Below are 144179 nucleotides of genomic sequence, written 5' to 3'. Positions count from 1 at the left end.
TTGATGCTGGGAGTTTTTTTAGTTGTGTAGGTGAAATTTTGAGATATTCCCTTCCATAGTTTGGAAAAAACCCTTGAAAAACACTTAGAAAAAAATTTTAAGTATGAAAAGTCATACTTTGACTTTTTGATTCTTGATCAATTTTCTTGATTTTCTTTGATAAAATGACTTCAATAATCATATGTTGATGATATTGATCCTCAAAAGTCATGGTTTGATCCAAAACCCTAAAAGTCAAAGGTGATCTTGTACAGTTGACTTTTTCCAGATGAAGTGAAATCTTGGACTTTTGTGATGAACCAAGTTCTCCTCCTCAAATGAATGATATGAATGGAACATATTGAGGTAATAGAAGTTCTTGAACCATGTTTTGAGTTGTGGGTCCATGTCCTGATTAAAAGTCAACTCTCTAGGTGAATTAGGTCAAAAACCCTAATTTGTAGGTCAGATGAAATTGATGACTGTGGATCTTGAATTGAAGTACAATTCCCATTTGATATTGTCATAAGGATCATTTGAAGATGATTAAACTTTTTGAGTGATCCCCTGGAGCTTTTTAGGGTTGCCCAGATGTGATCCCTAATTTCAGTTCTTGATGGGCTCCAAACCCTAGTTTGGTGACTTGAGCAAACTTGAGTCCTGATGACTGGTGTCTAATCAACATAGGTGGATAAATGAAACATTTGAATCCTATGATTGCATTAGAGGTCATTTATTGATTGATCCTTTGCCTGAGCTTCTTTGTTCTTGAACGCCCTCGATTGAGTACAAGATAAACAAAAGACTGCTCTGGGTAATTGCCTTGAGTTGATGAAGTGCCTGGAGGTGTGACATCTCAGGGGGGGTGTCAAAATTAGGGTATGACAGATGTGTCTTCTACGTCCATGTTCCAAATGTGAAAAGAGATAAATTGGAAACAAAGTCTGTGATCGGTATATTTTTGGGGTACAGTAGTAGCTCCAAAGCGTATTGAATTTATAATTTGGAGACCAATAAATTTCTGGTTAGCAGAGATGTAAAATTTGATGAGTTCTCTAAATGGAATTGGGAGAAAAGTCAAGCTGAAGGTTCAAGTAAGGTATTGTCTATGGAAGATAGTTTGGAGGATCAAAAGTCAGAAGATGAAGAAGAAAATTATGATATTGATGTAGATTTTCCAACTCGAGGTACTAGTACCTTGGATGATATTCATGCCAGGTGCAATATAGCTACATTAGAGCCTACCCGATTTTCTGAAGCTGCTAATATTGAGGGATGGAAGGCTGCCATGCAGGAGGAAATGAAGATGATAGAGAAAAGTAAAACATGGAAGCTTGTAGACAAACCAAAAAATCAAAAGATTATTGGTGTTAAGTGGGTTTATAGAACCAAACTCAATCCTGATGGTTCTATAAATAAGCTTAAGGCCAGATTGGTGGTAAAAGGTTATTCTCAATAACACGGTGTTGATTTTTCAAACACTTTTGCACCTATTGCAAGACATGATACAATTATGTTGTTAGTTGCCTTAGCAGCAAAATTGAGATGGAAAATTTATCATTTTGATGTTAAATCAACTTTTTTAAATGGAATGATTGATGTAGACATTTATGTCGACCAGCCTGAAGGTTTTATGGTTGCAGGAAGTGAAAATAAAGTTTACAAGCTTCACAAAGCCCTCTATGGCTTAAAACAAGCACCAAGATCATGGTATAGAAGAATTGATGGTTATCCTTTGCAAAAAGGTTTTAAAAGATGTGAAAATGAGGCTAATCTGTATGTGAAGAGGTCAAAGAATGAAGTGCAATTAATAGTGTTATTATATGTCGATGATCTGTAGGTTATAGGGAATAAATCCAATTCTCTAAGTCAATTCAAGCAAGATATGGAGAATGAATTTGAGATGACAGATTTGGGTGAAATGAAATATTTTCTTGGAATGGAGATCTTTCATTCAAGTGCTGGAATCTTTATTTCTCAAAAGAAATATGCTTTGGAGGTATTAAAGAATTTTAATATGGAAAAATGCAAGCCTGTTCCCACACCTCTGGTTGCGAATGAAAAATTATCAAAGGATGATGGTGATAATAGTGCAAATGCTTATATTTATAGAAGCGTAATTGGAAGTTTTTTGTATCTTTCAGCGACCAGACCTGATATAATGTGTGCTGCTAGCTTACTTTCCAGGTTCATGCATTCTCCAAGTCAAGTTCATCTTGGTGAAGCTAAGAGAGTTTTGAGGTACATAAAAGGTATAGTTGATTATGGTTTGTGTTTTTTGAAAAATGAGAGTGTAGACCTTCAAGGATATGCAGATAGTGACTGGGCTGGAAGTGTAGATGATGCAAAAAGTACCTCTGGTTATGTTTTCTCATTTGGTAGTGTTGTGTTCTCATGGAATTCAAAGAAACAAGAAGTTATCGCCCAATCGTCAGCAGAAGCGGAGTATATTTCTGCTGCTGCTGCAACAAATCAAACTATTTGGCTAAGGAAGATTTTAACAGATGTGGAAAAATTTCAAAACAAAGCTACTGTCATATGGGTGGATAACAAATCTGCTATAGCCATAGCTAAGAATCCAGTCCAACATGGAAGAACCAAACACATCAAAGTTAAATATCATGCTATTAGAGAAGCTAAAAAGTCAAAAGATATCAGTTTGGAGCATTGCAATTCAGAAAATCAGATTCCGGATATAATGACCAAAGCTCTTTCCAAGGGAAAGTTTGAAGAATTGAGATCAATGCTTGGAGTATTCAGGAAAAATATCAAGGAGGAGTGTTAGAAATTGATACTTTTCTAACATAATAATTACTTTACTTGTTGCTATCACTTTGCTTGTTGTTGCTACTTTGCTTTACTTGTTGTCCTTATTATAGTGATTAGACTCTTGCTTGTCAAGATAGTAAGAGTAGACCAAACCTAATGATGTATACTATTTAGAATAGTTGTATTGGATTTTATCTCCACTCCAAGAAGCAAGCTTATTGCTTGGCTCTATATATTTTGTAGTAGTTTTCAACTTTATGCAATTAAACACATAATTTTTTCCTCCCACAAAAACTTTATTATTTTGTCCTTTCTATTCTCTCTTCTACACCATTTTACCATAACATCTATTTTTCTTTTAAATATTCATCTTTTGTGACCAATTTAGCGACTAAATTTTAATATATTCTTCATCTTTTTTAAAAATTTAAACTCAAAAAATATATTTGAATTCTAGAATCTTAAAAATGCATTTGATTTATCAGATTAGAATAGAAATTAAAAGCGAACATATTTATTAATCAATGCATTTATAATCGATTCGTAGACTCATTCGCTAGCATTGAACCATATTCACCAAAACCCTTTCATAGATGTATATATGCTCAATCCACAAAAACACTTGAGGAAATATATATTAAAGACATGTTTGAATGAGTTTTACTTTTTAGTTTTAAAAATAATTTTGTAAATCAATTTTGAAAAAGAGTTATGAAGGAAAAAATAAAAGAAAATGTTCGATAATTTTATTTTTAAAAATTGTTTTAAAATTGCACAATATTACTAATTTACCATTAATGAAAAATGTACCACTTTTTCTTGTTTTAACTCTTTATAATTTCTAAAAATAAAAACTAAAAACCAAAACTTTTAAAATCTATTTTAGTTTTTCAAATTTAAAGGGCAAGTAGTTGTTGGACAGGGTTTTAATAGCAATCAAATTAATCGAAGAAGCAAAGAAAAAGAGGAAGCAAACAATGTTGTTCAAGGTCCATTTTGAAAAGACGTATGATTATGTAAATTGGAAGTATTTACAAGAAATGATGCAATGTATGAGTTTCTGCCAACAGTGGAGGAGATGGATCCAAGAATCCTTAGAGTCCACTTCGGTGTCTGTCCTTGTAAACAGAAGCACTGCAAGGGAATTCAGAATTGAGAGGGGCCTGAGGCAAGGCGGCCTCTTATCTCTGTTCTTATTCCTCATAATGGCTGATGGGTTGGGAATATTATTGACCGATGCCTCAAATAAGGTAGCTTTATTGGGTATGCATTTTGAAACTAACCCAATAGAGTAACTCATCTCCAATTCACATATGACACTCTAATAATGGGACCTAGCACTATGGAGAATGTATTCCCCATAAAAGAAACACTTAACATATACGAGTTGGTATCAAAAATGAAAGAAAAATTTTATAAAATTCGACTCATTGAAATCAAGGTATGAAATGAATGAGTGAATGAAACAGCAAGGGTGCTGGATTGTAAAATGGGCATTCTTATTTATGTACTTAGGTATATCGGTTGGTTCAAACCCGAGGCGAGCGAGCACATGGAATCAATCATTGATAAAGTGCAGCCGAGATTTTTCACATGGAGGTGTCGTAACCTATCTATGGGAGGTCGATTGGTGTTACTAGGCTCTGTTCTATCTATAATTCTAGTGTTCTATCTTTCGTTATTCAAAGCTCCAACTTGTATTGTCTCTAAATTTGAATCACTTTTTAAGTAGTTTCTCTAAGGAGGGAGTGAGGATTGCAAAAGAGTGAATTGGGTAAAATGGGACAGATTGTGTTTGGATAAAGAAAATGTTGGGTTAGGAATAAAAAATATTTATATCTTTAATGTGGCTCTTTTGGAAAAATGGGTGTGACAGATGATGGTAGAGAAGGAAAATATTTGGTGTAAAATTCTTAATTATAAACACCGAGGGGAGGAAGGGAAAATCAAGGTAGGAGGCAGTAGTACGTCATCTTGGCTCAAAGATATCAAGAAAGTAGAGTCATTGGGAGGGGGAAACAACTATCATTGGTTTGAAGGAAACATGGGTAAATATTGGGGGGAGGAGAGGAAACATTATTTTGGAGCGACATTGGATAGAAGGGTCACTGAAAAGGATATTCAAACGCCTATTCTCACTATCTTTAAATAAAGAATGTACTCTTGCACAATTAAGAAGAGGGGAATGGGATATCAAGGAATGACACTTTAGTAAGAGGTGAGATATCTTCGAATGGGAGGCTGAAATGTTAATGTATTTAATCAGAGAAATTGATACAATCTCTTTTCTGACAGGGAAAAGTAACAGAATTATATGGCTCGTAGATTCGTCGAATTACTACTCTATTAAATCGGCTTACTGAATTCTATCGGAAGTTAGCAACTCGGGGAGTTAATCGCTCCTTATTAAGGTGTGGAATAAGTTGGTTCTACTAAAAAGTGGCAGTATTTGTATGACAAACCATTCAAAACAAAATTCTGTCAAAAGAAAACTTATGTAGGATGGGTATTGTCATGCCCCAATTTTTGACCCGCATTTTTATGTGTCCATTTGCATTCTTATCTCAAAAAAATCAAAAATTTATAGTTATTTCTATTTGCGCATTTTGTTCATATTTTTCTATTAATGGTTTTATTACTAACTTCTTGATTTAAATTTTAATTTTTAATTCAATTTAAATTTTAGATTGAATTTCTTATTAAAATCAAAATCAAGATTTTCTATCATATTTTGGTATTTTGTTTTATTTCATCTTTCAGGTGCAATTAATAAAGAAGGAGGACAACTAAATTCAGTACTAGGCCCATTAACAAAGTCTTTGGTCCAAGTTAATTTTTCTGCAAGATATTTGTTGGCCCATTTGATTCAAGGCCCATGTGTGATCCAAAGTCCAAGTAGTGAGCCAAGTGAAACTTTTTGAGCCATTTCAAATCAAGCCAAAGAAGCCATTTTCAAGCCATTTAGGAGTCATATTTAATGAAGGCAAATTTGAGATAGGTCCACATGGAAAAATACGCACAAATATAACAAGTGGCTTTACAAACAACCCATCACAAATTTTTATTAATTAAAAAACAAAAATATTGTTTTTCTCTACTTAATCATAACCACCCCATGAATCTAATTAAAAAAGAAATTAAATTTTAAACAAATTTAAAATTTTCTCTTTTCTTATTAGTTGTTTCTAACACTAATGATTTATGTTCGTATCAGTTTTTCTCGTCCACATGTAAGGTCACGTTTCTTTTCAGCAAACGTCATACCAATTTTTCATCAAAATTTCACACAAGACAAAAATATCACAAATTTTTTCCAGCTCAATTTCTTATCACGATTTCCTCCACCCTTCCAAACAATCCCACAAAATCGGGACTCCTCCATTCTAACAAACTTTCTGATTCAAATTTTTACTAAAAATCTCTATCTTGCCCTCACTCTTAACTAGGGGTGGCAAAACGGGTCGGGGCCCGCCGGACCGCCCGCGCACCCGTCAAAAAATGGCGGGTTGGGTTGGGACTTTAGGCTCGCCGCTCGCCAAAGCCCGCCCCGCCAAAACCCGCCGCCCGCCATACCCGCCCCGCCAAAGCCCGCCGCTCGCCAAAACCCGCTCCTCCTCCAAAACTCACTCTTTTTTTAGTTAATTCTAGTAATTGCAATCCTTGATGGTTTATTTTATACATTTATTTATAAATATATGTAATATTTTTTAGAGTAAATTTGTTAAAAAAATTACTTTTATAAAAAATTGTTTTAAAAAATAAGTGAAAAGTTTAATTAAAAGGTAAAAAAAACATATTAATCTATTAAAAAATATAAATAAAAATAGGCGGGTAAGCCCGCCGCCCGCCAACCCGCCATCTTGGCGGGGCGGGCATGATTTTGATGCCCATTTTACTTGGCGGGCATGCCCGCCCCGCTCGTTTTTTGGCGGGCATAAGACGGGGCGGGCGGCGGGCGGGGCGGGCGGCCCGTTTTGCCACCCCTACTCTTAACAGTCTATAAATACAGTGTTCATTACACAGATTCAGGGAGGAAAAACTAGTAATGAAATGCTGCTGAAAAATTGTTAGAATTTTCCTCCAAGTTGCATCACTCAAACAACACAAAAACTTGACTCATATCATCTTCGTTCACCACCAATTTTGTTCATATCCATCAAACCTTCAATCCACCACCAATATTCACTCGTCAATAAACCTTCTTAAACAAACTCAGAATAATACTCAGAAAATTTTCAAATCCAAACTCTTCCTTCACCGTGTATAACAACCTTCATCGAACCTTCCTCAAAACAAAACACAGCCTGCATAAAACCAATCACCTTCAACCTATTGAAATCACCAAGGCAACACTCTTCAACAAATCACCATACCTTTAACCAACTCAAATCGATCTATACCCAACCAATCTCCAAATTTCCTTCATAATTCCTTCAACATCTTCAATTTTCTCCCTCAAATAAAACAATAAACAACATCACCGATTCATCTCGCAACAAGAAATTCATCACCCTCACGTAACAATTTCGCACGCGACCTCATCCTTCAGTAAACCGAAACTCGCGTTCAAAATCACCATCGCACAAATCCACCATCGTCTACATCAGCGATTCACTAACTCCAAATCGTTCCCAAATCGCAACAAATCATCACCGCTCAGCTTCAAATCAAACCGAAACGCACACATCACGATTCCTCACTGAGAGACTTGGTTGCTCGATAATTTTTTGTTATGATTCGATGAAGAAGGATAGCAAGGAGTGAAAATCTGTGAATGGAGAAAAGAAGGTTTGAAGCAGAGCAAGTTGAGTGGAAGAAAGTGTGGAAAGAGTATTGAAGGGAAAAGCGTTGACTGAAAGAGAGAGGCCGACCGATTGTTCCTCTTTTAGGTTTCTTTTTGTTTCTTCAATTTATGAATATGGGCCTGGAGCATTCAAAGCCCATCTGATTTCTCCTTGCATCCTATCTACAATCAGCACCTCCCTTGGCAATCTCAATGTGGTTTTGGGCCTGCAAGCAATTGGTAGCCCAGCACCTTTTTAATTGTTTTAAGCTCATTTTCTTTAAATGTTTTCCATTTGATTTTCTCTTTTTTTTTAGTTTTTTTCAAATATATTCAAAAATACAAAATATATATATATATATATATATATATATATATATATATATATATATATATATATATATATATATATATATATATATATATATATATATATATATATATATATATATATATATATATATATATATATATATATACTCAGAAAAAGGTGCTGGGCTAAAAATTAGTATTAGTTTTTTATTATATATCAAAATACTAAAAAATTGTTTTAAATTTCTTTTTTATTTAATACTTGATGATCCATTCGGTGAGAGTTTTGTGATGTTTTTTTTCAATATATCTCTCTTCTTCTACTCCCTTCTTTTGGATATTTTTTTTGAATCACAAGTTTAGAGGTCTAATTCCTCTTCAATGTCAATGGACTTAGGGCGTTGATAGGATGAAAATCCGAATCCGCAATATTAAGTGATTGAACTTGAAGATGGAAGGAACTTTTGAATGTGGTTCCATCTTTTATTTCTTCTTATTTTGGTCGATGAAAATCTTCAACATCATGAGAATTCTTTTGGATTCTAGATGAAGATGAGACCGCTACCTATTTTTTTTTCGTGCGGTATTGCTTTCGGAGAACGATCTATATATGGTTTTTCTCGCATGCATTAGCACATAAATTGTTGACCCGCCTCGTTGTAGGGTGACTTCTACATAAGTCACTTGGCGATCTGCTTAACATAGCACAACATTTCGTGTCCCGAATAAAAAGATCTAATATGAAAGAGAATTGTATGCGGTTGATTTAAGACTTATGGAAGTTTATCATGTAGTCGCTATAATTTTATCAAGCTTCTGATAAACTTCCATTGAATTTAAATCTGAGATCATCTTTCACTCACCATCGATCTTCATTACTAGCAATTTGATAATATACTTGACAAGTTTTAAGATGGTCATCTTTAACAATGAACAATTGACTTTAATTTCTGCACTTTATTATATTGTTCTTTATGTTTCTCGCTTTATGCTTTATTTTATCATTCATATTCTTTATGTTTCCGCTATTTTCTCTTTTTCCATTTGGACGTATGTTTATGTTTCTTCTATTTTTTCTTTGTCCATTTGGACGTTTTATTTTCTCCATTTTCCTTTTGTCCATTTGGACCATACTCTATTTTTGTGCTAAAACATTAATAAACAACTTAAAAGCGATAAAAAATAATTAAGGCTCTATGGACTATTGGTTACTATCCTGAGCATTTTGGAGACCTGGACTTTTGGACTTAGTACCTCTGGACCCTGTTTTGTTGTTGTTATTCTGTTTGTCTGGCATTGGATTGTTGTCTATTTGTGTGTGCAGGTATTTCCTCGAAAGCCCTTGATGGTTAATTCCAAGGTGTCGTGATAAGGATTTTACCCAAAAACAGCCATTACTCTGCCCGATTTTCGTCAGAATTTTAATGTGCTTAATGCAATGTGGTGCTAAAGATAATAAGTTCATTTGGATCCCCAAGTGGTAATGTGTTGGCTTAGTGTTGATAGTCCAAAGGATGGAAAATCTCCCTTGACTCTTAATGTCAAGTGTTGGCTTCTTTTTGGTTAGATCATTCTTTCCTTAGCTTTTATTTTATGCTCTAGGATAGCCTCTTCATCTCCTCCCATTCTTAGATTTTCAAAATCTTCTCCCTTTTTCAAAAATCTTCTTATATTTGCAATCTCTTTTAAACCCCACTATTTCGAGATTGATTGATATAATGGGATCTTTTCCACGTGAGAGAGCTAGCGGCATACTCTTTGATTTTTATCCGAGTTGCAGCCCTTCTTTCATTTGTGATACAAATAATCCATTTGTTCTCATGATCAAAATCAATGGCTGAGTATTCTCTCCGACGACGATAAAGTGTTTATTCTTTTTAAAAACCTTTACCCTTTTAAGTGGAACTACATTAGCTCTGACTTCTCCATTGCTCCGAGGAGGTGTGTAGGCACAAGACGTAATGTCTTGTCTAGCTTATTTTAAAATTCAAACAAACCTTTCTTTCGCACACACGACACAGATTTTCAAAAAGGTTCTTGTGGAGTACCACAGATATGAGGCATGCTTAAAAACTTCCCCTTGTATAATCAACACCCGTACCCAAGATCTCTTTTTGTTTTAAAAACAAACTTTGGGTTTTTTCGTTCTTTTCCCATTTCCTTTGGAAATAAGAAATATTGATTCGAGTCAATATAATGGTTTCGATCTCAGATTTTCCCCGCTACAGGTATATTAGGCATTGACAGCTCCTTCTACGAAGGAGTATGTGAATCAACAGAGTCCACAAATCACATCTTCTTAGAATGTCATATTTCTTCCAAAGTTTGGGCATATATTTTTAGTTGGCTTTGGGTGACCAACTGAAAGTGAACCCATCTCTTTCGAAATACCTATTTCGTAGTAACACTCGTTTAAGCACACCCAATGGCTTCACCAATTGAGGATGTCGTGGTGATGATGGAGAAACCAAAGATACTCAATTAGATGCACCTATCATCACTACTAGCATATGTATACTTCCATAATGCTTTCAAAAGGTTTGGATAGATGGGTCCACTAAACATGAATGTTGAGGAAAAAATAATTGTTTGTGCTCAAAAAATTATGACACTTTTTGGTAATGACTTCCAAGAGATCATCATCTCAATAGAAGGTTTTTGAAGACATGGTGAAAATAATTTTGTGGGAAGACTAGTATGTTTGACGCAATGAAGGATAAAGATAGACAATAGAAAAGAGACATATAGAGAGAGGAAGGAGACGTGACTGGAAAGAGAATTGATTTTGTTGCAAAACCAATCATACTTGAGACACTCAAAGTAGTTAATGAATAAGCTTGGAACTATGAAGAATAAATAATTCCCATCATTTTTAAGACAATTTTCAGGGAAGTAAACACAAGAAGAAAAAAGAAACAAGAATATAGAAGGGTCGTGCTTAAAAAAAATTAATTTTCAATTAAAGAAAGTTTCAACATTTCCTTAAATGATACTAATAGGAGTAAAGCGTGAAGATTTTATCTATTCTCAAAAATATTTCCCACTACTCGAAGTGTTGTTCAAATGATGAATTTATGATTTGAGTTGACAACAGTCAAAATAATAATCAACATTTGAAACGACATATATTAATGTTCTCGGAGTCAAGAATACCAGAAGGTCTCTGACGTGAGATATTTCTAACAGAGGCAACTTCTAACTTGTAGAAGTATCTTTGAAAGAACTATAATACATGCACCTAGTCAGAATCTAATTTTTCTCAGAAGTAGTTAAACACATATAAGAGATTCATTCGAGGCAGAGTTCCATTTTCAAGTGTTTTAGAATGAACATATATCTATCTTCAGCTAAGGGTTTTGTGAAATTATCAGCTCATTGATGGTCTGTATCTATAAATTTTAAAACAAGAGTCACTTTCTGCTCATAGTCTCTAATAAAATGATCTTTTATTTCTATGTGTTTAGCTCTTGAGTGTAAAATAGGATTCTTACTAAGGCAAATAACAATTGTATTATCACAAAAGATAGGAATGTTACTCTCGTATATCAAGAAATCTTCAAGTTGACTTTCCATCCAGAGCATATGAGTGCTGCAAAGTGATGTTGATATATATTCTACTTCAGCAGTTTCTAGTGCAATAGTTGATTGCCTTTTGGTTGACCAAGATATGAGAATGTCACCCAGAAACTGACAGTTTCTAGAAGTGCTTTTACGTTCTATTCTATCTCCAGCATAGTCTTCATCACATAAACATGTCAACTTGTATTCTGATGTTTTCTTATACATCAAGACAAGGTTACATGTTCCCTTCAGATACCTTAGGATTCCCTTAATAGCTGTTTGAAGGTTCTAGAAACACACGAAAGGGGGTTTGAACTGGGTTGCCCCAGATTTAATCTTTTTACAACTCAAAAGCACAAGGTTAACAAGTGAATAAAAGTAAATGACTCAGTTATTTTTATCCTGAATCACTGTTAACGAAGTTACTTCAGTCCACCCCCCAAGGTAATTTTTCCTTCTCAATAAGGACTTAATCCACTATAATTAAACTAATTACAGACTACCATAATGAGTGCATCCACTGTCTTCTTAAGACTCCTGACTAACCATAGTCTCTCAAGGAAACAACCACAATAAGCTTATGATTAGCCTTGCTGACAACCTCACCAAGTTGAGTTGATCCTTATCTTGAAACCATTATAACCTCAACCACAATCTTCTCGAGGCTTCTGACTAACACTTAGTCCCCCAATGAATCTAACCAACCAAGTTGATTACAAGTGTGAATTACAAAGATGCTTCTAATACATAGATTACATAATGTTTAAGTACATCAACACAAAAGTGTTGATAAGAAAGATACAAACAAAAGATCCTTGCTAAAAATACAAAACTATACAAAGAATTTATCTAACAACGTTTCTGTAGCGCTGAGGTGTAGTTTTGTAGTACTGATTTGTTGATTTCAAATTCTTCCCATTGCTTCCTTTATAGAGAAGGATGGTCCTGTTGGAGGGTAGAATAGGAAAGCAAAGTACAATTGTAAATTCCCCAACGACCATGGTGGGAATGGTAGATAACAAGTACAGGTTCGACTGTCCTTACGCCACCCTATAAGAGTAGAGGTCACAGTTTACGTTAGTACGTTTATGCTCACCATCACACGCAAGTCGTTCTTGATCCTCTAAGTATTCAGAGGCTTTTGATTATATGTTGATTGAAGCATGTTTTCTATGATCAGAACTTGAGTCTTCAAAACCTAATTCTTTGAGTCTTTATAACCTGTTCAGCAGAACCTTATCTTCAGAGTCTCCAGCACTTTAAAAGCGATATCTTCAGATCTTGTTTCGCGCAACCTCGTATTCAGCATCTTTAGAATATGGGACACAGAAGTAAGGCTTTAGAAGGCCTTCAAAGCTTCCTTTATAGATCACGATCAGAAGCTCTTGTACTAACGTTCCTCATAACCATTGCAGAAGTAGCGTTCCAGAATCTTAACTTCCATTGTAACATAACACTAGTATTCTTCCATATTGTTGAGTTCAAAACCTGATGATGTAACACGCCTTCTTACCAGATTCAAAACCTGCAAGGCAAAAGCCACACACTAAAAAGAAATCGTTAGTGTATACAATTGTTCCTTAAGATAACATGTAAAGTTATCCTCAAAACTTAAGGCCAGATGTAGAGCCAATCTTGTTCTTACAATCTCCTCCTTTTTGATGATGACAAAACCATGTATTTTGATAGAACAATTTATACTGGGTAATCTCCATAAAACTCAAATTAAGCAAATCTAACTAGCTCCCCCTAAATATGTTAATACTTTAAAATTCATTTAAGCTTGTTCAGAGTCTCCTGGTAAGCCCAAGACTCAAAAAATAAATTTCGAAGTACAAAATGAAATATAAAGGAATACTTCTCCATTAACGTCTCATCAGAGTCTGACTAGAGCTGCCTGGTATTCATCTTAGAACCTGGTGTACTATTAGAACACTATGAGTATCCATACCTTGTTTAGTTACTTACTTGATGCCAAGCATCAAACATCAGAAATATAACTTTAATTTTTCATAAGCTAGATCACACACTAGAAGGTGCCAAGCAACACATCATCAAAAGGTTTAGCACCTGAACCATTTTCTGATAGAACATGTCTTCTGACCATGTCTTGGACCATGTATTCTGACCATATCTTAGACCACGTCTCACAATAAGTCTTTTGACCATGTCTTAGAACACGTCTTCTGACCATGTAGTTTGACCATATCTTAGACCACGTCTTAGAATATGTCTTTTAACCATGTCTTTTAGATCATGACTTCTGACCATGTATTCAGAAGGTTTGCAACCTCAGAATTAATACCAGAAAGAGAGCAAACTTACTACACTTCCAGAAAGCTCTCAATTTCTGAAGTATCAGAGTTTGGTCCTTCAGAACCTTGGTAACAACAACTTTCAAATAGTCCACGACTTCTTAACAGCTTTGTAAAACAAATAAACATTGCAGGAGCAGACATTTTAACATTCTTTAAGATAGTTCACAACTTCTGAACAAAATTTTAGGTCATAGATTACCCTTGACTTTCTTCCAAAAAGTTCTCAACTTCTGAAGCATCAAAGTCAAAACACCATACTTTCAGAAAGTTCACAATTTTTGAATAATCAGTGTTGTCAACACTTGATCACCTTACTTTCAAATAGTCCATGACTTCTAAAGAGTGAAAGGTATTTCAGCTTGATTTAACTATATTTTCAAAAAGTTCACAACTTCTGAAGCATACGTTGTATCAGAGCACACATGTATTGAATGAGAATGAGGATGCGAAATATCAGAGCGTAGGTTCACAACCTCTTTTATTAGAAATGATTATAACTTTTGAGCATATCACAGTGTCAGAACATAAATAACATTCATAGAGAAATTAGAATATCAAAGTAAGATTCGTCTTAAACAATTCACAACTTCTAATGAACAAATGCTTTCCATACAGATGCTTAGCTCCTCAGAGCATCATCCATACATCTTGATCTTATCTTCTGACGCTAACTCTTAGGATCTTTTGATGCTAGATGGTCTTATACCAGATGATGATCTTCTGATAGCTAGCTAGATAACTTGTCTATGAAAATAAATGAACTTTTACAAAGTTCCTCAATCAAACATCAAACAATGGTTAATTGCAATAGACTTTTATATCATGTTTGGGATTTGAGCATGAGATTAGATATTATCAAAATCATTACTTTTTCTCCCCTTTGTCATTGTCAAAAATACTTTTAAAGACAAAGAAAATAAATGTTTGGAATAACTTCAGGAAAACAATCATAAGCAATGTAAGCAATACAACAAGAACAAAAACAAAGAAATATCAAAGACGGACAATTAGTTTTATTCACCCATTAATGACGATCATCATGTGACAAAGTGTGCTTGTTTACTTCTCTTGGACGAAGGTTAGTTAACAGCAGATTGAACCATATTTTAGGAATGGAGATATGATTTTCAGGGTTGGTAGGTTCATAACTGAACGAAGTGTCGTGGAGAGAAACTAGCTTCTCAACAAAGAAGTACTGAAGATGAAACTGTTCATAAGTGGTTCCTGTTTCAGCATAGCCGATAGCCTTAGCTATAGAAGAAGAAGTGATGAATAAAGGGACACCAAGGACATGAGATACAATGCAACTATCTTTATTCATCACAAAATCATATTTCCATAATTTTGTAATCAGATTAGTGTAAACAAGTCCATCCAGCATGATGAAATAGTTTGACCAATCCTGAACATGCATGGTGAAGGTTAGGATTGGAGTTGTCTCTCTTATTTGAAGGAGTTAGATTTTTTTTTCCAAATTGACTTCAAGAATATCTTCATTACCAGAAAAAAGTTTTTAGATACATGAAGGACTATTTGACACTTGGATACAATAGGTAAGCCATATGAAAAAGATATAAAAAGGGAGAAAGGAATCGTGACTGACAGGAGAAAATATTTTAGAGAAGGTCACATAACAGGATGAGATCAGGAAGTGTACCAACACAATTTATTTCCAGGAAAGTAGATAACCCAATATGTCAATCAATTGATATAACCTACTCAATTATTGACAAGATGCCAGATGGATGAGTAAATATATACATTTAATCAGGCAATAATTGATGAGATGGACAATATAGTTCCCAACGAACTTAAGTGTTCTAAAAAGAATATATAAAAAAATGAAATTCATTTTTACTTTCTAGACAGCTTACATTCTGAGAGAGAGCACATTTTATTCTTAACATATGACCATGTTTAGATTTTTTAGAATAAAAATAAGTCTATATTCACTAGGGATTTTGTAAAAATATTAGCCCATTGATGGTCTGTATTAATGAATTTTAAATAGAGAGTTCCCTTCTGGACATAGTCTCTAATAAAGTGGTGTTTGATCTCAATATGCTTAGCTTTAGAATGTAAAATAGGATTCTTAGATAAACAAATGGCAGAAGTATTGTCTCAAAAGATAGGAATATTGTCCTCACAAATTTGATAATCTTCTAACTAACTTTTCATCCAGAGGATTTGTGTACTGCATCCAGAAGAAAATATGTACTCAGTTTCAATTGTTGAGAGAGCTATTGTAGATTAACTTTTGCTGGACCATGAGATTAAGTTATCTCCTAGAAATTGACAATTTACGAAAGTGCTTTTTCTCTCTAGTTTATCACCAGCATAATCAGCGTCACAATAACTACTAATTTGTATTCACCTGTTTTTTAATAGCTCAAACCTAGATTAGTAGTACTTTTCATATATCTAAAAATCCTTTTGACTACAGTCAAGTGAGATTCTCTAGAATCTGATCGGAAGCAAGCACACAAACAAACACTAAACAAAATATCAGGTCTAGAAGTAGTTAAATATAATAGAGAACCTATCGTACCTCTGTACAGCTGTAGCAACCTGCCCTAAAAATTAGATTTAGAGTCGCCACCTATTCTACCAAGGCGAATAGGAAACCTACGCAGTTAAGAGATCAGGGTAAGATACTATATTCAGGTCGAGGGAAGGTGTTAGGCACCCTCAACCCTTTCCTAAAGGCTAACATCTCAAAGATAAAGGTTTATGGCAAGGCTTATAAAGAGAGGTGACAGAGAGTAATAAGAGTTAAAGGCTAATTATTTGAACACGATTAGAGTTTGGAAGAGGGGGACTCGCCTTGTTGCCAAGTGCCTACGTACCTTCTTATGGAGGATCAGAGTCAACGTAGTTCGGGGGACGGGTTGTACGCCCTTTGAGTTTGAAATTTGATTTGATATGATTTTGGAGGCCTTTGAGTAGCCTATCGTAGTTTTGAATGAGGATGAAAATCCGTAGTTTGATATTGGGGTTTTGAAAGGTTTGAAAAGTGTTTTGAGGTTTGGGCGTACAACCCTGATTTAATTTTGCGCTATTAACCGCAACGATCAATAGATTCGATCGCCATAGTTAACAGATTTGAAATTGTATCGTTACCAATTTTAATCAATTGATCTGATTATTACTAATAACGAATTAGGATATTTTTTATAATTTTTAATAATTAGTTTGTATCGTTACCCCTCGTAATCGATTGATTCGATTAAAAAGAATAAGGAATTAAAGTTAGAAAAAGAAAAGTTAATCATCACAACTAATAAAAATAGTTGCAACCATTTAACCGATTATGATTTAATTGCATTTTAATTAAATAGCATTTTAATTAAAATTATTGTTGACCATAGCGATTAATCGATTTAATCGGCACGAACAACAAATTAGAGTTTTTAATATAAATATCATATACTAATTTATTTTTAAAAAAACAATTATTAGTATATAAATAATATATTAAAAAGTATTTTAATTTAAACAAATAAATAATTAAAATTATTTAGTTTATTAGGGTTAGGATTTAGTGTGGTTAGTTTGAGGGTACATATTATAGGGATTCATTCTAAGGCCTTTGGATTTGGCTGAGTGATGGTTTAACGGTTGGATTTTTGAAGTATATGGTGGACTTATGTGGCAGGCGCAACATGGGATCAGGGAAAGAATTTCAGAAAAAATATATGTGGGAGCTGGGTGTTGAACCCACGCCCCCAGACTCAACCAACACCTCCACCAACTCAACTAAACCCAACACGCGTTATGGAAACGCTTTTGATTAACTAAATAAAAAAAACTCAACCCAATAACTTAAAACGCGCGCGCGAATTTGAACAACCCAGTGCCACAACGACACCTCATCATCGTCCCCAATCTTACCTGAGTTTCCTGCAAAAGTTTGCTACGATTTTGCTATGAAATCGTTCGTAGCAATTAAACCTGCAAAACAGCGATTAGCTCCTCCACACCCATAAATATTTCGCACCCCTCCAGACCCACTCGTATCAACCTTGCGAACACGCCTATGCCCTCAATTTGACCCAATTTTACTTCTAACGCAAAGCCCCTAATTAAAACCTAGAAAACTCACATCGGACATTAATGGCAAAACACAATTAAGGCACGCAAACTCCACAAAACAGTCCAGAAATGATCGGTGCATTGAACCAAACAAGAATGTGCAATTAGATTCTAATGTAGATGCTTGTATTGTCCAGATCGAGGAGATTTTTGAAGTGACTTACCTTGGCAAATATGAGGTAATTCTGGGGGTGTTGAAGCAGAGTAGAGATCCCAATAGCTTCAGAATCCCTTGATGAATCTTTTGCAATGCCTGAACCTTCTTGAAAGCCTCCAATTCCTTGAAATCGAATTTGAGTTCTTGGAGCCTTTTTTGTTCTTGCACTCTTGCCTCTGATCCGAATTTCCCAACCCCTAGTCTATTGCTCTGTGTTCTCTACTTATAGATGGACGAAATTAGGTTAAACACACAGCCCAAATGCTTCTTGAATCCAATCTTACCAAACTTGTGAAAATTGATTTTATTTTCAAATAGAAACTTTCTATTTTGGCCTTATTTTGTGTTGATCTTTTCTCCAATCAATGTGCACGAAAATTATATTGTATTTGTCATTAATATTGATTGGAATCAATCTATATGTACTTATTTAACAAAATATTTGATTTTCTACTTAATTAAATCATTAAAAATGAGATAAAAATTATATTAAATCAAATAATAAGTCAAATTTCGTGGCATATGATTTTGGGCATGCTAATGACTTGTGGACCAAGCTTGTATCATAATACCATAGGCCCATTTGCAAAATTTTCCAATTTGAACCTTCTTATTTCACATTTTGCCTCCAAAAATAACCCAACTTTAACCAAGCATATCTCACTCAATTTTTAAGCTATGAACGGGTTTTAAGACTTTTTGGAAACCTCAAGATGTCCTCTATAAGCCACTTTGGAACATATTTTTTATTTGGAGCTTTTATCTTGATCATATCTTCTTTGACAAAAACTGCTTTTGAAGGATGCCTGAAAATGACCTGTAATCTTTTGCACCACACCTCTCAAATGAAGCATTTCTGGTCTTGGCTTGTGAGAGACAAAGTTGTAGAGGATCCAATTTCCTTCAAAATGGGCTTTGAGTGGGGATTTTTGATGTTCCATGTGAAAGTTATGCCGAGTCAAAGTTGGGTTGACTTTCTCCTAAAGAAATCCTAATTTGAACCTTTTTGCACTTGTTCATTTCTGAGTTTCTATTAATGGAATCATGATCAATTTTTTATCAAATGATGGATATACTTTAATTCACTTGATGTTGACCCAAAATTGAGAGCTTTAGATTGTGCTTTGACTATGGTTGACTTTTAGGTCAAACCAGTTGACTGTGGATCATCTGGACCATTGAGTGAGCAAACTTTTGGAATTGAATCTTGAACTTTGAATCAGTGTGAATGGAATATGGAGGGCAAATTTTGGGGTATGACAACAGCTTCTAATAAACCTTACCACTTACTTCGTCTTTCTATAAAACGCAAGTAGGATGTTAGAACAAGATTTGTTCTGATAAATATTCTTAGTTTTGATGATAACAATGTATATGAATTTTGTATGAGATAATGTGGTACTCTAATACTATGCAATTTCCATTTCAGGAATTATATAAAGAGTATGCACAAAATCAGCGTAAGAAGCACTGACTCAGAAGGTTCAGCATGCAACATCAGAACATGGTCTGGCAAGACATCAGAAGATGGTCAAGCAGAATCAGAACATGGTCTATGGAAGCATCAGAAGGACTTGAAGTTCTCATGGTATCACGCTCAGAATCACTTCAAGGTCAGAAGACAAGAAGATGCTCTGCACCAAGCTGTTTGACTCTGATGATATTCAAACGTTGTTCACACAAATATCAGATCAGAAGCAAGTACTAGCTGGCAGGCTACGCTGACTGACAAAAGGAACGTTGAAAGCTATTAAAGGCAAAGTCAGTAGACACAGTGAAAGAAAGGCTCGAGGTAGTTGACAAAAGAGTGAAACATTAAATGCAATGTTGTACGGAATATGCAAAGCATTAAATGCTCCCAACGGTCATCTTCTCAAACGCATATAAATATGAAGTTCTGATGAGAAGCAATGTTACGAACTTTGAACACAACACTTGCGCAAATATACAGAAACGCTGTCAAAATCAAAAAGCTCTCAAACTTCATCTTCAACCTCACTACATTGCTGTTGTAATATTTTAGTGAGATTAAGCTTAAACTTAAGAGAAAATCACAGTTATGATAATAGCTTTATTAGAAGCATTGTAACTCTTAAAAGAATTTGTTTACATTAAGTTGTAAGAACTAGAGTGATCAGGTTGTTGATCAGTATACTCTAGAAAGTCTTAGAGGGTATCTAAGAAGATTGTTCCTAGAGTGATCAGGTTGTGATCAGTATACTCTAGAAGACTTAGAAGTTGTCTAAGTGGAAAACCATTGTAATCTCGTGTGATTAGTGGATTAAATCCTCAGGTGAGGTAAATCACTCCAAGGGGGTGGACTGGAGTAGTTTAGTTAACAACGAACCAGGATAAAAATCTTTGTGCAAATTGTTTTTATCTTACAAGTTTTAAAGCTACACTTATTCAACCCCCCCCCCCCCATTTCTAAGTGTTTTTCTATCCTTCAATTGGCATCAGAGTGTCGGTTCTAAGGTGCAAGCACTTAACCGTGTTTAGAAAAGATTCAGGAAGAGAAAAACGCTTAAGTCAAGATGTCTGGTGAAATTCCAACAAATACATCTACATCTGGCTCTGCTGAGCAATACAATGGAAATGGTAACAATGGTTATACTAGACCACCAGTATTTGATGGTGAAAACTTTGAATACTGGAAAAATAAACTTGAAAGTTACTTCCTTGGTCTAGATGGTGACTTATGGGATCTTCTGATGGATGGTTACAAACATCCAGTGAAAGCTACTGGCGTAAGGCTTACAAGACAAGAAATGAATGATGATCAAAAGAAGCTATTCAAAAATTATCATAAATGTATGACTGTTTTGCTGAATGCTATCTCTCATGCTGAGTATGAGAAGATATCTAACAGGGAAATTGCCTATGATATATATGAGTCATTGAAAATGACCCATGAAGGAAATGCTCAAGTCAAGGAGACCAAAGCTCTTGCTCTAATCTAGAAATATGAAGCCTTCAAGATGGAGGACGGTGAAAATATTCAGAAGATGTTTTCAAGATTTCAAATGCTAACTGCTGGATTAAGAGTTCTGGACAAAGGCTACACTAAGGCTGATCATGTAAAGAAGATCATCAGAAGCTTGCCCAGAAGATGGGGTCCAATGGTGACTGCATTCAAGATAGCAAAGAATCTGAATGAAGTCTCTTTGGAAGAGCTAATAAGTGCCTTGAGAAGCCATGAGATAGAGCTGGATGCAAATGAGCCTCAGAAGAAAGGTAAGTCTATTGCATTAAAATCCAATTATAAAAAATGCACTAACGCTTTTCAGGCTGAAGAAGTAGATTCTGAAGAATCAGAATCAGAAGAAGAAGATGAACTAACCATGATCTCCAGAAGGGTGAACCATCTCTGGAAGAGCAAACAAAGGAAGTTCAAGAGCTTCAGAAGTTCAAAGAAGCCTGAAAGAGGAGAATCTTCTGGAGGCAGAAGATCTGACAAGAAGAAGGTCATCTGCTATGAGTGCAATGAGCCTGGACACTTCAAGAATGAATGTCCAAAACTTCAGAAGGAGAATCCCAAGAAGAAGTTTCATAAGAAGAAAGGTCTTATGGCAACATGGGATGATTCTGAATCAGAATCAGAATCAGAATCTGAAGGAGAGCAAGCAAATCATGCACTAATGGCCACAGTGGATGATGGATCAGAATCTACATCAGAATCAGATTCTGAAGAGGTATTTTCTGAACTATCTAGAGAAGAGTTAGTTTCCAGTTTAACTGAACTTCTGGAACTCAAGGCTCATCTTAGTATCAAATACAAAAAGTTGAAAAAGCAATTTGAATTTGAAACTAAGAAGCTGGAAGTGGAAAATTCTGAACTGAAGAAAAAAGTCTTAAAATTATCCAAAGATATTGAATCTCCTTCTGAATCAGAAAAATCCATTCCTAGTCTCAATCATATTCTGAAAGAATATGACTCGAGCTTCAGAAAGTTCCTATCTAGAAGTATTGGCAGAAGTCATCTTGCTTCTATGATATATGGTGTGTCTAGAAACAAAAGGTTTGGTTTTGGCTATGAGGGTGATACCTCACACAAATTTGAACCTGTTGATGATTTGAAAATCACATACAAGCCATTGTATGATCAGTTCAAATATGGCCACGCACATGATATTAGGCTCACTTCACATGCCAAAAGCTTTAACACTACACACACCAAAAAGCAAGTGACACAACCTAAAAAATATCATGCTGCCAAGCTTAAAGAATATCATGTTGTTCCTCCTGTTACTTATAATGCTAAACCCAAGTTCAATAAGAACTTGAGGAAAACTAACAAGAAAGGACCCAAGAAATTGTGGGTACTGTTGCACCCCAAAATTTGCCCACATATTTATTCCTAACTGGTTTTTACTCATTTCATGTGCATCTTCTTTTAGGACATTAACATAACATCATGCATCATTAATCAATAACTTTGCATTGGATCAAGGATCTTGGAAGCTAGGGTTCTATATGGTCATTGTGGGCTTCTTTCTCCTAAAGCTACAAGGTTTTCCTCTATGAAGATTCGTCAGGGGCAAGAGGACTATGGTTTCTTTTACATGGTGTCTGAGTTTTTAATTCCACTGAGGTTCACTGAATTTCATGCTAAAGTGTTATCCAACACTTCAAGTTTTAGCTTCGTCCAAAAGACCCCTCACGACGTTCCTTTTGTGATAATTAAGTCAAGGGTTTATGGCTTGAATGGCTAAAAGTGTGAGCATGATTAGAAGTTTCCTTTTGTTCAAGGTATGGTCATTCCTTCAGTTTTCTTGTTGCTTGCAATACAAGTTAGAATGGGCTTGAGATGGAAGTTGAAAGAGAGGATCAATTTGAACTCAGTAATTGAAAGCATTCATTCAAGAGACTATCTAATGTTACGATCGGTGTTCAAATTAATCAAGGGAATAAAGATGTATGCGTATTAAGTTTGGAAAAGGATTCGTGTGGGTTTCTAGGAAAGGAATGCAAGTTATTTGGAATTTAAGGTATCCATCACCCATCATTATTCAAAGTTCATTCAAAGACCACCAAAATTCATCAACCATTTTCAACACATACATCATTCAACAAAACCAAAAAAAGTCAAGTGTCCCTTTTTTTTTACTGTCCATTTATTCCCATCCAAATGTCAGTACAAAGTTCGAATGTCCATACACTCATTCAATTCCATATCATTAAATTCAAAATGTCATCACATGTTTCAAGCCGTGTTTCAAGATCTCACATCCAAACCCATATTACATTGCCATCATAACAATTACATAAAAGAAAATACAAAAGAACAGTGAATATCTCCTAGACCCACATCCTTAAACCACGTTCTTTTTCTTCACCAAATGCCTCCATTCTTTTGCTTATTCTTTAAGACCTCATGCCTTCACCACATAGCAATCAACAATCCAAACAGCCCTGCATAGAACCCAAACAGAAGTCATATGGCAGTACACATCAAGTTTCAGCATAAACTAACCCAAAAATAAACCACAGGTTCCGATATTAAACAAAAAAAAAGGACAAGGCAACAAGTCCAAACCATTCAATCACCTCCAAGCTCACATACACATAAGGAAGTCAGGAAATACAAAAAGGATATTCACCAACAGTTACATAGGATTTCCAATAAGCCTTTATTCACATATCATTCACACTTAACCCACACTAGCATTTCTAACAATTCAGCCCTGCATACAGTCCCTAAACCAAACCACCATCCATTTTGGTCTTAACTAATTCTAACCAATTCCCTAAACCAGTTTCAGTTAACTTTAACTACCATCCAAACACACTTCCTATATAACCATACCTAGTAGTAACTTCTAACCATATTTCAACTAATTCCTATCATGTAACTAACTTTGCAAAAAACTATAACCAAAACTAAATATAACCAACTGTCAAAAAACGGAGTTAACTAACAGCTCATAATCAAACCCCTAACCCACTTCTAACTAACTTTAACCGTTTCAAAACCAACTGACATTTCAGTTAGTAATTTCTCACAGCTTGTAGCTCTTTCTCACTCTTTAACTAACTGTCAAACAGAAAATCTAACCTCTTTCCAACCTCTCTAACAATTTCCTAACCAAACTCATCAACTGTCCTAAACAGATTTCCTAACAACCTCTCTCTTTCCATAGCATTTTATGACAGAATTCTCTATCCACCTAACTAACAAAACAGAATTGCTAACTAACCTGCCAGCTCATCAAACAGAATCATAACTTTCCTAACTAATTTTCTAACCACCAAACAGAATCTCTTATTTCCTAACTGCCAGCTCACAATAACAGAATCATAACCTCTTCTAACTACCTTCTAACAGCTAACAGTTTTCAACCAATTGCTAACAGAAATAACTGAATCAAAACAGAAAAAAATGAGAGGGAGAATTCAACCTGGATGCTTCTATAAAATCAGGACCTCCACCTTCATTCAGATTCTTCACGCCATAATCACATACACACTCATATTCACACACCACAATCCTCCACAATTCCTCAACCTCTCTTCACTCTCTTAACAACCTTGATTCTTCACTCATCATCATCTTCTCCTCATCTTCTTCTCTTCTTCACCACACACTTCACTTCATCTTCATTTTCTCATCCACTTCACCATTCATCTTCAACCTCTCAACAGAAACTCTCCAATTCAATCACCAGAAAAGGAAAACCGGAAAAACTTCATTCTTTCTCCATGGAATTCATGATTCAATTCTCCTTCAGTTCAGTCCTCTTCCAATCCTGAACCGTCACCTCTTCATCTCCAATCAACCTTCAATAGCCCTCCATCGATTGTTCATCTCGAATCCTGCAAGAAATTCACAAACTCTGCATCATAAAGAACGAAATACAATAGCAAGAAAGAGCTGAAGGAAGAATCGTAACAAACCTGTAACAGGAATTTCGATCTCTTCACGTCACACTCTCTCGATCTTCGTACCGCAGAAAATTTCCAGAAGCTTCAACTTCGATCATCTCCATTCAACCACGCATCAACATCGTCGTTAACCTCACGAATCAACATTTCATTCATCTTCATCACCGCATCAGAAATTGCACAACAGAAATGAATTGAAGGTAGAAGAAGGTCGCAGAGGTGAAGCGTTGGTTTCGTCCTTGATTTCACGGCAACGTAGACCGAGTGTTCGTCGGAGGAGGTTGATTCCTCCGGCCGCCGTGGCAAGTGTTTGAGTCGAGGGAAGTATGAGAGACACCGGAGAAACGGAAAATGAAACAAGCGAAGAAGATAAGAGAGGACGATGTTCCGTTTTGGTTCACGGTGGCGCGAGGGAGAAAGCTCGTCGGAGAAGCAAAAGGGTTCGGCCGCCGCTCGCATTTCGTGAGGGAGGAAAGGAGATGAATTTCGTTCAGCTCAAAGGTCACATCCTAACCCTAATCCCCTTTCATAATCTTATTTTATTTTATTTTTTTGGAATTAATTGAGATTGGATTAATACATGAAACCATAGCTTAGTGGATTAAACGCAAGATTATATTAATGTGCATAGAATTAACATTTAGTGGATCTAATGTGAAGGACTAACGTTTAATCTGGTTTGATTTTGGATTTAATTGGTATTAATTGTGATTTAGGTTTGATTAGTGGATTATAAGTCTGAATTAGTTGAATGGATTAACACAAAATCTGAAAATAATCTGGATAGTTTGCATTAACAACCTTGGGCCACAAATTACTGCTAGTATACCCCCCATTGGAGGCCCACGCGCCTTAGTTTTTATTTGAAACTAGACTGAAACAAAAAATAGTCTCATGGGCCACTCAGCTTGGGCTTCAGCGCCAATTACTAGGGCTGCAACCAGATTTCAGTTTAACACCCCCTCTGACTCACACTTAATTGATAGTTTTTTTAGGTTTTTTTACTTGGTTTTTTGCTACTTCTTTTAGGTAATAAAATGACATAAAAACCTCATAAAAAAAATACTAGTTTAGGCTTAGTAGCATTTAGGTTTTTTAGACTTGAATTAGAATTCCCTTAACACTAATAAAAACTCATAAAAATAGTAGTATTTTTTAGGTTAACTTTGTACTAATGCTTGAATTGTTTTTGTATCATTTCCATGTCATTTATGTGTAATTGTTGTGTGATTTTGTTACTTGTTTTTGGCCATATTTTTGGCCTACTTTGTTAATATCATTTTAATGCTCCCTTTAGAATTAGAAGTAGGAATTAGAATAACTTAGATTAGAGAATAGGTTAGTTCCCCTTTGTTCATTCTTTTTCTTTTTTAACTTTAAAACATTAACAAATAAAGATACGAATCACATTAAGAAAGTGATAGAGAAATGAGTGGGATTCATTCCCTAATCTGTTTCTCAATCACTTAGTGGCATAGAAATGAGTGGGATTCATTCCCTAATCTGTTTCTCGGTCACTACTTAATGGGAGAGAAATGAGTGGGATTCATTCCCTAATCTGTTTCTCGAACATTAATTAATGGGATAGAAATGAGTGGGATTCATTCCCTAATCTGTTTCTTGAACATTATATAATGGGATAGAAGTGAGTGGGATTCATTCCCTAATCTGCTTCTCGATCATTATACATTTTTATGTGATTCTAATCGCAAAGTAAATTCCCTTAAAAAATACCCAACCAAAAATACTTAAAACACTTAATAAAGGCTCGAATTAAAACAAAGTAATGAAGTGGTGCGAAACCTTGTATTGGGTTTTGTTCATCATGTAGTTACATAAAAAACACAAACCCAAGTTCATTCTTTTGCCTTGTTAGGCACCTAAGAACAAGTTAAGTCCTTTCCAAAGTTAGGCGTATAAGTCTCCAAAGGTCGAGCATCGTGGATTGTGACCTTAACCTCTGTTCAACTAAAAAACACAAAACAAATGGAAACTATGGAGCCGAACTACGGTAGCTCTGATTCCTTGTAAGGGATACGTAGGCATTGGGTCGCGGGGCCTAAGCGAGCACACTTGTAAATAATTCCTTCTTTTCCCTGTATTTCTTTTGCATTCATTCGCATTTAGGTTTAGACATAGACACCCTTTAGATAGAAACAAACATAGGTGGATACCATCGAGTACGATGGGCGTGAGGGGTGCTAGCACCTTCCCCTTGCGTAACCGACTCCCGTACCTAGATTATCTGGTCGAAAGACCTTGTTCTTATTCCGAGTTAGGTTTTCTGATATTCCTTTCCCTCGATGGGATAAATATATTAGTGGCGACTCTGATTCCATTTTTCGCGGTAGCGACAGCTGGCGACTCTGCTGGGGACGTTGCTAGACCTGTGCTGGTCCGTTCTTAGCGAGTCGATCCTAGCCTTTGTTTGTTTGTTTTTTGGGTGTTTCTTTGTTTGTTTGCTTATATGTTTACATGTTGTATATATGCTTGCGCATCATGTTTATTTTCTGCTTGCATATCATGCATCTGGACTATATTATGGGTCCCCGTGGGGACCACATATTTTCTGCTTTGTTTTGCAGGTTGGGTGGGATGTTTTATGAGGTAAAAGGCCCAATACCCAGGCCAGAGTTGACACATAGGATACCTAGGATAGAGTGGATAGTCATGACGCCAACAGAATGTCAGGTTCTGTTGATTGCGATCATGAGACCCACGACCAGCCGAGACTCGAATGGGATACCGTTGTTGGCATGTATTTGCAACAATGATGGTGTTTCAGGAGAGTTGTTAACGCTGGAGACCTTTTGACCTACCTTGACCTAGATTCACCTGTGAGTGGGGTGGGATATACATGACAGGTACCGTTGGTGACTATTCTATTCTGTTGGTGACTATTGGTTCTCCTGGTATTCGAAAGGGCGTCGGACCTTTGATCTTGTGACATCGGACCTACATCAGTTATTCGGAGAACTGTATAGTGGTTACTCGGATTTTATGGACCTTGATCCCATTGCTTTTGCATTGCATAACATCATTACTTTATCCACTTCATTTGTGGGGGATTCTAAAGTCTATTTTCAAATAAAAAGAGAAAAAAAAATAGAAAAACAGAAAAGATGGAAAAGAAAAAAAGGAGAAAAGATATTATATGCAAAAAAAAAAAAGAATAAAAGAGAAACAAAAAGTGTGTGAAAGGACTTTAGGATCCCTTGTAAATGAAACATGCATTCATAAAATCATGCATTTCATGGTTCTATCAGAAGCCTATGAGGGCCCTTTCTATTCAGATTTTGATTTCAACGACAAATTGACTTCTCACCGCTACGTGCTCAAATTTTAATAATGGAACAATTCCGTGAGGTCTTGACTAAAATGAGGACAAAAATGGGGGTTGACCTGAATCAGTGTAGGGAGATTATTCAAGAGTTTTCTCTTAGACAAAGAAGAATTGAGACAAGTTCCTCAGAGGCCAAATGCAATGTTAATCTCACCTCAAGAGAAGGTCTTTTGAATCAGCATGTCTGAAGTAATGTTGAGATTCCTATTCCTTGGTAAGGAGAATTCACATCATTGAAGTCTTCAAGTTTCCGAGTACTGAAAATAACAAAAAGGTTTCACCTCTTGGAGGAAAGTTTGGAAGCCATAAAAAGTCGTGACTCCGCCGAGTTAGATATTGTTGGTTTGTGCCTAGCGCCTGGTGTCAAAAAAAAATGCAAGGGTGACTTACTCTCACTCCAAATGGTTTGGATATTGAAGCCAAAGTGGTAATCATCTCTTGTACATATGTGGAAGTTGCTTGGGGCTCCCGACCGAGGGATAAGCAAGACGTATTCTGGTCTTGAGCACTGCATCATTTGCATTGCTCGAATCCCTTAAAGCACTACAAATTCTTATGACTTCGTCAGAATATGTTGCCATGTGATAATCAAGAGTGTTTTGTAGAGGCATTTCTCATTCTCAAGCTTTTGCTTCATATCATGTGTCATCTCTTCCCGGAATTTTCTTCTCAGTGGCCTTTGGTCGTCAATAAAGAAAGAAAGAATATGAGAAATGAACCGATGCAATTTCAATGCCTTGTGCCCAATTACTTCCATGCTGGTTAGAATCTCAGTTGGTTAAGATTTGTGTTGTGGGTCTTCCTTACCACATATAGTTCTCCTGAGTTTGATGATCATACTAGCTTCCTTCAATTATGATGGTGGTTATCGTTCTAACATCTATGCTTGGGGCTCCCGACCGAGGGATAAGCAAGACATTGTCTATCTTGAGTATTGCATCATTTGCATTGCTCGAATCCCTAAAGTAAAATATAAATGCACCACTCTTGTACGCCTTTGTTGGAATATACTTCTGGGAAGTAATCTGAAGTGTGTGGAAGGAACATATGATAATGCTAAGTGGTTACCATGCTGGGGCACCTAACCATTTAACTGAAGGTGGTAGGACATTCAAAGGCAGAATTCAAGTCCTCGTTGATTTCAGAACAACCACATCCACTCCAAGAGGTTTTATGCACCAATTAAAGTCTCGATGGGATATCAAAACTGCAGAAAGAGTTCAAGAGCAATAAGTCCATACGGAGTCAGGTCTCCTCAACAATGGCATTCATTTAGTTCTCTATTGCATTCTCATTCCTAATATTTCATTGTTTGTTTAAGCATTGCTAGCATGTAAAAATTTGTTAATTTCTGAATGAAAATCATAATACATTGTTTATGTTTGTCTTGAAATAATCCATTCGTTTTCACTCAAAAAAATGTTTTGGCATTACGATACCAACTTTACTAATTACTTGCTTAGGCAAAGAGCGGAGGGAGAATGATGATAATTAAAAGAATGCAAAATCCCTAATTGTGTGTTTTTGAATAAAACCCTGCTGAGGATGTACAGGCATTGTTTCAAATCCCCAAACACCGGAGGTATAAGGGAGATAGACCCTCGTTAACCCCTTTGAGACTTGAAGGAGGAGTTTCTTGTTTTATCAAAAAAAAAACCCTTGTTTTTAATCCTGGGCAGGGTAGTGTTCATTTAACTTGATCAAGTGTTCAAAACTCACAAATGGTATGCATCTAAGGATACAACAATGGTTATCCTTCAAAAGGTTGAGGAAATTTAAAACCGTGATGGTTATCCTTCACCTACCAAGAGGACAAAAGATGATGATGCCACAATGGTAATTCTTCATTAATCATGGAATGAGGCAGTCGCAATCACTTCCAACGAATCAAAAACAATGCGAGGTCACACGACTTGTTCAAGAAAGAAAAAGAAAAAATATTGCAAAAAAAAAAAAAGAAAATAAAAGGATAAAGAAAAGAATATGGCAATAGAAAAAAAAAGGGATGGAAAAAATAAAGCAAGAACAAAGTCGTGTGATAATGAATCAAAAGAATAAAAGGTGAGCGACTGCCATGTCCAAAAAACCTCATTGATTCCTCAACCATCTCAAAATTCCTTGTGAGGGATGAGCACTCATGTTGAGTTAACTGAACTTAGGAGTGGAGAACATCACGAAGGGGGTGGGCACCAAATAATTTTGAGCCTAAAAATCCTTTTTTTCTAAAAACCCTGAACCTGGCCAAGTTACAACCCTCAAAAGCCCTAATTGAAGTAGGGTTTATTTCGAAAATGCATCCCATGAGATAGCGTTTAGCTGACTCCCAATGACGCGTCACATATCTATGTTGGTATTGTATGCCCGCTTTACATTTCATTCACAAGAGGTGGCCACCTCATTGCATAAAAAGTTTTTAAGCTTCAAGACTAGCATAGGCTTTGAATTAGGATTGACATTATCATAATTAACATTCTTTTGCATAAAAAACATTTGCTTAAACATCAAGGAAGTTTCCATGATGAGAATCCATGAAGAGCTTGATCATGTTAAAGTAAAAGAGACTTGAGAACTCCGTAGAGAAAAAAAGAAGTCATTTCAGAAATTGATATCAAGGGGCATGTTGTCTGAAGACTCCAGTGAGCATAGTGAGTTTATGCCTTCTTTGATTGGTTACCCTGGGGGGAGAAGTCTGAATACTCTATTGAGCATGAGCAGTGGATACTCTCTTTGATTGATTACCCTGAAGGTTTTGAAAACTCTATTGAGTGTGGTAAAGTTACTTCCACGATTTGTGGGATCTTAAGGGAAGTAAAACTCAAGGATTCCGATAAGATGTGCATAATCAGAAGTAGTCACGACGAGGAATCTCTCTCGTGAGTTCAGCCCATCTGGGGCAAGCAAATCAAGGTTTGACATCTCAAATTCGACCAATCAGGGTTAATCAAGTCGAGGAATCTCTCTCTTGATTTCAATCAATCTGAGGTAGTGACGTCGAGGAATCTCTCAAGCTCACTCAATCTGGGACAGTTACGTCGAGATTCAAAAAATCTCTTCGAGGATCCGTGGATCATGGGAAAGAATATCTCAAATAATTGAATATGCTGGGGCAGAATTACCTCAAGTAAGCATGGTGTAAGGATCCTTTCGAGGCAAATATCTTCGTAGGTCAGGAAGCCTGGGGCATAATCTTTCAGTTTGTATTGAAGAACTGTCATTCACGTGTAAAGTGCAGTTGACCATCACATAATGGAGTGGTATCATAATGCTCTTCCCCAGCAAGTTACTTTCTCCCCGAGCATAGGAGTTTGTTTCTCCCTGAAAATTTCCCCCCGAGTATAGGAGTTTATTTCTCCTGAGAATTCATTCTCTCCCCAAGTATAGGAGTTTATTTCTCCTCGGAGTTGTTCCACTTATCCTAACAAGGGTTCCTTATCCGAATTTCTAATCCCCACCGTGGTGAATTGAGGGAATCTCCTCAAGCTAAAAAATCTCCAAGCAATGGCACATGGTGAGAAGTCAGAAGTCATTCTTCAAGTCAACGAAGAAGTATATCTCGCAAGTTAAAGTCTAATGTCTATTGGCACCCCCACAGAGTTCTTAACATTAAGGGGATTCTCCCTGATGTTTACCTCTCCCGAGGTCAGAGACGAAGTGCAATCGACAAGTCAGCGATATATTCTCTAAAGGGCCCTCGTTATCTCTGCATATAGTAATCATTTCATTCACATTGCATCTACAAAAGTGCGTAGCATTTCCATGAATATGGAGCATTACGCCATGGAAAAATCAAACATGCATCAATGCATAAGCCAAGTTTGTATGTGCTCCAAAAGCACAAGGTAATATATTCCCAGAAGAAGTCTCACATTCTCTCTCTAGAGTGGATTGGATACGATGTCTTTTTCCGTCAAGATCATTATCTGTGGTTATTTCCCGTTTGTCAAGTTCAATCGTTTGGATGATCCATACTTGGTGTGTGGCGATTCGAATGTCACTCTTGTAGAATTACACCCCGCCTTTCGGCCTGTGGGATCCATGTAGTTCTTATGCTTCGCGAGCATCAATGTTTCCTTGCAAACCGAGTGTTTAATAACATCCCCAATAGAGTCTAGCCACTGCTGGTCTTCTCTGGTCAAGTCCAATGATTATTGGCATCCCTTTCAAGTCCCGTGGTTATGGGCATCCTTCGGTCAGGTCTAATTTTGATTAGTCCTGCCCATTCAAGTCCGGTGGTTATCGGCATACCCCTTCAGATCCAGTTGAGTTTTCCAACCCTCGTGTTGCGAATCCTTTGTTGTCCTACCTTCGAGTCATCAGTTTTCCAACCCTCGTGTTGTGAATCCTTTGCTTTCCGACCCTCGAGTCGTCAGCTTTTCAACCCTCGAGTTGAGAATCCTTTGCTTTCCGACCCTCGAGTCGTCGGCTTTTCAACCCTCGAGTTGAGAATCCTTTGCTTTCCGACCCTCGAGTCGTCAGCTTTTCAACCCTCGAGTTGAGAATCCTTTGCTTTCCGACCCTCGAGTCGTCATCTTTTCAACCCTCGAGTTGAGAATCCTTTGCTTTCCGACCCTCGAGTCGTCAGCTTTTCAACCCTCGAGTTGTGAATCCTTTGCTTTCCGACCCTCGAGTCGTCAGCTTTCCAACCCTCGTGTTGTGAATCCTTTGCTTTCCGGCCTTCGAGTCGTCAGTTTTCCAACCCTCGTGTTGTGAATTATGAGTTTCTGACTTTTAGTCTTGAGTTTTCCAACCATCGAGTTGTCAGTTCTGAGTTCCCGACTTACGAGTCATAAGTGTCCAAACCCTCGAGTTGTGGACGTTTGTCATATACTCCCCAAAAAGTGTCATGGCAAACCAAACTCTTGCACTTGCCTGTTGCAAATAGGCATCACAAATTCTTCCTTCTTTTAAGAAAATCCAATGGGAATATCATATTGTTACTTGCCGAAGCTTGTTAAGTGGAGGCAGCCAAAAAAAAAATGGTATCCATCCGTTACTCAGAGTGCAAATTTTATGGTACTTTAGTATTTAATCTTCTTCTACCTCGAATGTTCGAAAGGCTAGCGCCAATCTCACCTTCAGGTTTAAGACGATTAAATAGGGGCAGCTGTTGCACCCCAAAATTTGCCCACATATTTATTCCTAACTGGTTTTTACTCATTTCATGTGCATCTTCTTTTAGGACATTAACATAACATCATGCATCATTAATCAATAACTTTGCATTGGATCAAGGATCTTGGAAGCTAGGGTTCTATATGGTCATTGTGGGCTTCTTTCTCCTAAAGCTACAAGGTTTTCCTCTATGAAGATTCGTCAGGGGCAAGAGGACTATGGTTTCTTTTACATGGTGTCTGAGTTTTTAATTCCACTGAGGTTCACTGAATTTCATGCTAAAGTGTTATCCAACACTTCAAGTTTTAGCTTCGTCCAAAAGACCCCTCACGACGTTCCTTTTGTGATAATTAAGTCAAGGGTTTATGGCTTGAATGGCTAAAAGTGTGAGCATGATTAGAAGTTTCCTTTTGTTCAAGGTATGGTCATTCCTTCAGTTTTCTTGTTGCTTGCAATACAAGTTAGAATGGGCTTGAGATGGAAGTTGAAAGAGAGGATCAATTTGAACTCAGTAATTGAAAGCATTCATTCAAGAGACTATCTAATGTTACGATCGGTGTTCAAATTAATCAAGGGAATAAAGATGTATGCGTATTAAGTTTGGAAAAGGATTCGTGTGGGTTTCTAGGAAAGGAATGCAAGTTATTTGGAATTTAAGGTATCCATCACCCATCATTATTCAAAGTTCATTCAAAGACCACCAAAATTCATCAACCATTTTCAACACATACATCATTCAACAAAACCAAAAAAAGTCAAGTGTCCCTTTTTTTTTACTGTCCATTTATTCCCATCCAAATGTCAGTACAAAGTTCGAATGTCCATACACTCATTCAATTCCATATCATTAAATTCAAAATGTCATCACATGTTTCAAGCCGTGTTTCAAGATCTCACATCCAAACCCATATTACATTGCCATCATAACAATTACATAAAAGAAAATACAAAAGAACAGTGAATATCTCCTAGACCCACATCCTTAAACCACGTTCTTTTTCTTCACCAAATGCCTCCATTCTTTTGCTTATTCTTTAAGACCTCATGCCTTCACCACATAGCAATCAACAATCCAAACAGCCCTGCATAGAACCCAAACAGAAGTCATATGGCAGTACACATCAAGTTTCAGCATAAACTAACCCAAAAATAAACCACAGGTTCCGATATTAAACAAAAAAAAAGGACAAGGCAACAAGTCCAAACCATTCAATCACCTCCAAGCTCACATACACATAAGGAAGTCAGGAAATACAAAAAGGATATTCACCAACAGTTACATAGGATTTCCAATAAGCCTTTATTCACATATCATTCACACTTAACCCACACTAGCATTTCTAACAATTCAGCCCTGCATACAGTCCCTAAACCAAACCACCATCCATTTTGGTCTTAACTAATTCTAACCAATTCCCTAAACCAGTTTCAGTTAACTTTAACTACCATCCAAACACACTTCCTATATAACCATACCTAGTAGTAACTTCTAACCATATTTCAACTAATTCCTATCATGTAACTAACTTTGCAAAAAACTATAACCAAAACTGAATATAACCAACTGTCAAAAAACGGAGTTAACTAACAGCTCATAATCAAACCCCTAACCCACTTCTAACTAACTTTAACCGTTTCAAAACCAACTGACATTTCAGTTAGTAATTTCTCACAGCTTGTAGCTCTTTCTCACTCTTTAACTAACTGTCAAACAGAAAATCTAACCTCTTTCCAACCTCTCTAACAATTTCCTAACCAAACTCATCAACTGTCCTAAACAGATTTCCTAACAACCTCTCTCTTTCCATAGCATTTTATGACAGAATTCTCTATCCACCTAACTAACAAAACAGAATTGCTAACTAACCTGCCAGCTCATCAAACAGAATCATAACTTTCCTAACTAATTTTCTAACCACCAAACAGAATCTCTTATTTCCTAACTGCCAGCTCACAATAACAGAATCATAACCTCTTCTAACTACCTTCTAACAGCTAACAGTTTTCAACCAATTGCTAACAGAAATAACTGAATCAAAACAGAAAAAAATGAGAGGGAGAATTCAACCTGGATGCTTCTATAAAATCAGGACCTCCACCTTCATTCAGATTCTTCACGCCATAATCACATACACACTCATATTCACACACCACAATCCTCCACAATTCCTCAACCTCTCTTCACTCTCTTAACAACCTTGATTCTTCACTCATCATCATCTTCTCCTCATCTTCTTCTCTTCTTCACCACACACTTCACTTCATCTTCATTTTCTCATCCACTTCACCATTCATCTTCAACCTCTCAACAGAAACTCTCCAATTCAATCACCAGAAAAGGAAAACCGGAAAAACTTCATTCTTTCTCCATGGAATTCATGATTCAATTCTCCTTCAGTTCAGTCCTCTTCCAATCCTGAACCGTCACCTCTTCATCTCCAATCAACCTTCAATAGCCCTCCATCGATTGTTCATCTCGAATCCTGCAAGAAATTCACAAACTCTGCATCATAAAGAACGAAATACAATAGCAAGAAAGAGCTGAAGGAAGAATCGTAACAAACCTGTAACAGGAATTTCGATCTCTTCACGTCACACTCTCTCGATCTTCGTACCGCAGAAAATTGCCAGAAGCTTCAACTTCGATCATCTCCATTCAACCACGCATCAACATCGTCGTTAACCCCACGAATCAACATTTCATTCATCTTCATCACCGCATCAGAAATTGCACAACAGAAATGAATTGAAGGTAGAAGAAGGTCGCAGAGGTGAAGCGTTGGTTTCGTCCTTGATTTCACGGCAACGTAGACCGAGTGTTCGTCGGAGGAGGTTGATTCCTCCGGCCGCCGTGGCAAGTGTTTGAGTCGAGGGAAGTATGAGAGACACCGGAGAAACGGAAAATGAAACAAGCGAAGAAGATAAGAGAGGACGATGTTCCGTTTTGGTTCACGGTGGCGCGAGGGAGAAAGCTCGTCGGAGAAGCAAAAGGGTTCGGCCGCCGCTCGCATTTCGTGAGGGAGGAAAGGAGATGAATTTCGTTCAGCTCAAAGGTCACATCCTAACCCTAATCCCCTTTCATAATCTTATTTTATTTTATTTTTTTGGAATTAATTGAGATTGGATTAATACATGAAACCTTAGCTTAGTGGATTAAACGCAAGATTATATTAATGTGCATAGAATTAACATTTAGTGGATCTAATGTGAAGGACTAACGTTTAATCTGGTTTGATTTTGGATTTAATTGGTATTAATTGTGATTTAGGTTTGATTAGTGGATTATAAGTCTGAATTAGTTGAATGGATTAACACAAAATCTGAAAATAATCTGGATAGTTTGCATTAACAACCTTGGGCCACAAATTACTGCTAGTATACCCCCCATTGGAGGCCCACGCGCCTTAGTTTTTATTTGAAACTAGACTGAAACAAAAAATAGTCTCATGGGCCACTCAGCTTGGGCTTCAGCGCCAATTACTAGGGCTGCAACCAGATTTCAGTTTAACACCCCCTCTGACTCACACTTAATTGATAGTTTTTTTAGGTTTTTTTACTTGGTTTTTTGCTACTTCTTTTAGGTAATAAAATGACATAAAAACCTCATAAAAAAAATACTAGTTTAGGCTTAGTAGCATTTAGGTTTTTTAGACTTGAATTAGAATTCCCTTAACACTAATAAAAACTCATAAAAATAGTAGTATTTTTTAGGTTAACTTTGTACTAATGCTTGAATTGTTTTTGTATCATTTCCATGTCATTTATGTGTAATTGTTGTGTGATTTTGTTACTTGTTTTTGGCCATATTTTTGGCCTACTTTGTTAATATCATTTTAATGCTCCCTTTAGAATTAGAAGTAGGAATTAGAATAACTTAGATTAGAGAATAGGTTAGTTCCCCTTTGTTCATTCTTTTTCTTTTTTAACTTTAAAACATTAACAAATAAAGATACGAATCACATTAAGAAAGTGATAGAGAAATGAGTGGGATTCATTCCCTAATCTGTTTCTCAATCACTTAGTGGCATAGAAATGAGTGGGATTCATTCCCTAATCTGTTTCTCGGTCACTACTTAATGGGAGAGAAATGAGTGGGATTCATTCCCTAATCTGTTTCTCGAACATTAATTAATGGGATAGAAATGAGTGGGATTCATTCCCTAATCTGTTTCTTGAACATTATATAATGGGATAGAAGTGAGTGGGATTCATTCCCTAATCTGCTTCTCGATCATTATACATTTTTATGTGATTCTAATCGCAAAGTAAATTCCCTTAAAAAATACCCAACCAAAAATACTTAAAACACTTAATAAAGGCTCGAATTAAAACAAAGTAATGAAGTGGTGCGAAACCTTGTATTGGGTTTTGTTCATCATGTAGTTACATAAAAAACACAAACCCAAGTTCATTCTTTTGCCTTGTTAGGCACCTAAGAACAAGTTAAGTCCTTTCCAAAGTTAGGCGTATAAGTCTCCAAAGGTCGAGCATCGTGGATTGTGACCTTAACCTCTGTTCAACTAAAAAACACAAAACAAATGGAAACTATGGAGCCGAACTACGGTAGCTCTGATTCCTTGTAAGGGATACGTAGGCATTGGGTCGCGGGGCCTAAGCGAGCACACTTGTAAATAATTCCTTCTTTTCCCTGTATTTCTTTTGCATTCATTCGCATTTAGGTTTAGACATAGACACCCTTTAGATAGAAACAAACATAGGTGGATACCATCGAGTACGATGGGCGTGAGGGGTGCTAGCACCTTCCCCTTGCGTAACCGACTCCCGTACCTAGATTCTCTGGTCGAAAGACCTTGTTCTTATTCCGAGTTAGGTTTTCTGATATTCCTTTCCCTCGATGGGATAAATATATTAGTGGCGACTCTGATTCCATTTTTCGCGGTAGCGACAGGTACCTAAGGAGAAGATAATTTCTGTTGCAGATATCCTTAGCAGCAAAGAAGACAAAGCACAAAATGTCATGGTACCTGGACTCTGGGTGCTCGTGACACATGACGGGAAGAAGGTCTATGTTCCAAGACCTGGTGCTTAAATCTGGTGGAGAAGTCAAGTTTGGAGGAGATCAGAAGGGCAAGATTATTGGCTCTGGAACCATAAGTATTGGTAACTCTCCTTCCATAACTAATGTACTTCTTGTAGAAGGATTAGCGCATAACTTATTGTCCATAAGTCAATTAAGTGACAATGGTTATGACATAATCTTCAATCAAAAGTCTTGCAAGGCTGTAAGTCAGAAGGATGGCTCAATCCTATTTACAGGAAAGAGAAAGAACAACATTTATAAGATTGATCTTTCAGATCTTGAGAAGTAGAAGGTGACTTGCCTTATGTCTGTTTCTGAAGAGCAATGGGTCTGGCACAGAAGATTAGGACATGCTAGTTTAAGAAAGATTTCTCAGATTAACAAACTAAATCTGGTCAGAGGACTCCCAAATCTGAAATACAAATCAGATGCTCTTTGTGAAGCATGTCAGAAGGGCAAGTTCTCCAGACCTACATTCAAATCTAAGAATGTTGTCTCTTCCTCAAGGCCGTTAGAACTTCTGCACATTGAACTGTTTGGACCAGTCAAAACAGCATCTGTCAGAGGGAAGAAATATGGATTAGTCATCGTAGATGATTATAGCCGCTGGACGTGGGTAAAGTTCTTAAAACACAAGGATGAGTCTCATTCAGTGTTCTTTGAATTCTGCACTCAGATTCAATCTGAGAAGGAGTGCAAAATCATAAAGGTTAGAAGTGATCATGGTGGTGAATTTGAGAACAGATTCTTTGAGGAGTTCTTCAAAGAAAATGGTATTGCCCATGATTTCTCTTGCCCTTGAACTCCACAGCAAAATGGAGTTGTAGATCGAAAGAATAGGACTCTACAAGAAATGGCCAAAACCATGATCAATGAAACCAATATGGCTAAGCACTTCTGGGCAGAAGCAATAAACACTGCATGTTATATTCAAAATAGAATCTCTATAAGACCTATTCTAAATAAGACTCCTTATGAATTGTGGAAGAACAGAAAGCCCAACATTTCACATTTTCATCCTTTTGGATGTGTTTGTTTCATTCTGAATACTAAAGATCATCTTGGTAAGTTTGATTCTAAGGCACAAAAATGTTTCCTTCTTGGATATTCTGAACGCTCTAAAGGCTACAGAGTATACAATACTGAAACATTGGTTGTAGAAGAATCAATCAATATCAGATTTAATGATAAGCTTGGTCTTGAAAAGCCAAAGCAGTTTGAGAATTTTGCAGATATAGATATTGATATATCAGAAGCTGTAGAACCAAGAAGCAAAGTTTCAGAAGCTGAAAATATCAGAAGCAAAGAATCAGAAGATCAAGTTGTTGCATCTTTAGAGAACCTCAGAATTTCTGAAGAGCCAACGGTCAGAAGATCTTTTAGACTCACCTCAGCTCACTCAGAAGATGTGATTCTTGGAAAGAAAGATGATCCTATCAGAACTAGATCATTTCTAAAGAATGGTAGTCAGAATCAGTGACCAGAATCAGAAGATAAAAAGTTTTATTCATCATCAGAAGCAAATGCAATACAACACAGCTGTCATCAAGTGGTTCTGATTGTGAACACGTGTTTGCACGAATGGTAAAAGCGTGAGTGAATCTGATGGGACGCCGCCCTAGGTAACTGTGTAAATCATTTCAATTACCACGTTCTCTCACCTAACGTCACTCATCATTTAATGCAGTTGATTTCATTTGATTCTGTAACTGTTCATTCTCATAATTTCATTGCATTCTTTTTCAAATCTGTCTCTATAAATACATTTCAAATCATAACGTTTATCTTTTTCGCTCCCATTCTCTCTCTCCTTGTGCATGCACTTTTGTAACCTCTTTGCCCTTTTCTCTAACCCTAAGCGCAAACCCAGAAATATTTCCTGCAATCTTAGTACTGTTTCAATGGCTACCTCATCTTCTCTTAACGCTGGTTCATCTGCTCCTCTCCATCTTCAAGAAGAAGATCAGGAAATTGTTCCAGTTATCGCCTGCTCTATTTCCAAAAAGGAGTTGGAGGTCATCTGTGAACTTATGGTAGACTTTGATAGTCTTGAAGAACATGAGTTTCGTCTTAAAGAAGATATCATCTTTCAGGGATGGACCTCATTATTTGCTGAGTTCTGTGGACCGGTTTACCCAGATCTTGTAAAAGAATTTTGGGTACACGCTGTTGTTGCTCCTAAATCCATTCTATCCTTTGTTCATGGGAAGTTTGTGGTCGTTACTGAAAACATCCTAAGAATGATGTTTGATCTAAGAAACCCTGAGGGTGCTCATGAAATTGATCTAAGAGCTGATTGGGATAAAGTATTGGCTACTCTTTATAAAGATGTGAAGAAAACTGATCGTGTCAAGGGCATGAAGGATCTCTACAAAATCTGGACCAAGATTCTTCTGGGGTGTTTCTATCACAGGAAAGCAACCCATTCTGCAGATTTTGTCAACAATGAGCAGAAATACATTCTGTATTGCATTGCCACTCAGAAGAAGGTTGATGTTATCTACATAATCTTTAACCACATGTGGAATGCTGTGAGGGATTCCAGAAACGCTTTCAGAAAGAAGAAGTGTACTATTATTCCTTTTGGAAGAATTATTACAAATCTTCTGGTTCATTCAAAGATTGTTGAAGACCTGGAAGCTCAAGGGACCATCAAAGATCTTGTTGTTGATACTGGAAGTTGCTTGAATGCTCTCACTTTGAGAAAGATGAGTATTATTGATGTTGTCGTTCAAATCCCTCAACCTCTTCCTGGGGCAAGAAGCAGAAGAGATCCTGTTCTTGCTGACTTTGAGTCCTTCTTCAGAAGTGAGATCCCAGAAGTCAGAACTATATATCTGAACTCACTCAAGGAAGAAGAAGGCAAAGTTGCTCCTGCTAAAGGTGGTCGCAAGAAAGTTTCCACTTCCAGGCCTGCTGCTTCAGAAGATGTTTCAGAAGCTGCACCTGATGCTGTTGTCAAGAAGGAAAGAAGGACAAAGAGAAAATTTGATCATCCTTCTGTTAACCAGGAAAAGGTAGTCCAAAGTGTAGCTGCTGCTACTGAAGTTGTTGAGAAAGCTGCTCAAGAAGAAGTTGTTGCTGAAGAAGTTCAGAAAGGTGTAGTTGAAAAAGAGACTGCTGAGAAGAAGAAGAAGAAGAAGAGAAATATGAAAAATAAGAATGTGGAAAGTAAAAAGGCTGTTGAAAAGAAGGAGACAAGAAAAAGAAGATTAATCTTAAATGATTCGGATGTAGAAGAAGAAGATCAAGAAGGTGTGAATCAGCCATAAGGAACTATTCAAGGACTAACAACTCAAGTAGTTGAAGGTCAGAAGGCTGCTGAAAATGAGAAGGAGAGACTGGAATCTGCCAGAAGAAGAGAAATTTCTCTTGGAAAGGCTAAGATTGTGGAAGAGCAGAAGAGTAAGAAGCAGAGGAAACTGGAGGCTGTAGTTGAGGCTATTCAGAAGGTGTCCAAAGGTATACATCTCTCTGAACCTGATTCTGTTCCTGCTTTACATTCAGAAGTTGCACCAATAGCTGTTGCTCAAACCTCTGAACCAGTAAATCAACAAGAAAAAGCCCCATCAGAATCACCCATAAACATCCATGTTCTCACACCTCCTTCTTCTCCTGTAACCAAAACTCTTACTCCTCGTCATTCACCCATCACAAATGTTCCCATTCCTTCATCTCCACCCACAACCAACCTTGCTTCTGACCAGACCATCGAAAATCCTATCCTTGATATACCACCCCTTCAAACTCTCTTTCCACCTCACACAGATATATCCATTTCTCAACCCCCACCTCATGCAAACTATGAACGCATTCCTTCCACCTCTCAAAATAATTCTGCTGTATCAGATATTCCAGATTCTGCATCACATGAGCAATTGCTCCATGACTGCAATTACACACCCAAGCCTCGTCCTGAAGCTGAGATGGTAGTGTTAGATTCTGAGAATGAAGCAGAATCATCTTTTCGTTTGGATAGAGAGCCTCAACCCTATTCTGTCCCAAACCCAGATTCCCCCATAACCAAAATAAACTCCCGCCGAGCATACCCTATTGGTGTAATATATGAAATGGTAAAGAGGAATATCAGAAGAATCTTTGATACTCTTAGAATAGTTGAAGATGCTGGATTAAACGATGTTGCTATGCGAAAGTTCTGGAGAATCTTCCGAAGAAAAGCAGATGCTTATTTTGAAGAACTTCATGAAATTTGTGTAGAACTCGCTCCATGACCTTGTGGAATTTTGATACCCTGTGAAGACTTCTGGTTCAGTCGTCTTGGAGGGAGATATATCTTTGAAGAGAAAGAATTCACTGATGAACTTGTAGAAGCACGAATTGCTGCGGAAATGGAAGCTAATCCTTGTAGGGAGATTGTGGTATGGAGACCTAAGTATCCAGTTCTGACTGGAGACTTCAAGTCCTTGTTCGACTTTTTGAGGGAAAATCCTTCTGAGAAAGACCCCAACTTGGTCATTCCATAAGTTGTTGACCCACCAGAAGTTGAAGGTCCTTCTGTCCCAAGGAATCTTGCTGCCATTCTTCAAGCTCTTGAGAATGGAGATTCTGATCTTACTGCTGCAGAATATGAAGGAGATGCTTCTATGGAAGAAGCTGATGCTGAAGATCATCCTGCTGGGACTATTCCTGTTGAGGAAAATCAAGGTGATGATCTGACTATGGAAGCTGCGATTCAGAATGCTGTCCCTCTGAACAGAAGTTGTGAAGCTTCTTCTGGTGAACCCTCTCTTCTGGTGAAGACTCTAGAGGTTATTCAGAAGAACCAAGCTGACCTAGCTTCTCGCATGGACGCACAAGATACTACCAATGCTGAGTTCCGCACTTTCATGGAGAGGCAGACTGAGAGCAATGCTGGGATTCATGACATGCTGGCCAAGATTATGTCTAAGCTAGGGTCGTCTTAGTCTTTGTGTATTAGTAGTTTCTCTTTGTTTCTTGCATCTGTCTTCTATGCATCCTCCTTGTACTTCTAACAATTCTCCTTCTGCTAATCAATGAAATTTTCTATCATATTGTTTGTCTTTCATCTGAATCTTTTATGTTTTTTGATGTTATGACAAAAAGGGGGAGAAAATGTGATAAATGATCTGATTTATATTATCAGTTGCTGGGAGAAAGTCTCCACATTTCTAACAATAATTTGCAAGTTCTGTGTCTTTGAGTGTTTTGTAGGAAGTGAAGATCTTCTTAAAAGCTCAACATGAGAAGCAAAGACATGAGGAAAAGCAATTATGTATGGAATCAAGCTCATGGAAATTGAAGCAAGCTGAGTGCTATAAAGCTTCAAGATTAGAAGCAAGAAGGAAGAATGTTTTGATATTCTGATGATAGAATATGCTCTAATACATTCTTATTCCTTATATGTTCTTATGCATGTTTTAGTTCTAAATATGCTCTGAAACATTATTGTTTTTGCTCTGATACATATTATATGTTCTGATACATATTTTATGTTCTGATTCATTCATGCTCTGACTGTTGACGTTTAGCTTGTTCTGTAACATTTCAGGATGTAGAGATGCTCTGGTACATTCAACAATGTTCTGATACAATCTAGCATGCAATGATTCAAGAAGAAATTCAAGCTCTGAAGCTGTCCTATGCAAGCAAGAATCAGAAGCTATGAATGTTCTGAAGATCTAAGCATATGTGATCGTCTCAACTGAAATGGAAAATACTCAGGGAAGTCCTTTATGTATAAATTTCTTCTAGTATTTATTTCAGGGGGAGATTATTTATCTCAGGGGGAGATTGTTAATCTCAGGGGGAGACATATTCACACACTATGTTTATATGCTTATGCTATAGCTGTGTAATTGTCTTTAGCCGTCTGATATTCTGATCGCAAATTCATATCATTTATGTATGTTTTTGTCATCATCAAAAAGGGGGAGATTGTTAGAACAAGATTTGTTCTGATCAATATTCTTAGTTTTGATGATAACAATGTATATGAATTTTGTATGAGATAATGTGGTACTCTAATACTATGCAATTTCCATTTCAGGAATTATATAAAGAGTATGCACAAAACAGCGCAAGAAGCACTGACTCAGAAGGTTCAGCATGCAACATCAGAACATGGTCTGGCAAGACATCAGAAGATGGTCAAGCAGAATCAGAACATGGTCTATGGAAGCATCAGAAGGACTTGAGATCAGCAGCAGAAGCACTGAAGTTCTCATGGTATCACACTCAGAATCACTTCAAGGTCAGAAGACAAGAAGATGCTCTGCACCAAGCTGTTTGACTCTGATGATATTCAAACGTTGTTCACACAAACATCAAATCAGAAGCAAGTACTAGCTGGCAGGCTACGCTGACTGACAAAAGGAACGTTGAAAGCTATTAAAGGCAAAGTCAGTAGACACGGTGAAAGAAAGGCTCGAGGTAGTTGACAAAAGAGTGAAACATTAAATGCAATGCTATACGGAATATGCAAAGCATTAAATGCTCCCAACGGTCATCTTCTCAAACGCCTATAAATATGAAGTTCTGATGAGAAGCAATGTTACGAACTTTGAACACAACACTTGCGCAAATATACAGAAACGCTGTCAAAATCAAAAAGCTCTCAAACTTCATCTTCAACCTCACTACATTGCTGTTGTAATATTTTAGTGAGATTAAGCTTAAACTTAAGAGAAAATCACAGTTGTGATAATAGCTTATATTAGAAGCATTGTAACTCTTAAAAGAATTTGTTTATATTAAGTTGTAAGAACTAGAGTGACCAGGTTGTTGATCAGTATACTCTAGAAAGTCTTAGAGGGTATCTAAGCAGATTGTTCCTAGAGTGATCAGGTTGTGATCAGTATACTCTAGAAGACTTAGAAGTTGTCTAAGTGGAAAACCATTGTAATCTCGTGTGATTAGTGGATTAAATCCTCAGGTGAGGTAAATCACTCCAAGGGGGTGGATTGGAGTAGTTTAGTTAACAACGAACCAGGATAAAAATCTTTGTGCAAATTGTTTTTATCTTACAAGTTTTAAAGCTACACTTATTCAAACCCACCCTTTCTATGTGTTTTTCTATCCTTCATAGGATACATAGGAGTTTTGGCTATTTTGCAGTCAGACAGGTTGAAATTCTTCAGAAGTTCTTTGGTGTATTTTCTTTGATGAATGAGAGTTTCTTCTGACCCCTGATTTATCTGGATACCTAGAAAGAACTTGAGTTCTCCCATTAAGCTTATCTTGAATTTAGCCTTCATAGACTTAGCAAACTCCTCGTACAAGGTGGCATTAGCAGAACCAAAAATAATATCATCAACATATATTTGAACCACTAGAATATCATTTTTGAAGGACTTACACAATAAGGGAGTATCAACCTTTCCTCTAGTGAAGTCATTTTCTAAAAGAAAATTGCTTAGTCTTTCATACCAAGCTTTTGGGGCTTGTTTCAGACCATACAGTGATTTCTTAAGTTTAAAGATAGAATCTGGATTTTTAAGATCTTCAAAACTAGGAGGTTGGTATACATATACTTCCTCAGTCATATAACACACGAATGGGAGGTTGGTGTAACATCCCGAAAATTCTTATTTAATTAATTTAATCAAGTTTTAAATTAATTATGGGAAATTAACATTTTGTTGAATTATGTGGAAAAATAATAAAATGTTAAGTTATTGGACCATGCGGTGGAATTAGTAAAGAGGGGGTGTAATGGTATAAGAGCCCACTTCTAATTTTATGTTTTCATAAAATAAAGGAAAACAAGAGGAGAAAGAGTTAGAACGTGAAAAACAAGAAGTTGTGAGAAGAGGAGCTGAAGAACGTAAAGGGAGAACCAAAGAGGAAGAGGAACCAATTCAAGAATTTGGCTAAGGTAAGGGGGGACTCATCTGATTATCATCTATTATCGGGTTAGGGGTTGATAATACTGAATAGATGTGGAATTCGGTTCGATTGAGTCATATGATAGGTTTAGGGATTGAGTCAATTGTATGATGTTTTGATCTCTATGTTTGAATCTATGATGTCTGTGTTGTTATGGTCTCAATTGATGTGTAATTGGTGTATTATGAGATGTATTTTGTGTTGTTTGTGCATTCTATTTCCCTAGGTTCGTACTGGTATGAATTGGGTGTGTTTGGAATGTGTAGAATGCTGTTTTCTGCAGGTTGGGGTTTCAGAAATCGCCGGTTCGCGCCGCGTGCAAAGGGTTTGCGCCGCGAACAGGTGGGCAGAGTGCCAGGAAGTTGTGATATGCTCAGGTCGCGCCGCGTACCTGTGTTCGCGGCGCGAAGGCGTAACTTTTTCTCGTTTTGCGCCGCGTGTGGATGTTTGCGCCGCGAACAGCTTGGCAGAGAGCCAAGGAATTCTTGGAACGCCCAGTTCGCGCCGCGAACTGATGATGGCGCCGCGTGCTGTTGGTTTTGAGATATTTTTGAAAAGTTCAAAGATGCATAACTTTTTAACTGTTGGTCCGTTTAATGCGCCGTTTCGAGCTAAACGAATCTTATAGGATAACCTATATGATGATGATTGAATGGTTTTAAAATGATGAAAATACATGTATGCTATTCTTATTGAATATGATGATTGGTGCAAATATGTGTATGTTTTGTATATGATGATGATGGAATTGTGATTGAATGATGTTAATATATATGAACATACTTGAATGATGATGATGATGTTGATGATTGATGATGATGATGATGGTATAAGTATGTTATATATGTTGCATTCATTCATGTTCATTGATGATACTGTATCCATAAGGGTGTGTTGGATTAGTGAAGGGCATGATTCCCATTGTGTGGAATCTGTGCTGGCAGGGCCGTATCTTGGACGATGTTGGATCGGTCATGGGTTATTCCCATTTGATGATGTTGGTACCACATGCATAGTGTCAGTTCATACATATGCATAATTTATAACATGATTGGATGTATTCCAGTGTTGTAAATGTTGATGATGTGTTGATTGTGGTTTGACTTGTTGTGAATATTTGTTTATGAAACAATTGGGTGAATGATGCAACTGTGATGTGTTATTGCTTTATAACCTTATTACATTTGTTAATTATGATGAGACTCACCCTTACATGTTGTCATTTTCAGATTGAGGATAGCGGCTGTTCGACTCGGTGAGGACTAGCTCATGAGTCAGTGTCTTAGTTAGCGTCAGGTGTCATGCTCTGATAGTTGTAACACTGGGGACGCGATTGTTTAGAGTTTATGATTATGACTCTAGTTATGTTTTGATGTTTTGAAGGATAAGTTTTAAAGATGTTGAACTTAGTCCGTTTTTGATAAATTTCCGCTGTGTGAACATGAAACGTTTTGAATTTATGTTGATTACCTCAGTGAATGCATGACATGACTGAATGATGTTTATTTATTATGAATTGTGGCACCCTTATTTCATGTACTCTGAATAATTGTTTTAAATTGCCGCGGGGTTATGAAGGGGTGTTACAATAGTGGTATCAGAGCATAGTCGGTCGTTATGACCAGAGTCTTAGTGTCAGTTTTGTTTCCTGTGTATGCGACTAGTAAGAGTTAACTGTCGATACTTCTGTTCTGATTAAATTGGTTGTGATTTAAGCAGAACAATAGCTGGAAGAGGAGGAAGAAATGACGATGCTATCGTTGAGGCTCTGGGCATGATTGCTGGTGTGCTGGGAGGAAATGCCAATGGAGCTGCGATTGGTGCTGACAGGCAGCTGAACAGTTTTCAGAGGAACAATCCTCCATTGTTCGAGGGCACGCATGATCCTGAAGGTGCTCAGAAGTGGCTTAAGGAGATCGAGAGAATCTTCAGAGTCATCGATTGTGCTGAGGATCTGAAGGTGAGGTATGGTACTCACATGTTGTCTGAAGAAGCTGACGACTGGTGGATAACTACCAAGACTGAACTGGAAGCTGATGGTGTGGCTATTTCTTGGACCGTGTTCAAGAGAGAATTTTTGAGAAGGTACTTTCCTGAAGACGTAAGAGGTCGGAAGGAAATTGAATTTCTGGAACTAGTTCAAGGTAGCATGACAGTACCAGAGTATGCTTCGAAGTTCGTTGAGTTGGCGAAGTACTACGTTCACTACAACAACGATGAAGCTAGTGAATTCTCGAAGTGCGTCAAGTTCGAGAACGGTCTCCGTGATGAGATTAAGCAGGGTATCAGATATCAGAGAATTCTGAGATTTGTAGACTTGGTGGACTGTAGTAGGATCTTCGAGGAAGATAATCTCAAGCTGAAGTCATCTCACTCTCGCGAGTTAGTTGACAGGAAAGGGAAGAAGCCTATGGATAAGGGTAAGCCATATGGTAGAGGTAATCCAAAGACTGGTGGTTGGAAGAAGCCTAGTGGGGGACACTCCAGTGCTTTTGTCAGGTGTTATAACTGTGGTGAGGTCGGGCACCGTAGGAACGAGTGCAAGCTGAATCAGAAGAAGTGCTTCAAGTGTGAAGAAGTGGGTCATGTTGCCGCTGATTGTAAGAAGAAGATTGTGACTTGTTACAATTGTGGTGAAGAGGGTCACATTAGCCCACAGTGTCCTAAACCGAAGAAGAACCAAGCTGGAGGGAAGGTCTTTGCTTTGTCTGGATCAGAAATCACTCCGGAGGATAGATTAATTAAAGGTACGTGTTTTATTCATGGCACACCTTTAGTTGCGATTATTGATACTGGAGCAACTCATTCTTTTATTTCTTTGGATTGTGCTAAGAAGTTGAATTTGGAAATATCTGAAATAAATGGAAGTATGGTTATTGATACTCCAGCGTCGGGGTCAGTAACTACTTCGTCTGCATGCTTGAATTTTCCGGTTGATATTTTTGGTAGGGAATTCGGAATGGACTTAGTGTGCCTTCCGTTGAAACAACCCGATGTGATCCTGGGGATGAACTGGTTAGAATTTAACCGTGTTCACATCAACTGTTTTTCGAAGACAGTGATCTTTCCTGAAGAAGTTCATTCTGATGATCTGGAGATGACGGCTAGACAAGTGGATGAAGCTATCAAGGATGGTGCAACAGTGTTTATGTTATTTGCATTGACAAATTCGAAGGAAAGAGTAGTAAGTAGCGAACTACCAGTGGTGTGTGAATTCCCAGAAGTTTTTCCAGAAGATGTGAATGAATTACCACCGGAAAGAGAAGTGGAGTTTTCTATTGATTTAATTCCGGGAACTAGCCCAGTGTCGATGGCACCGTATCGTATGTCGCCGTCTGAGTTGGCCGAACTGAAGAAGCAGTTAGAAGAATTGCTGGAGAAGAAATTCATTCGTCCTAGCGTTTCTCCGTGGGGTGCACCTGTGTTGCTAGTGAAGAAGAAGGAGGGTTCAATGAGGTTGTGTGTGGATTACAGACAACTGAACAAGGTTACTATCAAGAATCGGTATCCCTTGCCGAGGATTGATGATTTGATGGATCCACTAGTTGGAGCATGTGTGTTTAGCAAAATTGATCTGAGGTCTGTGTAACGCCCCAGACTGCTTTCAGGATGATCGACTGACCCCACAAACCAACACGAGTCTTTTCAGCATGCTTTGACCTCACTCGCACGCTTTCCAGGAAACTTCCCAGAAGGTCACCCATCCCAATACTACTCCAAGTCAAGCACGCTTAACTGTGAAGTTCTTATTGAACGGGCTCCCGAAAAGAAGATGCATCTTGTTGGTATAGGTAGTACCTATCAATCCTTATAAGCTTTCCTTCAACCATGCAGTCCCATACCTGCACAGCATCAGGATCCCTCTCATTCCGATGTGGCGACCACCCTAGCCATCTCAGGCCTCAGGTGTTACATGCGGTGCAACCACCCCCTTGCCTTATTCGGCCTCGGGTGTTACATGCCCACCAGCTTCCGCATGGTTCGTCCTCGAACCACATCGTACTGGGAGAGGTCTGGCTCTGATACCATTTGTAACGCCCCAGACTGCTTTCAGGATGATCGACTGACCCCACAAACCAACACGAGTCTTTTCAGCATGCTTTGACCTCACTCGCACGCTTTCCAGGAAACTTCCCAGAAGGTCACCCATCCCAATACTACTCCAAGTCAAGCACGCTTAACTGTGAAGTTCTTATTGAACGGGCTCCCGAAAAGAAGATGCATCTTGTTGGTATAGGTAGTACCTATCAATCCTTATAAGCTTTCCTTCAACCATGCAGTCCCATACCTGCACAGCATCAGGATCCCTCTCATTCCGATGTGGCGACCACCCTAGCCATCTCAGGCCTCAGGTGTTACATGCGGTGCAACCACCCCCTTGCCTTATTCGGCCTCGGGTGTTACAGTCTGGGTATCACCAGATTCGTGTGAAAGACGATGATATTCAGAAGACCGCTTTCAGAACAAGGTATGGACATTATGAGTATTCGGTAATGCCGTTTGGAGTTACTAACGCACCTGGTGTATTTATGGAGTATATGAATAGGATATTTCATCCTTATCTCGATAAGTTCGTAGTGGTGTTTATAGATGATATCCTAATATATTCTAAGAGTGAGGAAGAACATGCAGGACATCTCAGAATTGTGTTGGAGTTGTTAAAAGAGAAGCAACTTTTTGCCAAACTGTCGAAGTGTGAGTTTTGGTTAAAAGAGGTCAGTTTTCTTGGACATGTAATTTCTAAGAATGGTATTGCTGTCGATCCTACTAAGGTAGAGGCTGTATCTCAGTGGGAAGCGCCGAAGTCAGTGTCAGAGATTCGTAGTTTTCTTGGTCTTGCAGGTTATTACAGGAAGTTCATTGAAGGTTTTCCAAGTTAGCATTGCCATTAACTAAATTAACCAAGAAGGGTCAGGCTTTTATTTGGGATGTAAAATGCGAGGAAGGATTCCAAGAGCTGAAGAAGAGGTTGACTAGTGCTCCTATTTTGATTTTGCCGAATCCGACAGAATCATTTGTGGTTTATTGTGATGCTTCGTTGATGGGTTTAGGTGGTGTACTGATGCAGAACCAACAAGTGGTCGCGTACGCGTCGAGACAACTCAAAGTGCATGAAAGGAATTATCCGACTCATGATTTGGAGTTGGCAGCGGTGGTTTTTGTCCTGAAGTTGTGGTGACATTATTTGTATGGGTCGAGATTTGAAGTGTTCAGTGATCATAAGAGTCTGAAATATCTCTTTGACCAGAAAGAACTGAATATGAGGCAGAGAAGGTGGTTGGAATTCCTTAAAGACTATGATTTTAGTTTGAATTACCATCCGGGTAAGGCAAACGTAGTTGCTGATGCTTTAAGTAGGAAGACTTTGCATATGTCTAAGTTAATGGTGAAGGAATTGGATTTGATTGAACAATTCAGAGACTTGAGTTTGGTATGTGAAGGTACTCCTACTAGTGTTAAGTTGGGAATGCTGAAGCTGACCAGTGGTATTCTTGAAGAGATCAGAGAGGGCCAGAAGGCTGATGTCGAATTAGTCGACAAGTTGACTTTGATCAACCAAGGCAAGAGTGGTGAATTCAGGGTTGACGAGAATGGTATACTGAGGTTTGGAGACAGAGTTTGTGTTCCTGATGTTGCTGAACTCCGAAGAAATATTTTAGAAGAAGGACACCGTAGTGGATTAAGTATTCATCCTGGTGCTACCAAGATGTATCATGATTTGAGAAAGCTATTTTGGTGGCCTGGAATGAAGAAAGAAATTGCTGAGTTTGTGTATTCGTGTTTGACTTGTGAGAAGTCAAAGGTTGAACATCAGAAGCCATCTGGATTTATGCAACCGATGTTTATTCCTGAGTGGAAATGGGATAGCATATCAATGGATTTTGTTTCGGGTTTGCCGAGAACTGTTAAGAATTGTGAAGCTATCTGGGTCGTGGTGGACACATTGACGAAGTCTGCACATTTCATACCGGTAAGAATGGATTATCCGATGGAAAAGCTGGCTCAATTGTATATTGAGAAGATAGTTAGTCTACATGGTATTCCTTCGAGTATCGTGTCAGACAGAGATCCGAGATTTACGTCTAAGTTCTGGGAAGGTTTGCAGAAGGCTTTAGGTACTAAGCTGAGACTGAGTTCATCTTATCATCCGCAGACGGATGGACAGACTGAGAGGACAATTCAGTCGTTAGAAGATTTGTTACGTGCTTGTGTGTTAGAAAAAGGAGGTGCTTGGGATAGTTATCTGCCTTTGATTAAATTTACCTACAACAACAGTTTTCATTCGAGTATAGGTATGGCTCCGTTTGAGGCATTGTATGGTAGGAGATGTAGAACTCCATTGTGTTGGTACGAAGCTGGTGAGAGTGCTGTGATTGGACCAGAAATTGTACAACAGACTACGGAGAAGATTAAGATGATTCAAGAGAAGATGAAAGCTTCTCAGAGTCGTCAAAAGAGTTATTATGATAAAAGGAGGAAGACACTTGAGTTTCAAGAGGGAGATCATGTGTTTATGAAGGTTACTCCTATGAAGGGTATTGGTCGAGCTTTGAAGTCAAAGAAGTTGACTCCGCGTTTTATTGGACCATTCCAAATTTCAGAAAGAGTGGGAGAAGTGGCATATCGTATTGCGTTACCGCCAATGCTTGCCAACTTGCATGATGTATTTCATGTGTCTCAATTGAGGAAATACATTTCGGATCCGTCCCACGTGATTCAAGTGGATGATGTGCAGGTTAAAGACAACTTAACGGTTGAAACGTTACCTGTGAGGATTGAAGATAGAAGACTGAAGCAATTGCGGGGCAAGGAAATAGCTTTAGTCAGAGTAGCTTGGGGAGGACCAGCTGATGGAAACGTCACCTGGGAGTTAGAAAGCCAGATGAAAGATTCCTATTCGGAACTATTTGCTTGAGGTATGTTTTCGAGGACGAAAACTATTTTGTGGGGGAGAGTTGTAACATCCCGAAAATTCTTATTTAATTAATTTAATCAAGTTTTAAATTAATTATGGGAAATTAACATTTTGTTGAATTATGTGGAAAAATAATAAAATGTTAAGTTATTGGGCCATGCGGTGGAATTAGTAAAGAGGGGTGTAATGGTATAAGAGCCCACTTCTAATTTTATGTTTTCATAAAATAAAGGAAAATAAGAGGAGAAAGAGTTAGAACGTGAAAAACAAGAAGTTGTGAGAAGAGGAGTTGAAGAACGTAAAGGGAGAACCAAAAAGGAAGAGGAACCAATTCAAGAATTTGGCTAAGGTAAGGGGGGACTCATTTGATTATCATCTATTATCGGGTTAGGGGTTGATAACACTGAATAAATGTGGAATTCGGTTCGATTGAGTCATATGATAGGTTTAGGGATTGAGTCAATTGTATGATGTTTTGATCTCTATGTTTGAATCTATGATGTTTGTGTTGTTATGGTCTCAATTGATGTGTAATTGGTGTATTATGAGATGTATTTTGTGTTGTTTGTGCATTCTATTTCCCTAGGTTCATACTGGTATGAATTGGGTGTGTTTGGAATGTGTAGAATGCTGTTTTCTGCAGGTTGGGATTTCTGAAATCGCTGGTTCGCGCCGCGTGCAAAGGGTTTGCGCCGCGAACAGGTGGGCAGAGTGCCAGGAAGTTGTGATATGCTCAGGTCGCGCCGCGTACCTGTGTTCGCGCCGCGAAGGCGTAACTTTTTCTCGTTTCGTGCCGCGTGTGGATGTTTGCGCCGCGAACAGCTTGGCAGAGAGCCAAGGAATTCTTGGAACGCTCAGTTCGCGCCGCGAACTGATGATGGCGCCGCGTGCTGTTGGTTTTGAGATATTTTTGAAAAGTTCAAAGATGCATAACTTTTTAACTGTTGGTCCGTTTAATGCGCCGTTTCGAGCTAAACGAACCTTATAGGATAACCTATATGATGATGATTGAATGGTTTTAAAATGATGAAAATACATGTATGCTATTCTTATTGAATATGATGATTGGTGCAAATATGTGTATGTTTTGTATATGATGATGATGGAATTGTGATTGAATGATGTTAATATATATGAACATACTTGAATGATGATGATGATGATGATGTTGATGATTGATGATGATGATGATGGTATAAGTATGTTATATATGTTGCATTCATTCATGTTCATTGATGATACTGTATCCATAAGGGTGTGTTGGATCAGTGAAGGGCATGATTCCCATTGTGTGGAATCTGTGCTGGCAGGGCCGTATCTTGGACGATGTTGGATCGGTCATGAGTTATTCCCATTTGATGATGTTGGTACCACATGCATAGTGTCAGTTCATACATATGCATAATTTATAACATGATTGGATGTATTCCAGTGTTGTAAATGTTGATGATGTGTTGATTGTGGTTTGACTTGTTGTGAATATCTGTTTATGAAACAATTGGGTGAATGATGCAACTGTGATGTGTTATTGCTTTATAACCTTATAACATTTGTTAATTATGATGAGACTCACCCTTACATGTTGTCATTTTCAGATTGAGGATAGCGGCTGTTCGACTCGGTGAGGACTAGCTTATGAGTCAGTGTCTTAGTTAGCGTCAGGTGTCATGCTCTGATAGTTGTAACACTGGGGACGCGATTGTTTAGAGTTTATGATTATGACTCTAGTTATGTTTTGATGTTTTGAAGGATAAGTTTTAAAGATGTTGAACTTAGTCCGTTTTTGATAAATTTCCGCTGTGTGAACATGAAACGTTTTGAATTTATGTTGATTACCTCAGTGAATGCATGACATGACTGAATGATGTTTATTTATTATGAATTGTGGCACCCTTATTTCATGTACTCTGAATAATTGTTTTAAATTGCCGCGGGGTTAGTAAGGGGTGTTACAGTTGGTGCAAAGGTTTCGGTATAATTAATCCATCTTGCTGACTATATCCTTGTGCAACCAGTCAAGCCTTGTTCCTTACCTTGTCATCCTTCTCATTGAGTTTTTTATGAAGAACCATTTGGTTCCAATTAAGTGAGCTTATTTGGGTCAAGATACTAGATCCCAAACGTCATTTACAGAGAACTGATTTAGTTCTTCCTGCATAGCTAGAATCCAATCTTTGTCTAGCAGCGCTTCATCAATAAATATGGGCTTTATTAAGGACAATAAGCCTAGAAGCACTTCTTTTGAAGGCTTGAAGGACGATCTAGTTCTAACATGTTCAGCCTTGTCTCCCAAAATTAATTCTTCATAGTTAGATAATCTTTGTCTATGCTTCCTCAGAGGTGTATGTGTTTCAGTAGCTACTGGTTGAGCATCTTTTGAATCTTTGATTTCATGTCCTTCAATAGCAGCTTCATTACCTTCAGTGCCATAATGGGTAATTTCTATATCTACAACCTTTTCATCTAGCTTTGACTTTTCAGGGTCAAGTTTATCGTCAAATCTAACATAGATTGATTCTTCAACTATAAGTGTCTTATTGTTGTATACTCTATAACCTTTTGAGCATTCAGAATATCCCTACATGATACAATTTTGACCTTTAGAATCAAACTTGTTGAGATTCTCTTTAGTATTTAGGATGAAAGAAGGGCATCCAAAAGGAAGAAAGTAAGAAATATTGAGCTTCTTGTTTTTCCATATCTCATAGGGTGTCTTACCCATAATGGGTCTTATAGATACCTTGTTTTGAATGTAATACGCCATGTTTACAGCCTCTGCCCAGAAGTGTTTTACAATGTTGGTTTCATTGATTATGGTCCCGACCATTTCTTGTAGAGTTCTGTTTTTCCTTTCCACAACTCCATTTTGCTATGGAGTTCTATAACAAGAGAAATCATGGGAAATGCCGTTCTCCTCAAACAACTTCTTAAACTGATTGTTCTCGAATTCTCCACCATGGTCACTTCTAACCTTGACAATTTTGAGACTCATCTCATTTTGTACTTGGTTATAGAATGTGGTAAATGCTGAATATGACTCATCCTTATGTCAAAGAAACTTCACCAAAGTCCATCTACTATTGTCATCAACAATAACTAATCAATACTTCTTTCCATTGATTGACGCAATTTTCACTGGTTCAAAGAGATCAATGCGCATAAGCTCCAATGGTCTGGAAGAAGAAACAACATTTTTTTCTTTAAAAGAAGATTTTGAGAACTTGCCCTTATGACATGCTTCGCAAAGAGCTTCTGAAGAGAAGTTCATATTAGGAAGGCCTTTGACTATACCAAGCTTGTTCAGCTGAGATTTTCTTCTCATACTAACTTGGCCAAATGTCTGTGCCAGGTCCATTGCTCTTCATTGACAGACATAAGACATTTTACGTTTTGTTTCTTAAGCTCAGAAAGTCTAATCTTATAAATGTTGTTTTTCCTTTTTCCATTGAATATGATAAAGCCATCCTTTGACTAACAACTTTACAAGATTCTTGATTGAAGATGATATCATAACCACTGTCACTCGGTTGACTTATAAATAGAAGATTATGCATTAGACCATCAACAAGTAAAACATTAGCTATAGAGGGAAGAGAGTCATTACCTATAGTTCAAGAGTTTATAATTTTTCCTGTTTGTTCACCTCCGAAGCCAACGACGCCTCCAGGCTTAAGTTTTATACTTTGGAACATATATCTTCTTCCTGTTATGTGTCGAGAACATCCATAATCAAAGTACCATGACTGGTGCTTTAGTTAAATAGATACGGAGGTTTCTTTTGATTCTGACTTAGAATTGTCTTCATCTTCTGAATGGATATTTATATCAGAGGATCCAACATGAGCCATCAGAGTAATGTTAGCAAGTTCCTCTTCCGATTCCTCTTCTGAAGAATCATAAGAATCTCTAATTGCCTTTAGACCTTTGTTCTTTATTTTGACAATTTTCTTCTTAGGATTCTCCTTCTGAAGCTTTGGGCACTCATTCTTGAAGTGACCTTGCTCATTACACTTGTAGCAGAAAATATCTCTGCTACCAGACTTGTTTAGCCCAGATGAAGAATTGAAGCGACCACCTGTCCTTTCATTTTCTCCAAACTTACTGCCTTGCCTATTCTTCCAGAGTTGATTAACTCTTCTGGAGAGGGGTGACAACTCTTCTGGAGAGGAGTGACAACTCATCTTCTCCATCAAAATCTTCTAGTGATTCTTCTTCCTCTTCAGCTTGAAGAGCTTTAGTCTTTCTAGACTTTTTGACGCGCTTTAGAGAAATAGATTCTCCTCCTTTCTGAGGTTCATCTTGTTCCAACTCTATCTCGTGACTTCTTAAAGAGCTTATAAGTTCTTCAAGGGAGGTGTTGTTCATATCCTTGGCAAGTTTGAGAGAACTTACCATTGGCCTCCATTTGGTTAGCAAGCTTCTGATAATCTTCTTTACATGATCTAAAGTAGAATACCCTTTGTTTAGGACTCTAAGTCCTGCAAGAAGCGTTTGGAATCTTGAAAACATATTTTCAATTATTTCAGCTTCTTCCATCTTGAAAGCTTTATATTTTTTATTAATGAAAGAGCCCTGGTCTCTTTTACTTGAATGTTGCTCTCATGAGTCATTATCAGAGAATCAAATATAGACTTAGTAGAGTCTCTATTTGTTATCTTTTCATGTTCTTTATAAGAAATCTCATTAAGAATAACGGTTCTAGCTTTGTGATGATTCTTATATTCTTTCTTTTGTTGGTCGCTCACACTTCTTCTTTCTACCTTGTTTCTTTTATCATCAACAAGATGTTCGTAACCATCGGCTACCATATCCCATAGATCATTATCATAACTGAGAAAGAAACTTTCTATTCTATCTTTCCAGTAATCAAATATTTCTCCATCAAAGGTTGGAGTTTTATCATTATAGTGTTCTCTTTCATTGATAATTGGTGCAGGTGGTGGATTAACTATAGTGTTTCTAAAAAAATATCTGGATCTTTATCTAACACGATTAAGTGTATTAAACCAGAACCAGAGCTCTGATACCAATAGAAGGTTAGAGAAACACAAGAAAGGAGGGTTTAATTGGGTTGCACCAAATTTAATGATTTTGCAACTCAAAAGCACAAGGTTAACAAGTGAATAAAAGTAAATGACTCAGCTATTTTTATCCAGGTTCACTATTAACGAAGTTACTCCCGTCTACCCACCAAGGTGATCTCATCTTCTCAATAAGGACTTAATCCACTATAACCAAACTAATTACACACAACCACAATGACCACAGCCACTATCTTTTTGAGACTTTTGACTAACCCTAGTCTCTCAAGGAAACAACCACAATATGCTTTTGATCAACCTAGATGACAACACGAATAAGTTCAAATGATCTTTAGGGTGATTATAAGTGTGTACTACAAATATGCTTCTAATAAGTAGATTACACGATGTTTAATACAGCAGCATAAAAGTGTTGCTAAGTAAGATACGAACAAAAGCTCCTTGCTAAAAATACAAAACTATACAAAGAATATCTCGAACAGAGTTTATGCAGCAGTTTGGTGTAGTTTTGTAGAACTAATTCATTGATTTCAAATTCTTCCATTGGCTTCCTTTATAGAGAAGGATAAATCAATTGGAGGGTAGAATAGGAAAGCAAAGTACAGTTGTAAAGTCCCCAACAGTCATGAGTGGAATTGTATATAACAATTATAGGTTGGACTGTCCTTACACCACCCTATAAGAGTAGAGGTCACATTTTACGTTAGTACTTTTATATTCACCATCACACGCAAGCCGTTCTTGATCTTCTAAGTCTTTAGAGGCTTCTAATTGAATGTTAATTGAAGCATGTTGTAGATGATCAGAACTTGAGTCTTCAAAACCTAAGTCTTTGAGTCTTTTGAACCTATTCAGCAGAACCTTGTCTTTAGAGTCTTCAGCACTTGGTCTTTAGAAGCGGTGTCTTTAGATCTTTAGAACTTGTTCAGCAGAACCTCGTCTTCAGCATTTTCAAAACATGGGACACAAAAGCAAAGCTTTAGAAGGCCTCCAAAGCATCCTTTGTATGTCACAATAAAAAGCTCTTGTACTAACGTTCCTCATAACCGTTGTAGAAGTAGCATTTCATAATCTTGACTTCCATTGTAACACAACACTAGTATTCTTCAAGAGTGTTGAATTTAAAACTTGATGACATCACACGCCTTCTTACTAGAGTCAGGACCTGCAGGACAAAAGCCACACACTAGAAATAAACTTTTATTGTATTCAATTGTTCCTTAAGATAAAATGTAAAGCTATCATCAAAACTCAAGGCCAGATGCAGAACCAATCTTGTTCTTACACTATTAAGTGAGTTTCCCTTGGATCTGATTGAAAGTGAGCGCATAAACATACACTAAATATAATATATGGACGAGAATCAATCATATGTAGAAGAGAGACAATCATATCACTATAGAGCTTTTGACAAACCTTTGTGCTTACCTCATCTTTCTCCAGAATACATGTAGGATGCATAGGAGTATTTGCTGGTTTGCTACTGACATATCAAATTTCTTAAGAAGTTCTTTTGTATATTTGCTTTGATGAATATATGTAACTTCTAAAGTTTGATTTATTTGAATTCCAGAAAGTATTTTAATTCTTGCATTAAGCTCATTTCAAACTCAGTCGGCATTAGCTTAAAAAATTATTGGCACACTGAAGAATTAGTAGAGCAAAAAATAATGTCATATATGTAAGTTTGGCATATCATTAGATTGTTTTTGAAATTTTTACAGAAGAGTGTAATGTCCACCTTGCCTCTAGAGAAATCATTTTCTATGAGAAAAACACTTAGTCTATCATACCAAGCTCTATGAGCTTGCTTCAGACCATACAGTGATTTCTTGATTTTAAAAACATGTTGTGGAAACTTGGTACATTCAAAACCTGGAGGTTGGTGTACAAACACTTCTTCAGAAATGTATCCATTCAGAAACACACTTTTGACATCCATTTGATAGAAGATTATATCATTATTGACATCAAATGAGATTAGAAGGTGAATAGATTCTAACCTGGCAATGGAGAAAAGGTTTCATTGTAGTCAATACCTTCTTGTTGACTATAACCTTTTGCAACTAATCGTGCTTTGTTTCTGATGACTTCACCTTTCTCATTTAGTTTGTTTCTGAAGACCCACTTTGTTCTAATAATATGAGTTCCTTTAGGCTTAGGTACTAGATCCCAAACATCATTTCTGGAGAACTGATTTATCTCTTCTTACATTTCCAGAATCCATTCATTTCTTCAACTGGTTTAAAGAAATATCATGTTCTGACAGGTTTAGCTTTATCTCACAAAATCAAATCTTCAGAAATATTTTGTCTTTGCCTTTTCTGGACTGATGGACATTTAGATGCTTCTGATGTATAATTCTTTCTATTGGAATATTTGTCTCGAAATCGTTAGCCTTTTCTCCAGAACCTACAAATGTTATTTCTAGATCTGCAAAGTTTTCAAACAGCTTTGAATTTTCTAAGTCAAACTTATCATCAAATATAACATGAATTGATTCTTCCACAATACGTGTTTCTGTCTTATATACTCTATAGCCTTTAGAGTGTTCTGAGTATCCCAACATAATACACTTTTATCCTTTAGAATCAAACTTATTCAGATAATATTTAGTGTTCAAAATAAAATAATTACATCCAAAAGGATGGATATAAGAAATATTGAATTTTCTTCCCTTACGAAATTCATAAGGAGTCTTCTCCACAATAAGTCTAATAGTGACTCTGTTCTAAATATAACATGCTTTATTCACAACTTCTGCCCATAAGTGCTTAGCCACATTAGTTTCGTTGATCATGGTTCTGGCCATTTCTTGTAGTGTCTCATTCTTCCTTTCTACAACTCCATTTTATTTTGGAGTTTTAGGACAGGAGAAATCATGGGATATGCCATTAGAATCAAATAACTCCTCAAACTGTTTATTTTCAAACTCGCCACCATGATCCCTTCTGACTCTTCACTTTAGAATAAAAATTAGTAAATGCAGAATGTGACTCATCCTCGTGCCTTAGAAATAATACCCATGTCCAACCACTATAGCCATCTACTATGAAAAGTCCAAACTTCTTACCATTAACTGATGTAGTTTTAACTGGTCCGAACAAGTCAATGTGTAGAAGCTCCAAAGGCCTGGAGGTAGAAACAACATTTTTAGATTTGAAAGAAGTTTTAGAAAACTTGCCTTTTTGACATGCTTTAAAAAGAGCATCTGAAGTAAACTTCAGCTTAGGTAGGCCTCTGACTAACTCAAGTTTATTCAGCTGAGATACCTTTCTCATGCTAATATGACCCAAGCGTCTATGTCACACCCACTACTCTTCATTAACATACATTAAGCATTTTACATTTTGATTTTTGAGCTCAGAAAGATTAATTTTATAAATGTTATTTCTCTTCTTTCCAGTGAAGAGAATTGTGTCATCTTTCTGACTAACAGCCTTACACATTTTTTATTAAAAATAATGTCATAACCATTATCACTTAATTGTATTATAGATAACAAATTATGTATTAATACTTCAAAATAAAGTACATTAGATATAGAAGGAAGAGATCCAATACCAACTGTTCCAAATCCTTTGATTCTTCCTTTCTGGTTTCCTCCGAAACCTACATATCCAGTGTCTCTAAGTTCCAAGTTTTGGAACATAAGCTTTCTTCAGATCATGTGACACGAGCATCCAGAGTCCATGTACCATGACTGGTGTTTTGACTCTACTACATAAGATATCTGTAATATACACTTTTTGTTCCAGTCTTATACACTTTTTGTTCAGAAAAGAGTTTCTACAGAAGATGGAGGAGCTTTAGAAAGAGTTTCTTCCAGTCTTATACACTTTTTGTTCAGAAAATCATTTTTTTTCTAAAATAAAATTGTTTCTTTTTTGTTCAGAAACCTCTTTCTCTAGCTTACCATACTCTTCAATTTCATATTCATGAACCTTCTGAAGCTTCTTGAATTTTTGTTGAAGCCTCTAATACCTATTTAGAGAAATAGAAATATATAATTCTAATCCAGGACGAGAAAGTTCAGAATATACCTGTTATGAGTCAGACTTAGTTTCTGCAGTGTTTCCTTCTGACGTGGTACCTATGAATGCTATGTTGGCATGCTCCTCATTTGAATCGGATTCTAATACCTCAGAGTCAGAGTTATCCCATGTTGCCACGAGACCCATCTTCTTGTCATTGAAACTTCCTTTTCTAAAGCTTTATTTTCTAGTGCTTTCTTTCTTAAGCTTTGGACATTCATTTCTGTAGTGTATAGGCTCCTTGCGCTCGTAGCACATAACTTCCTTACTCTCTCTTCCTTTAACAGATGTTTCTGGACAATCTCCTATGTTTATGGATCCTCGGAAGTTGTTTTATGTTTTCTTTCAGAGTTGCTTGAATCTTCTGGACAGAAGTGATAATTCATCTTCATTATCAGAAACTTCATTGTTAGAATTCTCCACTTCTTCAGCTTGGAAGGCTTTGTTATTTTCTGAATTGGTTCTTTCTGATCTGGATTTTAGAGCAACAAATTCTCCTCTTTTCTAAGGCTCATCTTCTTCTAGCTCTATTTCATGACTTCTGAGAGAGCTACCTAACTCCTCAAGAGTTATGTTATTCATATCCTTAGATAGCTTTAACGCAGTAACCATTGGTCTCCATTTCTTGGGAAGGATTCTAATGATCTTTTTGACATGATCAGCTATAGTGTAACCTTTGTCCAAAACTTTAAGTCATGCTACTAAGGTTTAAAACCTTGAGAACATAGTCTCAACTGTTTCTTCTTCTTTCATCTTGAAAACCTTGTATTTTTGGATTAAGGAAAGAGCCTTAGTTTCCTTGACTTGAGAATCACCTTCATGCATCATTCTTAACGAATCAAGAATATCCTTTGATGTATCTTATTTGTAATTTTTTTATATTCATTGTACGAGACAACGTTGGGAATAATGGTTCTGGATTTGTGGTGATTCTTGAACTCATGCTTCTGTTCATCATTCATTGTGTTTTTGGGAATGGGAATACCAATAGCAGATATAAGTACCTCATAAAAATTTGTGACAATATCCCAAAGATCTATGTCATATACTAGAAAGAAGCTTTCTATTTTATCTTTCCAGTACTCAAATTTTTCTCCATCAAAGACATGAGGTTTAGCATTGTAACTATTTGTTTTGTTTGTGTTCGCAGCAGCCACAGAAGTTTTTCTCACACCGGACCTCTCTACATAGTTGAGTGTTTGATTAGAAAATCAATAACAGAGCCGAAGCTCTCATACCAATTGAAGGTTGCGAAAAACACAAGAAAGGGGGTTTAAATTGGGTTTTCAAAACTTTTTCTTTTAGAAGTCCTATTCACTCAAACAATCAAGATAGACAAGATAAGAAAGGAGGAAGAAATACACTTTTGGTTTATACAAGTTCACCTTAAACAAGGCTAATCTTGTCCACCCGTCAAGGTGATTTTGCCTTCAAAAAGAACTTAATCCACTAATCTTGAAATATTACACACAAACTCTAAAAGTCTATAAAGACACCTTAGCCCTCTCAAATATACAGACTAACAACCTAGTCACTTGAGGAAAACAAATCTCAAAAGATTTACAAAAAGAAAGTGTTTACCAATAGTGCTTCTAAATAAGCCAATGAAACAATGTTTAGGAACAAATGTTTACACACAAATAATGAGCAACAACTCTTTGTGTTCTTGAGATTCTCTTGAAGTAAATATCTCTCTTTGGAGTGTTTTGAATAGTATCTCTCAAGTTTCTTTCTCTTTCACGTTGATGTATATGTTCCGTAATTCAACAAATTAGAAAATTCTTCAAAGGAGTAGTGCTTTTATATATAGCCCTAAAAAGTAGACTGTTGAGAAGGACAAAATTTCACTTTCAATACATATGCCATAACGGCTTCTATGAGATCCTGGGAGACAAATAGCACACAATTCATACAAATGTTGCACCATAGTGGAATTAGTATTGTATTGTTGTAGCATTGATATTCTTGTGCAAGTTTCTGATCATTCCTTCTAAAAGATATACTTCTGATCTGAAGTAGTGAGAGTGTAGAATAGATCATGTTACGTGAATCGTTCAAGAGTATCAGATTCTTCCGAGTCAAAATCTTGTCTTAAAAGTTGAATGCAAAAGCTTATTTGAATAACAAATCTGGATTTCCGAGCTGGAAGCAAAAGCTTATCTGAGTTGGAAATATTTATTTCTGATATGGAAAAGTAACTTATCTTAGAAACACATGGAGATCCTTTCTAGAGAAGATTCAACATCCTTCAGAACTGCTGATGTTTCTTTAGAAATGGATGAATAGTTCTTCTAAGGTGTGCTAGCGCTGATTCTGATGATCTTTCCAGATAACTATCCAGAATCAAATAAAATATTATATTTGCACACTTGAGAAACTATTAGAGTACACAAATTGTTATATATAAAATATACGTATTGTTATCATCAAAACTTAGAGATTAAATGTAGAATCAAATCTTGTTCTAACAACACGCTCATTAGGAAATGGATATTTAGATGGTATGTGGACAAGAATGCCATAAATAGATTTAGGGTGAGTCTCCTCGGGATGATGGTGTAGGAGGACATGGCGTATAATATGAGATACTTTACTTTTATGGCCCAAAAGCTCGCCCCTGAGCCAAGTGTAGTTCTAAGGGAGATGTAGCCTTTGACCTGTACTTGATCGCGTGACACACCGATCAGGGATCCTTATAACGATCCAATATTTTGGGGATCTACCTGGAGCCCCTGCAAGGTACTCTATAGTAGAATGTTTATGGATCTTCAAGAGTTGAATAATACTCGTTTCACATCCTAGTCTGCGTGTTGAATCGTGATGACCATGTGATTATTGTTATAGGGGAGTAAGCCTACAAAGTTTTCTCTCGAAAATGTGATTATCGGATCTCATTTTGTACCAAAGATGCTGAAGAGTTTTAAGGGTGTGATGTTAACTTCTAACACGTGACGAACATATCTTCTCCATGAGGAACTAGATTATCTCCCTCTAGCGAAATCTCCAACGATGGTATTAGTGTTCTCCTTGGAACATTGGTCAGACTTCCTCGAGGGAAGATGGTGATAGAAACTTGTGATATGATGATATATGTGTGGCCCAGGTCAATTTTACTGCGGCCCCACAGTGGGTGTCAGTTGCACTAGATAAAAGTACAATATATAGAACAATCCCTAGTGGATAAGGGTTGTTAGAGGTTTTAAGGTTGTTAGGATATTGAGAGCTAGCTCACGTGAGGTGAGAAGCTGTTGTATAGGTATATTTCATTTTGTTATTGGTTATCCCTTTCAATATCACGGTACTGATATATTTATAGCTCCCCAAGGGTTTTGAATCAAGTGAGTCAAGTTTCCCTAGAATGTAACAACCTTTGGGAATTAAAGAGCGGTTTATACCACTACAAGCGGGATTTTCCTAGAAGGGAGTCTATCTTGCATAAGTTGATAAGAAAAACCCACCACCTTTGAAGAGCCCATTTAATCTAGATTAAGGAGAGTGTCGAATTCTTAACCAGCTCAGAAAACAAATAAGGATTAAGAATATCCAATTGAATGTAAGCATGAGCAGCTGAGAAAACACCATCTCCTATATGATTCCACATCCACTTGGATCCTAAACAAGATTCCCATTTGTCATCAGGCCAATATCTCCTACTGAGCTTATTCTTAAAAGAGGAGGTTTCTACCCAAAGATCCTTTCAAAAAGATGTTTGGAGGCCGATCCCACATTCCTATAAAAAAACCATCAACAAATCAATCAGATGGGACATTCTTAAAGCAGAAGACTACTAAACTGTTTAACTAATACAAAGAGATATATTGAAATATGCACTATAGAAATTGTGTTTTAATTATTTATATATAAAATTAAATCATGTTTTATTTTGTAACAATGGAACATCATTGCACGGCATCTCTAAGTTTTCAATCCCTCTCTCAACTTTCTCTTCTGAAGCTTTCCCCCATTGCACGGCATAAAATCCTACCACTATTATAATCGCACCAATCAAACTGCAAAGAGACATTTACAAAATATATTCAAAATGTAAAGTGAAAAAATTACATTTAATTGAATAGTTAATAGTTATGAATATTCACCTTCCAAGATAAAAGTCATCTCCAAGAAAAATAAAACCCAAGAAAACAGTGAATATGATTCCTATTGGTTTGAACATTGCACAAAATAGAGGACCAGCTCTTTGTACGCACCATGTTTGTAAGCAATATCGAACTCCTATTGCACCTATTGCCTGTTTAATTAATCTTAATTAATAATATACTAATTCCTATGGTCTTTTTTATAAGAAAAAATTTGCTTTTTAGATAAATTGAGTAACTAATGCATCTAAATAATATACATATCAGATACATTGTTTTTTAGATGTATCTAAAAAGTAAAATTTTTACTATAAATAAGACCAAAGAGAATATTAATCTTTTGTTTAAAGACGATAATCAATAATTACCTGGTAAAAAATGACAACCAGCCCCATATCAAGCTTAAGTTCCCATGCACTTGGATCTCTAACCACAATTAAAGCATATACTCCGGATTGAATTGTTGTGAAAAGTACTTGAAAGAAGACTATGACTATTACAGCAGGGTATTTCTTTGTTAATGAAACCTAAAATAAACAAGAAGAAAATGAAGAGTCAATTAACATTAAAAAAAAAACACATTACTCAAAAAATAGATGTAAAATGGTACATAATTATCACAACCTGATATATGTACCACATGGATGAAACTAATGAATCCCCAGCATTTAACAAACCTCCCAAAATCCAGTTGAAGTTTGGTGAAAATTGAAGTGAGTTGTAAGAACTTGATGAATGTATGTTAAAGAGTGGTGGACCTTTGTACAATATGACAACAAATGCTCCACCCATTGATGCTATAGTTCCTATCACTTTAGCTTGGCTGCTATAATGTCTCCAATTTATTTTTTCAATCCTAAACCATTAATTTGAGAATATATTATTATTTGAGCCACTGGAATTAAAAGATATTAGATAAAATATCATATAGGGGCTTTATGTGGTATTTCTTTAACTATGATTGGAGTTATATTGGTCCACATAATCAACTATATTTCATTATTACGTTCCTTAATTATATTTTTAAAAATAAATTACATGACAACTTAAAATCTACAAGACAAATGATTAATAGACAAACAAACTCTCTTTAATTGGTAGTAAATTAAACTCGTATAAACCTAGTTGAGTATGAGTCCGGTTATTCTTTTTAAATCTAATAGATTTATTATGGTAAAAAAGACTTTAGACCAACTCCCAAATTGCAATAGAAGAATATGATTGTGCATTAAAGATCAATTATGTTGATAGCCCCACTAAATAAAGAAAGGAAAAATTGCAAAAGAAAGTTACTCAAGTACATATAGGACTAATGAAACATATTTTGAAATAGAGAATGAAACATATTTTGAAATAGAGAACACTAAGTTGTACGTAAAGCGTCATCACCACCCAAAAAAGAGATTACACATTATCTTGGATGAAACATATTTTGAAATAGAAAACACTAAGGCGGATGTAAAACGTCACGACCACTCAAAAAAGGAGATTACACAATATTCATTTCAGTAGTGTGATAAGACTAAATTCTGCAAACCATCATGATTTGATCAATAATACTACTTTTGACTTATCAATACTAAAATTTGTTATTTTACTTATTAAAAACGTACCATAAAAGTATACATGTCTTTAAGGGTGTGTTTGTTATAGGAGAACATGTGAAGAGAGAGATGTCTAAGAGAGAAGTACAAGAGAAAGGCTTTATTTCTCTTGTTTGGAATGCGCAGAAGTTGAGAAGAGAGATATAATATTGATGGGGCCCACACCATTTTTCACTCTTTGCTAAACAGCGAAGAAAGGAACACTGATAACTCATATTTTATCCAATTACATTATTGCCCTTGTCTATAATGCTGTACATTAGTCATATACCTTTTAGAATGACTCTTAATTTTTTAGACAAAACTAATAGATTTATTAATTTAAATCCCTTAAAATAAATTCATATAACTAATTAAATAAATAAACATATTAATAATAAAAAACATTTTGATTATAATTATAATATAATATATTAATTGAAATTAAATAAAAATTAAATAAATATTTATATAATACATTTTTTATTTAGGGGCATATTTGTACTTTCATAAATGGCTAGCACTTCTTTCTTCTCTATTTCTCTTCTTTCTATCCTATACCAAACAATATACAAAATCTACTCTATTTCTCATCTCTTTCTCTCTTTTCACACTCTTTCTTATCTTATTCTCTCTTCTCATACTCTCTCCACAACCAAACACACCCTAAGGGAGGCTCAGGCTAGGGTGAGAGACATGTTTAGGTCTCTTACCGTGAGAGACTTCATTTTTTATTTTTTTTGTTTTAAATGCTTTTCAGCCATTGGATTAAATTAGGGTACCATTAGATTAAATTGGGGTTGCTGATGGTATGGTGTACCCAAAACACACAATAAAACTCTTTAATGCTGGTTCATGTGTTTTGCTGTTCCCAATGTCTGAATGGTACAGTAAAAGTTAAAAAATTTGCAGCCAATAATTATAGCATTAATTGAATGCTGAAGAAATTGAAAAAAAAATGAAAAATGGGCGTGTAGCAAATTCAGATAGTAGTAATGTAGTATCATCTTTGCAAAATGCACCCCTCATTTACATATTAACATTACTAGTAAAATTAAAATTAATAATAAAAAAACTGCATAATTAAAATTTACATTAAAATTATAAAAAATATTGTTTTTTATTTAAAAATTTGATGTTTATTTGAATAAAATAAATAAATAAAGTTTAACTTAATAAATCTGATGCTAAATTTATTTTGTAAAATTTGATTTTTTTTAATTTAAAAAATAAATTATGTTTACCATAAAAAATTTCACGTTAATTTTAATTTTTTTTTAACTTTAAAAACTATTGTTTTTTATTTAAAAAATTGATGTTTATTTAAATTAAAAAAAATAAATAAAGTTTAACTTAATAAATCTGACCGCTAAATTTATTTTGTAAAATATAATTTTTTTTAATTTAAAAAATAAATTATGTTTATCTTATAAAATCTCATGTTAAATTTTTTTTAAAATTTAAAAAATATTGTTTTTTATTTAAAAACTTGATGTTTATTTAAATTTAAAAAATAAATAAAGTTTAACTTAATAAATCTGAGCTAAATTTATTTTGTAGAATAAAAAATCTCACGTTAATTTTAATTTTTTTAAATTTAAAAAATAAATTATGTATAAATTTAGAAATCTCACGTTCATTTAAATTATTAGTTATTTTATTCAAAAACAATTATTTTAATGTTTAAATAAATTATTTTGACCTATAATAATAATAGTAATAATAATAATAATTATAAAATTATAATAATATTAGTAATAATAATATTAATTATAATAATAATAATAATAATAATAATAATAATAATAACACATAGTTATAGTAACCATAATTATAATAAAAATAATAGTAATTACCAAAATAATTATAATAATAGTAATAATAATAACAACACATAGATATAATAACCGTAATAATGTGTGAACCATGTCAGGGATTCAACTGATGATGTCAACTATGTGCGAAATATGTCAGGAATTCAACTGACGATGGTAAACTATGTGTGGAACATGTCAGGGATTCAACTGATGATGTCGAACTATCTGTGGAACATGTCAGGGATTCAACTGATGATGTCAAACAATGTGTCTACCATGTCAGGGATTCAACTGACGATGGTAAACTATGTGTGGAACATGTTAGGGATTCAACTGATGATGGTAAACTATGTGTGGAACATGTCAGGGATTCAACTGATGATGTCGAACTATGTGTGATCCATGTCAGGGATTCAACTGACGATGGTAAACTATGTGTGGAACACGTCAGGGATTCAACTGATGATGTCGAACTATGTGTGATCCATGTCAGGGATTCAACTGATGATGTCGAACTATGTGTGATCCATGTCAGGGATTCAACTGAAGATGTCGAACTATGTGTCTACCATGTCAGGGATTCAACTGACGATGGTAAACTATGTGTGGAACATGTCAGAGATTCAACTGATGATGTCGAACTATGTGTGATCCATGTCAGGGATTCAACTGATGATGTCGAACTATGTGTGGAACATGTCAGGGATTCAAATGATGATGGTAAACTATGTGTGAACCATGTCAGGGATTCAACTGATGATGTCGAACTATGAGTGATCCATGTCAGGGATTTAACTGATGATGTCGAACTATGTGTGATCCATGTCAGGGATTCAACTGATGATGTCGAACTATGTGTCTACCATGTCAGGGATTCAACTGACGATGGTAAACTATGTGTGGAACATGTCAGGGATTCAACTGATTATATCAAACTATGTGTGATCCATGTCAGGGATTCAACTGATGATGTCGAACTATGTGTGGAACATGTCAAGGATTCAACTGATGATGGTAAACTATGTGTGAACCATGTTAGGGATTCAACTGATGATGTCGAATATGTGTGATCCATGTCAGGGATTCAACTGATGATGTCGAACTATGAGTGATCCATATCAGGGATTTAACTGATGATGTCGAACTATGTGTGATCCATGTCAGGGATTCAACTGATGATGTCGAACAATGTGTCTACCATGTCAGGGATTCAACTGACGATGGTAAACTATGTGTGGAACATGTCAGGGATTCAACTGATTATATCGATCTATGTGTGATCCATGTCAAGGATTCAACTAATGATGTCGAACTATGTGTGGAACATGCCAGGGATTCAACTGATGATGGTAAACTATGTGTGAACCATGTCAGGGATTCAACAGATGATGTCGAATAATTGTGATCCATGTCAGGGATTCAACTGATGATGTCGAACTATGTGTCTACCATGTCAGGGATTCAACTGACGATGGTAAACTATGTGTGGAACATGTTAGGGATTCAACTGATGATGTCGAACTATGTGTGGTCCATGTCAGGGATTCAACTGATGATATCGCACTATGTGTGGAACATGTCAGGGATTCAACTGATGATGGTAAACTATGTGTGATCCATGTCAGGGATTCAACTGATGATGTCGAACTATGTGTGGAACATGTCAGGGATTCAACTGATGATGGTAAACTATGTGAGAACCATGTCAGGGAATCAAATGATGATGTCGAACCATGTGTGATCCATGTCAGGGATTCAACTGATGATGTCGAACTATGTGTCTACCATGTCAGGGATTCAACTGACGATGGTAAACTATGTGTGGAACATGTCAGGGATTCAACTGATTATATCGATCTATGTGTGATCCATGTCAAGGATTCAACTGATGATGTCGAACTATGTGTGGAACATGCCAGGGATTCAACTGATGATGGTAAACTATGTGTGAACCATGTCAGGGATTCAACAGATGATGTCGAATAATTGTGATCTATGTCAGGGATTCAACTGATGATGTCGAACTATGTGTCTACCATGTCAGGGATTCAACTGACGATGGTAAACTATGTGTGGAACATGTTAGGGATTCAACTGATGATGTCGAACTATGTGTGGTCCATGTCAGGGATTCAACTGATGATATCGCACTATGTGTGGAACATGTCAGGGATTCAACTGATGATGGTAAACTATGTGTGGAACATGTCAGAGATTCAACTGATGATGTCGAACTATGTGTGATCCATGTCAGGGATTCAACTGATGATGTCGAACTATGTGTGGAACATGTCAGGGATTCAACTGACGATGGTAAACTATGTGTGGAACATGTCAGAGATTCAACTGATGATGTCGAACTATGTGTGATCCATGTCAGGGATTCAACTGATGATGTCGAACTATGTGTGGAACATGTCAGGGATTCAACAGATGATGGTAAACTATGTGTGAACCATGTCAGGGATTCAACTGATGATGTCGAACTATGAGTGATCCATGTCAGGGATTTAACTGATGATGTTGAACTATGTGTGATCCATGTCAGGGATTCAACTGATGATGTCGAACTATGTGTCTACCATGTCAGGGATTCAACTGACGATGGTAAACTATGTGTGGAACATGTCAGGGATTCAACTGATTATATCGATCTATGTGTGATCCATGTCAAGGATTCAACTGATGATGTCGAACTATGTGTGGAACATGCCAGGGATTCAACTGATGATGGTAAACTATGTGTGAACCATGTCAGGGATTCAACAGATGATGTCGAATAATTGTGATCCATGTCAGGGATTCAACTGATGATGTCGAACTATGTGTCTACCATGTCAGGGATTCAACTGACGATGGTAAACTATGTGTGGAACATGTTAGGGATTCAACTGATGATGTCGAACTATGTGTGGTCCATGTCAGGGATTCAACTGATGATATCGCACTATGTGTGGAACATGTCAGGGATTCAACTGATGATGGTAAACTATGTGTGATCCATGTCAGGGATTCAACTGATGATGTCGAACTATGTGTGGAACATGTCAGGGATTCAACTGATGATGGTAAACTATGTGAGAACCATGTCAGGGAATCAAATGATGATGTCGAACCATGTGTGATCCATGTCAGGGATTCAACTGATGATGTCGAACTATGTGTCTACCATGTCAGGGATTCAACTGACGATGGTAAACTATGTGTGGAACATGTCAGGGATTAAACTGATGATGTCGAACTAAGTGTGATCCATGTCAGGGATTCAACTGATGATGTCGAACTATGTGTGGAACATGTCAGGGATTCAACTGATGATGGTAAACTATGTGTGAACCATGTCAGGGATTCAACTGATGATGTCGAACTATGTGTGATCCATGTCAGGGATTCAACTTATGATGTCGAACTATGTGTGATCCATGTCAGGGATTAAATTGATGATGTCGAAATATGTGTGGAACATGTCAGGGATTCAACTGATGATGTCGAACTATGTGTCTACCATGTCAGGGATTCAACTGAAGATGGTAAACTATGTGTGGAACATGTCAGGGATTCAACTGATGATGTCGAACTATGTGTGATCCATGTCAGGGATTCAACTGATGATGTCAACTATGTGCGAAACATGTCAGGAATTCAACTGACGATGGTAAACTATGTGTGGAACATGTCAGGGATTCAACTGATGATGGTAAACTATGTGTGAACCATGTCAGAGATTAAACTGACAATGGTAAACTATGTGTGGAACATGTCAGGGATTCAACTGAGGATGTCGAACTATGTGTGGAACATGTCAGGGATTCAACTGACGATGTCGAACTATGTGTGGAACATGTCAGGGATTCAACTGACGATGGTAAACTATGTGTGGAACATGTCAGGGATTCAACTGACGATGTCGAACTATGTGTGGAACATGTCAGGGATTCAACTGATGATGTCGAACTATGTGTGGAACATGTCAGGGATTCAACTGACGATGGTAAACTATGTGTGGAACATGTCAGGGATTCAACTGATGATGGTAAACTATGTGTGGAACATGTCAGGGATTCAACTGATGATGTCGAACTATGTGTGATCCATGTCAGGGATTCAACTGACGATGGTAAACTATGTGTGGAACACGTCAGGGATTCAACTGATGATGTCGAACTATGTGTGATCCATGTCAGGGATTCAACTGATGATGTCGAACTATGTGTGGAACATGTCAGGGATTCAACTGATGATGGTAAACTATGTGTGAACCATGTCAGGGATTCAACTGATTATGTCGAACTATGTGTGATCCATGTGAGAGATTCAATTGATGATGTCGAACTATGTGTGATCCATGTCAGGGATTCAACTGATGATGTCGAACTACATGTGGAACATGTCAGTGATTCAACTAATGATGTCGAACTATGTGTCTACCATGTCAGGGATTCAACTGACGATGGTAAACTATGTGTGGAACATGTCAGGGATTCAACCGATGATGTTGAACTATGTGTGATCCTTGTCAGGGATTCAACTGATGATGTCGAACTATGTGTGATCCATGTCTGGGATTCAACTGATGATGTCGAACTATGTGGGGAACATGTCAGGGTTTCAACTGATGAATTCGAACTATGTGTCTACCATGTCAGGGATTCAACTGACGATGGTAAACCATGTATGGAACATGTCACGGATTCATCTGATGATGTCGAACTATGTGTGATCCATGTCATGGATTCAACTGATGATGTCGAACTATGTGTGATCCATGTCAGGGATTCAACTGATGATGGTAAACTATGTGTGATCCATGTCAGGGATTCAACTGATGATGGTAAACTTTGTGTGATCCATGTCAGGGATTCAACTGATGATGGTAAACTATAGATGAACCATGTCATGGATTCAACTGATGATGATATACTATGCGTTAACCATGTTAGGGATTCAAGTGATGATGGTAAACAATGTGTGAACCATGTAAGAGATTCAACTGATGATAGTAAACTATACGTGTACCATGTCATGGATTCAACTGATGATTGTAAACTATGTGTGAACCATGTCAGAGATTCAACTGATGATGGTCAACTATGTGTGAGCCATGTCAGGGATTCAACTGGTGATGGTAAGTCATGTGTTAACCATGTCAGGGATTCAACTTATGATGGTAAACTATGTGTGAACTATGTCAAGGATTCAACTTATGATGGTCAACTATGTGTGAACCATGTCACGAATTCAACAGATGATGGTAAACTATGTGTGAACCATGTCAGAGATTCAAGTGATGATGATAAACTATGTGTGAACCATGTAAGTGATTCAACTGATGATGGTAAACTATGTGTGAACCATGTCATGGATTCAACTGATGATGGTCAATTATGTGCGAAGCATGTTACAGATGACTTGATGATGTCCGACTATGTGTTAACCATGTCAGGAAGTCAAGTGATGACTGTCAACTATGTGCGAAGCGTGTTACAAAGGAACTGATGATGTCCGACTATGTATAAATATATCCCTCCTCGTATATATATATATATATATATATATATATATATATATATATATAAATATATATATATATATATATATATATATATATATATATATATATATATATATATATATATATATATATATATATATATCAATTACTAACTTTACTGATTGATTTTGAACACATATTTATTCTAACCATTTAATTTTTTATTATCATTTATCTTAATTAAAAACCAATATCATTATCATTTATCATTATTCTAACCATTTTGTATAAATTTATTAATTAATTTAGAAAAAATTAAAATTTTAGAAATTATTTTCCTTTCCCTCTTATTATATGCTGAAGGTTTCCCACATTTATTTTCCATTCCCTCTCATTTTCTGAAACTTTCCCTCTCATTTTCAGAATATTATGTACCACTAACATTCACTTTCTCTCTAATTTGATTTCTTCACATTCTCTCTCTTCTCTATGATAATAAAATATTATTATACAATTTATTTGATGTCATAGATATTTGTTGTTATCTTTTATTTATATTTACTTTTATATATTTCTTTTATATATTTATTCTGTTGTCATTATTATTATTATTTTTATTATTATTATTATTATTATTATTATTATTATTATTATTATTAGTATTATTATTATATTACTATTATTTCATATATCACTTAAACTGATTCCACTACTAAATAGAAAGTTTCTTTATTTCTCTCTCTACAACAACGCTTAAATTCATCTTCCCCAAACACTAACCCTAGCCGCCCCTTCCATTTGTTTGGCCATGATTCAGATTTTTATGGCCACACCATCACCACTAATCTCTTCCTCTCAACATACATAGTTTTTCTACGGATTGAATTTGTGCCAGACATCCATCGGTGAAAGCTCCACTTTGAATTTGTGATCTTAATGATTGAAGTTTCATCTGGATCTTCACAATTTCAATATTGTTACTGGCGCCGGAAATAAACTTCTGTTGATCTTCTTCTTCTCTTCACAGAAGAGTAGTTAATTCTTTTTTTCTTTTGTTCAGTTCATAATTCCATTTGAAAAAATACCCTTTTTTACCCTAATTTCTTTTAGATCTGAAGTTTGCTAATATTTTTTATGACTATTGATGTTTAGATCTTGTAAAATTTTCTTACTTTCTCAACGTGGTTAAGGTTTTGTTGTAAATTTTTAATATTTTAATTCTATTAATTTGTATTAACATTTATCTGTATTGTAGAGAAATTTCTTTTTAAAGTGTTAGCTATGTGTTTGTCTGTTACATTAAGAATGTTGAGAATTATATCAAGATCAACTGGAGGAGTGCATCTTTTTGATGGAATTGAAGAATAGAAGAATTAGTATCAACACATTTTTGTTTAGATGGTCATTATAATATGCAACTCATTGAAATTAATTTCATTTTTTTATGACAAGTTTGTAATTTGTAAGAATCATCCTTCATTCTTGGATGTGAATTTATATTTTAACAAATGTACAAGTTCTTTGATATGGAATATTAATATGAACAAAACCTTTATATATTTTATTGTGTTCTATTATCTTTTAATTATTATAAAATATTGAATATGTAGTATTTATTAAAAAATATTTATTATATTTAAAATATTTTGATTGACTAGTAATGAATATTTATTGAGATGATATAAAGATTCAATAATATAAAAAATATATAAATAAAGTTTTTGTAAGACAATTTTAAATTGAATTATTGAAAATTCATTGCTTTTAGACTATTTCAAATGACATAATTAAAGCAATTAAGTAAATAAATATTATACTTATTATTTATAAATTAGTTCATAGTTATCACATAATTATTTTAAAATATATTATAAATAAAAATTAATATTAAAAATAGTTATACTTATTTTGATTAAGTAACAATTTAAAATTTTAATATTCTAAAAAACCTTGTATTAAAAACTATCTTAATTAATTTTTATTTAATTTTTTCTTTTAATTTTTTTAGTAATGTTTAAAATTCAATTAAATAAAAGCTGTTCTTTTAATTTACTGTTACAATTAGTAAGTACTTGCAGCATGGAAATTTTCAATGTGACCATTAATATATAATATTGGGTGTATTTTAGTGTGTGATTGATATCTATGATAATAATTATACACTTGATATCCAATGGCTATTCAATGGCTGAGATTGATTTGAAACCCAAAAAAAAAAGAAAAAAAAGTCTCTCATGTGAGAGACCTATGCATATAGCCCACCTTAGACGGCGCCTTAAAGGGACGTCTCTAATATTAAGGGTTGTTGATTATGGTTAAAGTTAACTAACGGAGATCGATGAAAACGTACAATAAGAGTATTTCTTCATAAATTTTAAAGGTGAGATATTTATAGAGATTACTTGTGTCAGGACCATTCTCTCACTCCCTTTAGGAGCGTAGGAGGTGGAAGTTGTTATTCCCCTATTATATTGGAAAATGTGGTATCCTTTTTTGACTGATCTTTAAATACAGTTAGTCCGTAAGAACACATCAGTTTCTGTGTTTTATAACTGGGTAAGAGATAATTTAACCCAAGGCCAATAGAGGCGAGTGTTATGATCAATGGGTAACTAGAAACGAAACACTTGGCGGCATGAGGTGCTAATTAACTTTGTGCTCGTCTGTCACTCCTTCGAGCAACTCGTGATGGGTGTTAGAACAAGAATTATTCTGATCAATATTCTTAGTTTTGATGATAACATTATATATGACTTTTGTATAAGACAATGTGATACTCTAATCCTATGCATTTTCCATTTCAGAAAATATATAAAGAGTATGCACAATTCAGCGCAAGAAGCACTGACTTAGAAGGTTCAAGATTGCAACATCAGAACATGCTCTCGCAAGACACCAGAAGATGGTCAAGCAAAATCAGAACATGGTCTATGAAGCATCAGAAGAACTTGAGTTTAGAAGTAGAAGCACTAAAGTTCTTATGGTATCACGCTAGAAGCACTTCAAAGTCAGAAGACAAGAAGATGCTCTGCACCAAGCTGTTTGACTCTGATTATTCAAACGTTGTATCTACAAAGATCAGATCAGAAGCAAGTACAAGATGACAGGCTACGCTGACTGACAAAAGGAAAGTTAGAAGCTATTAAAGGCAAAGTCAGTTAAAGCAAGAAAAGCAAGGCTCGAGGTAGTTGACAAAAGAGTGAAACATTAAATGCAAAGCTGTACGGATCACGCCACACATTAAATGCTCCCAACGGTCATCTTCTTATAACGCCTATAAATAGAAGTTCTGATGAGAAGCTGAATACACAACTCTTACGCAAAAATACATAAACGCTGTCAAATTCAAAAGCTCTCAAACTTCATCTTCAACCTCACTTCATTTGTAATATTATCTTAGTGAGATTTAAACTTAGAACTTAAGCGAAATATCACAATTGTGATTATAGCTTATTAAGAAACATTTCAATACTCTTGTAAGAATTTGTTTTACATTAATTTGTAAAAGGTTCCTAGAGTGATCAAGTTGTGATCAGTATACTCTAGAAGACTTAGAAGGTTAAAGTAGTGAATTCCTAGAGTGATCAAGTTGTGATCAGTATACTCTAGAAGACTTAGAAGGTATCTAAGTGGAAAACCATTGTAATCAAGATTGATTAGTGGATTAAATCCTCAGTTGAGGTAAATCACTCTAAGGGGGTGGACTGGAGTAGTTTCGTTAACAACGAACCAGGATAAAAATCTTTGTGCAATTGTTTTTATCTTAAGAGTTTTTAAAGTCACACTTATGCAAACCCCCCTGTCTAAGTGTTTTTCTATCCTTCAATTGGCATCAGAGCGCCGGTTCTAAGGCGCAAGCACTTAACCATGTTAGAAAAGATTCAGGAAGAGAAAAACACATAGCTTAAATGGCTGGTGAAAAAGATACATCTACATCTGGCCCTGCTGAGCAATATAATGGAAATGGAAACAATGGCTACACTAGACCACCAGTATTCGATGGTGAAAACTTTGAATATTGGAAAGATAAACTCGAAAGTTACTTTCTTGGTTTAGATGGTGACTTATGGGATCTTCTGTTGGATGGTTACAAACATCCTGTGAAAGCTAGTGGAGTAAAGCTGACAAGACAAGAAATGAGTGATGATCAAAAGAAGCAATTCGAAAATCATCACAAGTCAAGGACTATTTTGCTGAATGCTATCTCTCACGCTGAATATGAGAAGATATCTAACAAAGAAACTGCCTATGACATATATGAATCATTGAAAATGACTCATGAAGGAAATGTCCAGGTCAAGGAGACCAAAGCTCTTGCTTTAATCCAGAAATATGAAGCCTTCAAGATGGAGGATGATGAAAACATTGAAACAATGTTCTCAAGATTTCAAACTCTAACTGCTGGATTAAGAGTTCTTGACAAGGGATACACAAAGGCTGATCACGTCAAGAAGATCATCAGAAGCTTGCCAAGAAGATGGGGTCCGATGGTGACTGCATTCAAAATTGCCAAGAATCTGAATGAAGTCTCTCTTGAAGAGTTGATCAGTGCTCTGAGGAGTCATGAAATTGAGCTAGATGCTAATGAACCTCAGAAGAAAGGTAAGTCTATTGCATTAAAATATATAAATAAAAAATGCACTAACGCTTTTCAGGCTGAAGAAGAAGATGAACTATCCATGATCTCCAGAAGGGTAAGCCAACTCTGGAAAAGCAAGCATAGGAAGTTCAAGAACTTCAAAAGTTTTAAAAGGCTTGAAAAAAGAGAATCTTCTGGAAGCAGAAGATATGACAAGAAGAAGGTCACGTGCTTTGAATGCAATGAGCCAGGACAATACAAGTTTGAGTGTCCAAAGCTTTAGAATGAGAAGTCCAAGAAGAAGTTTCATAAGAAGAAAGGTCTTATGGCCACAGTTGATGATGGATCAGAATCTACATCAGACTCAGATTCTGAAGAGGTATTTTCTGAACTATCTAGAGAAGAGTTAGTTTCCAGTTTAACAGAACTTCTGGAACTCAACGCTCAACTTAGTATCAAATACAAAAAGCTGAAAAAGCTATTTGAATCTGGAACTAAGAAGCTGGAAGTAGAAAATTCTGAATCGAAGGAAAAAGTTTTAAAATTATCCAAAGATGTTGGATCTTCTTCTGACTCAGAAAAGTCTACTCCTAGTCTGAACAATATTCTTAAAGAATATGACTTGAGCTTTAGAAAGTTCTTATCTAGAGGTATTGGAAGAAGTCAACTTGCCTCTATGATATATGCTGTTAGTGGAAACAAGAGAGTTGGCATAGGCTATGAGGGTGAAACCCCATACAAACTTGAACCTGTAGATGATATGAAAATCACATACAAGCCCTTGTATGATTAGTTCAAGTTTGGCCACTCCCATGATATTAGGCTCACATCACATGCTAAAAGCTTTCACATTACACACACTAAGAAGCATGTGACACAACCTAGGAAATATCATGTAACTCAGAATAAGAATTATCATAATGTTCCTCTTGTTAATTATCATGCTAAACCCAAGTTCAATCAGAACTTGAGGAGAAATAACAAGAAAGGACCCAAGAAAATGTGGGTACCTAAGGAAAAGATTATTCCCGTTGCAGATATCCTTGGATGCAAAGAAGCAAAAGGAAAACATGTCATGGTACCTGGACTCTGGGTGCTCACGGCACATGACGGGAAGAAGGTCTATGTTCCAAGACCTGGTACTTAAATCTGCTGGAGAAGTTATGTTTGGAGGGAATCAGAAGGGCAAGATAATTGGCTCAGGAACCATAAGTATTGGTAACTCTCCTTCCATAACTAATGTTCTTCTAGTAGATGGATTAGCTCATAACTTATTGTCCATAAGTCAATTAAGTGACAATGGTTATGACATTATCTTTGATCAAAGTCTTGTAAGGCTGTAAGTCAGAAGGATGGCTCAATCCTATTTACAGGCAAGAGAAAGAACAACATTTACAAGATTGATCTTCAGGATCTTAAGAATCAGAAGGTAACTTGTCTTATGTCTATTAGCGAAGAGCAATGGGTCTGGCACAGAAGATTAGGCCATGCTAGTTTGAGAAAGATTTCTCAGATTAACAAACTAAATCTGGTCAGAGGACTCCCTAATCTGAAATACAAATCAGATGCTCTTTGCGAAGCATGTCAGAAAGGGAAGTTTTCCAAACCTGCATTCAAATCTAAGAATGTTGTTTCTTCCTCTAGGCCGCTAGAACTCCTGCACATTGATCTGTTTGGCCCAGTCAAAACAACATCTGTCAGAGGGAAGAAATATGGATTAGTCATCGTAGATGATTATAGTCGATGGACATGGGTAAATTTCTTGAAACACAAGGATGAGTCTCATTCAGTGTTCTTTGAATTCTGCACTCAAATCCAATCTGAGAAAGAGTGTAAATTCATAAAGGTCAGAAGTGATCATGGTGGCGAATTTGAGACCAGATTCTTTGAGGTTTACTTCAAAGAAAATGGTATTGCCCATGATTTCTCTTGCCCTAGAACTCCACAGCAAAATGGAGTTGTAGAGCGAAAGAATAGGACTCTACAAGAAATAGCCAGAACCATGATCAATGAAACCAATATGGCTAAGCATTTCTGAGCAGAAGCAATAAACACTGCATGCTATATTCAGAATAGAATCTCTATCAGACCTATTCTTAATAAGACTCCTTATGAATTGTGGAAGAACAGAAATCCCAACATTTCATATTTTCATCCTTTTGGATGTGTTTGTTTTATTCTGAATACTAAAGATCATCTGAGTAAGTTTGATTCTAAGGCACAGAAGTGTTTCCTTCTTGGATATTCTGAACGCTCTAAAGGCTACAGAGTATACAATACTGAAACATTGATTGTTGAAGAATCAATCGATATCAGATTTGATGATAAGCTTGGTCTTGAAAAGCCAAAGTAGTTTGAGAATTTTGCAGATATAGATATCTCAATTTCAGAAGCTGAAGAACCCAGAAGCAAAGTATCAGAAGATCAAGTTGCTGCTTCTTTAGAGAATCTCAGAATTTCTAAAGAGCCAACTGTTAGAAGATCTTCTAGACTCAACTCTGCTCACTCAAAAGATGTTATTCTTGGAAAGAAAGAAGATCCTATCAGAACAAGAGCATTCCTTAAGAACAATGCAAAATGTCAATTAGGTCTTGTTTCTCTGATCGAGCCAAATTCTGTTGATCAAGCTCTAGAGGATGCTGACTGGATAATTGCCATACAAGAAGAACTCAATCAGTTTACAAGGAATGATGTTTGGGATCTGGTTCCTAGACCAAAAGGATTTAACATCATTGGTACGAAGTAGGTCTTCAGAAACAAGCTAAGCGAAAAAGGAGAAGTTGTAAGAAACAAAGCCAGACTGGTTGCTCAGGGATATAGTCAGCAAGAAGGTATAGACTATACAGAAACCTTTGCACCAGTGGCCAGGTTATAATCTATTCGCTTATTGATTTCTTTTGCCACTCAACATAACATCACTCTATATCAGATGGATGTTAAGAGTGCCTTCTTAAATGGTTATATAGATGAGGAAGTCTATGTCCACCAACCTCCTGGTTTTGAAGACTCTAAGTCTCCAGAACATGTTTTTAAACTAAAGAAGTTATTATACGGATTGAAGCAAGCTCCTAAAGCTTGGTATGAAAGATTAAGTTCTTTCCTTCTGGTGAATGGTTTCACTAGAGGAAAAGTAGATACTACTCTCTTTTGTAAAACCTTTAAAAAGGATATTTTAATTTGCCAAATTTATGTTGATGATATTATCTTTGGAACATCTAATGCTACACTTGGAAAGGAGTTTGCTAAGTCTATGCAGGCTGAGTTTGAAATGAGCATGATGGGAGAACTCAAGTATTTCCTTGGGATCCAGATCAATCAAACATTAGAAGGAACTTTTGTTCATCAGACCAAGTACGTGAAAGAACTTCTGAAGAAGTTTAATCTTTCAGAAAGTAAAGAAGCAAAGACTCCTATGCATCCAACGTGTATCTTAGGTAAGGATGAGGTAAGTAAGAAGGTAGATCAGAATTTGTACAGAGGTATGGTTGGATCTCTTTTATATCTTACTGCTTCTAAACCTGATATTTTATTCAGTGTTTGTCTGTGTGCAAGATTCCAATCAGATCCTAGAGAATCTCACTTAACAACTGTTAAGAGAATTCTGAGGTATCTGAAAGGTACTACTAATGTTGGTTTAGTCTACAGAAGATCTGAAAAATACAACTTAGTAGGATATTGTGATGCTGATTACGCTGGAGATAGAGTTGAAAGGAAAAGTACTTCTGGAAGTTGTCAATTTCTTGGAAGTCACCTGATCTCCTGGTACAGCAAGAAGCAAGCTACAATTGCCCTTTCTACAACAGAAGCAGAATATGTTGCTGCTGCTGGGTGTAGTACACAGATGCTCTGGATGAAGAGTCAGCTAGAAGATTATCAGATATATGAGAGTAACATTCCTATCTTCTATGATAATACTTCTTCTATTTGTTTGTCTAAGAATCCAATCTTACATTCCAAAGCTAAACATATTGAGATCAAACATCATTTCATTATGGACTATGTTCAGAAGGGTGTTCTATCTTTAAACTTTGTGGATACAGACCATCAATGGGCTGATATCTTTACAAAACCCCTTGCTGAAGATAGGTTTAAGTTCATTCTGAAGAATATCAGTATGCATTTATGCCCAGAATGAGAAGATGAGAAGTTCTGACGTATGGATTAGTTCTGAAATGATTTTGTTTTATCTTCTTATAAGAAGTTCTGATGTTGATCAATTAGAAGTTCTGATTCTGTTACTACTAACATTTCATTATCTAAGTTGATTTAGAATATCTTTTAAAGCAAAACAGCTGTCACAGCTTTTCCAGATGTTGAACACGTGTTCACTCTATTTGGACAAGCACTCGTGCAGTTGAGGAGACTCCGCCCTAGGTAACTGTGCAAATCATTTCAAATATTACGTTATCTCTCCTAACGTCATTCCTCATTAAATGCATTTGATTCTATGTTTTTCTGTAATCCTGTTCATTCAAAAACATATTGCATTTCATTTCAAATCCGTGCCTATATAATCTCTTTTGCATAACATTTCATCTCTTTACATCCTCTCTCTTCATTCATTGTCTCTTTCGTTCATCTCTCTCTCTCTCTCTCTCTCTCTCTCTCTCTCGTTTTTGCATAAACCCTAGTTTCTAAACCGAATCTCAGAGTGCATTCTTGATTTCATCCTCAAGTATTCAATACAAAATGTCTTCGGCACATCTTGTTCAACAAAAATATGCATATCTTCCCTTGAAGACTTGTTCTATCCCTTATGATGAACTGGAAGTTCTCTGCAAAACAATGGTGGATCTTGAAAATCTTTTGGAACATGATCTCAAAACCAAGGTTGCAATGCTGGTACAAGGTTGGTCAAACTACTTTGAAAGATTGGTTGGACTAGTTTATCCTCTCTTGGTTAAGGATTTCTGGACTCATGCAACAGTTACTCCAACTGCTATCATCTCCTTCGTATTAGGGCATGAAGTTGTTGTGACTGAGAAGATGATAAGGAAGCTGTATGGTCTTGATGACACAGATGGAATCACAGGTGCTCTTCCTGGAAGAGTTGATTAGGAGAAAGTTATTAGAGAATTTTTTTCCTCTGGAGTTGCATCTCATCTCACTACTGCTTTGAAGCTTTCCTATAGAGTTTGGGCTGAGATTATTCTGGGATCTCTCTATCATAGAAAGCTATCTCTTGCTGCTACGTATGTCAATCAGGATCAGAAGTATGTACTTTTCTGCATTGGAAAAGGTATGAAAGTTAATCTCTCACACATTCTCTTTCAACATTTGAAGACTAATATTGAAGAATCAAGAGATGAAGAACGTAAGAAGAATCCAAATTTCAAGAAGAATACTATCCCTCTTGCCAGAATGATTTCAGATATTCTGATGGAAAGTGACTTGATGGATGTTCTGAGAGCTATTGGCAAACCCAAGTTCTTAACTGTCATACAAGGACGTATTCTGAATGCTCTTGATTTACAAAGGATGCAACTGATTGAAAAGGTAACTTCTATTCCAAGAATATTTCCCGATATTCTGACTAGAAGAACTTCTGTTGTGAGTTTCTCTCACATGTTCAAAGAAGAGCTAGACAAGTATGTTAAGCGCTATTTGAAGTCATGTGTTAAAGCTCAAACCTCTGTTGATCCTGCGTGGATTCGAGGAAGAACTCTTCCATCTCTGGATGAGTTGAGAAAGAAAGAAAAGAAGAAGAAAGAAAAGAGATTGAAGAGAAAGGCCTCAGAAGCAGGACCTAATGCTAAGCCAGCAGAGAAGCAGAAGCAACCCTTCGATCCTCTCAAGGTACAATCTGATGATTATCTTGCTGAGCGTATTCATAAAGCTTTTATTGCAGATTCTTCTGTCCTTCCCCCTCAGAAACAGCCTCCTCCTTCTGTAACCCCATCCTCTTCTTCAACCATAAACAGTAACCAACCTTTTCCTTCTATACCTTTTCTGAACCCTCAACCACTAAATACTATCCCTCAAACACCTTCTGAAAATTCATCTTCATCCACCTTCACCATAGATTCTCCACCTTCTTTAAACCCTGCTTTGTTCTCAAGAAAATCCAAACCCTATTGTCTTCTGTACCCTGATTATCGTTTCACCTTTAATCCTCCGGAACCCTCTCTTGATATCTGTTTTGACTTGTTTATGCTTAAGTTCAAAACAAGGATGGAAACGTTGAGAGCTACTCATGACTCCAAGTTGGATCATGTTGTGTTAGGGACCAAATAGTACTAATTTTCATATATTGTTTTTGGTCCCTTAAACCACTTTTTACTCAATAATCACACTTTTATTCATACAATTTAATAATTTTGCAATTTTGTTCATTTTAGTTCATTTGAATTGTTATTTCACATGTTTGTTAGTTTTGTAGCGTTTTTAAAAGGTTTGAAGATCATGGAAGCGAAGAGGAATTACTTGAAGACTTGGAATAGCAAAAGAAGTGTTGATGAGGCCAGTTTGCCGCGCAAATATCCTTTGTGCCGCCAACTGATAGATGATGAACAAGTCCAGTTTTGAATTTCACTGTTTGCCCCGCAAACACTGCGCTGCAGAATTTTATCTTTTACTTTGTTGCCACTTGTCATGAGAAATGGGCTTATCTTTTGAATAGGAAAAGTTAGTACGAATTAGGGGTTATTTAGGGAGATAAAAAAGGGGAATTATTATATTCTATTCTATTGTAAACCACACATTGAGACTAGGTTTTGAGGGAGAAAAAGAACAACTTTGTGAGAAATTGATGTTCTTAGCTTCTTCTTCATTCTTCTTGCTGTCAACTATGGTGATGAGTAGCTAAATCCCACTTTGACAAGATTGGAGGTAGTAGCTATCCTTGTTAACTATGTATTTCCTCTAACACTTTTGTATGAACTTCATTAGTATTGAAATGGATGAATGTTGTTGTTCTATATTTCATATTTAGATTTGATTTATGATTGAGAAATATATTTCAAGTCTTGTTCTACAACATTTTATCAAGTAGTGGATAAATGCTAGAGATAGATTTATTTGCCACTTTTCTAATTGTATCAATCAATCAAGCTTAATGTATTGATAGTTAGAGTGAGAGATCATCTAAAGATTAATATATTAACTTTCACAACCTTGTTTAGACATAAACATTGTTGAGAGGATACTAGAACATTGCATTGCTATTGAAGTATACTTTAGTTGTTAAAGTTACATAGGAGATAGGGATAGTGAAACCAAAACCAATATTGCCAATCTTTTATCTTTGAACAAATCTTATTTTATTACTTGTTTTACCTTTTGAATAGAAAAATAGAAACTCAACTCAAACCAACTTTGTTACAACTTAAACTTAAAGCGATAGTAACTATAGAACGGCGGTAATATCACCCAATCTCTGTGGATACGATTTAAAAATATTTGCCTTGAATATACTATTAAACATGTTGCTATTCGAAACTTGTGGCTAGATGATGGTAAGTACTATCATCCCATCAAAAATTGGAGATCTCTTGAAGAGAAGGTATTTTCTGATGAGCTTGAAGAAGTACACTCTCTTGCTTTGGTTGTGTGGAAGCCACATTTCTCTGTTCTGACTGGAGATTTTCAGTCGTTGTTCAACTGGCTAAGGGAGAATCCCTCAGAGAAAGCACCAGATATGGTATATCCAACTGTTGAATATCCATCAGAACTTGCTGCTCCTACACCTCAAAGGAATCTGGCTGAGATCCTTCAGGCTCTTGCAAATTCTGATTTTGATATCCCTACTCCGGATTATGTTGAAGATGTTAGAACAAGATTTGTTCTGATCAATTATCTTAGTTTTGATGATAACAATAATATGAATTTTGCTTAAGATAATATGGTACTCTAATCCAATGCAATTTCCCTTTCAGGAAATATATAAAGAGTACGCATAATTCAGCGCTCAGAAGCTTTGTCTCAAAGGGTTCAGCATGCAACATCAGAACATGGTCTGGCAAGACATCAGAAGATGGTCGAAGCAGAATCAGAACATGGGTCTATGGAAGCATCAGAAGAACAAGAGAACAGAAGCACTGAAGTTCTGATGGTATCACGCTCAGAAGCACTTCAAGGTCAGAAGATCAGAAGATGCTATGCACCAAGCTGTTTGACTCTGATGATATTCAAACGTTGTATTCACAAACATCAGATCAGAAGAAAGTACAAGTGGCAAGCTACGCTGACTGACAAAAGGAACGTTAAAAGCTACTAAAGGCTACGTCAGTAGACACAGCGTGAACAAGGCTCGAGGTAGTTGACAAAAGCGTATAACATTAAATGCGATGCTGCACGGAACATGCAAAGCATTAAATGCACTCAACGGTCATCTTCTCCAACGCCTATAAATATGAAGTTCTGATGAGAAGCAAGGTTAACGATTCTGCACCAAAACAACTCATATCAAACTTGCTGAAACGCTGTTCAAATCTAAACTCAGAATCTTCATCTTCATCAAAGCTCACTACATTGCTGTTGTAATATATTAGTGAGATTAAGCTTAAACGTTAAGTGAAATATCACAGTTTGTGATTAATGCTTTTAAGAAGCAATTGTAATACTCTTAGAATTGATTACATTAAGTTGTAAGGAACTAGAGTGATCGTGTGGATCAGAATACTCTAGGAAGTCTTAGAAGTGATCTAAGCAGGTTGTAACTAGAGTGATCGTGTGGATCAGTATACTCTAGAAAAGTCTTAGAGGGTATCTAAGCAGTTGTTCCTGGAGTGATCAGTGTGTGATCAGTAGACTCTGGAAGACTTAGTTGCTGACTAAGTGGAGAACCATTGTAATCCGTGCGATTAGTGGATTAAATCCTCAGTTGAGGTAAATCATCTCTGCGGGGGTGGACTGGAGTAGTTTAGTTAACAACGAACCAGGATAAAAATAACTGTGCAATTTATTTTTATCTGTCAAGTTTTTAAAGCTACACTTATTCAAACCCCCCCTTTCTAAGTGTTTTTCTATCCTTCAATTGGCATCAGAGCGCCGGTTCTAAGGTGCAAGCACTTAACCGTGTTTAGAAAAGATTCAGGAAGAGAAAAACGCTTCAGTAAAAGATGGTTGATGAAAGTGAAAAGTCTACACCTGCATCTACATCTGGCTCTGCTGAGCAATACAACGGTAACAATGGTTATACTAGACCGCCGGTATTTGATGGTGAAAACTTTGAATACTGGAAAGATAAACTGGAAAGTTACTTTCTTGGTCTAGATGGTGATCTATGGGATCTTCTGATGGATGGTTACAAACATCCAGTAAATGCCAGAGGCGTAAAGCTGACAAGGCAAGAAATGAATGATGATCAGAAAAAGCTTTTCAGGAATCATCATAAATGCAGAACTGTTTTGCTGAATGCTATCTCTCATGCTGAGTATGAGAAGATATCTAACAGGGAAACGGCCTATGACATATATGAGTCCTTGAAAATGACTCATGAAGGAAATGCTCAAGTCAAGGAGACTAAAGCTCTAGCTTTAATCCAGAAGTATGAAGCCTTCAAGATGGAGGATGATGAAGACATTGAAAAAATGTTTTCAAGATTTCAAACTCTTACTGCTGGATTGAGAGTTCTTGACAAGGGATACACCAAGGCTGATCACGTAAAGAAGATCATCAGAAGCTTACCCAGAAGATGGGGTCCTATGGTGACTGCATTCAAGATTGCAAAGAATCTGAATGAAGTTTCTCTGGAAGAGCTTATCAGTGCCTTGAGAAGTCATGAAATAGAGCTGGACGCAAATGAGCCTCAAAAGAAAGGTAAGTCTATTGCATTAAAATCCAATATCAAGAAATGCACTAACGCTTTTCAGGCTAGAGAAGAAGATCCTGAAGAATCAGAATCTGAAGAAGAAGATGAACTGTCTTTGATCTCCAGAAGGCTAAATCAACTCTGGAAGACCAAGCAAAGGAAGTTCAGAGGCTTCAGAAGTTCAAAGAGATTTGAACGTGGAGAATCTTCTGATGACAGAAGATTTGACAAGAAGAAGGTCATGTGCTATGAATGCAATGAGCCTGGACACTTCAAGAATGAATGTCCAAATCTTCAGAAGGAAAATCCCAAGAAGAAGTTTCATAAGAAGAAAAGTCTTATGGCAACCTGGGATGAGTCAGAAGATGATTCAGACTCTGAAGATGAGCAGGCTAACTGTGCGCTGATGGCGACAGAAGATGACGGATCAGAATCTACATCAGAATCAGATTCTGAAGAGGTATTTTCTGAACTTACTAGAGATGAGTTAGTTTCCGGTCTAACTGAACTACTGGAACTCAAGTCTCAGATTAGTCTCAAATACAAAAAGCTGAAAAAGCTATTTGAATTTGAAACAAAGAAGCTTGAGTTGGAGAATTCTGAATTAAAAGAAAAACTTTTAAAATTATCCAATAATGTTGGATCTCCTTCTGATTTAGAAAAATCCATTCCCAGTCTAAACCATATTCTGAAAGAATATGATTTAAGTTTCAGGAAGTTCTTATCTAGAAGTATTGGCAGAAGTCAGCTAGCTTCTATGATATATGCTGTGTCTGGAAACAAAAGAGTTGGCATTGGTTTTGAGGTTGAAACCCCATACAAACTTGAACCTGTTGATGAAATGAAACTCACATACAAGCCATTGTATGATCAGTTCAAGTATGGCCACTCCCATGATATTAGGCACACTTCACATGCTCAAAGTTTTCACTTAACACACACCAAAAAGCATGTGACACAACCTAGGAAATATCATGAAACTCACATTAAGAATTATCATGATGTTCCTCCTATTGCTTACAATGTTAAACCCAAGTTCAATCAGAACTTGAGAAAATCTAACAAGAAAGGACCCAAGAAAATGTGGGTACCTAAGGATAAGATTATTCCTATTGCAGATATCCTTGACTGCAAAAAGGACAAAGCACAACATGTCATGGTACCTGGACTCTGGATGCTCACGACACATGACAGGAAGAAGGTCTATGTTCCACGACCTGGTGCTTAAGTCTGGAGGAGAAGTCAAGTTTGGAGGAGATCAGAAGGGCAAGATAATTGGCTCTGGAACTATAAAGTCTGGTAACTCTCCTTCCATTTCTAATGTACTTCTTGTAGAAGGATTAACACATAACCTCTTATCTATCAGTCAATTGAGTGACAATGGTTATGATATAATCTTTAATCAAGAGTCTTGCAAGGCTGTAAATCAGAAGGATGGCTCAATCCTATTTACAGGCAAGAGGAAGAACAACATTTATAAGACAGATTTGCAAGATCTTATGAGTCAGAAGGTGACTTGTCTTATGTCTGTTTCTGTAGAGCAGTGGGTCTGGCACAGAAGATTAGGTCATGCTAGTTTGAGAAAGATTTCTCAGATTAACAAACTGAATCTGGTCAGAGGACTCCCTAATCTGAAATTCAAATCAGATGCTCTTTGTGAAGCATGTCAGAAGGGAAAGTTCTCCAAACCTGCATTTAAGTCCAAGAATGTTGTTTCTACCTAAAGGCCATTAGAACTCTTGCACATTGATCTGTTTGGCCCAGTCAAAACAACATCTGTCAGAGGGAAGAAATATGGATAAGTCATCGTAGATGATTATAGCCGCTGGACATGGGTAAAATTCTTGAAACACAAGGATGAGACTCATTCAGTGTTCTTTGATTTCTGCATTCAGATTCAATCTGAAAAAGAGTGTAAAATCATAAAGGTCAGAAGTGATCATGGTGGTGAATTTGAGAACAGATCCTTTGAAGAATTCTTCAAAGAAAATGGTATTGCCCATGATTTCTCTTGTCCTAGAACTCCACAGCAAAATGGAGTTGTAGAACGAAAGAATAGGACTCTGCAAGAAATGGCCAGAACCATGATCAATGAAACCAATATGGCTAAGCATTTCTGGGCAGAAGCAATAAACACTGCATGCTATATTCAGAATAGAATCTCTATCAGACCTATTCTAAATAAGACTCCTTATGAATTGTGGAAGAATAGAAAGCCCAACATTTCATATTTCCATCCTTTTGGATGTGTATGCTTTATTCTGAACACTAAAGATCATCTTGGTAAGTTTGATTCCAAAGCACAAAAATGTTTCCTTCTTGGATATTCTGAACGCTCAAAAGGCTACAGAGTATACAATACTGAAACATTGATTGTAGAAGAATCAATCAATATCAGGTTTGATGATAAGCTTGGTTCTGAAAAACCAAAGCAGTTTGATAATTTTGCAGATTGTGATATTGATATATCAGAAGTTGTTGAGCCAAGAAGCAACGCATCAGAAGCAGAGCTTCTCAGAAGCAAAGAATCTGAAGATCAAGTATCAGCTTCTCTGGAGGATCTAAGCATTTCTGAAGAACCATCTGTCAGAAGATCATCCAGACTCATCTCTGGTCATTCAGAAGATGTCATTCTTGGAAAGAAGGATGATCCAATCAGAACAAGAGCATTCCTTAAGAACAATGCAGACTGTCAATTAGGTCTTGTATCTTTGATCGAGCCAACTTCTGTTGATCATGCTCTAGAAGATCCAGACTGGATAATTGCTATGCAAGAAGAACTGAATCAGTTTACAAGGAATGATGTTTGGGATCTTGTTCCTAGACCAAATGGATTCAATATAATCGGTACAAAATGGGTCTTCAGAAACAAGCTCAGAATGAGAAGATGAGAAGTTCTTATGTATGAGTATCTTTTGAAATGAAATTTTTTTTAAGAAGTTCTGATAGAAATCAATTAGAAATTGTGATTCAGTTATTACTAACGTTTCAGTGTCTAAGTTGATTCAGAATCTCTATAAAAGCAAAACAGCTGTAACTGGCTATCCAGATGGTAAACACGTGTTCACTATTCCTGGACAAGCGTGCGTGCAGTTGAGGGGACGTCTACTTAGGTAACTGTGCAAATCACGTCTTTTGTCATTATTATCTCTCCTCATGTCACGTAACATTAAATGCTTTTCATCATTTACTCTCTTTCAGTTTTCTTTTTATACTCTTCAAACGTTTCTTTTCCCTCTCATATTTCTCTCTCTGCATTCGGTTTCTTTTTCGTCTCTCTTTCTTTTCATATCATAAACCCTAGCAGTTTCCAATATCTGCAAATTCATCATGAATCCATCGTCAAGCTCTGGGAATCAAGACAATGATAGGAAACAAAAGAGAAAGGCAACTGCTGAACCAGAAACCAAACCAAAAAGAGTAAGGATCTCCTATGACCCTCTCAAAGTGTATCAACCCCTTGACGGTTCCCCTCAATCACCTCCCTCTTCAAAGACCTCCACCACCTCTTCCTCCTCATTCATCCTCTCGGAACCACCTTCTTCACCATCTGATATCTCCTCTCCTTCAACCCTTCCATCAGATATTTCTTCATCTCTCTCACACCCTTTTCCCACCAGAACACCTAATCCCTATAGCGTTGTTCTTCCCGACTCCAGGTTCACTGTCAACCCTCCAACCCCTACCACTCAATCATATCTGGAGCTTTTACATGCTGATGTAAATGGCTGGCTGGAGATTCTGGGTGCTGCTCACCTTAATCATCTGGATGAGTATGCTACAAACAACCTTTGGAATACCTTTCGTCAGGATTTTCTGGCTAAGGCTACAGACACTCAGAGAAGGATTATGTCTGAAGCTCCTGGTGTTCGTGGTCTTCGGTTGGAAGTTGGTGAAAGCAGCCATCACCATCTCATCAGGAACAGAAGTGTTCTTGAAGGGAAGATACCAGCAGATGAGTTGGAAGAAGAAAATCTCTGCAGAGACATCGTGGTGTGGAGACCATGGTTTCCTGTGCTGACTGGAGATTTTCAGTGGCTGTTCAACTGGTTCAGAATGAACCCTTCTGAAAAAGCACCTCACATGGTCTTTCCAGTAGTGGTTTATCGTGCTGAAGTTGCTGGTCCTACTCCTCCAACAAACCTTGCAGCTATTCTTCAAGCATTGGAAGATGGAACTTCTGAGCTGCCTGAACTAGAATATGCTAAGGCTACTTCTGAGTCAGACTCAGATGAGGAAATGAAAGATGCACAAACTGAAGATCTCCCAGTAGATCACCCTGCTGAGATTGCTGTCCCTCTTGGCAGAAATACTGGTGCTTCTTCTTCTGGTGAAACCTCAGCTCTGATGGAGACCTTGGAAACTCTTCATCAGAATCAAGCTATGCTGGCTTCTCGTTTGGACGCGCAAGAAGCAGCCAATGCTGAGTTTCGCTCCTTCATGACAAGGCAAGCTACAAGCACCGACGGGATTCATGATGTTCTGGCGCGGATTTTGCGTAGGCTAGGATCTTAGTCTTTTGGTCTTTGTAGTTTCCTCTCCTTGTTGCATCTGTTTTCCTGCATCCCTTTCTTGTAATCTTTTTTTGATTATCAATGAAAAACCTTCTTTGCTTTTACATTCTAGTGATTCTATTTGTCGTTTTATGCATCTGAATCTTTTGAAATATTGCTTTTTGATGTTATGACAAAAAGGGGGAGAAGATAAATGATAAATGATTTGATTAATCTATCAGTTGCTGGGTAAAGCTCCCACACATTTACTAACAAGAACTGCAAGTTCTATATGGTTTAAGTGTTTTGCAGGTATAAAGAAGTGAAGAGAATTTTCAAAGCAAACACAAGAAGCAAAACCATGGAAACTGAAGCAAGCCGAGTGCTGTCAAGCTTCAGAGATCAGAAGCAAGAAAGAAAAATGAATCAGAAGCACTGATAATAGAATTTGATCCATATTTGTCTATTTGTTTTGACAAAATTCTATTTGCTCTGATACATTATTTTAGCCTATATGGCTCTGATACATATAATGTGTTCAAACATATATTCTATGTTCTAACTCGTTCATGCTGACTTTTGTCGTTTAGTTTTTGTTCTGTAACATTTCAGGATGTAGAGATGCTCTGATGATGCTCTGGTACATTCAACAATGTTCTGATACAAATCTAGCATGAAGTGATGTTGGTAGAAATTCAAGCTCTGAAGCTATCCGAGGGAAGCAGAAATTCAAAGCTGTGAATGTTCTAAAGATCCAGAAAACTCAAGTTCTGAAGCTGTCCTAAATGGAAGCAGAAATCAGAAGCTGTGAATGTTCAGAAGATCAAAGAAATTCAAGTTCTGAAGCTGTCCTGAATGGAAGCAGAAATCAGAAGCTGTGAATGTTCAGAAGATCAAAGAAATTCAAGTTCTGAAGCTGTCCTAGATGGAAGCAGGAATCAGAAGATGTGAGTGTTCTAGGGATCTAAGGAAATTCTAGTTCTGAAGCTGTCCTATGGAAGCAGAAGTCAGAAGCTATGAATTCTCTAAAAGACAGAAGCTTATATGATCGTCTCTACCGAAATAATCAGGGAAGTCTTTTATTAAAGTTCTTCGAGTATTTATTTCAGGGGGAGATTATTTATCTCAGGGGGAGATTGTTAATCTCAGGGGGAGACATATTCATATGCTTATGTTATAGCTGTGTAATTTGTCTTTTGCCGTCTGTTCTTTCTGATTGCAAATTCATATCATTTATATATGTTTTTGTCATCATCAAAAAGGGGGAGATTGTTAGAACAAGATTTGTTCTGATCAATTATCTTAGTTTTGATGATAACAATAATATGAATTTTGCTTAAGATAATATGGTACTCTAATCCAATGCAATTTCCCTTTCAGGAAATATATAAAGAGTACGCATAATTCAGCGCTCAGAAGCTTTGTCTCAAAGGGTTCAGCATGCAACATCAGAACATGGTCTGGCAAGACATCAGAAGATGGTCGAAGCAGAATCAGAACATGGGTCTATGGAAGCATCAGAAGAACAAGAGAACAGAAGCACTGAAGTTCTGATGGTATCACGCTCAGAAGCACTTCAAGGTCAGAAGATCAGAAGATGCTATGCACCAAGCTGTTTGACTCTGATGATATTCAAACGTTGTATTCACAAACATCAGATCAGAAGAAAGTACAAGTGGCAAGCTACGCTGACTGACAAAAGGAACGTTAAAAGCTACTAAAGGCTACGTCAGTAGACACAGCGTGAACAAGGCTCGAGGTAGTTGACAAAAGCGTATAACATTAAATGCAATGCTGTACGGAACACGCAAAGCATTAAATGCACTCAACGGTCATCTTCTCCAACGCCTATAAATATGAAGTTCTGATGAGAAGCAAGGTTAACGATTCTGCACCAAAACAACTCATATCAAACTTGCTGAAACGCTGTTCAAATCTAAACTCAGAATCTTCATCTTCATCAAAGCTCACTACATTGCTGTTGTAATATATTAGTGAGATTAAGCTTAAATGTTAAGAGAAATATCACAGTTTGTGATTAACGCTTTTAAGAAGCAATTGTAATACTCTTAGAATTGATTACATTAAGTTGTAAGGAACTAGAGTGATCGTGTGGATCAGAATACTCTAGGAAGTCTTAGAAGTGATCTAAGCAGGTTGTAACTAGAGTGATCGTGTGGATCAGTATACTCTAGAAAAGTCTTAGAGGGTATCTAAGCAGTTGTTCCTGGAGTGATCAGTGTGTGATCAGTAGACTCTGGAAGACTTAGTTGCTGACTAAGTGGAGAACCATTGTAATCCGTGCGATTAGTGGATTAAATCCTCAGTTGAGGTAAATCATCTCTGCAGGGGTGGACTGGAGTAGTTTAGTTAACAACGAACCAGGATAAAAATAACTGTGCAATTTATTTTTATCTGTCAAGTTTTTAAAGCTACACTTATTCAAACCCCCCCTTTCTAAGTGTTTTTCTATCCTTCAGAAGATGCTTCTATGTCAGAAGCTGATGCTAAGAATCAAGTTGCTGAGAATCATCCTGCTGATAAACTTCCTGTTCAGGAAAATCAAGATGATGTTCTCATGATTGATGTTGCTGTTGAGCATGCTACTCCGTTGAACGATAGCTGTGAAGCTTCTTCTGCTGAAACTTCTGTTCTGGTGAACGCCATGAAGGCTCTTCAAAAGAATCAAGATGATCTAGCTTCTCATTTGGATAAGCATGAAGATACTCACAATGAGTTTTGATCTTTTATGAAGACGCAAACTGAAAGCACTTCTGAGATTCAAAACCTTCTGGCCAAGATAGTTTCTAAGCTAGGCTAGTCGTATTGTGTCTTGGTCTTAGATGTTTTCTTGTTTCTTGCATCTGTTTCTTGCATCTGCTTCTATCCTTTTGTATCTTCTGATATTTTATTGAATCAATGAAATATTATCTTCTTCACTCATATTGTTTTTTCATCTGAATCTTTTATATGCTTTTTGATGTTATGACAAAAAGGGGGAGAAACATGATAATTGATTTGGTTTATTGTATCAGTTACTGGGATTAAGTCTTAACATTCCTAACATTATTTGCAAGTTCTATGTCTTTGAGATTTTTTGCAGGATTGAAGATATTCTAAAAAAAGCTCAACATGAGAAGCAAATACATGGGGAAATGCAATTCTATAAAGAAGCATGTTCTTGGAATTGAAGCAAGCTTAGTGCTATAAAGCTTCAAGATCAGAAGCAAGAAGGAAGAATGTTCTGATATTCTCGTGGCAGAATATGCTCTAATACATTCTTATCTCTCATATGCTCTGATACATATTCTTTTTAAGAACTTATCAAAGTTTGCTCTGATACATGTTCTTTCTTAAAAGAATGTTCTGATTCATTCATGCTCTGACTATTTTTTGTCTAGTTTGTTCTGAAACATTTCAGGATGTAAAGATGCTCTGATGATGCTCTAATACATTCAAGAATGTTCTGATACAATCAAGCATGCTATGATTCAAGAAGAAATTCAAAGCTCTGAAGGTGTCCTATTGAAGCAAGAAGCAGAAGCTCTGAATGTTCTGAAGTTCTAGGCAAATGTGAACGTCTCGACTGAAATGGAAAATACTCAGGGAAGTCTTTTATTTATAAATTCTTCTAGTATTTATTTCAGGGGGAGATTGTTAATCTCAAGGGGAGACATATTCACACACTATGTTTATATGCTTATGCTATAACTGTGTAATTGTCTTTAGTCATCTGATATTCTGATTGTAAATTCATATCAATTATATATGTTTTTGTCATCATCAAAAAGGGGGAGATTGTTAGAACAAGAATTGTTCTGGTCAATATTCTTAGTTTTGATGATAACATTATATATGAATTTTGTATAAGACAATGTGGTACTCTAATCCTATACATTTTCCATTTCAGGAAATAAATAAAGAGTATGCACAATTCAGTGCAAGAAGCACTGACTCAGAAGGTTCAAGATTGCAACATCAGAACATGCTCTCGCAAGACATCAGAAGATGGTCAAGCAGAATCAGAACATGGTCTATGAAGCATCAGAAGAACTTGAGTTCAAAAGCAGAAGCACTGAAGTTCTTATGGTATCACGCTAGAAGCACTTCAAAGTCAGAAGACAAGAAGATGCTCTGCACCTAGCTGTTTGACTCTGATTATTCAAACGTTGTATCTACAAAGATCAGATCAGAAGCAAGTACAAGATGACAGGTTACGCTGACTGACAAAATGAACGTTAGAAGCTATTAAAGGCAAAGTCAATTAAAGCAGGAAAAGAAAGGCTCGAGGTAGTTGACAAAAGAGTGAAACATTAAATGCAAAGCTATACGGATCACGCAACGCATTAAATGCTCCCAACGGTCATCTTCTCATAACGCCTATAAATAGAAGTTCTGATGAGAAGCTAAATACACAACTCTTACGCAAAAATACAGAAACGCTGTCAAATTCAAAAGCTCTCAAGCTTCATCTTCAACCTCACTTCATTTGTAATATCTTAGTGAGATTTAAGCTTAAAACTTAAGAGAAATATCACAGTTGTGATTATAGCTTATTAAGAAGCATTTCAATACTCTTGTAAGAATTTGTTTTACATTAATTTGTAAAAGGTTCCTAGAGTGATCAAGTTGTGATCAGTATACTCTAGAAGACTTAGAAGGTTCAAAGTAGTGAATTCCTAGAGTGATCAAGTTGTGATCAGTATACTCTAGAAGACTTAGAAGGTATCTAAGTGGAAAACCGTTGTAATCAAGATTGATTAGTGGATTAAATCCTCAGTTGAGGTAAATCACTCTAAGGGGGTGGACTGGAGTAGTTTCGTTAACAACGAACCAGGATAAAAATCATTATGCAATTGTTTTTATCTTAAGAGTTTTTAAAGTCACACTTAATCAACCCCCCCCCCCCCTTTCTAAGTGTTTTTCTATCCTTCAATGGGAGCCTATGTCGAATGAGTGTTGTATTGCTTCCTCTTGTCCCTCTTATTTTAGGATTGATAAACTTATCCTAGTACACAATCCTTCAGGCAAGAGGTCTTATAAAGGGCGAAGTCATTTAATTTGAGTCCTTCGGGAGAGACTTTAAGTTGAGTCCATCAGGTAAGACTTTAAGTTTAGTTTCTCGGGCGAGACTATAAGTTAGGCATACCTTAGGCAAGACTTTAAGTTGTGTCTCTTAGGTGAAACTTTAAGTTGAGTCTCTCAAGTGAGACTTTAAGGAGTTCCTCAGGTGAGAATTTAAGTTAAGTCCCTTAGGTAAGACTTTAAGTTAAGTCCCTCATATGATCAGACTTTAACTTGAAAATTTAACTCTAAGTGGAGTTGTATATTCATCTCGTTGTCGGTTAACGGGTTCACATTGTGGTGTATTTTATGATATGGCAGGAAGGCCAATTGTGAGTGGGTTGATGAAGCCTGGTTGCGGGATGGCTACTGCGGCCATGTCCTCCCTAGGCTACTTTGGTAACATTTCTAAGTGATCTCTTGGTCTCACCGAACTGTCCCAACTTTCCTGTGGGTAGCGAGAACTTCATGCTCAAATGTAGACTTGAAAAGACAACCCCAATAGGTTGAAGGCAGGCCGACTTATGATGATGCTGTATGGAGACAAAGCGTGTACTACGAGGTACTTGATATTGATCTCTTTCGCGCTCGCCTCTAACCCAAACATTGTCTCGAGTGTTATATGATGTTTCACCTGCACCCGTTCACCTAAAAGACATACCAAAGAACCACGAAATATTTGGATCTCATTGAGGTCAAGCTGGAGTGTCTCAAAAGCATTCTAGAAAAACAAATGTGTGAATCAATGATCTGTTCATGAATCCTCAAGCTGAGGAATTTATAGAAATCCCTTAGAACTATTAACCAATCTCTCTTATACCTTTCAAATTCGATAATAAATGTATTGACAAATATTTATATAAATAACTATTTTTTATTTTATGCATAATAAAATGTATACCAAAATATTCTAGTTTAAATTAGAAAATAACACATGAGAGAGAGAGGTTGTGTATCAACATTCGTGCAATAGCACTAATATTTAACTTCTACGTAAAATACAGATAGCTATCATTTCCTCAACAAGCAACAAAAATGTAAAAATAGTACACTGACACTCCCACCTAAATAAAATAAAGTAGTAGTCGACATGTCCCTTCATACCAGCATACTAGCACTAAATTAACTTCAATTCAAACGAAGGTCAGGTGGAAGTAGAGTTTTCTATGACTCCCTGATTGCAATTATTAGAAGAAAAATAACCTTAAAAACAATATATTTATTTACTAATGTAATGTTATTTTTTAAGAATAAAATATATCCACTCAAGAAAATTTGCTAAATATTAAATATTTATTAAAAAAAGAAAAATATTTTAATTAAAAATTACAAATTCATTTAATCAACCCGTAAAATAGAGAAAAATATATTGAAATATAAAAAAAATCATAATTTTTTAAAATGTATTTCAAAAATAAATTTTATAAAAAAATTATTTGAAATAATTTTAAATTTAAGTAATATTTTGAAATTTTGACATTACAAAAAATTATAACAAAAGGCTGAAATAACTAAAGAGGATGCTATCGTTTTGGTTTTCGGTTACCTCATAAAGCTCCTCAATACTCCTTAGTCGCGGTGTCCTCTCACTTGAACTTGTTTCATCCAACTTTGGTGTCGGTGAGGCATGTCGTGTAACATGTTCCTCTATCATTGGTTGTTTCATTTCATCATCTTGAAAGTAAAGAAGAAAATCATACATCTCTTCTTGAACGCTCCAATTCCAACAATCTTCTTCTTCTAACTCCACGTCGCGGCTTATAGAGCCTGTACATTTTGGAGCTTGAGTTGTAACCCACAAACACATACTTCTCACTTTTATCATCGAGCTTTGTTCTCCTTTCGTTTGGAACATGTGTATATACAATGCTTCCAAACATTTTCAGGTGAGAGATGTCAAGCTTTCTTCCACTCTGTGCTTCTTGTGGTGTTTTTTATGCACACTTCTTGTTGGGGAACGATTTGTTAGGTAAACCACACATGCCACTGCTTTGGCCCAAAACTCATTCGGCATCTTCTTGGTCTTGAGCATGCTTCGCACCATGTTAAGTATGGTCTAGTTCTTTCTCTCTGCTACTCCATTTTGTTGTGGTGATCTTGGCACTGTTAGTGGGTGGTGGATTGCATGGTCTTCACAATATTTATTTAACTCATTTGAAGTAAATTCTCCTCCTCGATCAGATCTCATGGCCTTAATGGAAAGACCACTTTCTTTCTCCACAAGGGCATTGAACTTCTTAAAGTTTTCAAACACTTTTAACTTCTCCTTCAAGAAATAAACCCATGTTTTTCTGGAATAATCATCAATAAAGAGGAGAAAGTATGTACCCTTACCAAAAGAGTTGGGTTTGATTGGTCCATAGACATTTGTGTGTATGAGCTATAGCGACTTTGTCGCTATTGATCTTGATTCCTTTGGAAAACTTTTCTAGAATTTCTTCCCAGTTAGACATCCTTCGCAGAGTTGGTATGGGTGGTTGATGCTAGGCAAGCCTCTCACCATCTTTTTATTTGCCAAACATTCTAGACCGTCGAAGTTGAGGTGCCCGAATCGCAGATGCCATAGCCACGAAGAATCAGTATAGCAAGCCTTGCGACACTTTGCCACATCAGTTTGAATGTACAAGAGGAACATTATATTCTTTGACATATGAACATTAGAAATCAAGTTATGTCTATAATCTCTTAAGAAAAGACTATGTTCTTTCAAGTGGATGTCATAGTATTTCTCTAATATTTGTCACAAGCTCAAAATATTATTCTTCATGTTGGGCACATAGTAGACATTGGAGATGAATTGATGACTCCCATTTTTAAGTGTATAAGATTTTCTTCAATGTTGGTAACAATGAAGTCAAAATTTGAATTTTAAGTGCTAAGTATTTTTTCATGACTTTCACTTCATCAACATCTTCACCATTTCTTTTAAGTTGATCGACTACGACCAATATTTGAGAAAAATAATCAGAAATTAACTCAGACTCCTCCATAAACAAACGTTCAAAGTCACCTTTAAGAGTTTGAAAACAGAACTTTTTTACCTGCTCAACTCCTTTGTTCCAAGTTTGAAGCTTGTCCCATGCTTCTTTGACTGACGTTGCGTTGGATATCTTCACAAATGTATCTTCATCCACCGATTGATAAATGAGGAAGATAGCTTTCTTCTCTCTCTCTCTCTTGACTCCTTCAAAGTCTCATTTACACCTTGTTTTAGCGAGACTTCATGTTGCTCCTTGAAGCCTTTCTCAACGATATCTCACACATCTTGAGCTCCTAGTAGAATATTCATCTTGATACTCCAATTGTCATAGTTGTTCTTTGTGAGCATCGATATTTAGAAAGGGAAATTTCCATTCGTCATCTTTTGAAGACCTTGAAGCTTTGATACCACTTGGTTGAAAATAAGGCTTTTTGTGTTTAGGAGAGGCTTGAATGAAAACTTGATAGATAAAAATAAGGCTTTTTGTGTTTGGGAAAATTAGAGGCTTGAATGAAAACTTGATAGATAAGAGAATTCTTTATGAATGATAAGACTTTGTATTTTGCTAGATGTAAAAGTGTGGGATTACATCCATATTTATAGTACTCTAAGAAGAACTATAGACACACTAATTTTAGAGAGTTTTCAACCCTAGAAATATCTAGACACTCCAAACATTACAAGAGTTTTCTAGAAATATTAACTAAAATTATTTAGACTCAAAATAATTAAGCCAAGAAACCAAAATATAAACAATAAAGTTCGGCCCAAATCATATCCAAATTCGGTTATGAAAAACCGGTTAATGTTTATATGATTTTTAACCAAATCCACGTTTTGGATATTTTATAAATATGGTTTTAACCAAATTCATATTTTGGACATCCATATCCAAAATAAAAACTAAAAAATATTTTCTCGAAAATCCATTTTTTTAAAATACAAATAAATAAATAAAAAATTGAAAATACAAAAAAATCAATTTTAAAAAAAAAAAACGAGAAAGTTGGCATTTTTCGAAAACTTGGCTATATGTTACATTTTTCGAAAAAATCGAGTTCAGTTCTCAGTCAAACGAGTTTTTTCAAAATATACGCAAAAATCGAGTTTTTTCAAAAAAAATGAAAAATTAACTTTTTTTTCGGAAAAACAAAAAACCGAGTTTTATTTTCGAAAAATGCAAAAATCGAGTTTTATTTAAAATAGTAAAAATTGATTTTAATCGATGTTTTTTTTTTTAAATATGAAAAGTCAATTTTTTTTGAAAATATGAAAAAAAATCATTTTTCAGAAATACGAAAAATTGATTTTTTTTTTTTTTTGGAAATACGAAAAAAACACGATTTTATTTCTAAATTCGTCAAAAATCGAGTTCTTTTCGAAAATACGAAAAAATTTGAGTTTTTAAATAAATACAAAAATCATATTTTATCAGAATAAACAAAATCAAATTTTTTCAAAAACAGAGTGATTTTGAAAAAGTGGAAAATCAATTTTTTTTCAAAAATACAAAAAATTATTTTTCAAAAATATGAAAAATTGTTTTTATTTTTTGAAATTTTTTTTTTAAGTTAACTGTAAAAAAAATTGGTTATAAATTTTAGAATCGTTATAAAATGTTGTTATGGATAAACCCATTTTATAATCGATTATGTAAAAATATAAACATTTATGTGGATTGGTTATGATATCCGATAATAAGAAATGATTATTAATTAGATATCATTTGATTATGTGAATATAATAATCTGTGTTTGAGCACACCTAATTTTAAAAGGATATATTTTATAAAGGCTTGATTGTATTTAATTAGGTTTGTTAACTATTGAGAGTCCCTTAATTTTGTGTACTGTTTTCTTTTTTTAATATAACTTTATTTTAAATAAATAGAGAAAAAACATTCATCTAACCTGAAAATGAGAGCAAGCACGAAAGTGAAAGCTGGAATGAGGTTAAGCATTGCTGATGCAAGAGTAGGTGAACTAAGTTCTATGCCTCCATAAGTCATTATCTGTCCTGAAGTTCTGCATATTTAAATAACTCAATCTAAAGAGAAATATTCATGTTAATGTATTAAAGTAAAAAGAAAATTGAAATAAAAAAATTAACTAGTTTAATTTAATGGAAGGATTCAAAGTCACACTATATAATTAGATGTTGGTGACAAATATGAATTGGTCAAAGGAGATTTCTTAAATGAAAATAATATATTAATAAAGATGTTAAAACAAATAAAATAAGACTATCTTTTAATACAATGAGTGTAAAACGGACCCCCCAGAAAAAGCAAAAAGTTACAAGAAAAACTAAAAAACAGAAAAAAATATCTTAACTGTCGGTAAATCAAATCACACCATTGGAACTCAAATCTTTTATATTTGAACAGCAAAAAGTCTCACCATTAAAATTCAGATCAAAGATTTTTTTAAAACTGTTTTTTCGTTTTTTAAAACTTTTAAAAAATAAAGTTATTTAATACTTTAATTTTTCAAAAAGAAATTAAGAACTGTTTTCCATGTAAGAGTTTTAAAGTTTAAAATATATTTTAAATCTTTTAATTTTTAGATTTGAAAATTAAGAAGAATAAAAAAAATGATACATTTTTTTATTAAATTTATAATAAAATGTAATTTTAAAACAGTTTTTAAAATATCATTATCAAATATATTTTATTTTATTTTTTAAAAACCAAACACTAAAATTTATTTAAACATTCTTTAAAGAGAAAAAGGGATATGCACTGACAGTGTAAAATATTTTTACACCGTCAATCAATCACAACCATGCATCCAATTAAAACACAATTTTAATTTTAAAAAATTAATATGACATGGCAAGTGTAAGGATTTTGATTGAATGTATGTGTAAAGTTTGTTTACACTGTCAGTGCACTACCTTTAAACTCTTCTTTAAATCTCAAAAAGAGAGGACAAACAAGCAAAATCAAAATAATTGGTATCTTATGCATAGGTATCTTTATTTCAGTCTTCATAGGTATCAACAGTTATCAACAAAAGGAAAAATAGATTGACGTGACTACCATGAAATTGTATGGTTCCAAATTAACTTATACTAATATTTTCTATAAATTGAAAACTTATAATATCTGTTTAATACGTACACGAAACGTTTAATACTTTTGACTTTTGAGTGGTGCAGGAATCAACAAGGAATCTAATATTTAAATAAAAAAAAAACAAGAAAAATTAAGTAAATCACATAATCATTCATCTCTCATCTTTATTATATTCTTTTTACTTTTAAATATATTATACTATTTGATATGTTGAATTGGTTATTATGAAATAAAATTGAAATTGAAAAACTAACCCTAGGAGAGCAAGGAAGAAGAAGCTGCCAAGTAAAGAGAAGGAGAGAGGAGGACACTGTGACCTGCAAATGAAATAATGGAAGAAAAAAAAAAGAAAATTAAACTTTAATTATTTTTCAAACAATAATTTTAGAAAGAGATATAAGTAAAGTAAAGAGAAATTGAAAAAAAATCAAAAGAGAAGGAACCTGTTGTTAAAGAAAGCAATTGGAAGAAGCAAGATGGTGGAAAGTGCCATGGAATAAACAACCATTACATATTTGTTAATTCCATCTTTTGTTGCAAGTTTAATTACAACAAAGCTTCCACTTTGTGCTAAAACAGCTATAATCATTCCCATAAATGGTAGAAATTTGTTTCTGCCATTCAAGTTTAGCCATTGTAGCATATCTCTGTTTTTTTTTTTTTCTCTTTCTCTGTCTATGAGTGTGTATTCTTACACAACTGCTTTCTTTAAAATACTTGAGTTTGGACTTTTTTTTTTTTTTTTTGGTTAACATGTGTCCCTTGGAAAAAAAAAAATATTCATTGAATCATTAAGGAATATAAAAAATTTTCAACTCAATCCTAAACACTAAACTAGAACAGTATATATACACTAGTATGGACCATAAAAACTAACTGCCTAAATAATGGCAAATCAGTTACAACAACCATTATTACAAAAAAAAAAAACAAAAAATTGGTAATACTATAATACTATGGCCTTTTTAAATGACACTAATAATTCATTTTCGCGCTTCTAAATTTTTTAATATTTTATTAAAATACATTTCATCACGGTTCTTAATAACAAACGTTATAATAGATGAAAAGTTACTTGCTTCGATTTTAAGCACCAACAAATTTTTTCTCTTTTCATTACAAAAATTGTTGGTCATTATACTCTTATAAATATATTAAAAAATTAAAATACTTATTACCATGGTTATTACCGGGAGCCGTTGTGTATGGTACTTACATTTTATCATGGTTTTTGTTAATAGCCGTGGTATAAGTTTTAGTTTATGTAAGTGAAGTTATCAAGCTTTTTCACAGAATAGTCACCACTCTCAAAACAACATCGTAATATCTCTCTCTTCCACATGCCGGGAACTCGTCCTCGTAAACTTCTTCAAACTAAAAGATAATCAAGTTCATACACTTTATCTTTCTTCTTCTTCTTCTTCTTCATAAGTTTTCTTCCATGTTATTCATACACTTTCTTCCATTTTCTTAAAATAAAACCCTTAAATGTTTTTCTTCCACATGCAGCGAACTCGTCCTCATAAGTTTCTTCAAACTAAAAGGTAATCAAGTTCATACGCTTCATCTTTCTTCTTCTTAAGCTTTCTTCCAAAATTTTCATATTTGTCCATGTATGACACTAGTTCTTCTTAAAGAGGGTTTTTCATTTGGAATAATTTTCTTACTTTTTGGGTTATCTCTACTTATGTTATGTTTCTGTTAATGTCATGCTATTTTATGTTTACAAATCAGGTTAACATTATGAAAGCTGTTTATATTTTGAAATCTGATTTAAAAGTTTATGTTTTCAAATTTGATTCAGTTTAGGTTTCCAAATCTGGTGACATTTGTCATAGTGTTTTTTGATTTATAGGGAAAGTGAATAAAAAAATTAACTCAAAAAAGCGCATACTATGTGTGTGGTTCACAAATGGTTTGTGTTGCTATGGAGAAACAATACAAGAAGTATGAAGCTATTGTGGAAGCTTCATCCAACTTGTATTTTTCTTCATAACAACACAAAGTAGATTGACTTCAGATCATTCCACAAATATTTTCATCAAAAGTTACGTTCCTGAAACATTTTATTAGTTGTTATGTTGATAAATGTTGTGAATGATGTTATATTTTGTTGTTGTTGATAAATGTTTCTTAGAAGATTCGAGTTTATTATATCGTATGTAAATTACTTGTTTCACCAATCATTCACTGAACATGCATTCATTTAAATTGGTTTAAAAATTAATAATCCAAAATTTAAGTCATATATATTTGAAAACGAACTTAGATCGATCAATGTTTTTCTACATGCATCTCGTAATTCATATATCACTCTTTAACACGTAAAACTTGGTTCGATGCCCCAAATTCTTCAAAGAAACAATTCAATCTCTTTTAGTTTATATTGCAAAATATCAAATTTGTTGAGAAATTTCAATTCATTATCATCACTGTCATCATGATAATCATCATCATTGATTAAAATAATGATGATGATAATGACTCCGATTTAGTCAACATATTGATACTTTGCCAAATAAACTAGAACATAATGAATCGCTTCTTTAAAGAATGTGAGGCATTGAACCAAATTCAGCATGTTAAAGAGTGAGAGATGAATTACAAGATGGATGCAATTCGAAAAATAATGGTTCGTTTAAGTTGTTTTTCAAGAATAATTAAAATTTCCAGATTATTATCTTCTACATCAATTTTAATGGTTGTATATATTGAATGACGTGTAGGGAAAAACAAGCAATTCACATATTTAATAATAAACTCAAGTATACATACCACAACTTTTGTAACTGAAGTGAAATGTTAATTTTATTCTAAATAAGATTTTGCTGTTGGGTTTCGAATCTATGATCTAAATATATATCACAACAGTTGTTTTAAATAACTGTTATGATAGGTGGCACGTTACGTAGTTTCTCACCACGGTCACCCGCCTGGTGTGGAAACCAACATACATACAATCACACGCTACCTAACAAAATTAATATTTGAAAACTAATGTTAGTAAACCCACACAAGAAAGAATAAAATAAAAGACATGTACACACATAATTTCTTTACCTAGTTTGGTTAAACCAATTTTCTTTGGTGGGGGGAGCAGATCTCTGATCCACTATACTTCAAGAGTTGTCACAAGAGATTACATAATGAATTAATAAAAGTCTTTCATGCTTATAAGAAGACCTCCAATGTTCTATTCAAGTGTTTCTCTCTCTCTCTCTCTCTCTCTCTCTCTCTCTCTCTATCTATCTATCTCCCAATATATATATATATATATATATATATATATATATATATATATATATATATATATATATATATATATATATATATATATATATATATATATATATATATATATATATATATATATATATATATATATATATATATATAAGAATCGCAAAAATTCATTGTATTTAAAAATGTTTCTCAATCTTCTTAGATATCCTTTTTTTTTTGTAATCCTCCTTAGAAATCCTTAAAAGTCTATCAATTCATAAAAAAAAATGAATTTTATGAATTTATACCTTTGTCCTTCTAAATTTCTCTCACTAGTTTTACTATTTTCTATCATTTTAAAAACTTGACTGAGAACCATATTTATAAAGACTTGAAACTCTGATGGTTTTCATATACTATTTTGTGAGCTGACCCGAGTTATCCTCAAGCCACCATGTCTAACAAGTAACTGATAACGCGAAAATGTATCACATATTTGGCTTGATTTACATATATTATTTCCCTATTTTATCTTAATTATGTTGCATTATTACGGTATTATGCCGGTATTTTCTATGTTTTCAGGTTTTTACAATTTACAGGGCATGTTTGAAGAAAGTCGCAAAATTGGAGAAGAATCGGGCTTAAATCAACAAAAAGAATGAAGAAAAGAAAATAATATATATATATGTATATATAGAAGTGGGCCCCATGGTTCATTTATATATATTTTATATATACATGTATATATAAATGAAGTGACTAACGTCACTTTTATAAATGTGATTTGTGATGTAGCTAAAAGGGGGAGACGCCCGTCTCCTAAAAAATAGGGGGCCACGTCTTCTTTTGGGGACGTCCGTCTCCTGTATTTTAGGGGGCCACGTCTCCTAGTGGAAACGCCCGTCTCCTTATTTTTCTCAACTACACACGTTTTCAGTCTCTTCTGCGCAGTCAAGTAGTGTTCCTATAATTGAGGAGAAAAAAGGGGACCAGCTAGAATGAGCAGTTACCACAAAGAGCATTATATAACGAACTGGATATTCACGTAAAAGGGGTTGGACCATGCTTAGTCCCAGCCACTATTTTTAGTTCAGTATTTTTTCCTTTCATTCCAGCAATTTTAATTCCAGCTTTTATTTCTACTTTCGTTCATATTTTCTCACAACAATTTCTACACCGGAAATTGTTGTGAATCTTTAACTGATCTAACCTTACGTTAGATTTGGTTTTTATTTTCCTTGCCTTTAATTTTACGCCCAATAATATTTGAAGAACAATCTAGCCAACCTGTGGCGGAGGTTCGAGTATTGCAAGATTCATATTTATTTCATTCAGGTTTATTATTTACTTCCTTTATATTATTTATTTGCATGATATATTATATGCCAATTAATATGCCTATTATTATGAACCGAATTTATTTATGCATGTTTAACCATATTAATATGTCTGGCTAATTTATTTGGATGTCGGTATGTAAAGTAAGTTAACCGTGGGGTCCGAAATAAATTGGCTTAATTATGTTTTATTAATTATCACTTATTTTTGGTTTGTATGTCTAATTTAATTAGTAAGTCTTAAAACCAATAGAGCGAAAGTTTGAGGGGTTAAGACGGTCAAAGGTTAAAATCAATAGAGCGAAAGTTTGAGATCTTTAACTGGATAGTAGACATAGGACATTAGTTTTAAGGATGGCGAAAGCGTATTAAAACTAATTAGAATTTATTTATTTTCAAAAAGTGTTTTTACACCCGCGCGGGATGGCGAAAGCGTACGTTAGGGATATTAGCATGTTCCGAGTCAACAGAGCGAGAGTTTGAGATTAGGAGATTTAAGTAGATAACGACTTCATAAAACAAGCATTTTATTAACTATGTTGTTTTCAAAAAGCGTTTCTAAATCTGGTGGGATGGCGAAAGCGTACATTAAGAGTTAGGATCGTAGTCTGAATCAATAGAGCGAGAGTTTGAGAGGAGGACTTTTAAATAACATAGTTAGTAAAGATCTTTGATTTAATTAGAATCTGGCCAATGGAACTTCGGATCACCTAAGTTAGATGAAATACATACTGATATCCGTTTGTTATTATATTTTACCTAGATTTAAGATTTTAGTTTCCCCATTTATAAAAAACCCAAATATCATTAGCCTTAGCTTTACATAGTAACTTTAGATAGCGGTAGGTCGATTTATAGTCCCTGTGGATTCGATATCTTTTAAAACTACACGACACGACTGTGCCCTTGCAGTTATCCCGACTAATAGACACGCAAAGTCGCGATCAAGTTTTTGGCGCCGTTGCCGGGGACTATTCAAGTCGATATCGTAACTCGCTGTTACACCATAGAGACTAAGGCAATTTTTTCTTTCTTTTCATTTACTACTATGTATCACCCAAACTTTTTCTATAACCCCCACTCCCAGTATTTCGAGGAATCACCTGGATCCTATAAATCCGATCTCGAAATACTATTGGAGAATTTCAATGCTGCGCCACCAATTCATTCTCACCCAAATTACCTCTGCAACTCCCAATCTCAACATTTCAAGGAACCACAAGAAACCTACAATCCAAACCTCGAAACATTAATTGGGGATTACAATTCGACACTAGCTTATCCTCAACCGAATTCCCTCTACAATCACCAATCCCAACATTTTGAGGAACCACAAGAATTTTATAATTCCAATCAGACCTATCCTCAACCGAATTTCCTCTACGATCACCACAACCAATATTTCGAGGAACCACAAGAATCCTATAATTCTAACCCCGAAGCATTAATAGAGGATTTCAATGCAACGCAAACTTATCATCAACCAAATTTCCTCTATGATCACCACGCCCAACATTTTGAGGAGTCGCAAGATTATCATAAATCCAACCTCGAAATCTTAATGGAGGAATTCATTGAAGCACAAACTCTCTCAAGGCTAGAATCTATGATGACAAAGCACTTTGAGGAAACGCAAAATGTAACGCTAAATCCCTTTGAAGAACCTCAAGAGTCCCATAATTTTAACTTCGAAACACCAATGGAGGATCCCGACGAGACGCTGACTCACTCTAGATTAGAAGCCATGATGGAGCACTTTGTAGAGACACAAACCGTCCAAAACCAAGAGTTTATCAAACAAAGTCTTCAAAACAATGAAACCCTTAGGCAACTGACTGCTATGGTTGAGTCCCTCGCGACTCACAACATGGCATTAGAGACTCAAATCGCCCAACTTGAACAAAAGCCACTAGGAGACTTACTTGAGGAGTATATTGACATAACCATTAGTGAAGAACAAATTGAAATTCTTGAGGAGAGTGATAATGAGATTGAGGAGAGTGATTATGAGATTGAGGAGAGTGATAATGTGGTTGAAGAGATTTCTAGTGAGAAAAGAGTGGAGATTGAGAAAAATCCAACAACACCATCAGAAAGGGAAGTTGTAGAAGTGGTAGAGAAGGAAGCATCTATTGCTATTCCTCTTCCCTATACCCCACCGATTTCTTTCCCGCAAAGTTTTGTGGAAGCTAAGGTAGACTCCAAATCCATAATGTATGTGAAGATATTGGAAAATATCCACACTAATGCACCCTTATTTGAAAGCCTGCATAAAAAGAGAAATTTAGACGACCATGAAACTAAGGATATCATTAGTGATAAGAGGGTAAGGTTAATCTTTGAGGTGGTGGATAATATCACTAAGCCCGAACTTGAAAAGCTGATACTTAGGATCGATCCAGAACCACCACCACGATTTCAAAAGAATGAACCACCCCACAGAAGAAAGAAAAGAAAAGGTGAGGGATATGTGAGATGGCTTGATAAGTGGCCATGGAAAACGAGGTCTGCTAAAAGTTCAACCAAGGAGTCATTCTCGAGAGAACCAACTTGAATTCTTGCACTCTTAAGCCGTCGAGCTATTGACGTTAAACAAAGCGCTGCGTGGGAGGCAACCCACGAGTTTTCAGTTTAATGTTTTCCTTTTATCGTTTGAACTTGCAGATAATAAAAGTATGGATTGCTTGTTACGTCTCGACCATATCTAGGCGAAAAACCTATAGATGATCATCTCAAAGATGAGCGGGTCTCCACGCACATTCCTACGAATGTTGCTGCTGGTGGTGACACCGTTGATGAGCATGATAGGAGAAGGTATTTCCTCCGGACGCGGAGTGGATTTGGTCGTGATAGCCCGCCAGTAGCATCCATATAGGTTCTGTCTTTTCTTCTCCACCTTTGATCGAAACATTGAGGACAATGTTTGGTTTAAGTGTGGGGGAGAAGCTTTACCGCTTTCATTTGTTGCTTTATTGTTTTCTAGTTATGTTGTCAAGTTTTTATATATGATTTTCTGTTGTTATCGAATTTCCCCAAAATTTGAAAATTTTAACCTCCAACAAAAATTTGAATTTTGACGCATGGCATACACACTCTTAAAGTATAGAAGTTGTCACACTTTAGGCATTGTTTGAAATACTTGGAGATGTTTCAACAACATCGATACCGTCCTAACACCGTAAACCTCCTCATTATGTGATATCAATTTGGATGCTCATTATGTCGAGACCTTAGGCTCAAGTTTTCAAAGTAGCTCTTAAGTAGTTTATATTAGCAGTCGGCACCATCTTAAGCACAAACTACGTAGGGAGTCGATGAATATAAGTGAATGATCCTGTTTTTAAATGATTTAATTGAAGAATAACCCTCTAAGTTAGGTGACCCTCACCCGGTCATTTAGCCCAACGGTTGTTACGCATATAATGATTTAATAATTAGCACCCACTGTTGGTTGGCCTAGAGGTCACTGGTACTAGGCTTGGTAGGGTGGACTACGATCTGATCCCCCGCAACCGCAGTTGGGAAATATGGGGCTTCGCCATTTAAAAAACCAGAACCCCGTGCTAAAGAAAAGAAAAGGATCATAGTCGCTAACCGATTTCCCCTACTATGTGAGTGTACGGATAACGGGCTTAATGTGATTGTGCTTGAATGAAAAGAGTGAAAGAAAAAACGAGAGATATAGGTTGAGTTATAATGGCATAAGGAGGGAGTTTTTGAACATGGTGTCGTCACGGTATCCTTGGTGTTGATATATACTACCTATCGATGTAACATTTGCCTATCACAAATATAATTAGGAGTTGTGTCATGCCCTAGTTTCGAATCTTGCTTAATCATTTTCTTTTACCGTGTGGTTGGTTGCTTGAGGACAAGCAATGGTTTAAGTGAGGGGGTATTTGATAACGCGAAAATGTATCACATATTTGGCTTGATTTACATATATTATTTCCCTATTTTATCTTAATTATGTTGCATTATTACGGTATTATGCCGGTATTTTCTATGTTTTCAGGTTTTTACAATTTACAGGGCATGTTTGAAGAAAGTCGCAAAATTGTAGAAGAATCGGGCTTAAATCCACAAAAAGAATGAAGAAATGAAAATAATATATATATATATATATAAATATATATATATAGAAGTGGGCCCCATGGTTCATTTATATATATTTTATATATACATGTATATATAAATGAAGTGACTAACGTCACTTTTATATATAATGTGATTTGTGATGTAGCTAAAAGGGGGAGACGCCCGTCTCCTAAAAAATAGGGGGCCACGTCTCCTTTTGGGGACGTCCGTCTCCTGTATTTTAGGGGGCCACGTCTCCTAGTGAAAACGCCCGTCTCCTTATTTTTCTCAACTACACACGTTTTCAGTCTCTTCTGCGCAGTCAAGTAGTGTTCCTATAATTGAGGAGAAAAAAGGGGACCAACTAGAATGAGCAGTTACCACAAAGAGCACTATATAAAGAACTGGATATTCACGTAAAAGGGGTTGGACCATGCTTAGTCCCAGCCACTGTTTTTAGTTCAGTATTATTTTCCTTTCATTCCAGCAATTTTAATTCCAGCTTTTATTTCTACTTTCGTTTATATTTTCCCACAACAATTTCTACACCGGAAATTGTTGTGAATCTTTAACTGATCTAACCTTACATTAGATTTGGTTTTTATTTTCCTTGCCTTTAATTTTACGCCCAATAATATTTGAAGAACAATCTAGCCAACCTGTGGCTGAGGTTCGAGTACTGCAAGATTCATATTTATTTCATTCAGGTTTATTATTTACTGCCTTTATATTATTTATTTGCATGATATATTATATGCCAATTAATATGCCTATTATTATGAACCGAATTTATTTATGCATGTTTAACCATATTAATATGTCTGGCTAATTTATTTAGATGTCGGTATGTAAAGTAAGTTAACCGTTGGGTCCAAAATAAATTGGCTTAATTATGTTTTATTAATTATCACTTGTTTTTGGTTTGTATGTCTAATTTAATTAGTAAGTCTTAAAACCAATAGAGCGAAAGTTTGAGGGGTTAAGACGGTCAAAGGTTAAAATCAATAGAGCGAAAGTTTGAGATCTTTAACTGGATAGTAGACATAGGACATTAGTTTTAAGGATGGCGAAAGCGTATTAAAACTAATTAGAATTTATTTATTTTCAAAAAGTGTTTTTACACCCGCGCGGGATGGCGAAAGCGTACGTTAGAGATATTAGCATGTTCCGAGTCAACAGAGCGAGAGTTTGAGATTAGGAGATTTAAGTAGATAACGACTTCATAAAACAAGCATTTTATTAACTATGTTGTTTTCAAAAAGCGTTTCTAAATCTGGTGGGATGGCGAAAGCGTACATTAAGAGTTAGGATCATAGTCTGAATCAATAGAGCGAGAGTTTGAGAGGAGGACTTTTAAATAACATAGTTAGTAAAGATCTTTGATTTAATTAGAATCTGGCCAATGGAACTTTGGATCACCTAAGTTACATGAAATACATACTGATATCCGTTTGTTATTATATTTTACCTAGATTTAAGATTTTAGTTTCCCCATTTATAAAAAACCCAAATATCATTAGCCTTAGCTTTACATAGTAACTTTAGATAGCGGTAGGTCGATTTATAGTCTCTGTGGATTCGATATCTTTTAAAACTACACGACACGACTGTGCACTTGCAGTTATCCCGACTAATAGACACGCAAAGTCGCGATCAGTAACGGTGCTGAAAACAAACACATTGTTCCAACACTTGAAATTTTAAGACATACATCTCCTGAATGTGTGTCACTTCAGATCTTTAACTAACATCAAAATTCTTTTCTTGAAATGAAAAGAGGTTAAAATAACGACATGCAAATTTTTGGAGAATAGAAAGATTAAATATTATAAAAGAAATTTAAAATACTAATTTATTACAAATATCTTAGCATATATTTAACCTAATTTTTTTTACATGTGTTTTTTTCTTAACATAAATTTCGTCAATACAAGGTATATCCTATCATATTCCAAAATCAGAATTGTCTAGTTATCCATGCTTTTGTTGGACATAAGAGGCGTGGAAGAAGATGGAAAAATATTACTTTCACTTGTCATTTGTTTCTCTTGAGCAAGTGCCCACATTACACCATAAAATCCAATAATTATAATAGCAGCTCCAATCATGCTGCATCCATAAGAAAAGAAAAAATTCAAAAAAAAGAGGCAAATCTTATATTTATATACCATGAAATGAATCTTCACAAATTAGTTATTAGTTTACCTTCCAAGATAAAGATTGTCTCCAAGAAATAATACTCCCATGCCAAGTGCAACAACAACTCTTAATGGTTTGAATATAGCTACGTATATTGGTCCTTTCTTACGACATGCCCATATGGTTACAAAATTCCTCGTTGACACCACAAGTATTGCCTATAAATATAACATCAATATTTAAGTAGCTATATTTTATAAATTTGAAGTTATAGAAAATTTTGGTTATTTTATTTCAATGAAGTTTATACTTACTGAGTAAGAGACAGATATGAACTCCTTATGAAGTTTGAGTATCCAAGCTTTTGAAATACCCTCCGCAATGAAAGCTACAATGGAAGATAGGATTGCCACAAAAAAACAACAAATAGTTGTTACCACTAGCGCTTCTTGATATTCCTTGATAATCCAATTCTGTATATAGATGAATATTAAAAAAAATCACAATTGTAGTCATAGTGGCACTTGTTATAAATATGATGTTGTCGTAGTCTTGTAGAGATATTTATGATCATTTTATTACTCTTTTACTTGTATCTATAATGAGTAAATTGGACATATAACTTAAATAGAATCATAAGAGAGTCGATTTTTTTGACTCATTTTAGAATACATTTGATTTGATTTCTAACACTGTCTCCAATAAATCAAGCTCTCAAATTTATGATTCAAAACATTTTATTTAACTTGTAGAATAACTGAAACTTCAAAGATTTTGTAAATATGTTTGCAATTTTCTCTTCACTTCAATGGGACAATAATACTCGATCACCTCTTCTTTTTTAGCAACTAATTCTTGAATCTTTATGAATTCGTGTGTGTAAAACTGAATTACTGCTTAGTGCAATAACGGACTTGTAATTACAATATATCTTTGTAGGACTATTATGCTTTTAAAGATTTACTTCAAAAATTCTTCTCATTTATACTTTTTGAGTAGCACAATTGGTTGGTGGTATATATATTTTACTTCAATCGTAGAAAGTGTGACAAGTGATTGCTTCTTTGAAGACCGTGAAATTGCACTTGTATCCAAATGAAATGTATATTTTGACATATTTTTAATTGTTTCTATATCTCCACCCCAATCACTATTTATGTATCCAACATGATATTTAGACACAAGTATGAGTTAGAAATTTCGCATTGCTTGAAAAAGAAGAGGTTAAACCCTTTTTAAGTGGGAGTAACCATATAATGGTTTCTTCAATCTATAGACTTAATCTTCATTTTCTTTGATTACAAATCTTGCAGGTTACTCAACACACGCTTTTTCTTCCAGATTACCATTAAGAAATGCAAACTTAACATTCATTTGATGTATTTTCCAACTATTTAGCTTAGATTAAAATAAGCATTTGAATTATATCCAACTTTGAAACTTGAGGAAATACCTCTAAATAATCACTAACTGGTTTTTTCTTGTATTCTTTTTCCACTAACCTTGATTTAAAATGGTCAACTTCACCACTCTATTTGTACTTTTTCTTGTACATCCACTTCACTCTTATAGATTTCTTGTATGCTGATAATTTTGTTAGCTCCTGTGCTATATTTTCTCAATTGCATGAATTTTTTCATTCATGGATTTTCTCCAATTTTTATCATCTGTCACTTCTTCAAAAGAAATTGGCTCATAATTTGTAAATAAATCAAAATGGACAGTTTCTTCGTCATATAGATTATTATCGTTATCGAAAACAAAATCTTGTTATTTGGATATTAATCTATGGTACCTATGTTGTTTGTTGGATATTTTGGCTCATTAGGTGTTGGATTAAGTTCTCTCTCCACTTTGTAGTTATTTGAAGTCAATATTGGATCATTTTCTAACATTAAAGACCTATCCCATATCCACCTTCATAAAAAGTAACATTTTGATTGATAATCACCTTCTTCGTCTTTGTATTGTAGAGTTTATAAGATTTGAGTTTGAACTGTATCAAACAAAGATAATCCTGCATGTGTCATCCAACTTCCTTCTCAATTGATATAGTACATGAGTATATACAATTCATTCATAAACTCAGAGGTGTCAGATTCAAGGTCTTCTTCAACTCCAAGCTCCTTCAATAGTCTTTTATGTAACACATTTTGTTGGACATCTATTCAAAATATAATTTGCACTAGAAAATCCTTCTACCAAAATTTTCTTAGGCATTTTTTAATTTCAGTGTTTATCTTGTTGTTAACTAATGCTCAATTCTATATTGCTAAAAGAAACTTAGACCATCCTGCTATTCTTGGCCTCTACCAATTTTCCATGCTTTGATTTCACAACTACTTTGTTTTCTTACAAATGCCTTAAATATTTTGAAGGCATCACAAGCTTCCGAGTTTTATTTCAACAAATACACCTCAATATTTTCTTCTAAATTCATAAATAAAAAGTAATAAATTACCCTACAACCATAAGGGGTTGGTATTTCCACTAAGCACAAGTTTAAATGAACTATCTCCAATAGTTTCTTCACTCTCCAAGACTTTCTAATTGGAAATGAGTCTTTGTTTTTCTTTCCCATTTGTCAATATTCACACACACTATTTAGAATATTAATAACAATCAAACAAGCAACATATTATTTTCCTGACAAGTAATTCAATGCGGAAAAAATAAAAGGGATCAAATTTAATGTGATAGAAAATCATCATTTGAAATAATAGAACTCAAACAAGGAAATATTTTTTGGTGAATCTTCAAAGGAAATAGGCGGCTAAGTTTCATTCTTACCTTTGTGATAAATCTACCATTTATGTGAATTTACATGTTGTAATATTTCTTAAACAATTTTCCCATACTCAAGAGGTTATAATGAATACCAAGAGCATAAAACATCACCAATAAAATTTTGAGTTCAACCTTTCAACCTGATAAAAGTATAGCTTTTTATCCCAATATTGGAATATCTATAGTATTTCTAAACTTCACGGTAATTTTACGCTTCGTGTAGTGCAAACAATAACTCATTTTTCCCACACATATGATTACAACATATAGTATCCAAATACCAAATATCATTTTCTTTTAAAAAATGTATTACTTACCAAAAATTAAATTGTGGATTTTCAAATTTCTCACAATCATTTTGATATGAACGTTGTGCCATATTTATTTATGTCGATAATTGAAATAAACTACTTTATACCCATATTTTCCATATTGGAAGAACCATAATTTTCCTCCAATGATTGTAGTTACATCTTATTCGGCCACGATATGAGATCCAAAAATACGGCTCTCTATTGGTTAAAGTTGAAATGTCCAAATTTTCTAAAGGTTCCTTGATATCTACCTCTAAAGTTTCCTCTTTCACCATGGCTAAAATTTTCACGACCTTTACATTCTCTTATTTGACTAGATCCAACTATGTTGTTGAGATTCACTTGGCTCTTCAAAGCTTCCTCTTTTACTTTTTCTGTCTTTTCTAATATGTTTATTGACATGGATACTAAATGCATAAGAACTTTAAGTTACTTAATGGATAAGAATGTGAAAAGATATGATGATAGCTCATATATCTTAGTTAGCTTCTGATTCATTATAAAACACTCTTTTTTTATCCAAAATCAATTCATTTATTTATGGTTGTTTCTAAAATTGGATATAGTGTCCGTTAAAGTAGTATCCGTTTCGGACCCTTTAGGCCCATTAGCACATAAATCTATCTCAAATGGAATATAATTATTTGTTATATTATGGGCTCAAAATTTTCAACACTAGAAATAAAATGAATAGTTCCCTGATACAACCCGATTAGGGCTTTTTTGATGGTTGATGAGATCTAACCAACATGGGTCTTGTGTTCCATTTCCATAGCCACATTTTTGCACAAGAAATTTTCTACATAAACCCTAATCTTCGTCTTCCTCGTTCTCACACTTTGTCTTTCCCAAACATTCAAGTTGTCTCCTTGCCAAGCGATTTGGTTAAGTTGAATGATGTTATCAGCATTGGCTTAATTATTGTTCTCAAAACTAATTTGATTCACCATACTGTTCTCCTACTGATTTATCGGGACAAGTTTGGTTCTACATTTATAACCTTACGTTTTGATGATAACAATGTATAGAGAACAATTTTGTACACTAATAGTTTCATTAAGTGTGTATAATCTTAAGATAATGAAATCAGACTCTAAACTCTGGACAAAGAGACTCTGGACTCTAGACGTCAACACATTCTAAAACAAAGTTAAAATATGAAGAAGTGTTTATCCGATAGTAAATCATCTATATAACCAAGACAACGCCTCTGCAACAAAAAATCCATATTTACTCTGATAACTCAAACCTCATTTTCACTAGACTCTAAAGTCTAATCTTCAAGACATTAACTATAATCAAGCTTGAAATCATCTCAAATACGAAGCCAATGAATTAGAGAATAATTATTGAAATAATAATCTTTGAGATAGTACATTCAAGCGGCAATATCAAATGTTCCATAAAAAGGACAAATATGCTTGAATTCTTAAAGAATGTACTACCAACAGATCTCCATATTTCACGACTCAACCTCGTAACATTATTACAGCTGTGAAATGGAAGAATTTTCCAATTTCATCCTCCGACGGTACTATTCAACATCTATTTAAATAGAACAGGGAATTTTGGAGAAACGACGATGACAACAATAATTACTCACTACACTTAGAGCTATTTCTTGTATATTTTCTTAAGTGTAAATTTTGAAATTCACTTTGTGTGTCTGCTTGCTTAGAAGTAGTCTTATAAACACACAATCTTTGAATTTTAACTTTTTGTTAAATTCCTTGAGAGACTAAGTTTAGTCTATAGCCTTGAGAGATTTTAAGAACATAAGGATAAGGTAGCTGAACTTAAATGAGCGTAAATTGTTGATCCAGAGTTCAATACTTGATGGTAACCTTTATTTATATTTATGTATTGATATAATAAAAATGTTAATATTTATAAATAACAATTATAGTGAGTGGTGTAGCTTAATTGGTTGTAAATTGTTGGTCTAAGGGTTGAATCTTTGATAGCAACATTTTAAAAATCAACAATTAAAAGTGTTTGTATGAGGATTGATATTTATAAATAAACAATTTTAAAAAATTATTTACCTCGACTATATGTAAAAGTGAAAGGCAAAAGCTAGCGGTTGCAAGAAGAAAAGCCCCAACTATCCAATCTGATTTTTCTGAGATGTTAAGTCCACTTGCTCCCATTTTTATATTTTGAAAAGAATCACTAATCAATGGCATCCCTTTATATAATGTCACAATTAATGCTCCTGCAATGCAGGTCATTGTACCAATAACTTTTGCCTGACTACTATGTTGTTTCAAATTTAGAATTTCCATCCTGAAAATACACAATACAATGTTCACTCTAAAAGAAAATTCTTGTGTTTGCAATGTTTACAAAAGAGTATGAAAATTATAATATTAAAACTAGTGTATTCTATTCAAAATTATTTAGTTGTTAGTTACCATATGAGTGATTTGGAAGCCTAACCTTAAGCGATTTTACAATGTTCATGTAGGATAATTTTTAATGTTTTTTTTTCATGTAGAAAAATTTAAGCCTCTCATCAACTGTTATACTTTTAATCAACATACAAAAAAATTATAGAAACGGGTTTTTCCTGCAAGGGCAGAGCGACCTAGAGATCTTAATAAGTTTAGAAAGTTGCATGATGGTTAAGACTTGTCCACGACGTTGAGATGCCTTGTGTGGTGATGTTTTAGGGTGGTTTTAGGAGTTTGGCTCATGTTAAGTGAGATGCTCTATGGATGAATGATATGTTAAGGTGTAAGCGATGAGAGTGATGGGTATGATTTATGATCTGTCCCTTTTTCCTACAAGGGAGGTGTATTTATAGAGTCTTTTAGGGTCTAGGATTCTCTTGGAAAAGGTTACTACCTACTCAGTCAATGGTGGACCAATGAATCCTTATTTTTAAGGAGGTTATGTGTCAATTAATGACCATGACTTCTCTCATCCCCAGAAACGTCTTTTCCCATGTTTTCAATGACTGGACGATAGGAAGACCTCTGGGGCGAGGCGATACCTCCACTTGAGCGACATATTATGGTCGCCTCTCCTAGGGCGTCCTATAGGCATCGCCCCAGAAAAGTCCCCCCAACGAATATAACACTACATAGCCCCTCAAGCACGAGGCCTTTTGATATATGACAAAAAAAAAATTTGTTCGAGACATAAAGGAGTTTCTCGAGGACTTGGACTTCTTGAGGACATATTTCCTTAGATGAAGTTTATATCAGCTTGGGAGATTTAAGTCCCTTAGTAGATATTATATACAACCTGACTGGTGAGACTACAAGTCCTTCAAAAAAGGCATTTGACATCTCGGAAGGGACATCCATCGAGCCGTCATGAAAAGCTTGTGATCAAGTCTCTAAGGTTGTATATCAATCGCGCCTATCAAGTGTGATTCTTGAATTTGTTCCTATCCAAGGAGATACTAAGTTCCTCAGACAAGACTTTAGTTAGCCTGTGGAGTCCAAGTCCTTTAAGTTGAGTTATATGCGCAGCTGGTTGATGAGACTATAAGTCCCTCAGGTGAGGCGTTTGACCTCTTAGGAGGGACTTCTATCGAGCCCCCGGGCAAGACTTGTGATCAAGTCTCTTAGGTTGGATATCGATTGCGCCTCTCAGGATTCTTAGGACTGATCCTGCTTGAGGGGACACTAAGTCCCCCAGGCGATATTTTAGTTGGCATGAGGAGTCTAAATCCATCAAGAAATTTAATGTGAACATAGTGATTAGTCATCATTTTTACTAGTTTTATCTAATTATTTTTATTTATTTTAGTTAATATTTATTACTTTTATTTATTACTTTTATTTGTATATGGGAAAAATCTATTAATGATCTAAATATTTTTATATATGAAAAATGATATTTATAATCCAAAAAAATTTTATTCAAAAAAGGTATACGGGAAAAAAAACTAGTATTGATCTAAATATTCTTATATACGAAAATTTACAATTGATTCAGATATTTTTGTAAACGATACCTAAACATAAATAATATTTGTATATGAGAAAAATCTATTAATGATATAAATATTTTTATATATGAAAAATGGTATTTATAATCCAAAAAAAATTTATTCAAAAAAGGTATACGGGAAAAAAACTATTATTGATCTAAATATTTTTATATACGAAAATTTATAATTGATTCGGATATTTTTATAAACGATATCTAAACATAAATAATATTTTTATATGGAGAAAATCTATTAATGATCTAAATATTTTTATATAAGAAAAATGGTATTTGTAATCCAATTTTTTTTTATTCAAATGGTATACGGAAAAAAAATCTATTATTGATTTAAATATTTTTATATACGAAAATTTACTATTGATCCAGATATTTTCTAAATGATACCGAAACGTAAATAATATTTGTATACGGGGAAAATATATTATTTATTTAAATATTTTCATATACGAAAGATGGTATTTATGATCCAAAATTGATATACGAAAAAAAATTATATATTTAAATATTTTAAATACGAAAAATTCTATTATTGATTTAAATAATTTTTTTTAAACTTCTATTTTAAATAAATATATTATGTAAACAAATGCACGTACCAAACCAAAATCCGTGCGTATACTCGAGTTTCTTACTATTTGACAAAGAGCACTAAGGGTCCATTTGGTTGGAAGTAAATGGAGGGGAGGGGAGGGGAGGGGAGGAGAGCAAATTCCCTCCTAGACTCACTTTTTGCTCCCCTCCAAATTGGGGGGATTTGAAGGGGAGGGAAGATCATTAATCAAAATTTTATTATTTTCCCTATTTTATCCACAATTATTATTTTTAATTCCAAGATTGTCCTTATTTTAATTATTAAAGACTAGATTTTTCTGTGTTATTTCACGTTTTATTTTTCTTCTATTGTGCGGTTGCTATTTGTGTGTTGTTGCTCTCAGGTGAATTTTTTTTTAATTTGTTGAATTTCTATTTTTAATATTATGTTATATTAGTTCTATATAATAATAATAAGATTTTTTTATTATACTATTAATAATAATAACAATAAGCAAAATATATTATGTTTATGTTATAAATAAAGATTTTAAGTTTAATATTATTTGTCCAATTCTTTTAACATTCTAACATTGTTTTATTGGGTTAGATGAATCATCAAGATCAGATAATGGTTAGGTTTGCGTTGAAGATCTATAGTTCAACGAATGTGTGATGTTGTTTACTGTTATAGTATAATTTATGAACGAACAAGTTTTTTTTTTTTAGAAATTTACTCAATACTATTGTTATTTAAAATTATTTTTACGAAGTACAAATAACAATATTTATAAGGATAAAAAAGTAATTTGATTTTAAAATCCCTCCCCTCCCCTTGTGAACCAAACATACATGTTGTTAAAAATCTCTCCCCTCCCCTTCTTGAACCAAACATATACTCCCTCCGTTTTTTATTATAAGTCGTTTTGGAAAAAAAATTGTATTTAAATATAAGTCGCTTTACAATTCCAATGAATAATTAATGCTACTTTTCCTATTATATCCTTAAATATTTATTATTCTCTCTCCTTTCAATTATATAAATTTATCTTCCATATGTCATTAATGAAGGATAATTTTGTAAAAACCTTCATAATTTCTCATTTTCATACAACAATTATTATTTTTCTTAAACTGTGTGAAAAGTCTAAAACGACTTATAATAAAAAACGGAGGGAGTATTTAGTTAAATTCCCTCTCATCCCTTCCCCTCCATTCCCCTCCCCTCTATTAAATTCCCTCTCCTCTCCTCCCCTCCGTTGAACCAAACAGACCCTAAAACAAAATAGAGACAGTTGATATTACATCCCCTTAAAATTGATAAAAATTTCTAAATCATGTTGGTTTTTATCACTTTTTTTGGGCTTAAAGTGGGCCTTCTAACAACTAAGTAAATTCAAAAATAATTTAAAAGGCAAAAATATATTGAATCTAAATTAAATAATTTTATGCTTCACATAAATTGGTAAATAAAATATATTTTATGCTGCTGACTTTTGAAGCAAGTGGTTGGTGAGAATCCAAAGAAGAACAAATCTAGAAATTTCAAGAAATAAAAAAAAAAAAGGAAGAACATACCTTGAAATCAAAGCAAGTATGAAGGTAAAAGCAGGGACAAGATCAACCATAGCTGATGACAAAGTGGGAGAGCTATATCTAATTCCAGTGTTCATCAAAATCTGCACTGAAGCTCTGCACATGTAGCTTTATATTCAGAAGAAACATATTATGCTAAATAAAAATTAATGCTTATTTAATTAATACATACTGGATGCAACTAAGAAGAACCATTCTGCAGAAAATTGATGTTGAAATTGGAGGAGGAGCTCTTTTTCTATGGTAGAAAAGAGTGGATGGTAGAAGGAAACATAGAGCAAGAAGGTTTGAGTAAACAGTGAAAATGAAACTACTCATTCCATCTTTAGTTGCTGATTTCATTAGTGTGTCACCACCAACTTCCAGGATTTGAACTGTAACCATGGCTGCTGTTACACCTGCTCCTTCAATCACCATTTTTTCTCTTTTTGTTTTTTGTTTTTTTTTTTCTTTAATTTGCTTTTCTCACTTCTTACTTATCTTGCTTTGGAATGGTACCTTATCTTTATCCATATTTAAAAATAAGTCTATATCAATTACTAATTTATTTGATGGAGAGCAACATGTGAGAAATGATAATAAAAAAGTAGTTAATATATTTATATTTTGAAATATAATATTTATGCGTGATATTGAATGGGACAAAAATAATTCATCATAAAAATATATTTTAATAAAATTGCTAATTTTGACATAAGTTTAATATATATATATATATATATATATATATATATATATATATATATATATATATATATATATATATATATATATATATATATATATATATATATATATATATATATATATATATATATATGTGTGTGGATATGTCACTTATTAAGTTGCATGGTTGTTCACAATCACTTCACATAACTGTCGGTTATAATGTCTAATTTACTTCATCAATACAAACATTAATAATATACAGGTCCATTTTAATTACTATAACTAATTAAATTAAGGGTATTTTTGGTATGTGAGCGAATACATGAAGATTTTCTCTATTCTAGCAAAAAAAAAAAAAAAAATTCTCTAACGTTGATTCTCACGATCAAATAATAGAAGAAAAAAATTTATGGTTAGTAATCATTGACAACTTCGAATAAATTCAAATAGTTGTTAGTATATAATAATCTAAAAAATAAAATTTATTAAATAATATTAGATAGCAATTTTATAAGTCAAACTGTTTGGAAAAAAAAAATTTCTACACTTGCGAAAATCACTTCTAATTTTACAATGACAAATTACTCTTTCTCTTTTATAATTGTAATTTTTTAAGAGAAAATTGCAAACCCTCCGAACTGCAATTTTTAAGGAGAAAATAGCAGATCCTCTCAATTGTTGCAAAAATCGCCTTACAAAACAGGCTTAAAAATCGCCTTGTAGGGTGATGAGTGTCACTCTATATACACTCTTTACACTACTATGGAAAACACCTTTCGTCAAACAATATTACAACGGTCTTTCTTTAACCGTTGTGGAAACACATTTTTGGGTGGTTTTTTTTTACTAAAAGGTATTTCACTATAGCATTTGTTAAACTTTGTAGTGAAATGTACAAAGATTTACAGGGTTTGAATCTCAATTCCTTCATTAATCCTTCTCCTTGTATATCATTACAGTTATCATTTTTAACCGTGGTGTAAAGTCCAATCATTACATCACGGTTTGTCTTGTCAACCATGATGAAAAATGATATATTTTTTTTAATATATAAGCGAAAATGTTCTTCCACCCAGTACGTAACAACAATTTATCTTTGAAGAAAACCCTAACATATTTCACTCTTCTCTCTCAAAACATAACCCTAACATCCATGTCACTCTTCACACATATTGCAACCTTCAGATTTGTCTTCATCAATCGCTACCTTGAGGTTCGTTCATTAAAGTTATGCTCCAATTATGTTTACGTTTTTTGTTAAAAATGGATTCTCATTTTTTCATTTGGTGAATGTTCTCATTTTTTCAGATTCGTCTTCACCACCTTAACAAAACACATACTTTGCCTATGGTACATATAGTTTGTGTTGCTATGAAAAAAAATACAAGAAGTATGAAGCTATTATGGAAACTTCATCCATGTTATATTTCTTTTTCATAGCATCATAAACTATATGAACTTCATAATTTGTTTCAGTTCCACGATTAATTTAAATAAAAGGCACGTTCTTGAAACATTTTATTATATCTTGTGTTGTTGTATGCTGTTAGTGTCTTATTTCTAAAAGGTATGCTTTTTTATTTTGTTGTATATATTTGTTGTTTTGTTGTTGATAAATGTTCTTAAAAAAGAACAAAATATTGCAAAGTCACAAGAAAGAGGCTTCTTGTGACTTAGCAATGTTTTGTTCTTTAAATTCTTATGCAAGTGACAGTAGATAAAGTTGAGTTTATTATATGCTATGTAGATTGTTTTTTTCACTGACCTTTCACTGAAAATACATTCATTTAAATTGACATAGAAACTTATAATCTGGAAATGAAGTTGTATTTGAAAACCAACTTATATCAATCAATGTTTTCTGAATTGAATGTGTCTCATCATTCATATCACGCTCTTTAGCATTTAGAATGTGATTCAATGAATTGATTCCTTCATTACATCGATATCTTCTCTTATAGTTTAATTTGAATAAAATCTAATTATTGGCTAGGTCTACCTCATTGTCGTCACCTATCATCGTGATTGTTGTGATGATAAGTCATCATAACAATCATGATGATAAGCGATGATGATGAGGTAGACATAATTAATAAATTGATGTTATTCAAATTAAATTAGAATATAAGGAATCAATGCTATGAAGGACTTAGACCATTGAGCCATATTTTATTTGTTAAAGAGCGAAAAATGAATGATGAGACGCATGCAATACAAAAAATAGTGGTTTGTTTAAGTTGGTTTTCTAGAATAGTTTGATTTTCATATTATATACTTAATCAATTTGAATGGTTATATTTCTTTAGTGAGGTGTATGGAAAAACAAGAAATCTAGATATTATATAATAAATTCTAGGTACTTTCAACAACAGTTATTTATATTCCAAATAAATTGTTGTTGCTGAGTTTCAAAATGATTACCTAAATGTATATATCACAACGGTTGGTTAGCGTAACCATTGTGATATGTAGCGCACGTCCTGCCTTATTATCACTGTCTCAAGATCGTGGTAGAAAGCACCAGACATACAATCACACCTTACCTTACAAGGGTTGGTCGGGCGTTGTGGTATCCATTTTTCAACCGATGTTGTATTGTTTTTCCATAGTAGTGTTAGAGTCTTTATGTGTAACCAATGTTGAACTTGAAATATTTCCCATATTGATAGCCATAGTTAGTCCTAAAAACAAGGTGCTTATCAAACCATTGACTGGTACCACCACATGAATTACTCCTCTTTGAGGTCACCTCCTCCTTTCCACCATTATTACTAGAATCTATCTCCGCAAAGGTCTAACCCATAACTTAAAGTGAGGACCTCTAAGGATTGAGAATCTCTATGAAACTCGTGTCCTTAATAACAGAAGGCACCATCATATTGAATGTTGAATCGGAACCGGAATTGTCCTCGTTGGAAGAATATCATAGGGACATGATTTGTGTAAGGTTTGGTCTTTGTGAGTTAGAAGAATTTCCAACAACATTGGGTAGTAGGCAATTTCGGTTAAGGCTAGTGTTGGAGATAACATTGTGTTGTGCAGAAACTGCATTTGAAGGAGATGCAGAAAGGCTTTGTGGGTGTGATGATACGACACTTGTATGGATAAAGGGTATTTTTTGCCTATCAGTCTGTCTTTGGGTAGCTGTGCACAAAGAAGGTAAATTACGGGTTGTAGGATTTACGTACATCGCCCCAAGTGGAAGATCTTGATGGGGTTGTTCAGAGTTGAAGGTGGAAAATAAATTAACTCTAGAATGCAAATCAAATCGACTCTGTTTGCTATTTCCAGCAGGGAGTAGATATCGTGTAGACGCGACAGTATGTAAGGTGTTCCCAATCTCTACTAATGGCGTGGAATATATTAGTTGGGATGTTGCTGAATTAGGAATCAATGGTGTCGAAGTTGAGACATTGAAATTCTCTCTATTGGAGCCCGGTCTGTCCCTTTTTTATCCATAAGCATCATCTTCCTCCTCTTTCTTGCAATGGACGCTAGTGAGTCATTGGTGTTAGGCATATTAATCAAGATTATGTGATTTACGAATGGGAATTGTAATAATTATGGTTTAAGGGGCATATATCAACGCATATTCACAACAATATCAAAGGTAAGTTAAATATTTGAAATGTTATCTCAGTAAATTGGTGTAGTATTTCAAAGACAGAGATTCGTATATAATAGGAAGTAAACAGGATACATGTAAAAACCAAGGTACATTTAGATGATAATGATGTTGAGTGTTAAGGCATGTTTGTTGTAGAAAAGTCAAACATGAGGAGGAGTATTAGAAAAACAAACAAAAACATGAGAAGTATATATGGATGTTGATTAAAAATATATAATATACAAAGTAAACAGAACATCCCTGGTTGCTTGCTAGTATATATTAAGAGAAATGGCAAATTATAACATTTGTTGTACACTATATATATATATATATATATATATATATATATATATATATATATATATATATATATATATATATATATATATATATATATATATATATATATATATATATATATATATATATATATAATATTTTATATAATAATGATAGGTGAAGACAGTAAAGTACATAAGGGGCGGTTGAAAAAAAAGTCTTGCAGATTTTGTTTAAAGGCTGGATTTGCTCCATTAACTGCTGATGTGACCTGTGTAAGCTGTACTTTGTGTATAGGAAGCTAAGGATATATAATGTTTTCTTTTTTATGTTTGTGGTTAATTTTGACGTGGAGCCTTTAAAGTTGGTGAACTTTGCTTGCATGTACATTGTTTTGTATGAACAATGTGCACTTTTTGATTATGGTGTTGTAAGTATCATATCATGTCGTTTGAAGAGCAACTTAAAGTAGTGGTAACTGAACTGCAATAGCTCCCACATGAAGTGTAATAGTATCCATTGCCTTAACATAGCATAATAAACTGAGTTTATGCAGAAAATAATTTACAAAGTATGGGGAAATCCACTGATGCTAACTGGGTATGTGGCATAAGTATGCAACACCATAAAAAACTAGTTCCAAATTATGGGGAAATGAACTGATACTTAAGGTGTGGGTGAAAAGAAACCCCTTACAATACATTAATACATAGTTTTCTTGGCAATGCATTTACAAAAAGATAAATGTTTGGGTGCCACATAAATAAAATAAAGACCCAACCAAAATGGGAATGGTGAGTTATCAAGGTTAGCAAAAAGTGTTGGCCTACAGAACATGAATTGATGTGAACTTTTTTTCTCATGCTTCAATTACACATAATATTGTTTACTGAACCCCAACAATGAATTTAAGGTGGCTGCAAAACACCGAACTAAAGTGTTGATTTCTTCCCCCGTTTTGTAACCTTCTTGCCTTAGTAGACAAAAGGTCCCCTTCCCCGATATTTTTTATCGTAGATTCAATTGAGTCATCCGGAGACATCCTCTTCACATTTTTCGATGGTGTGACCGGGTCATCCATGTGTGCGGAAGAGATTTCACCTTCCTGTAAGTAAGTTAGCACAGAGGATTAGAAGTGTGGATATTTTAGTGTGATACATATGGATTAAGTAATTGTAGATTCAATAGTTAAATTACCGTAAGAGGAGTTAGTTTCTCCAAGGGCAGGTCCTCGCCGACACTTTCCATTTTGTGTTCCAAATAAAATGAGAATGTTAAGAACCGTTATAGTATAGTTTCATATAATTGTAACTAACGAACGACGTGAATGGTTATATACCTGCACTTACTAGGGAGTGGCATCAATAATGGGAATTGGCTGAGGCAAAGAAGCAATATAAGAAATGTGAAAAACATTTGGTAAGGGAAAAATTAAAGATGTAACATTTATGCAGGGTCATTACCTCTTCAGACCCATTGATATCTTCATGACCTTCAAATTGATTCATAACCTATTTGTCTTTAAGGTACATCACAACAAATCCACTGCCCCATCGAGGGTTTCAATTAACCTTGAATGCAAATTTCAACCCCAACATTGCATCAAGCGCCAGGGGAAACTCGCGTGGGTCGGTTATTCCAGCCTATGTCCAAAATGTTTAGTAAGTTTAACTCTTATTGCTTATTGTAACGCCCCATTTTAATTTAGATTATTTTTAATTATTATAATAATTATGTGATGTTGTATTTTGATATATTTGACGATTAATTATGCGATGTGGCATTTCCGTATAATTAAATGGACATGTTGCGGGGTTGCCATGCCTTTGATGTGAGGTAGATGCCTCAGCAATTATAGAAATTAAGGTGTTAAGGGGGGTGTTTGACCAAAAGTGTAGAAACATAAGGGTGCGAAAAGAGGAATAAATTATTAGTATTATTTGACTTATAATATTATATTTATTATTATAGTATAATAATCAAATGGTTATTATAATGAGAAAGGGGGCATGACTAAAAATGTAGAGAGATGCGGGTGTAGTGAGAATATTAATGATGATTATTTTACTATTGTTATAATTAGTAGAATCATAGAATAATTATAACATATTATTGGATTAAATAATTATTTAATTGGGAAGGGTGTTTTTGAAATTCCAATTGGGGGTCTAAGAGTTTAGAAGAGAGAATATATAATCATTATTCTCAATCAATCGTAGAAACCAGAGAAAAGAAAGAAATAAAGAGAAAAGGAAGAATTTTGGGAAAAGAGACTAGGGAAAGAGAGAAGCCGAGGTCAAAACTTGAGGAATCTTCAGACTAAGGTAAGGGTGGGGTTCCGATTATCTAATAAGGGACATAATTATAGGTAGATTGATGATTGCATGTTAGGTTTGGGGGTAGACAATTCGTAGGGATTGTTCATATTTAATTGAAATTGTGTGCAATTGATGTATTCATGTTGTTTGTGCGGATATATTTGATGTATGATGTTGATGATTACCTGAATAAGCCATAAAACTTGATAATTTTCATGTGGGAAATTAGGGATTTTGAAGGGTGAAACTCGTAGCAGCCAAAAACAGAGTTTTTTTTGAAACTACTACAGCGGGAACCGGTTCCCAGTTGGGAGGAACCGGGTTCCCAGACTCTCTGTGACTGAAAAATTGAAAATTTAGGAATGGGAACCGGTTCCCAGTTTGGGGGAACCGGGTTCCACTGAGTCGGACTGCATTTTTTTAAAAAGTTCAAAAAGCCATAACTTTTGATCCGTAAGTCCGTTTTGCGTGCCGTTCGAAGCGCTAAAAAGGTAACGTGATATTATTTTCAATAAAAATGGTTTCAGGTACTGGAAATAAATTTAACTAGTGTTTAATGAATGATTGTGGCATTAGTGTATTAAGTCGGTGTTTGTAGTTTTGTTAAAACTTGTAACTTTCGGCTCGGGTGTCCGTTTTACACGTCGTTTAGACCATTGGGAAGCTAAAAGTACTCTCTTTAACATGATTACGACTTTGTGGATTAAATTAATATTTTTCCGTTAGTGAATTCTGCCTCGTGTGTTAGTGTCGTGTGAAGTGTGATGATTTTGGTGATGATTAATGATGATGTTGCAGAGATGATGATCATATACTTTGCAGGACAAATTGCAATGATGTTGTTGTTGTTATTTTTGTTGTTGTTGTTGCATTACGATGTTGTGTATGACGTTGATGTTGTTGTTGGCCTTGATTGGTAATTGTTGAAGGCTTATGCCTTGTGGTTGCATTACGATGTTGTTGTATGACGATGATGTTGTTGTTGGCCTTGATTGACAATTGTTGAAGGCTTATACCTTGTTATTGCATAAGTTGTTGTTGCAATGTTGATGTCACATGCATTCATGGTTGAAGGCTTACGCCTTGTTGTTGGCCTGAACTGGCAAATTGTTGAGGGTTTATGCTCTATTGTTGAAGGCTTATGCCTTGTTATTGCCCACTATTCGACATTATGGAGAGGGCTTATGTCATGTTGGTACCACATGCATGATGTCATGTCAGTAGAATTGCATTGTATTTTGATTTGTTTGATGATGTGATGACGAGGTTGTATTATGTAACCAATGTGTGTATATGATGAATGATGATGATGTTGTGAATGCGTTTGTAATCAATCATGAAGCATGATTAGAAATTGTTGAACTTATAATCTAACTTGATGTATCTACCATATACTTATGATTATGCCCTTTATTATATTTTCGTTGAAATCTCACTCATTCTGTTTGAATGTTACCTCTACGTGGATAATGTGCAGGTGATCCGCAATAGGCGAGGTTAGAAGTCGTGCGTGTCGAGTCGGGATCATGCTCTGATACGTAACACCGGGGAGGGATGAACGTTTATTTATTTTTTATTGTTGAATATTTGTTTAAGTTGAAGATTTTGAGAGTAGTGTAACTCTCTTTTATTTGAATAACTGTTGGAATTTTTGGTGATTAAAGAAGTTGCTGAATTGTTATGTTTTATTTTCCACTGCAATAATAAAGAAGTTGATGTTTTGAAGGATTATTATAACGATTTTGTCGGTTCACCCGAAGTGTGTTATGTATCTACATTTTATAAACCTGGGCATATATGTTTTGTATTGAAATTTTTATTTACTTTGATTTATTTTACTAATTAAAATAGCGATGGGGAATAGGGTGTTACAGTCATACATGGGTTTAATTGCAAAAGACATGATGAGAAATATCATTACATCTATCATGGTAGTACGAAGATCTGCTGATGTTTTCAGTAGTTCAGCCGCCTCTCGGTCCTAAAACACAAACTTCCCAATACATTCATCATGGACAACTTCAATTTTTATTTTAAACCTATAGTAAAGACTCATTTTAGAAATGAATAAATCATAAGCAATGTAGAAAGTTGTGCGAGCATAAGTTATAAAACACAACCTCCATATCTCAGCCTTCGTTCGATGCCCATCCCTGCAAAAGTACGGAGGACTTTCGCCTTTCACAACCTGAGGACATTTATGGCAGGCTTTGTAGTACCATCCATTTGGATCAGCAATAAGCTTGTCAGTTGTAGCAATGGTGACACACATTGTGGGCAGCACAACATAAACATAAAGGTAAAAATAAGCAGGTAAACAGGTTGCACAATTAACGCATACTTATTGAAGGGGTGTTCAGAACCTCAAATAAGACGCTTATTGCTTCATGTGGTAGGTGGATTTCCTTTGAATCATTTAAATATTTTGAATTTTGAATTTCTTGAAAATTTCAAATTATCTCATCCAAGAATTTAAAATTTTTGGTTGAATTTATGATATAAAAATTTCTAATATGAATGATTGTCACATTGACACGTCAAGACCTTTTCTAAACTATTAATCCCTACTTGTTTTTATTCCATTTACGATGGTTTTCAAATCTTAATGAGATTAAGATTTGATTTTTTGGCTTGATGTTTGCGGTTGGCATCAGTTTGTTTAGCATCAAACAAGATTGAACAGCTTTGGTGAAGTCTCTATCAGTCATGCTGAAAGAACAGCTTTGGTGAAGTTGTGTGTGGTACTCTCTCACTCTTTTTTTCAATCCAAGTTGTGTGCTAGTCTCTTTCTCTCTTTTCTATTTTGATGAAACGGAAGATCTCTCTTTGAAATATCTACAAAAGTGGTTTTTATAATATTAGAAAGAATAAAATTATAGGGAACTTAGATAGTCTAGTAAATTTTTGCTGACTAAAATTATATATATATATATATATATATATATATATATATATATATATATATATATATATATATATATATATATATATATATATATATATATATATATATACTTTATTTAATTTGTCAAATAGTTAATTATATTCACTATAAAACTGTCTACTGTTTGGTTTGAACAAAAGAAATTAAAATGAATTAAATAATGTTTTTTTTCATAGAACCTACCTTAAAAATGTTTATCTTTTATTCCCTTCACTCCTTCACTATTTCTTTCTTTATCTATCATATTGAAAGCGGAAACAATTTAAGAAATTATTTTTACCTGGCTTAAAAAGTTTTTGTTACATTAGAAAAAAAAAACTAAAATCTAATCCTTTTCGCAAGGGTTTGTTAAAGAAATCAATTAGAGTTGGATATAGTCAAATTGTGAATCCAAATATCTAAAATAGAATAGGTATTTTTTTTATGGAGTTTTTTTTAATTATTTTATTGTTTATAAACTAAACTAACTTTTAATAGAAGATTGTAAAAATTGAGTCAAATCATGTGTTCATCAATAGGTGTATTCAAATTCAAATCAACCTAAATAAAAATTAAAAATTTCTATAAAAAAATTGAAGAATTAAAAAAAAACGAATATTATTAAATGTGTTTGGATGTTACAGGAGAGTTGTTTAGACGACGACAATTTATCTAGAGGGGAGGTGAATAGATCCCAAGTTAAAAATTGACTTTTAAACTGATTTAGAAACGTGCAAAAACTATGACAAGTGAAGTGAAATTCTATATCAAACAAAGTTGTCTAATCCGAACCGATTATTGGAAACTCAGATATGTGTAAGAAATCAAATGCAATGCAAAGACAATGATACAAACACAATACAATATTTTATTAATCAATCGTTTTACTATGATCACAATGGTAACCTATTTTGAATGAAACCAATTGATATACAAAACACAACTATCCAAATTATCAAACACTTGGTGTGCACTTTGATATTTCTGATTTTCCTTTTTGACTTTGTTGATATGAAAACTCAATTACAATTCTAAGAATTGTAATCTGATGAACAAAGAAATTTCAAGTTTGATACAAAATATTTTTCTATACGTATCAATGCACAATCAATGAATTCAACAATTTGCTATTAAATGTAAAATAGAGAAGGAAAGAGATAGAGTGAGAAAGAGAGGACACGAGGATTTGGTTAGGTAGTTCACCAATCGTCCTCGCTATGGCTACGTCTGCCCTCAATTTCAAAAGAATTGAGATAATCAATCTTACTATGCAAAATCTGTTTTAAAAGAGAAATGTAGCAATCCAACCCTATAAACCTTATGTTTGATGTTGATCCTAGTAATTCTCTTCCCTTGATCTGAGTTTTATCAAGTCACCCAACAATACCAATATGATTCACCGTCTTGCCTTACTCCTTTGCAAGAAACCATTATTCTTCAAAGCTTTCACTCAGTCGAATCCAAATTTCAAATTATTGTCACCCAAGATTTCCAATCGATTCATCGTCTCACGCTACTCCTTTGCAAGAACATCCCGTTCTTCAAAGCTTTCACTCGATCGAACTCAAATTGCAAAAATCTTGTCAAAGCCCCCAAATAAACACCATGGCATTGAAGGATAAACCCTCACAATTTTTCCAATGAAACTTCCAAAGATTTTCAACTCAATCTATCTGGTACGCAAACCTAAATTGGATGTTATCAACTAAATCTAGACGGAACCCAAACAAAAAATGATTATGTGTAGTTTGTTTGTGTGTTTGCATAGGTGCAAGGTCGAAGATGAAGAGCAATCTTTGTATGTGTTTATAGTTTCATTTATTTTGAAATGATGCATGTATAAGGTATTTATATGTGTGCAAGTTGGAGGAAAAAGGAAACAAGAGGTTAAGAAAAAGAATGCAGTTTTTACAAAATTTCGCAGCATGTGTCGACACATACAAGTCATGTGTCGACTCATATCAATGCATGTGTCGACACATATAAGGTCATGTGCCGACCCATGAGAAACAGAAGCTACAGACTTTAAAACAGAGTTATATGTGTCGACACATTAATTGTATGTGTCGACTCATAGAAGCAAGATTCCTTCTATGTGTCGACTCATAGAAATAAAAGTTACAATATGTATCGACTCATGCAAGCAGAGCCTACAGACTTTAATATTAATCCACATGTATCGACCTGAAATGTTGTATGTGTCGACTTGTGAGTTACAGAGGCTACAATATTTAATAATGCAATGCATGTGTCGACTAATAGCTCATATGTGTCGACACATATACTGGTTTTTCAAAAAAATTCTCAATTTTGATGTTTAAGACCTTTTCTAAACATTTCTAAATGCATTCTAAGTTCCTTAATGTAATTGCGCACATAAAGACTCAGAGATACCGTTCAATATATAGAAATTTTAAGGTTATCCTAGTTTTGACATTATGCAAAACATCTAATGGGAAAGTGCACTTACAAGTTGTTGGCTAGAAATTTATCGATGTGGTCACGAGCTTATTTTAGCATTGTTTGTCCTACGCTAACGTGGGAGGCTATTGTTGTTGTGGAATTAAAAACAATTATGGTTCAACTTCAATCAAAAGCTTGACTAATCTTGGACATGCTCTTATTTGCAAATCTCCTTTGTCGATTTGAATTGTTTTTTTGACATATTCCACAAGACTGTGTATGGTTCATAGGCAGTATATTTGTTGCAGTATAATAAAAGAAATAGTTAGTACGATTTTTTCGCAAATCTCTTTTGTCGATTTGAATTGTTTTTTTGACATATTCCACAAGACTGTGTAGGGTTCATAGACAGTAGATTTGTTGCAGTATATTAAAAGAAATAGTTAGCATGGATTTTTGGTGTGGTACTTGGATAAACTTAAAGCACAGATATCTTACTTTTAGGATGGTTTAAAAAATAGAAAGAGTGGTTGCATCACTACTACGTAAAGCACTTTTCGTAACATTGTATTACTACGACAACTTAACCAAACAAAGTAATATATGTTCATTGAACATCTATCATTTTATTATTATTTGTAAATAACATATAACCACGGTTCATTTAAACAAATGTTGTGATATATGAATTAATGACATGCATCGAATCCCCACTCGTGCAATTTTATATTTTTTCGTTAAAAAGGGTGAGTTCTCATAATTTCTATTTTAAAATAAAAATTAAACACTTTTTCACCACGGTCCATAATAAGAACCGTAGTTAAATATGATATTTCATCACGGTTCGTTTTATCAATCGTGATGAAATATATTACCTATAAAAGCTAACTAATATCAGTTCAGAACAAACTGCGCTAAAAGGAAACTTTAACTTCTCTCGGGTTATCCCAAACCCTCAAAACTCCAACCTAACTTCTCCAACTATTATGAATCAAGAAAATGTTTCACGAATCTTTGCAAGACAAGATAAATAGAGCTCATTTCTTTGTCTTTCTTCTCCTCGAATCTTTTCAATGAAAGATACGTTCGTGAAATATTTTATGATTTGATGTTATTTTTTTGTTTAAATATTTGTCTTTTTTTCTTGTTCAAATCATGTGTTCATAATTAGGGGTGTTCAAATCCAAATCGTTTTAACTAAAATTACAAATTTATATAAAAGTTGAAGTATCTCAAAAAATTGAATATTATTAAATGTGTTTAAATGTCATCGGAGACTTGTTGGCTATAAATTTATCAATGCGATCACGAGTGCATTTTGGCACTTGTTTGTCCTACGCTAATAGGGGAGGCTATTGTTGTGGAATTATCAACAATTGTCGTTCAGCCTCAATCTGGAGCTTGACTAGTCTTGGACATGCTCTTATTTGTAAATCTCCTTTGTCAATTTGGATTGGTGTTTTGACATATTCAGCAAGACTGCGCGGGGTTTATAGGCAGTAGATTTTTTGTAGTATATTAACAAAAATAGTTAGCATGAATTTTTTGTGTGGCACTTGGATAAACTTAAAGCACTGATATCTTGCTTTTAGTATGGTTTAAAAAACAGAAATAGTGGTAGCATCACTACTACAAAAATCATTTTTCGTAACAATGTATTACTACAACCACTTAACCAAACAAGGTAATATATCTTCATTAAATATATATATATATATTTTTTTATTATTTGTAAATAACATATAACCATGGTTCATTAAAACAACTGTTGTGATATGTGAAATAGTGACACGCTTTGAATTCCCACACCTTTTTCGTTAAAAAAAGGTGTGTTTCCATAATTTATATTTTAAATAAGTATTAAACATTTTTCACCATGGTCCATAATAAGAAACGTAGTTAAATATGAGATTTCATCACACTTCTTTTTATTAACCCTGATGAAATATATTACCTATAAAAGCTAACTAATATCATTTCAGAATAGATTGTGCTCAAAGGAAATCCTTACTTCTCTCGCCTTATCCTAATCTCTCAAAACTCCATCAGAACATCTCCAACTATTATGAATTGAAGAAATGTTTCATGAATATTTGCAAGACAAAACAAGTAAGGCTCATTTCTTTATCTTTGTTCTCCACAAATCTTTTCAATGAAAGGTATGTTCATCAAAGATTTTATGATTTGATGTCATTGCTTTTAAAAATATTTGTCTTTGTTTTTCTTGTTCAAATCATGTGTTCATAAATAGAGGTGTTCAAATCCAAATCAATCTAAATAAAGATTACATATTTATATAAAAAAAATTGAAGAATATCAAAATAATAAAATATTATTAAATGTGTTTGGATGTTATCGAAGAGTTGTTGCTAGAAATTTATCGATGCAGTCACGAGTGCATTTTGGCACTTGTTTGTCCTACGCTAATAAAGGAGGCTATTGTTGTTGTGGAATTACTAACAATTGTGGTTGAGGCTCAATCCGGAGCTTGACTAATCTTGGACGTGCTCTTATTTACAAATCTCCTTTATCGATTTGGACTAGTTTTATTTTTTTACACATTCCGCAAGACTGTGCAGGGTTCATAGGTAGTAGATTGGTTGCAGTATATTAAAAGAAATTGTTACCATGATTTTTGTGTGACACTTGGATAAACTTAAAGATTTGATATCTTGATTTTATTATGCTTTAAAAAATAGAGAGGGTGGTAGCATCACTACTACAAAAAGCATTCTTCATAACAATGAATTTCTAAAACCACTTAACCAAACAAGGTAATATATGTTCATTAAACATCTTTAATTTTTTTTTTATTTTTAAATAACATATAATCACGGTTCATTTAAACAACTATTGTAATATGTGAAGTAGGGAAACACTTTGAATCCGACACCTGAAATTTTATATTGTTTTGTTAAAAAATTGTGTGTTCCCATAATTTTTATTTTTAAATAAAAATTAAACACATTCACCACGGTCCATAATAAGAATCGTAGTTGAAAATGAGATTTCATCACGGTTCTTTTTATCAATCGTGATGAAATATATTACCTATAAAAGTACTACTACAAAAAAGGAGTCTGACCTCGGACGCGAAAGGGCTTTGACGTCAATTACAGAGGCGAGGTAACGAAGGGCTTCATGAAAACTTCCCACTTTACCTCCTCAGTTATTGTAAAACTTAGGGGTAAAGTGTTCTTCACATGGGTTCGATCTCCCGCTTGTGCATTTTTATTATTTTTAAAACTGGATAGCGCACCCTTATTACCCCTCAGTTATTTGAGAAACTGAGGTAATGGTTTAGCATTATTACCTCAGTTTAAAATAATAATCGAGGGGAAAATATTTTTATTGAATATTTTTATTTTTCTATATTTTTCTTTTAACCTGTATTACAGAACCATATTTTGGCCATTTATAAAACATAAACATTATTATAGAACCATATTTTGGCCATTTTCAAAACACTTACTTTGTACCTTTTTTCTATTTTTCAAACAGAATCATTCTACCATAATATTTATTGTTTACACCATTTGCAAAGTCAAAATGTCCCATGTATACCTTATAATTTTACAACAAATTAAAACTAAAATTAAATAGCCATTTACAAATGATAAACTAGCAAAAGCAATAAACAAAATGCAAAGTCTTATAGGTCGTCAAAAATTCCACTTTGGTGATTTTCACTGGTTGTTAAGTCCCTATAATTTGCAACCAATTAAAATCATCAACAACAACATTAAATCTTTAGTAAAAAGAATATAAAAAGATAAATGAGGAAATATATATTACTAACTGATATAAAATACTTACTTACTAGTTTTCCCATATCCCCTCTTGATGATCACGACGAATAGCTTACACATCATCTTCAGAATCATATTCTTCTGATGAGAGAGACATACAGGTATTATGAAAGAGGGGCTATCAAAATTAAAATCTTAATTTTCATCACTATCAGGAACATATCTTCCTTGAAGAATAATTGACCATCTTGTGTTAGAAGGATTAGTAACATAAAAATCTTTGTTTTGCTTGGGATGCCATGATGAATGGTTCTATCATATAAGTCTCCTTTTGAAGATTGACCGGTGTGAATCCTAATTCATCGGTTTCTACAGTAGTGTTTCTGTCAATCCACTTGCACTTAAATAAGGTCACTTTAAAAGTCACTTAATCAATCTACATAATCTCCTCAATGACCCCAAAGTACGCTCTAGGTTCCAGTACAAGATTCTTATCTTTCGAACTAGAGAGTACATGGTTTCAGCTTCAACCATAACCCCACTATTTTGCACAGTACTGTTGAAGCGATAAAGCGGCAAGCAACAAAAGTAATAGGTATTATTTATTACCGCGTGATATAGGTTATATCGTATCGTAGTCCACAGAGATTGGTAGAGAAAAACTGCCATTTGACTATCTCGCGTTCTAAGTTTCATGACTGGGTGCGGAAAGTAAAATGCGAGAAAAGTAAATAAAAGCACATAAACAATATATTGTAGCCTAAGAGAATTCAATCTGGAATCGTATTTCTACTTAACCCTTTGAATACTTAAATCTGAAAATCTATCGCTCAAAACTCACAATACGCATCAAAATCACCAGGCATCATTCGAGAAGCCACATCAGTGTCCATTTCTGCAACACCGACGAAAGCTCAACCGTACTATTCACATCAGCGATTTCTCCATCGACACAAACAACACAGAGGCATTAAAATCGATACCCATTACGGTTATTAGCTGTAAATCCATGTCTGAAACCTAGAAACTAACAGATATAATTCCTAATCAAGATCTATGATGTCCATTTCTGCAACAACACAAATCCGAAGCATTTAAGCAAAAAGATCAAGAACAACAACAATGATGATTTGTAAAGCGAATATATAAACGATCCCAAGATCAACAAATATACATATAAGAAAGAAAAAATACACATACAAACCCCGCCATTAGAATGACTCACAGGGAAGAAGAAGAACAAGAGGAAACTTCTCGTCTTTGTCGGCACAATCGGAGACCACCCGAGCTAAATCGACAGGATGAGACACCCAATAGTGTTGCTTGAACCTCTAAACTACAGAGAATGGATCAGAGCTCAACTTTGTCCAAGAAGAGGTGATCAAAACCTAAAAACACAAAGCTGAACTATTTTACAAAAACAGAATTTTGCAGTGGGCGCGACGTGCCTTGTACTAAATGTACCAAACCGCCCTAGCGCGCGACGTGCCCTAATCCGGCGCAACTGCCTTCAGTTCTGCCAAAATTTATTCTTTTTCTCCTACAGCGCGCGACGCACCCTAATCCGGTGCGACGCGGGCCACACCAGAACAACAACTTTATTTCTTCAAAACGCGTCTGCAGCCGTGTCTTCGACACTTTATTCCTCGAGGCTCGGAAAACGTAAAAATACCTACAAAAGACAACAAAACTATCAAACGGTACATATTTACACGGAAACATAATAAAACACAAACGATACAAATATACACAAAACGGGGAATTATTCAAACGATATTAACATAATAAAACAAAAACGATACAAATATACACAAAATAACTACATTTTGGCACTTATCAAACTCTCCCCAACTTGAATCTGTTTGTCCTCAAACAAGGCCAAACACTCAAATCGCAAAAGAAAAAAATCCAAAGAATCAAGAATAAACAAGAGTTAGAAAAACGAAACAATTGTACGGTTCAAACAAAAACGTACGAACAAAGTAAATACTTACCACAATCCTACAACGACAACATGAAAACGACACGAATCCTAAGTACAAAAATCATACAAAACATTCTAAAACAAAACAAGCTCAATCATGAATCACGCCTAGGCAAAAATTCATTGGTAGATGAAAAACACCGAAAGGTGAGGACTTTGACACACACACCCGACAAACTTGCAAAAAAAAGACAAAATTATGCATTCATCCACAAACAGTATCGAAAATGCAACGACACAAATTACAAGGGCTTTAAAGGTTATACTGTGGCTCGGTTAACAAACAAGTGATAAGTCCTAAAGCTAATCGAAACAAAAACTTGCCTAAACCTAAGGGAGTAATTACTTCCACAAAGTTTCAAACAATATAATTTCAATCCAACTCTCTTCTTCATCACGAGTTTCACACAAAAAGACAATACTTATTAGCATAAATCTTATTCAACTCTTTTTGTTATTTTCTTTTTCAAACTTTTTCTCTTTTTTCTTTCTTTTTCTTTTCTTTCTTTTTCACCTTTTTTTTCTTATCTTTCCTCAACCTCACATCAAACACAATATAAGCAAGCAAACATCCTCTCCCCAACTTGAATTCAACCATAACATAAAGTGAATACTCCCTACTTTCTAAGGCAAGGTAAAAATTCAAACTAAACATAATAGGTGAAGGTCAAGAAAACAAAGAAGCAAACATCCATACACAAATGAAAACCAAATGCTCATAGACAAGCATTAAGCAAAAACAATATGGATATTGACAAAAAGTCTCAAAAGGGGTTACTAATGGTCACACACTCACAAGGTGAATTGATATTTGGCTATAGTAGTTGTGCTCAAAATCAAACAAGTGCCTTGATCACTTTTGTGCATTCACAAAATCAATACAAACGAAAGATTAAACATAATAATATCCAGTTAAAACAAGAATTGTCGGTCTCTCGCATATATATACAATGGAAAGCCACCTCACATTTATGGTAAAAAGGGAAAACTAATTGTGATTCAATTCATGAGCAAGTTATGCAAAAAGAATGAGTAATATGAAAATTGTACAAATGAAAAGTCTCCTAAACATGTTATGCTATAGAAAGCGATAAACGAGTACCTTGATATGTATAAATTCGATCAATCATTACAGCA

The 144179-nt window shown here is 35.0% G+C and overlaps 3 protein-coding genes across 4 annotated transcripts; all 3 read right to left on the bottom strand.

Moving 5' to 3' along the window:
* Positions 1–56886: 56886 nt before the first annotated feature.
* On the bottom strand, positions 56887–57526 carry LOC131649162 (uncharacterized). The gene is made up of 2 exons (XM_058918912.1): positions 57265–57526; positions 56887–57206 (listed from the first exon to the last, which is right to left on the bottom strand). The coding sequence occupies exons 1-2, from the start codon at positions 57524–57526 to the stop codon at positions 56887–56889; spliced, it is 582 nt and encodes a 193-aa protein (XP_058774895.1).
* A 4077-nt stretch (positions 57527–61603) lies between these two features.
* On the bottom strand, positions 61604–105933 carry LOC131650884 (WAT1-related protein At3g28100-like). Of its 2 annotated transcripts, none has more exons than XM_058920588.1 (7): positions 105582–105933; positions 105393–105455; positions 103973–104086; positions 66929–67160; positions 66673–66831; positions 66305–66456; positions 61604–65937 (listed from the first exon to the last, which is right to left on the bottom strand). In XM_058920588.1, exons 1-7 carry the CDS (start codon positions 105779–105781, stop codon positions 65889–65891), a joined length of 969 nt encoding a protein of 322 aa, XP_058776571.1. In that variant the 5' UTR covers positions 105782–105933; the 3' UTR covers positions 61604–65888. The 2 variants fall into 2 exon arrangements, with proteins under 2 accessions (XP_058776571.1, XP_058776570.1); XM_058920587.1 differs by lacking the exon at positions 61604–65937 and adding an exon at positions 66003–66217 and having other exon boundaries at positions 105582–105929.
* Positions 105934–115277: 9344 nt separating this feature from the next.
* On the bottom strand, positions 115278–125633 carry LOC131650883 (WAT1-related protein At3g28050-like). The gene is made up of 6 exons (XM_058920586.1): positions 125280–125633; positions 125090–125203; positions 121063–121303; positions 116231–116389; positions 115983–116134; positions 115278–115886 (listed from the first exon to the last, which is right to left on the bottom strand). Exons 1-6 carry the CDS (start codon positions 125522–125524, stop codon positions 115745–115747), a joined length of 1053 nt encoding a protein of 350 aa, XP_058776569.1. The 5' UTR covers positions 125525–125633; the 3' UTR covers positions 115278–115744.
* Positions 125634–144179: the final 18546 nt, after the last annotated feature.

This window comes from Vicia villosa, linkage group LG2 (genome assembly GCF_029867415.1).
Source record: "Vicia villosa cultivar HV-30 ecotype Madison, WI linkage group LG2, Vvil1.0, whole genome shotgun sequence".
In the NCBI taxonomy this organism is placed as follows: domain Eukaryota; kingdom Viridiplantae; phylum Streptophyta; class Magnoliopsida; order Fabales; family Fabaceae; genus Vicia; species Vicia villosa.
The sequence above is the reverse complement of the archived record's forward strand: the minus strand, read 5'-3'. Positions and strand labels throughout refer to the sequence as shown.

Bases quoted from the DNA above. Each gene is read 5' to 3' on its own strand.
- LOC131649162 (XM_058918912.1), bottom strand. From the start codon at position 57,526: ATGGTAAGTTCTCTCAAACTTGCCAAGGATATGAACAACACCTCCCTT. The intron at 57,207-57,264 runs GTTAATCAACTC...ATGAAAGGACAG, and splicing joins TGTCACCCCTCTCCAGAAGA to GTGGTCGCTTCAATTCTTCA.
- LOC131650884 (XM_058920587.1), bottom strand. From the start codon at position 105,781: ATGCTACAATGGCTAAACTTGAATGGCAGAAACAAATTTCTACCATTT. The intron at 105,456-105,581 runs GTTCCTTCTCTT...TTTCATTTGCAG, and splicing joins ATTGCTTTCTTTAACAACAG to GTCACAGTGTCCTCCTCTCT. The intron at 104,087-105,392 runs GTTAGTTTTTCA...TTAAATATGCAG, and splicing joins TTCTTCCTTGCTCTCCTAGG to AACTTCAGGACAGATAATGA.
- LOC131650883 (XM_058920586.1), bottom strand. From the start codon at position 125,524: ATGGTGATTGAAGGAGCAGGTGTAACAGCAGCCATGGTTACAGTTCAA. The intron at 116,135-116,230 runs GTAAGTATAAAC...TTATATTTATAG, and splicing joins TCATATCTGTCTCTTACTCA to GCAATACTTGTGGTGTCAAC. The intron at 115,887-115,982 runs GTAAACTAATAA...TTATGGATGCAG, and splicing joins GACAATCTTTATCTTGGAAG to CATGATTGGAGCTGCTATTA.